General features: G+C 43.5%; 3 protein-coding genes across 8 annotated transcripts; 2 read left to right on the top strand and 1 right to left on the bottom strand.

The window, feature by feature from the left end:
• The first annotated feature begins 24,755 nt into the window (after positions 1-24,755).
• On the top strand, positions 24,756-106,763 carry LOC147610725 (bHLH transcription factor RHL1-like). Of its 6 annotated transcripts, none has more exons than XM_086785290.1 (8): positions 24,757-24,979; positions 51,344-51,595; positions 51,719-51,782; positions 51,898-52,053; positions 52,203-52,268; positions 105,840-105,905; positions 106,096-106,164; positions 106,287-106,763. In XM_086785290.1, the coding sequence occupies exons 4-8, from the start codon at positions 51,898-51,900 to the stop codon at positions 106,623-106,625; spliced, it is 696 nt and encodes a 231-aa protein (XP_086641416.1). In that variant the 5' UTR covers positions 24,757-24,979; positions 51,344-51,595; positions 51,719-51,782; the 3' UTR covers positions 106,626-106,763. The 6 variants fall into 6 exon arrangements, with proteins under 6 accessions (XP_086641418.1, XP_086641416.1, XP_086641417.1 ...); XM_086785291.1 differs by having other exon boundaries at positions 51,344-51,534; XM_086785292.1 differs by lacking the exon at positions 51,344-51,595 and having other exon boundaries at positions 24,756-24,979.
• LOC147610726 (uncharacterized) lies at positions 27,369-30,927 on the bottom strand. The gene has a single exon (XM_086785134.1). The coding sequence runs from the start codon at positions 29,373-29,375 to the stop codon at positions 28,632-28,634; it is 744 nt and encodes a 247-aa protein (XP_086641260.1). The 5' UTR covers positions 29,376-30,927; the 3' UTR covers positions 27,369-28,631.
• On the top strand, positions 83,969-87,086 carry LOC147610727 (uncharacterized). The gene is made up of 2 exons (XM_086785598.1): positions 83,969-86,130; positions 86,238-87,086. The coding sequence occupies exon 1, from the start codon at positions 84,222-84,224 to the stop codon at positions 85,683-85,685; it is 1,464 nt and encodes a 487-aa protein (XP_086641724.1). The 5' UTR covers positions 83,969-84,221; the 3' UTR covers positions 85,686-86,130; positions 86,238-87,086.
• Positions 106,764-144,179: the final 37,416 nt, after the last annotated feature.

The raw sequence follows: 144,179 nt of genomic DNA on the forward strand, positions 1-144,179 counted from the left end.
GAGGTAATGGAAAGCCTTTTAATATCACTATTCCTTGTAGTTTTAAGAATAGACTAAATAGTATGAAACAGGGGTGTTAAGCAAGTGAGGAAGAAAAGGGGTATTAGGAGTGTAAAGAGCTAGGTTGCGGGCAGCTTCGAGCATTAAAGTTATGGAGCCAAAAGTAAACAATGAGAGTAGTCCTAACTTCACTAAAGGAAAGGATCCCGCCCATCCAATAAATGCATAGATAAGAGTAGGTCTAGATGAAAAAGGGAAAAAATTTGCAAAGGTTTTGGAAAACAAACCAAAGTAGGTGATCTAACCAGATCATGGAGGCAGAACAAGTAGAGTTAGGATAAGATCTTTTACATTGGCATTTAATAAAAGGTCTAAAAGTGTTTCAATAATTTTTTAGGTTCACTAACTTTATCTTGATTAATGGGTCCCTTAGTTCTAACAATCGGAGCCATGTTGGAACATTTAGAAGGATCGATATATCTGAGAGTTTAATTTGCCCAAGTTCGAAAAAGAAATCATTAGAAAGCTGATGTTTGGCTTGGATAGCTTTGGACCTCAGAGGAAAAACTACAAAAGAGTGCTAAGGAACAGATAGAGAAAGGTGCACGATGGTTAATTACTTCAAAGTCCCATAATTTATGATCAAGTCTAACAGAGTCCAACTCAAGTTTTCAGGGAGGGCGCAAAGGGACAGCACCCGAATAGGAAGGAGGAATCACTTTCTGAGAGGGAAAGGAAGAAGAAGGCTTAGATGATAAAGAAGAAATGGCTTCTTTTTCATCCCATGGTCCAAAAAATCAAAGTCAAGGAGGGGATTGACAATTTCAGGAGTAGATTTTATTTCTAAAGGAATGGAGGGGAGACCATTAATCTAAAAGAGCTTGTTTGCAATAGAAGGTAAGGTAGAAAAATAGAAGTTAAGGTCACAAGGATCCTAATAAGGGCTAGAGAAGAAAGTAACTTATTGAAGGCCTCTATTAAAGAGGCTTGGACCTTTTTTGAAGTAACAAGAAGGGAAATCCAATCATTAAAAGATGCAATAGTAAAAGTAGAAGGGGTTTTGGTTAGTAAAGCTTGCTTTTCAAAATCCAACATTTTTTTATGAAAATCTAGACCTTTAAAGCATGAAATAATACATTGGGTCCCAATAGTAGGAATGGGGAGGGCGACATTAGTAGCAGCATACCCCAGTTTTACCAAAGAGGGGATCCATTGATACTGCACAACCAGAGAATTATTAATACAAAGGTTAAACAATTAACAATAGTCTGAAATAAATAACAATAGTTTGAAATAAGATTGTATGGTACTAGTAGACCGCTGGCCAAGAGCTAGTTGGGAAACAAATGTGTGTGTTTAGATTTCTATATTCCCCCATCATAATGAACCATACAATCAAATCAGACTAGAAAATAAAACGAATATAATTAAAATATTGTTTTACAATTGGAACATGCTCATATCTCTAGCAGAATGGCAACATCTTTAACCACCATTATCCAAGGGATGATCAACTATACCTGTTAGCAGAGCCAATCAAACATACCAAGTTAGGACTTTGAATACATTGTATGGGTGACAGGTATCCAAGCATTACTCATCCACTTGTTATCATTGTCACGTTTAATAGAGTTTAGAGAATGTAACCAACTCTAAGGCTGGAAAAGATTATTGATGTCCATCTATAATTTGTAAAGAGAGAAACTTTTCATCCTTCTATTATGGCTATTAAATAAAACAATGGTAAGTCAAAAATATTAGCACAAGTGTGCACAAACAAAGTGTGGAGTTTAAATACTTATATATTAGTAAGTGGTAACTAAATATAATCCTAAAGATATTAATTGTATTGTTGATTATAAGTATAATTGGCCTAACAATAATTATCTCAAGTCCCAATTATGTCAAAAAGTAAGTGCACCTCATAGTTAATTGTAGAAAAAATGGCAAGCAATATTATTACCTAATGAAGTAATCAAAAGGTGTTAAAATGAAAACAATTTCAATTATTCATCAAATTGATGTTTATGTATAATGTGTTTGTGTGTGTAGGTGTGGTTGTGTGCATGCATGTGTGTGTGTGTGTGTGTGTGTGTGTGTGTGTGAGAGAGAGAGAGAGAGAGAGAGAGAAAAAAAATTAGTATTTAAATGAAAAATCCATAGAGAGAAATGAAACTTTAGTTTGTAGGTGTGTGTGTGTGTGCACGTGCGCGTGTGCATGCATATATGCATGCGTACATGCATGCGCACATGTGTGCGTGCATGCGCGCGTGTGTGTGTGTGTGTGCGTGCACGTGCACGTGTGCATGCATATATGCATGCGTACATGCATGCGCACATGTGTGCGTGCATGCGTGTGTGTGTGTGTGTGTGTGTGTTTATATATGTGTATGTCTATGTGTGTGTGTGTGTGTGTGTGTGTGTGTGTGTGTGTGTATGTGTATGTGTATGTGTATGTGTATGTGATAACAAAGAGAAAATTAGTATTTAAATGAAAAATCCATAGTGAGAAATGAAACATTGTTAATAAAACATTCAGGTAAGATATTAGTGTTAAAGTTATTAAACCATTGTTAAAACTATTAGTGACAATATAATCATGCTAAATAGTATTAAAATAAAACTCCATAGAAAGGACATTAGAGAGAATTATGTACTTATGTTGTGATTAGTATTTAAATGCAACTTGAAAGAGAGGACATAGGCACTATTGTATAAGTTTTACCTTGTGTACATATGTATTATGAGACAATTTATACAAACATCAAGATTGGTATTAACAAGCATAAAAGTTACAGAAAAAGATCTATGATAACTACATTATGAGAGTATAACTTAGCTTGAAAGCATATAATCGCTAGAAACATCATAAATGAAATCACAATAAAACACCATAAATAAAATCACCAAGCTGAAATACTCTCAAGGTGAGGGTAGAACAACATAAGGGTCCATGGTGAGGGCAGGCAATAAACTTAGCAATGTAGCATGCTGTATAGATTAAAAATAATAAAGAGCTAATACAAAGAAACATTAACTCTGAACATAGTGTAGCACAACGTTATTTCCAACCAAAGATGTACACGGACTAAAGGCACAAAAAAACAAACTGAAGGCGAAAAACAATGAAGGAAAGCATATAATCGCTAGAAACATCATAAATGAAATCACAATAAAACACCATAAATAAAATCACCAAGCTGAAATACTCTCAAGGTGAGGGTAGAACAACATAAGGGTCCATGGTGAGGGTAGGCAATAAACTTAGCAGTGTAGCATGCTGTATAGATTAAAAATAATAAAGAGCTAATACAAAGAAACATTAACTCTGAACATAGTGTAGCACAACGTTATTTCCAACCAAAGATGTACACGGACTAAAGGCACAAAAAAACAAACTGAAGGCAAAAAACAATGAAGGAAAGCATATAACCGCTATAAACATCATAAATGAAATCACAATAAAACACCATAAATAAAATCACCAAGCTGACACCATAAATAAGGGAGACATCAAAGCACCCTACATACATTTATGTCCAGAAAAAAGTACCCTGTCATTGCACATTACCATGGATAAGAGACACCCTCAATACAAATGATCTGTTGGATGAGTCACCATGGTCAAAAGAGAAGGTTAAAAGCCCTTGGAAGAAGGTGAGATCCCACTGATGCTAGATCAAAGAGTCAGATCAGAGAACCCTAGAGAACCATGCCATAATGGGCATAGGAGCCCCCATTCTAGGCACCCTAGTAACCCATCAAACTTATTCTTTGAAGCTAAAGAAAGGCCACTTTAGGACTCCTCAAGGAACTCCCATGATATTACTCGCACCTACTACCAGCCATCTAGATTTATTAGACATCAAAGGCCCTACCCCGGGGGATTCACTCTTAGAAAACTTATGAATGGAAGAGAGAAGTATGTTATATATTTAAATATTTGAAATTAGCTTATAGTAGAAAATGTGTACTAAATTAGGTAAGAGGGCCACCAAAAGGATAGGTGAATTAAAGACTATAGATACGTGATGGATGGCATATTAAAGACACTCTCCTTTAAATATAGGTAAAAGATATGCATTTAATATAGCTATTTGTCTCTACTATTTTAGTTAAATCACTTTGATTAAGAAAGTTAATCCAATCCTTACACAGCCATTTTTTTCATTTTTGGCCCTAATGGATCAACGTCTTCTCATAAATGATTGGGAGTATGACTCATCATCAATAGATATTCTTATGGATTTTGCCACAAGCCAAGCTTATGGTGTTAGTTGGGAAGGAATCGTCCAATTAATAACTGGGGCCACAATAGAGGAGGAACGATTGCATGGTATCTGTGATTACATATACACAAGATGATTGAACGTGAAAGGATCCAAAGACCTATATTACAATTTGGGAAAGCAAGAATTCCCACGATGAACAAAATGGTAACACCTCTTGTGAGCCCAGTGGATCCTACTTTTGTAGTATCACCCGGCTACATGTTAGACCAAGCCCCAACTACTGCTATTGTTCCTCTAGGTTATTGGAACCTTCACCCAAGATCCTCGATTCCTTGCATATTCCTCTACTTTGCCAATGCACCCTAGAGCAAGGGGGGCATCCTCACAAATGACTAGACCAGTGGTTCCCTTGGCTCATATGCAGCTCATATGCCATCAGTACCTATGGGAATTCCGATACGACCCCCTACCTATCAGGCTCATATGGAGCTCATGTGCCATCGGTACCTATGGGAATTCCTATACGACCCCCTACCTATTGGACTCATGTTACTCCTCTTAGATTCATACCAATACGCCGCAGGTAACACCCTTCATACCACATATTGCCCCCCTTATACCAATACCTCCAGCAACAACCCTTCCAATAATCTAGTAGCCTTTGCGAGTGCAATCCTTGAAATTATAGGACCCGTCACATGAGAGATAATGGATGAAGTAGCTCTAGAAAGGCTACACCAATTGTGAATCTTGCGCATAAGTTCAATGGAGAGGGTGATCCTAGAAGATGCCTCGAGGTCTTCAATCAAGTTTATGAGGCCAATGAGCTTTCAAATACCAATGCATTTAGCCTTACACTAGATGGCAAGGCTGGTGATTGGGTATCAGATTATAAGAATTGAAGAACATTTAAACTTTATTGGGCTTCAAAGGTTATTCCTAAAGCAGTTTGTGCATGAGGGAGCTTTGTGGAGTGTGGCTTCATAGTTGCACAAAGCTGAGAGAGAACAAGATAAGTCAGTGAGAGATTTTATTAGTCATTCATCTCTCAAGCATTTGAACTCTCTTTGTGCTCTACATGAGTGCTTTTCCAACAATAAATTGCTTGATCAATTTATCCACGGGCTTAAACATGAACATATCCATAATGGTTTGGTCATTAGAGGTATCACCACCTGGGAGGACATCATAGGTAATGCCATGCAACTTGATGATAAAGGGAGTAAGAGCTTTAGATTCTAAGTCGTCTGATACATCAGTAGTAGCTAACAGTGCTAGCACACCACTATAAAACATGTAGCTAAAGGTAAATTTATTTTAGCGGAAATGACTTGTACTAACTTCTCAAAAGCCCTCCAAGAGGAAATGAGGGCTATCAAAGCTTCATAAAATGCACACATGTACCCAAGGAGAGAGCTACATTGGTGTTCCATTTTCCATCAGGGACATACCATTAGAAAATGTCCAATTTTAAGATCTTGTTACAATGGTAACTATAGATCTTGTGGACACTATGGTCACGAAGCCCAAGATTGCCGAAAACACCTACATGCTATTGCCAATACAACAAGACCACGGCTAGCATTGTTGGCACCGCAAAATAAACGTTAGCCCTTGGTCCTATAATAAATCAAGCAATGGTTGAACAGCCCATGTAACAACTTATATCAAAGGGCATGCACCATGCACCCAATGTGCCATTAGCTCCACCAGTCTTGGGACCAAACCACCTCCACCAACAAGGGTGACACCTCTTAATCAAGTAAGCTTTGAGGAGCCTATTGATTACCAAGAATATGAAGTAGATGTTAAACCCACCCTCCACCTCTTTGAGGACCCCACACAGAGCTTCAACTATTATGTAGTGGATGGGAGATGGGGAGTCAAGCCAATTTACCAACTTGCTGCGATAGGAAGGAGCGGGGACATTAACACCATAGCTAGAAGAATGCTTCTTCAATGTTACCACTATCAAGGTCCCTATCAAGTTTTTTAATTCCCTCTAAAGTTTCCTCAACTCAACCAACCGGTACCCTCAAACATGCCAGTGGCTTCTTGTAACCATTGTGGCATAGATCATTGGGTTGAGGACTGCCCCAAAAAGATTGTGGTGGTGACCATGGGACCCATCATCACACCCCTAAACATGATTGGGGTAAGTAATCAATCTCAAAGGCAGATCCTAAAAAATCTAGATCACACACCTTTAAATGCTATCACCCAGATACAAGATCAAAACCAACATGTTCTTGAGAAATGATATGTGGCTTCGGTAGTGGAATCTAAGAAAAATAGGAGAAAATTTGGGTTAAGAATGGGAAAATAAAGGAAACCAAGAAGACAAATCTTGGGATGCCTCAAGATACAGTCTTCACTCATTACGAACCTAGATGAGGACTTGGAGTCCATGGACACAAGGACCGATTCTGAACAGGGTAGGGAAATACCCTCCAAAACTAAGAGCACGAGTAAGGACACCCCACGAGAACCTATAATTCCTAAAACTACATCACACATGACAAAACTTGGCTCTTATCCCCTGACCCTCAGAAGGAGATTGATCAACTCCAAGAATTTAGTGATTTAGTTACAAAAACACAAGAGGATCTTGAACCAAAACCCATGAAAGTGAGAGTATCATATACTATAGACCGTAGTACCTTAACGTCTACTATACTAAGATTTTCAAACATCTATATGTGCCGAGTGTCATCATGGAAGAGACTAAGGCCTCCACCTCTCATAGTTTGATCTGTGATTGGTTTAGGAGACAACTACCATATGGAAACCCTGAGCCCATCTCAAAGATGGATTTCCAAGTCTCATCAACACCTATTTATGGAAAGGAGGTCATGATGAATGCACCACTAAATATCCCCAAATTGTTAGCCTTTATAGCCTCATAAACCAATACAACTATAACTGCCCAATTAAGTGAAGATCCTAAATTGTTTGAAGCAATGAGATCTCTCCTTAATGGAGAACTCAATGTTGGATTACCACCATTTGATGATATGCATAAGGCATGTCCCCAATATACAATTGAGACACCTTGATTTGTATCCGAATCCATAGTTCCAATGGAAGAAGAAAATATCAAATCCATGGTTAAAATTCCATTTAACAAACTGGGACAATACTTTGAAGGTGATGAGTCTAATGCACTACTACCAGTCTCACTGCCAAGGGCATCATAGTAATGGGAGTCCTAGAAGGTGGTGCAAGAGTGAGCATAATCACCAAGACATATTGGGAGAATATGGCCAAGCCACATCTAGAAGTCTCACATATCATTATCAATATGGCTGAGATGGGACTGTCACCAAACCTATTGGGATACTACAAGATTTAAAGATCAAAGTTCTCAAACATCAAGTTCATTGTTATGGACTTTTGCAAACAATTCAAATCATATGAAATGATCTTAGGATACCCATTCATGAGAGAGGCAAAGATGGTACATGACTGGTCGTCTATAAGAACCATGTCTACCTCCAATTTGATGATTCCATCATCACTTGTGACTGGCCGCATATATCCTCTACAGGGGGTAGTGGAGGACTTTTGTGTAAAATCGTTCGAGATTGGTTCCACAAAACCCTTTTCCCTTAATCTATAGTTTCTTAATAAGAATCATTGATCTCTCATGAGAGTAATCTACCCATCCTAGATTCTTAATGATTTCGGTTAAGGAAAAACTATGCTAATTCAACGGTAGTCTATTCTTTGTGTCAATAATTAGAATTGGTCATGAGGTTTTTGCTTGATTTCAGATTCGAGAGATGGGCAAGTAGTTTACTAGCCGTCCCTCTCACGGTCGTGGTCTAACCAAAACTATTCGGTTTACTTGTGAATTTGATTCCTAAGGATTTTCTTCAAATAAAAATCTACTGAACTTCTAACCATAAGGAAAATTTAAACTTTATGAATTTCATTCCTTCCTAACCATAATAGATTAAGAAATGGTTCTATATGAGAATATCGGATTTTTATACTCTTCTTCCATTAATCTAATTTTGGGTAAATATCAATTTGGTGATTTATCCACATAAAATATCTAAGAATATTCTTTCTACCAATTTAATTATCAACCCTAATTTTCTAGGTGGATTTATGGTCAAAATTTCTCTTTTGTCTCACCAAAATTTAATTTAAACCTTTCTCTACTTAAAATTTAATTTAAACCTTTCTCTACTTAAAATCCCATAAAAAATCTTCTTTTAATTAAATATAAATATTCATTTTTTTAATATGCTTAAAATTCCTCTTTTTTTATTTAAATGATTGAATTCCAAATGTCCTGGGAATTCCTCTTTTATCATTTAAAAGTTCTTATACATAAAATAAATTTATCTAAAATTCTTTTTTTTTAAATTAAATAAAAATATCCATTATTTTAAATAGGCCAAAAATTTCTCTTTTACCATTTAATTACTTGGATCTCAATTATCATGGGAATTCCTATTTTTGAATAAAAAATAAATTTACCAAAAATTTCTCTCTTTTTTTAATTAAATATTCATGCATAAATACTAAAAATTTATTTCCCATGAATATGATAAAAATCATTCTTTTTACATAGGATGTCCAATCCTATAATATGGTAGGAAGTCCTCTTTTAACATTATGCATATAATAAGATATGTATTATTTTCTAAAAATTTTACCATAGCTTTGCTGCTATTACTGATAATTTTTTAATTTTTCTTAAGAATAAAACATTGTAATGCAAATATGATAGAAGATCTATTCTTAAACTTAAATCTAAACTATGAATTTGAATCATAATTTTAACCATAATCATAAACTTAATTATGATTATTCTACTAGATTAAGCTATTTTCATTATTCCTCTTTTTCCAAATTGATAGGATTATCTCTTTCCCATTTAGAACCAATTAAAGTAGTTTTTAACTACTTATAAATAATCTAAAAGAATTAACTATTATTTTGCTAACGTAAAAGCATAAAAACACCATTTTCTTATTCTCTAGCTTAACAACCTTAGAGTTTGATTTTGAATTAAGAATTTATCAATGAGAAGCATTCTTTTGCTAAAGAATTAGCCATAGGAATGACTATTCTTTTTGAGAGAGAGATATAAATAAGAAAGCATTCTAATTAAGCATAAAGATTAACTTTTTCTTGATTACACATTAAAATTCTTAGGGAAAGCTTGATTTGAATTTAAAACAACCAATTAGAAACTTCTGAAGCTTGAGAGGGGTTGAGAAGAGAAGTCATTTGAGAATATTAACAAAAAACCATAAAATTCATTCTTACCTCAAGAATTAGCTTGCTTCATTTTCTAGAAGTGAAGCCCCAACCAATCAATTTATTTAGCAAGTGGAGAAGAGAGCTCCAAGAGTTGTTGAAGAGAGAGAGAAGCTCCAAGCTCCCCAAAAGTAGAGGATTTTTAAGGGATAATAGAAAATATGATTATTTTAATGTAATACTAGCATGGTATAGTTCACAGATGAGAATACAAAAGAATGAGGGTCTATTTATAGGTGAGGGAGGGCACTAACTGAGTCCTGTCTTGGGGATATCTTGCTCATTAATCCTGATCTGATAATACCCTGATTTGAGATCTATCTTTGTGAAGATCTAGGCTCCACTTAGCCTGTCCAGAAGCTCATCAATTTTGGGGATAGGATATTTATTCTTAACTGTCAGCTGATTGAGACCTCTGTAATCCACACAGAGTCTTAGCGTTCCATCCTTTTTTTTCTGAAAGAGAACTGGCGCTCCCCAAGGTGAAACACTGGGTCTTACAAACCCTTGTTCTAACAGTTGCCTAAGCTATTCCTTGAGTTCAATGGCTTCAAGGACTGGCATTTTGTACGTGCGCTGGGCTACTAGTTGAGCTCCGGACATCAATTCTATCACATGATCTACTTCCCGAATCGGAGGCATCTCTGTTAGCTTTGCTGGGAATAAATCATCATACTCACTTAACCATTTAGGTTCTTTAGTTTAACTTTGTGTCTACCGAATTCATTTTGACAACATAAATGAGCTGCTTCTTTCTAAGTCCTTTTAGAAATTTAGAAGCGTCTACTAATTGCAGATTTGGGGATCCAAAAATTCCAGTTCCTTGAACTTTGTTCCCATGAAGATCACGGAAGGAAATGGTTCCATTTATGACAGTGAATATTAGCTTGATTTGAGAGGAGCCAATCCATTTCAAGAACTGACAGCAGTCAGTTACATTCCCATCTAGATTAAACTGAATACGATCTGTCTCATGGTGGTGAGTGAAAAGAATCTTCCCACTGGCTAATTCAACTTGCATAGGTTTTCCTGATTTCTATTCTAAGACTAGCTTATGCAAGCATCCAGGGGAAATAAATGAATGAGTACTACCTGAATCAATCAAAAGCTTAAATGGCTTACCCTTATACTCAGCTGGAGTATGGATGACAGAGGATTGATGATTTGGCCCTTGGTTCTCAATTGCAGCATAAATTTGACCTCTTTCCTCTTCCACTACTTCTACTATCGTAACTGCTCTGGCTGCAGATTGGGGCGAAACTCTATCTCTTTGGTTACCCCAGTTCTAGGAGGGAGTTCAGAGATTACTCAGATGGCTGAGCTGGATTCCTCCTGAAATTACCCTGATTTTGTCGAGACGGTTGACTAATACCGGTTGACTGATATGAAGGGGCTGGTCTCTACACTCTTGACTTCCCTGTCTTGTTGGCATGGCACGAGTCGGCAATCTTTAAGCTGGTGATCAAAACCCTGACATCCAAAACACTTGTTCTCAATTCTAAGCTCGTCTCTCTGAGTCCTTGAAAAAGGTGGGGCTCCTGAGAAAGTGTTCTGAGAGGGAAGGGTCTTCCTTCACTTATGAATCTCCCAGCATCTTGATTCTGATTTGGGCCTTGCTACCTCTTTGGGGGTTGAAAGTTTGAAGCACTTCCTGGGGTTTGGAACCTTTTAAAGTTTGAGGGTGCAGGCTTAGGCGAGACCTTAACAACAAATGCTTTGGCAAAGTCCTTTGCCATTCTGATAGCTTCTGCCATTGAGACTGGTTTTGCATTTTTCACCAAAGTATCCAATGGCTTGTTCATCCCTCGAATGAATCTAGCCATCAGCTGCTCTTCATCCAAAAGTGGAGAATATTTGAGGAGAAGGGCAAATGCCTAATGGTATTCTTCAATTGTCCAGCTATCCTGTTTCAGTTCCAAGAACTCGTTCATTTTGGTTTCCAGGAAGCTTGAAGGACACAATCTCTTTCTGAGGTAAGCTTTATTATCTGACCAGGTATTTCGGTCGAGATGGTTTGTCTCACAATGGTTCCTCCATGCGACCCTGTCTGTTTCCACAATTTTTAATCTGGCGAGAGCCATCTTGCTCCTCTCATTATTATAACCAGTTACATCAAAGTACTCTTCCATTGCCTCGATCCATTTTTCCACTATTTCTCCTAACTGTTCCCCTTCACCCTTGAATGGACTAGATTGGGATCGGTGCAGGGCTTTACGAACGTCCGGATCTAACTCTTCATCATCAGTAAGAGGATCCGGTTGCCTAGCACGGGCTGTGCGCCTCATGATTCTGACAAAACGAGATTTTTGTCAACTCAACTTTATCATCAGATTTATGACTATTTAATTTTTGAGATTTATTTCTTAAACAATAATTATTCCATCATAATTCTTAAAAACAAGATTCACTCTGATAATTTTATTAACCAATATTCTCAACCACCACGAAATCAATTTGGAATCTTTTGCAAAAACATCATTTATTATCAAAAGTTTCTGATATATACATAGAGCGTCTCAGCTCCAGCCTCATACGCATAAAAAGGCGATATTGCGATGGAGACATGCTATGATCTACACGATTCATCACTGATAAAGGTGCTGTAATTCTACTCCTAGGAATAAATTGGCTTAGAAGTCTAAAAACTCGGCAAGAAATTCTAAAATTTCGAGGTGAATGATTATAGAGTTGGACATAATAACTCCTAGCCTTATCAAGATCATGGCTAGCGAGATATTCTGCTTGAGTCTTTGACGCTGATTGGTATTGACGTTAATACATCACCCTCCGGAGAACCACATGTGCTGACGTCGCTTTACTGGATCAGGAAAGTATAGATCCTCAAAGTGATGAGCGAGCCTCACTCTGTTTTCTTGGGTTGTAGCAGAGATGATGAGATTTTTGAGCGCAAAGGCGATCGTATCCTGACTCTGGGAAAGTCCAGGAATGCTACAGATTTGGAGTATCCATCTAAAAATCTAGTTCAATTTATGAGACATCGTAACTCAAAAATTCCATCCAGTCCCTTGTTTCTCAAAAAATAGAATCACTCTGGACTCTCCGTTGAGACCAATTGGTCAGCAGCAACGAGATCCAGTAACAGATTTACAATAATCATTCGTCCATCATACAATCTTCCACCACCGCATACGCATGGGTGTCCTAGGCAATGCGAGCCCGTGCATCGCCTGGTTAGAACCCTCTAGGATTCTCCTTAGGTGTCTTAGCACTTCACTCAGGGGACCGCTTCGTCGGCCCTCATCCACCGTACCGGAAGGTACCATTTTAACCACACCGAAGCTGGTCAAGACAAACCTAGGCAGGCTTTGCCACGTGAGCTATCCTTTGAACACTCCTTGCTAGCTGTTGCAACCGAACTTCCCTTAGAAAAACATATACAAAAATGCTCCCTCTAGTATTCTGGCGTAAGACAGTCCTTTAAGAAAATAGGGTTTCTATGCAAGTTTTATATCTTTTGAATACAATGAGTATATCTTAAATCAGTATCCCCAAAACTTCTTGATCATAAGTCTGAATTCCATAATAGAATTCCTCGAATTCTATAACTTGATCCACAGATCAATTCAAAGGATCTCAACTTAGTTTTAGGTTTGGCGAGAGTTTGGAGTGTATTTTTCTGAACTGGTCACATCTTCTTTCCTCGAAGCTAACAAAGAGTTTGATCTTGGTCATAGTCTGATTCAGGGTTCGAGTCTCTAATAAGATTTTTCCTGAACTATCTTTCTCGGGTGATATTTCAGTTTTACTATTTTACTGAATTTCATTCATTGAATATTCACTTAACTGATTTCTAAATTAATTGCGAATTTCGATGAAGAATAAATTAATAATTTATGTGAATTTTTCAACTTTGATAGATTTTCTGAATTTTCTCTTTACAATCCAAGTGAATATAAAACGATAAAAAGAGTATTTACTTATTCATTCATCAAATACTCATAGAAATTAAAGAGAGAATTCTAATTTTGATAAAAAAATTCTTTATGCATCTATTTATACATAAAAATCAACGTCAATGGGAATAACACTTTTATATAAAAGAAAATCCTTTTATGCATCTATTTATACATAAAATTACTTTTAATAGGAATAACACTTTTAAAATAAAAAGAATTTCTTTACAAGAATAATGCTTTTATAACAAAATTTCCTTTATGCATCTTTTTATTCATAAAATTTAAATTCAATGAAAACAACACTTTTATAATAAAAATTTCCATTATGCATCTTTCGATGCATAGAACTTAAATTCAATGAAAACAACACTTTTATAATAAAAATTTCTATTATGCATCTTTTTATGCATAGAAATTAATTTTATAATTAATATCAGTGATATCTATGCATATTCATAGGTGAATATGTACATGGAGTAAATAAGAATATTTCTTTTGGAATGCACAAACGGTGGGAATTACTCTTTTAGAATTACATAAAGATAAACTTTCTTTTCCACAAAATTCAAGAAAAGTTTGCCATAACCTCCTTTGTATGGCTGACCATTTCTCAATTTTTAACATTCTATTTTCGATTTAAATTAACCCCAATAAGACATAAAGGACTCTAATCTCCAAAATTTTCAATTTCAAGAGAGTAAACAATAAGAAAAGTTTAATCAATTTATTTGTTAATCATTCTAGGATAAAGAAAGGCTGAGTTGTAAAGAAGAGAAGGGGGTAGCCTTTTCATCAAGGCATAGCATCAGAATTCACTTTAATCAACTATAAAAAACAAGGAAATCAAAAAACCATAGATTTGAAATTAGAAAGTAGAAATTTTAGCTTGCATGGAGTTTGTAAGCTTTCCTTTGGCTTGAGGGATTGAGGGTTCTACTCTTGTTTGGATCAAGAGTGGCCACAAATTTCTTTGGAGAGGATTAAGTCAAAAACAATTGAATTATCAAGAAAATTCAATGTAATTAGCTCTAGGTAGGAATAGAGTAACAGTGCATAAACACTATTAAGCTTTTATAAAGAGGGAGGCTTCTATTTATAGGAAAAAGTGAGCCTCAAACCAAAACCATAATTGTTTTGTCAATGGATTGTTTTATAAGTTAAGTTTTAAAGAGGAGTGTGTACGTATCTGTATTCGAAAGCAAAAGTTAAGAAAGGCATTCAATTATGGGTGGGTGAGTAATTGTCTCGTTCTACCAATTCCAGTGGTTGTAACCCATGGGCTGGATGGGGTAGGCTAGAATCAGTGGAGTTTTAATAATGAAATTGAATAATAGGATTATGCTTAGAACTCGAGTAGTTAAATAAAAACCTGAAGACTTCTCAAATGATTGAATCAACGACTGTGACCGATTGTGGTTAGAAAAAAAGCATTGATTTCTTCAAGTTAAGTCTGTAATACTTTTCCTTCTATCTGGTTTAATCAGGTGAAGGATAGTTTAGTTCTCTTGACCCCGTTAGAAAATTCGTTAAGAAAATCAAAAAGGTGGAATATGGTCCAGTTAAGGTTCCAATGGACCAATTGGATTAATCCAAGTGTTGGAATGAGATAAATCTAAAAGAATAAAAGAAAATATCCAAAAATGAGTAAATGCTCACATAAGATGAAGAGTTGAGTCAGTACAAGGTTTATTAGTTAAAAATTATGAGATATTACTAAAAAAATGAGATATTTTAGAATAATGATGTATTTTTGACACCTTGGTAAGGAGAGGGGAACTCTTGAGGTAGGCACCTTTTCCACGTGTGTGGAAGGGTTTTTAATTCAAAAACATTGTGATATTTTTATCTCTCCTCTCTCCTGGATCAAACCAAATAAAAAAGGGAGCCAAACTGGTCCAAATCTTGTCCAAATTGAGTCAAACTGAACCTAAAATTTTCTAAAACCTAGTTGGACTTGGTTAGTGGCCTCCCTCACCTATAAATAGACCCTCAATCATTTGTAATAAAATATTGGAGCTATACTATGCCAGTATTATATTAAAATAATCATATTTTCTATTATCCTTTAAATTTTTCTCTCTTGGGAGCTTGGAGCTCCCTCTCTCTCTCTCTCTCTACAACAACTCTTGGAGTTGCTCTTCTCCTCTTGGCGGACCAATTGATTGGTCGGGGGCTTCAATGCTAATAGAGAATCAAGCCAAACTTGGAGGTAAAATCAATTTTTATAGTTTTTTTCAATTTATCTATGACTTTCTTCTTCTCAACCCCTCTCAAGCTTGAGAAGCTTTCTAAATAATTGTTTTAATTCAAATCAAGCTTTCCCTTAAAGTCTTAATGCTTAATTAAGAGAAAGTTAATCTTTATGCTTATTTGTAATGCTTTCTTTAAGTAAATCTCTCTCTCTAAAAGAATAGCCATCTTTATGGCTAAAACCCTTGAAAAAGGATGCTTCTCAATGATAGTCTCTTAATTCAAAGCTAAACTCTAGGCTTGTTAAGCTAGAGATTAAGAAAATGGTATTTTTATGATTTTGTGTTACCAAAATAATGGTTATTTCTTTTAGATTATTTATAAGTAGTCAAAAACTACTTTGATTGATTCTAAATGAGAAATAGATTATCCCATTAATTTGGGAAAAGAGAAATAATGAAATGAGCTTAATCTAATGGGATAATCATAATTAAGTTTATGATTATGGTTAAAATTATGATTTAAATTCATAGTTTGATTCAAAGCATAAAAGAGGAGCTACTATCATATTTTCATTACAAGCTTTTATTCTTTAGAAAAAAGTGAGAATTATCAGTAATAGCCAACAAAGCTATGGTAAAATTTTCAAAAAATAATACATATCTTATTTTTATGCATAATGCTAAAAGAGGACTTCCTACCATATTCTAGGATTGGACATCCTATGCAAAAAGAAGGATTTTCATCATATTCATGAGAAATAATTTTTTTATAATTATGCATAATTAATTGATTATGAGAAAAGAGTAAATTTTGATACATTTATTTTTATGTAAAAAGAGGAATTCCCATGATAATTGAGATCCAAGTAATTAAATGGTAAAAGAGAATTTTTTGGTAAATTTATTTTTATGCAAAAAGATGAATTTTTGGTAAATTTATTTTTATGCAAAAGGGGATTTTTTGGTAAATTTATTTTTATGCAAAAAGAGGAATTCCCAGGATGTTTGAGATCCAAGTAATTAAATGGTAAAAGAGAGGGATTTTTTGGCATAATTCAAATTTTGAGTATTTATCAAAAGTGAAATTTTGAGCATTATTATTTTTATTGGGAAATATGGGTAGAAATGATTTTTGTAAATCCCATGAATCTTTTACTCAAAAGAAGAATATTGAATGTATTTCACTTGAGAAATTTGAGAAAGAATATGAAAATATCCATCGAGAAAAAGTACCCTTTAACTAGGCCAAGCAATTGGCAAAAACTTAGAAAAGTCTTATCCGTATCGAAAGTAGAAACGGTACTAAATGTGAATGCGATGTGAATAAGGTATGAATGCAATGTGATAAGATGTGAATGCAATGTGATAAGATGTAAGTGGATGTGATGAGATGTGAATGAGATGTGAATGTGATGTAAATGGATGTGATGAGATGTGGATGTGATGTAAATGAATAAGGTATGAATGCAATGTGATAAGATGTAAGTGGATGTGATGAGATGTGAATGAGATGTGAATGTGATGTAAATGGATGTGATGAGATGTGGATGTGATGTAAATGGATGTGGATGTAGATGTGATAAGATGTGGATGAGATGTGATGTGATGTGGATGAGATGTGATGTGATCTAAATGGATGTGGATGTGGATGTGATGAGATGTGAATAAGATGTAATGATATGTGAAAGGATGTGATGTGATGTAAATGGATGAGAATGAGATGTGATGATATGTGAAAGGATGTGATGTGATGTAAATGGATGAGAATGAGATTTGATGTGATAGATATACATGTGAATGAATGTGGGATGTGAATGGGTGTGATGGATGTGATGAGATGTGAGTGGATGAGGTGAGATGTGGTGAGATGTGAACGAGATGTGGTGAGATGTGAATGTGGGATGTGAATGGGTGTGATGGATGTGAATGGATGTGATGAGATGTGGTGAGATGTGAATGTGGGATGTGAATGGGTGTGATGGATGTGAATGGATGTGATGAGATGTGAGTGGATAAGGTTAAATGTGGTGAGATGTGAATGTGATGTGAATGTGATGTGAATGGATGTGATGTGATGTGGATCTGGTTGGATATGAATGGATGAGATATGATTAAATCGGATAGATGAGATGTGATGTGATGTGGACTTGGGTAGATGTGAATTGATGTGAAGTAATGTAAATAGATGTGAACGTGATGTGATGATATGTGGATGTGATGTGGACTTGGGTAGATGTGAATTGATGTGAAGTAATGTAAATAGATGTGAACGTGATGTGATGATATGTGGATGTGATGATATGTGAACATGATGTGATGATATGTGGATGTGAATGTAGATAGATGTGATGTGATATGAATGGATGAGATGCAATGTGGATATGCTGTGATGTGATGTGATGAGGATAGATGTGATGAGATGTAATATGATGTGATTGGATGAGAATGAATGAAGGACGATGGGAATACATATGACTCGATGTGGAATAAGCAATGTGAATTGATGTAGAAGAATAGAGAATAACGAGAAATGATGTGGAACAATGTGATGTGATGAGGATAGATGTGATGAGATGTAATATGATGTGATTGGATGAGAATGAATGAAGGACGATGGGAATACATATGACTCGATGTGGAATAAGCAATGTGAATTGATGTAGAAGAATAGGGAATAACGAGAAATGATGTGGAACAATGTGGAAAGACGAGAGTTCGTTAGAAATTGTATTTATGAAACCTATTTTCAAATGACTGTTTTATGTCAAGAATGCTGGGGAAGCATTTTGACCATCTTGTAAATGAGGTCGTGGAGACCTAAGTGATAAAGTTGCAATAGCTGACGGAGAGCACTGCTCCACGAGTACATATCTATACTCATGCATTGGAGAAAATTTGCACCAAAACCTCATATTATCAACAACCTTCCAGGTATATCTTTGGATGGGGGGACCATGGTGGGTGAAAGCCTAGTCAATGGTACAACCCATTGCCTAGAATTTTCTTTCAAATTGCAAACCTTTTCAAATGAAGCTAGAATCTTCACAGCACGTTGAACTCTAATCCTTGGTAAAGATATCTAAATTAGCCTCGCAAGTCGACGCACTTCTTTAATGCCTCACCAATAAGTGGCTACTTCAACAAGCAGTAAGAGTCCAATTGACTCCTTTAATGTACTTCATGTTTATGTGCTTCATAGAGCACTTAAATATATATAAAAGCATAAAAAACACATGGGAAGAAGATGCGGGAACATGTCAAACCTCAACAACATTTGATAAGAATCTATTGCCATATACATAGGCAGTGATGTGTGTGAACACACTTAGGACTGCCGGGGCACTTTTTCCCTCTTTAGGAGGTTTTTTTCCCCCGGCTTGTATATACGCCCATCATTCTAGGGCTAACTTATCTTTGTACATTGACATAATCTAATACACTTTGTGTTGTGTGCATTCTTGCTTCTTCTTCTCCTCCAAGCCTTGTGTGCTTTCCTGCAACCCTAATTCCAACAATTGGTATCAGAGCAGGCATCGGCTTCCAGGGTACACCGCCAGCACCCTCCGACTTACGTTCTCCGATTGAGGTGAGCTTTCACGAGCGCTTGCAAGTCCCTATACTCTGCAAATAAGCCCGTAGAACTTTGCGTTCTCAGAAATTGCATCTGAGGTCGTTTCGGGCTCCGTTTTTGCATTTCAAGTTCTGCACAGGTGTTCGTCATTTTCTGTAGAAATTTCGATTGTGCAGTTTTCTGCAAAACAAGCATACGTATTCTATTGTGGACCGTGCTACATAGCACAAGTTGTTTTTTGTTCAGTCTTTGCTTCATTACAGGTAGCTTTTGCATCAGTTTCAGTCAGTGGCCATGGCTGATAACAGCAATGATGTATTTCGCATGTTATCTGCTGATGACAAATTGGATGAAGACAGCAACTACCCACTTTGGGCATACATGATGCAGCATGTTTTGGTTGCAAAAGGAGTGTGGAACATTGTGTAGGGTATGGATGTACGTCCAGGTTCTGTGGATGTAGAATCTGTTGAGGATGTTGCAGGTTCTAGCAGCTCTACTGTTGCTGCTGTTTTACCCACTGCTGAACAAGCTCATTGGGATGGTAAAGATGCGCAAGCTCATGCCTTGATTGCACTTTCTGTCAAACGTAACATCACCCTACATATTCGTTCAGCTAAAACAGCAAAACAGGCTTGGGATATTCTAGCTGGTTTGTATGCAGGTCGTAACGAGGCAAAAATCTCTTACCTGCGTAAAGAGCTAGAATCGAAGATTATGCAGGAAGATGATGACATGAATGTTTTTCTTGCTAAGATTAAAGATCTCAAGGAACAGTTGATTTCTGATCGTGCAGACTGTTCTTGACGCTTTACCTGAGTCGTATTAGACTTTTGCTTCCACGTGGAGACTTGTTACTGAGGACAGACCTGATGTTGTCAAGTATGATAATTTAGTCAACAAGCTCTTGCAAGAAGCGCAGTCCAGGCAAAACAGGGCTAGGCAGCGTGCAGTTGATCAAGCATTTGTTGCTGCCCAGTAGAGAAGAAGTGGTAAGGCAGCCCCTTCCACTGTTTCTTCTCCTATTAGTAGGTCTGCAACTTCTTCTCCTTCCACAGGTAGCAACAATAAATCTGAGAAGGCTCTTGATAAAGGCAAGAAAAAAATGAGGTGCAACTATTGTAAGGCAACTGATCATGTCATTAAGAATTGCCCTAAGCTAAAGGCTAAAGAGGCAAAGAAGAAAGAGTCAAATGCAGCCACAATAGCGGATGCTTCTACAAATGCAGATTCTGCAAATGTTGTGCAGGATACAGAATGGGCGTTTAGCGTGTATTGCTAGTATGACCCATCCGTACATGATGTATGTTTGGCAGTTTCTGTTGACTCTGATGTATGGTATTTTGACAGTGGTGCTACAAAGCACATTACCTCACATCGTCATATGTTCACTTGTCTTGAGGCTGTCCCTAATAGGAATACTATCACATGTGCCAATAATGCTTCTTACCCAGTGAAGGGCATTGGTAAAATTATGCTTACTGCTGCAAATGGCAGCGCTTTCACACTTTCAGATGCTTTGTATGTGCCAAGGATAAAGAAGAATCTATTGTCTGTCTCTGCGCTTACTAGACTTGGACTTGTAGTCAAATTTGTGGATGACAGATGTACTGTTCATGATTTGACTTCTGGTGATACGATTATTGTATCTTGCACCTTGTTTCGTGGGCTATATAGGCTCAATTCTTATGACAAGTGTGTGGAAGATTCAGCAAATGCAGTTTCTGATGAAAAGGCAGTTTCAGATGCAAAACTATGGCATGCTCGTTTTGGTCATCTGAACTTTGCTAGTTTGTTGCGTTTGCAGAAATTTGATATGGTTGCTTCATTGCCCCCTCTTGAGGCACCATTGAAACATGTTTGTGAAGGCTGTATTTTGGGCAAAATGCAGCGTTCTACATTTCCAAAGGATGGTTCTGTGCGGGCCAATCGCAAATTACAACTTGTACATAGTGATGTATGTGGGCCTATGCAAACTCTGTCATTTGGTAAACACTTGTACTTCGTGACTTTCATTGATGATTACTCAAGGCATGCATGGGTATATCCACTGAAGGCAAAGTCCGAAGTGTTTTTGTGCTTCAAACAATTTTTGCTTATGGTTGAAAATATATCCAATTATAATGTAGGCACCCTCCGTTCTGATCGAGGGGGGGAGTACATGTCTAAAGAGTTTGATGCATTTCTGGCTAGTCGTGGGATAAAACACCAATGTACAGTGCCGTATACCCCTTCAGCAAAATGGTGTTGCTGAGAGGAAAAACAGGTCACTTATGGAGATGGCACGATATATGGTCAAGAGCCAAGCTTTGCCACATGCGTTTTGGCTTGACGCTGTCATGTGTGCTGCATATGTACTCAACAGGTGTCCCACTAAGGCCTTGCAGTCTATTACTCCATACGAAGCTTGGCATGGCAGGAAACCTTCTATTGGTCACTTGCGTGTCTTTGGTTGCTTGGCCTATGCTTTAGTGCCTAGGCAACAACGCAAAAAATTGGATGATAAGGCTGTCAAATGCATTTTTGTTGGTTACAGTGCTGAGAGCAAGGGTTACAGATTGTATCATCCACAGTCAAAGCGTATCTTGATTAGTCGAGATGTTGTTTTTGTGGAAGATGCTGTGCAGCCTTTGTTATCATGTACCAAAGAGACAGGTGTGAGCTCACGGGACGTATTTGATACATTGTTGCCTCTATTTACAGGTGGGAATTCAAATGTAAGTCCTAATGAGGCAAATATTCAGCCTATGCAGATTTCAAACGACATCATAGAAGATCAGCCTATTTCTGCTCTGCACATTTACAGGATATAATTCATGAGGATAGGGCTAAAAATGAGCAGGCTAGAGGTATGCCTAAATGGCTGGTGCAAACCTTGCGTGATAGTAAAATTGATGCACCTATGTCTAGTCGTACTCGTTCAGGTTTTCAGCATGCCTCTTATGCATCAGATTATTATGCTTTGGCTATGTCTAGTATGTGTGAAGAGGAAGAACCTCTTTCATTTGATGAGGCACAAAAATCAGAAAATTGGTTGGCTGCAATGCAAAGTGAATATGATGCTATAATGAAGAATGGTACATGGTCTTTGTGTGATTTGCCTATTGGTAAGAAGGCCATTGGATGTAAGTGGGTTTTTAAGTTGAAACGAAAGCCAGATGGCAGTGTTGATCGCTATAAAGCTAGACTTGTTGTTGCAAAGGATTATGCTCAAGAAAAGGGCATTGATTTTGATGAGACCTTTGCTCCCACTTGTCGTATGACTACCATTCGTAGCATTTGTGCATTGGCAGCTCATAATGGTTGGAATGTACATCAGTTGGACATAAAGACTGTGTTCTTGAATGGAGATTTGCATGAGGAGGTGTATGTATCGCAGCCTCGTGGTTTTGTTCAAAGAGGGCAGGAAAACAAAGTGTGCAGGTTGAAAAAGGCTTTATATGGTTTAAAGCAAGCTCCACGAGCTTGGTATGAAAAGATACATGCATATTTGACTGCACATGGTTTTCAGAATAGTCCAACAGAAAGCACTTTGTATGTTAAACGTGTGGATGATGTACATCTAATCATTGCTCTCTATGTCGATGACATGTTGCTCACAGGACCAAATGAGAGTCATATTGCTGATTTTAAGGCTGATTTGAATGTTTCTTTTGAGATGTCAGATTTGGGACATTTGCATCATTATTTGGGGATACAATTTAAGCAGTGTGATGGAGGTATTGCTTTGTGTCAGACAAAGTATATTGAGACATTGTTGCGGAGATTTGGCCTTGAAGACTGCAAGCCTATTGCTACTCCAATGGAGACAGGTTTGAAGTTGAGTCTTCATGATGCTGGAGATCACTTTGATGTCACACTCTATCAGACAGCTCTTGGTTGCCTCATTTATGTATGCATTGCGAGGCCGGACATTCAGTTTGCAGTCTCACAGGTGAGCAGGTTTATGCATAGCCCAGGGTCTCAGCATTGGAAGGCAGTTAAACGCATCTTTCGCTACTTGAGTGGCACCATACATCTTGGGTTGTTTTATCCCAAGGGGGGATCGTTGCCGCCAGATTTACATGCTTTTTCGGACTCAGATTGGGCTGGTTGCTATGACACAAGAGTGTCCACGAGTGGTTTTTGTTTCATGCTCGGTAGCTCATGCATATCTTGGTTGAGCAAGAAGCAACCTACTGTGGCCACTTCTAGTTGTGAAGCTGAGTACAGGGCAGCTTTCACAGCTACGGTTGAGTGTGTGTGGCTCAGATGGCTTATGGCTGATTTGGGTGTTGGACAGGAGTCTGCCACCTCTATCTACACTGACAGTCAAAGCGCATTGGCAGTTGCGAGAAACCCAGTTTTTCATGCTCGCACAAAGCACATTGAGGTGCTTTATCACTATGTCAGGGAGAGACTCTCAGTAAGAGAGATCAGCTTGGCCTATGTGCCAACAGAGGACAACCTCGCCGATCTTTTCACAAAGGCGCTTCCTCGTGAGAAGTTCGAAGCTTTTCGCAAAGCTTTGGGCTTGCTCTCCTTTGTGGATTGATCTACTTCGGGCATGGCACTCCCCTAAAGAAGGGTTGTTTGGCTCTAGCATAGCTAGCGGGAGAAGGAAGAGGTAGGGTAGGAAGAATGCAGGAGCGAGTGGAGGCACTTTTTTAAAGAAAGATTTAATTAAAGAACGATAGCCACCTGCTTTGTCTGCATCTTAATTTTGTTCCTAATTTGGATGTTTTTTTTTGGGTAGATTGCGGCTTTGGTTACGAGGTCGAAGATAACTCGTGCACACTGACAGTGGTTATACCTCTATCTTAATCAGCAATCATGAAACAATATCACATAAGACTCGTCGCATCATCGACTTTAGTATCACATTCTGACAAAGGTATAAACTAATGGCCACTTTCAACAATGAAGATATATGTATCTTCGGTTCACTTTCGATATCGAGAGTGTTATTTGGGAAAGGGGCACGTTCGCTTATGTTTATAAAATTTTGGGGAGGATTGTGCCAACTTTTTTTATTTTGTTTTTCGAGCCGGGGTCAGAGACGAGCATGGGGAGGATTGTGCCAACTCCCCACCATACTTTATGTATTGTTTTTTTCTCCACTCGCACAAACAAGCATAAAATTTGTATGACTTGAACAACGACGTGTAGCTCAAATTTAGATGTGCTAACCAATTTGTAATTATTCTTTTTGCGAGGTGCTTCAAGATCGCCCATCAATCAAAAGTGTAAGCATGCGGTTCATCGATAGCAAACGTGCCTCTAGCACCCTATACAAGTATGTTTACAGATTCATGTTCGTTCAATCACTTATGTATACAAACGGAGAAGGCTACCTAAGTATCCTAGTTGGTAGCAACTATTTTGGCATTTTTTGACATCGGAGCATAATCATGGGCGTCGTATCATATAAGGTGTTATGTGTTGAAAACTGAGATGCCCCCATACAATTTGTGGGGTCTAGGTCTAGAGAGGAGAATATTTCAAGTAGAGTAGGGTGGGTCAACAAAAGGGACAGGATTGTGCACTTTGTGCAGAGGTAAAGGCAAAAGCCTCTTCTGCACAAATAATAGTCGGTAGTAGAAAAGAAAAAGCCCTAGTCAAGAATAAATAAAAGCATTGGCAGCGAAAGAAGTGGGCGTTGGCCGCTGAGTTTGGCGGTATTCTAGGTAGTAAGTAGTAGACGAATGTCGAGAGTTTGCATCGCGGGAGGTCTGTACGTTTTCATCGTCGAGCTGGTCGCATATTTCAACGCAGCTCCGCCGACCTCGTATTGAGAACTTGCACACAGTGGAAGTAAGTGTCCCTCCCTTAGCACCGAAAATTTTCACATGATCGTCTACACTCTAGCGTACTAGCAAGTATTGTACAGGGTAGATGTGCTAATGAATGCCTGAGTTGAATAGCAAAGTCTCTAAGGAGACAGATACTGCAATCACATGTATCCATTACATGAACCATGCTCTTCCGTCCTCCTCATGCCTAGCTCTATTGACCATGCAAGCTAGCATGAGAAGAGTTATGGATAAGAGCTGCGTTGTAAGTGTGCATATGGGCAATGTGCTGAACTGTGACGGGATAGGTGATCTTCATAGATAAAGTCAAGATAATGATGAAAATGAATGTGGGTGAAGTGAGAGAGAAAGAAAGAAAGATATATTAATGTTTTCGAAAGACCTAGAGAGTCTATGTCACGCCCACTCGCCTGCTACACCTAGCCATTCTACTTAGCAAGCTGAAACCGGGCTATGGACACATAACGCAGTAATTCTTTCAATTAAATACCTAGACTTTATGACACACACACAAACAGAATCCTCGCTCCCTCACTCAACACCAGATTGGCCCCGAAGTCCGGCGTCCCTTTCGGTATTTATTTATCAATTAATTCAAGAGAAATTACAAGGGTATGGTATCTGTAGTTACAAGAGCAATTCACAACCAAGAAACCCCTGTTCTAAGGAAATTTCGGCAGCATTTCGTTACATAAACCTTCCCTGAACAAAATCCCAAGTCCTTGGTCCTCTTTCTTGGCCTTCTACCACTCAAATAAGCCCAAAACAGTGAATTTCAGCTTGCTGTATTTTCTGTACAGACCTGTTTTCAGCTCTGTACAACCACCACACTGTCCTGGTAGACCCTAGCAAGGTCCCTCTGCAATCTGGCATCAACTGGGCCTTGGAACAGTCCCTGAACAGTCCAAAAACAGCACTGATTTAGTGCTGAATTGGACACCTGCGTGGTGAGGTAACTACCCTCACCTGTTCCTGCTTTGGAGTAGCAGTTAGCTGCTCCTGTTCCTGTCAAAGGAGGCTCTTTCCTTAGCCAAAAAGCATATTCCCCACACAGCTGTACATAATTCATGAGAGTAGCCCACTAGAGGGGCATTTCCATAGCTGAATATAGGTTAAGAGAGGTTGTGGGGAGCAAGCTCAACCCTCAGTGCATAGAGAACAGGGAAGGGGAAGCTCCAATAGCTCTTAACCTGCAACAATCCACTTGCTTTTCACAAAAATGAGCCCAAGCGCCCAGTTTCCTGTACTTAGAAACTGGCCTAAAAGCTGCCACATGGCAGTCATGCAACTCATTTCCCGTTCCAGCCTTCCGGTCTAAAAATCTCCCAATTTGCTAACATTTTGACATCAGTCCTTTGGTGATTATTGATCCTTGCAACATTCCGGAGAGATTGACGCGAAGAGATTTCAAATCTGATGACTGTCCAAAAATAGCAGTTTCCCTAAATTTTAGGAGATATGCCCAAAGCATTCCTTCAGGTCATCTAACCAATATTCTCTTTCGTGACTACATCAGAAAACGTAATGTGGTCATGACACAGTGACTTTTTCATTTCATGGACATTCACAAATGTGTATCTACATTTATGGCCAGGCACACTGTCCTGCACCATTCTCAGTGGCCAAGTACACTGTCCTGGTCCACTGTTCGTCAAGTCTTCAGTGCCCAATCTTCTGGGATTTCAGGGTCCCAAGGCTCAAGTAAATCATCAGTCGCACGAAGTCCCAATGGTCCACCTGCTCTGGTCATGCAATGTCGAAGCTTGATCCAAGAGATATCTGAGGGTAGAAATCAACAGCAACTAAAAAAAACAAAAAGAAAAAGAAAATATATGTATTTACTTAGGTAAATACAAGGAAAGCAACTGCAAAAGTTCACTACCTGGTGACATACCCCCCTCTTGAAAGAAGCAAGCGACCTCGATTGCATACCACACATGCTAACGGATGACATAGGACGATAACAAGATTCCCCATGTTATTAATGCCATCGCATGTATCACTTGCTAACAGATGACACAGGGCGATGATAGAAATTCCCCACTACCATTAGTGCCATCGCAAGTCGAGCCTTTCAATATACATGTTTCCGGATGCAACACAGGGTGATAGCACGTGTCTCCGCACTATTAGTGTCACAACACGTATAATCATTCATTGAAGTGTAACAGATACAACTTCAAAGCACTGAAAGTCCATTCATTCATTTATTGACAACAAATGTCAAAACTGTACATTGCCAAACATATGATACAAGTGTACAGGTCATTCAAAATTCAGGTTCAAAAAGCAGATCATGTCGCTGTAGTGTCTAACAGGAAAGCTTTTCTACCTTCGTCTAGTGCAGACAAATCAGTTTTAACTTCAATCAGTTGCTTTGCAAAAACCAAGTACGGAGAAAGATGATTTTTCATTACTGAAGTTATGGCAGAAGTAGAAATAACTGGGACAGACTCTCCTTTCAGCTTCACATCCAGAACATGAGTCTTGTCCCTATGTACAATTGTGATTTTCCTGTTGAAAGCATTCAACACTGCATGTTTCCTATGAGACCATGGAATTTCCAAGAGGACATCACATCCTTCCAAGGGCATGATATGAAACTCCTCTGTGTCCACATAACTCTGTATATGCATGCGAAGTTTGCCAAGTATAGGAGTGACAGGAACTGAATGCCCAGGGCATGCCAAATCAGCCTATCCAACTGATCCCATCTCTTCAGCACGAATTCCCAACTTGGCTGCCAATGCCGGTGAAATAAAGTTAGCTCGAGCACCAGGGTCGAAGAAAATCAGCATTGTAGCATCTCTGATTATCACCCCATGCTCTGCACAATTCTGTCGCATCATCACATGGCTGGTCACCAACGATGTCAGGTACCAATCCTGCACTCGGCATTGTCCTCTTCTTGGGTGGCCCTTCTTTATCCTCCGCATCTTTTGCTGGCTGTTGTGGACATTTTGCAGCCATATGCCCTTTCTATTCACAGATGAAACATTTCCTAGCTTGCATCAATGCCTTTCTCTCTTCAAATGACTTGCCATACAGTGGCCTCTTCTGTCCTTTGCCTTGAGGTTCCTTCTTCACTGTGCTCTTAAAATCATCTGAACCTCCCTGAAGCAGTGCATTAGCCATGTTTGCATTCTCAATTAGTTGAGTCATGTTGGAAACATTGGTCTTAATGCAGTAATCCCTGATCTCTTTGGGCAAACCACAGCAGTACTTCTCTATTTGCTCTGACAATGGCACTGTCCTGTAAGAAGTTACTGGCAAGAGTGCATCCCAAAACTTCTTATTGTACTCTTCCAGATTTGCACAATTAGCTGCATCCAGTTTGTGCCATGCTGTCATCACATCCACTTCAAAAGTGTTTGTCAGCCATGCAAAAGAGAACTGGTGCTTGAATTGGACCCATGTAGCAGGTGCCTGTCCTTGCATCAACAGTGAGGTCCACCACTGCAATGCATTAGCTTTCAAGAAAGTAGCAGCCTTCTGCACCTTAGAAGACTCTGTGAAGTTGCCTCCAGTGAATGCTGCATCAAACTGCTGAATGAAAGTCAGCGCTTTCAATTTGTCTTGCATCCCACTGAAAGTCTCAAACTTCACTGCTTGACCACCTTCTTTGTAATCCTTTTGCTTACTGCTCTTGGGGGTCAAGTAATTATAGACTGGCGGCTGTAAGAATGGTAAATCCTTCTACCAGTCCGTGCTGCCCTTTGTCCACTTGGCTGAGAAAATTCAGCCACACTAACAGGTGTTGCAGGCATCAAAACTGGACTGAAATCTGTCTGAAGTCCAGGCTGCACACCTATGTTGGCATAAAGAGGGTTCACATATTCTGTAGGCATCAGCCCTGGTGACGCTCTTGGCATCAAACCTGGCAAAGCTGTGGGCGGTCTAGCCATGGCCTGGAAAATAGACCCACCACCAAAATAACCGGGTTGGGCAACAACCAAAGGAGGAATGGTCGGCAGAACCATTTGTGCATTACTGCCCTGACCATTAACTGCGTGATCCTGTGCTTGTGTAACATGCTGCACTGGATTAGCTGCCACTGCTGGTGTCTGCTCTACATGCTGTGGCATCCTTGGCACTTGTTCCTGTGCCCTCTCAACTGCATGCTGAGATGATTCAGCCTGGGAATCCCCTGTCCTTGACTGCAAATATCTCTTCATCCTGGGATTCTTCACCAGCTGTTCAAAGGTACCAACCATGCTCAGGAGCTGCGCATGAAATAAATCCTCTTGTTCATGTTCTTCTACTGACATGGCTGGCTGTGACAATGGCTGTGTCCGCTCAGATGCTGACACTCTGGCACCTGTCATCTCTCTACGGTGTCGGCGGGTAGAAGAGGAACTCTCTTCTGCCGGGAGCTTTCCTTTTCCCTTATCTGCCATGCTGTCTACTGAGCCCTCAAAGGAATCCTGTATCCAAAGAAAGATCTCGTAATCTTTCTCACCTGTAATCAGCTGTACCTCTCTGTGTGTGTCTCTTGTTCACCCAATGCAATCCGTGTCGAGGCTCTTGCAGAAAAGAGGACCCTATCCCGGCAATGGAACCATGAAACCGGGCTATGGACACATAACGCAGTAATTCTTTCAATTAAATACCTGGACTTTATGACACACACACAAACAGAATCCTCGCTCCCTCACTCAACACCAGATTGGCCCCGAAGTCCGGCGCCCCTTTCGGTATTTATTTATCAATTAATTCAAGAGAAATTACAAGGGTATGGTATCTGAAGTTACAAGAGCAATTCACAGCCAAGAAACCCCTGTTCTAAGGAAATTTCGGCAGCATTTCGGTACATAAACCTTCCCTGAACAAAATCCCAAGTCCCTGGTCCTCTTCCTTGGCCTTCTACCACTCAAATAAGCCCAAAACAGTGAATTTCAGCTTGCTGTATTTTCTGTACAGACCTGTTTTCAGCTCTGTACAACCACCACACTGTCCTGGTAGACCCTAGCAAGGTCCCTCTGCAATCTGGCATCAACTGGGCCTTGGAACAGTCCCTGAACAGTCCAAAAACAGCACTGATTTAGTGCTGAATTGGACACCTGCGTGGTGAGGTAACTACCCTCACCTGTTCCTGCTTTGGAGCAGCAGTTAGCTGCTCCTGTTCCTGTCAAAGGAGGCTCTTTCCTCAGCCAAAAAGCATATTCCCCACACAGCTGTACATAATTCATGAGAGTAGCCCACTAGAGGGGCATTTCCATAGCTGAATATAGGTTAAGAGAGGCTGTGGGGAGCAAGTTGAACCCTCAGTGCATAGAGAACAGGGAAGGGGAAGCTCCAATAGCTCTTAACCTGCAACAATCCACCTGCTTTTCACAAAAATGAGCCCAAGCGCCCAATTTCCTGTACTTAGAAATTGGCCTAAAAGCTGCCACATTGCAGTCATGCAGCTCATTTCCCGTTCCAGCCTTCCGGTCTAAAAATCTCCCAATCTGCGAACATTTTGACATCAGTCCTTTGGTGATTATTGATCCTTGCAACATTCCGGAGAGATTGACGCGAAGAGATTTCAAATCTGATGACTGTCCAAAAATAGCAGTTTCCCTAAATTTTAGGAGATATGCCCAAAGCATTCCTTCAGGCCATCTGACCAATATTCTCTTTCGTGACCACATCAGAAAACGTAATGTGGTCATGACACAGTGACTTTTTCATTTCATGGACATTCACAAATGTGTATCTACATTTATGGCCAGGCACACTGTCCTGCACCATTCTCAGTGGCCAAGTACACAGTCCTGGTCCACTGTTCGTCAAGTCTCCAGTGCCCAATCTTCTGGGATTTCAGGGTCCCAAGGCTCAAGTAAACCATCAGTCGCACGAAGTCCCAATGGTCCACCTGCTCTGGTCATGCAATGTCGAAGCTTGATCCAAGAGATATCTGAGGGTAGAAATCAACAACAACAAAAAAAAACAAAAAGAAAAAGAAAATATATGTATTTACTTAGGTAAATACAAGGAAAGCAACTGCAAAAGTTCACCACCTGGTGACACGAGCACACTTAGGAAACCATTTTTGATGGGCATTGGTTGTGAGCCCTTGCCCAGGGACATGTCGCTAGGTGCCATCTAGAGTCAGGTCAAGCGTAGGAAGTTATGTGAAAGTCCTTGCCCAGGGACATGTCGCTAGGTGCCATCTAGGTTTAGGGTCAGGTCAAGCGTAGGAAGTTATGTGAAAGTCCTCCGCAAAGTCATATATAACCCACTTGCAAGCTGTAATGTAGAACACTTGTGTCTATGTGCTAGGGTTTGAGAGTAGGGTGCGGTGGAAACAAACACACACAACACACACAAGAAGGCGAAGAGGCCCTAACAACATTGTCGAGGCAACTTGGCAAGGCCTATTGGTGGGTAGCACCGCCTACCACTTGGATAGCTCAGCTATCTGCCCCCCCCCCCCCCCCCCCCCCCCAACCGCCTGACCTGCATGCTCAGCTCAGCCAGTGGGCAGTGGAAAGCGGCAGCGCTAGTGCGGGGAGTATGCCAAGGAGTGGCAAAACAGGGTGGCGGTGGGAGTAGTAGACGGACGGTGCTCCTAGGTGTCCCGCCACACGTAGATGCACTTTGTGAACAGGCACAGTTGCATGACACGAAGTGAGTGCTTGTTGGGCACAGGGGGTGCAGGGTGATGATGAGCATAGTTCTGATGCCATTTCTTTAAACATTGTGCATAGAGCTATGACGGATATAGCTGATTTGTCAACATTACGAGAAAGAGAGAGATAGAGATGGCAAACTGTGAAGGAAAGAAGGATAGCACAACTCAATGATTATGATTTGATTGATGTGTTAATCGCCAAGTACAAGGCCTTTTTTAGGTTTACAACCTTATCTTTTGACTAAAATAAATCACATTCACAAACACACACATGATACATGTCACACTTAGATGTAAGAGGGTGTTCACACACATATACATATGAATAAGCATACACATTCACACATAAGCAGGATGGACACACATAGAAGACTTTGAATACCCAACATAATCCCCCCCTCGATCTGAACAAAGGGTGCCAACTTTACATGCACACACATTTTCAGCCATAAAAACAACGTGTTTGAAGCATGTAAAAACCTCCGACTTTGTGTTCAACGGATACGTCTAGGTATGCCTAGAGTAGTTATTAATGAAAGTCACATAGTAGAGATATCCCCCGATCGATGGTGTCCTCATAGGATCACATACATGACTATGTATAGCTGTAATTTTTGGACAGCCCGTATTGATCGATCTTTCGGGAATGATGCCCATTGCATCTTGCCCAAAATGCATCCCTCACATACGTTTTTGATAGGCCTCAAGCTTTGGCAACTTTAACACCATCTCTTGCCTTTTAAGGGGCAACAAACTCCCAAAATTCAAGTGACCAAAGCGGCATGCCATAGCTCCGCATCACTCATAACACATGTGGCTGTAACTAAACAAGCATTATGTGCCAATCTCTCATACCTGTCCAACTTGTGAAGTTCATGGCTTAGAGTACTGGATACCATAGTGATGTCTCCATCACTCCGGTCATGAACTGCACACTTGTCATCAACAAATCTGACCACTAGGTGTGTCCTAGCAATGATAGAGAGTGACAAGTTCTTTTTAACGCCTGTCACAAACAAGACTTTTGAGAGAGTGATTGTTCCACCATTTGTAGTAGTGAGAACAACCTTACCAACTCCTTTCACCAGATTTGAGGTGTTATTTGCACATGTGACTGCGCCTCCTTGAGGAGTAGACTCAACAAATCACGCTGAGAAGTAATTGTTAGAATATTGTGCATCTCCGTGTTTTGGAGACTGTGCCTTTATTGGTATTTTATGTATTTTTCTCGTCATTTATGGGTCATGGGCCACTCGGCCAGCTTCCTTGCCTCCCTATATAAAGGGCCTCCCTCATCACTTGTTCTCCATCCATTCCCTGCACATTGTATTGCCTATTTGTTGGCTATTGCCATTGTAAAAGACTCTTGCTTAATGAAGGTGATCTTGTCAAACAATTGCTCTCTTTTTTTCTCTCTTTCCTTGTCACCAATGGCCAGAAGAGTGAGAAGCTTGCACTGTTGTTGTATGGACAGTCTAGCTTCTATAGCAATTGGCTGAGAGAAAAAGAAAGAGAAAACCAGCTGTTGTTGGCGTGCTTGAACACAACAATGCACGTGGCAATGGTGTCGTATGCCGTACGGAAACAACTATGGAGAGGACACAATAATGGGTCCCCCCTCTGTAGGGCCCCCACCACGGATGGTGTATTTGCTTTATTAGAATGATGTAAATCAAAAAATAAACAGAGAATCTTGACCTGCAATTTTCACCTTGACTGAAGCTTTTCCCTTGGCTGTCCTGACCCTTGGAAGGCAACAATCCTTTGTGAATTATGAGATGATGGATTGAATACATGACTTGGGTATTTATACCCCTTCATGTATCCAGTCGGCCAGTTTATTGTAGTCGGCTAGTAGAAAATCCTCGCGACCTACAAATAATAGCATTTAATGCTAATAATTCTAGTGTTTTTACACTATGCAATGGCTGGACACCCCAAGCAAGTTGGCTGGATTCTGGGCAACCCCTTGGCTGTTTGGACTGTTCCATAGCTGGCCAATAGCCTCTCTAGGGCCCAGTCGGCAGGCCATCCAATGGCCATAGGGCTGGTCGACAACCCCTCCTGCCCAAGTTAGGGCTGGTGGGCATAGCCTAGGGCCCTCCTGGGCCCTTGGGGGTGGTTCTGCACCTCCCCCATGCCCACAACAAGAGCACAAGGCTCTGCCCTAGAGTAGCCGTATGGGCTGGCCCCTTCTCTACATGCAAACCTACATGCACCTACAGATGCCCGGCACCCGGTCGCAGACCAGATACATAGATCACCTGACATCATTCCAGAGGGAGACTCACAGTACGGACTGGCACTGCTTCATGTGCAAGACAATGCACACCTGACCTCGGACGCATAGAGTGGAACCCTAGCTGACTCATCCCAGACTAGGCTCACATGGGACCAGTTTCCATTCCAAGTCCTACACCTTCTTGTTCAGACATGTCCATGTGGCATCCAAGTGCAGGATGCACGTGATAAAAGAGAAGGAAGAAGCTATTGTTGGGGATGCGCATAGGCCGACTGCACAACTGAAACTCCTCTCTTTTATGTGCAGAAGGGGACGACAGGTGCTGTGCAGTTATCTTGTATGTTAACCGCCTCCAAGCTGCTCATACAACTGGCCGTACACGAGTTGGCTCTCTCTCACTTCTCATGTTTTGGTGCTGGCCGCCTGTTGTACCGTGTTGTCTCTGCTGATCTGGCCAACGCACTATGGTTAACTCTCTCCCTCTCTGCTAGTCGGCACATGTAGGCCAACCGCACTTGGATGCCACGTAGACATATCTGTACAGAAGGTGCAGGACTTGGGATGGTGAACTGGTCCCATGTGAGCCCAGTTCGGGACAAGTCAGCCAGGGATCCATCTCAGTCGTCCGAGGTCAGGTGTGCATTGTCCTGCACATGAGTCCAAAGTCAGGTGTGCACTGTCGTGCACATGAAATAGTGCCAGTCCGCGCTGTAAGTCTCTGTTTGGAATGATGTCAGTGATTTTGTCTATCTGGTATGGTACCGGATGCCAGATCACTGAGTAGTTAGTTAGGGTTTGCTTTTAGAACAAGGGGCCCGCCCATAGGGCTACCCCGGGTCTTTGTGTGGGCACGGGGATAGTGTGAAACCACCCCCATGAGGGCCAGGAAGGCCCTGACTGAACCCACCAGCCATGGAGGGGCTGTAGGACAGCCCTAGGGGCAGTCTAAAGGCAGACATTCAGGAGATGTAGTGTCATGTGCATCAGCAATGCCATGGACATTTCTAGGGCTAGATCCAGAAGAGGCAAGCAGATAAAGACTAGGAACCAGATAGAGTCAGACTATGGAGCATGTGGCCAGTTTGGATGTGGAGAAGAACCAGGGTACAGTCGGCTGTACCAGAAAACAGGTCGGCTGACGTGGCAGCAGCAGGCGCATGAAGACAAGGCCAAGATCACCCAGTCGGCTGAATTAAAGCCATTTAATAAATTCAGAACTGGCCGACCAGCAGTCGGCCAGTTTTCAGCAGCTCCAAAGAGCCTATAAAAGGCAACAAGGACTCATCATTGAAAGCATTCCACCCACTAGGGGTGTGAGTCAGTAGGAGGGTCCCATAGGGGGCCAGAATTAGGGTTTATCACCTTTTCAAGTGGGCAGCCAAGTGCTGTACAGATTTGTACCTTTTTTGTACATAGTATATACTGAAATTCCAGCACTTCTCACTCTCTCTCTCTACTCTCTCTCTACCTGCGTTTTTGCATCAAGGTGCGTTTTTGCATCAGGAGGTCTTCAAGAGTGTTTAGGGCTGAAAGAAGACTACCCAGAGCTTCCGCATGTTACATTGGTATCAGAGCTTAGGTCATCCTAGGACAGTTCTTAGTTTAGATGTGGTGCATGCTGAATTAGGGTTTTTGAAATTAGGGTTTGCGTTTTAGGGTTTACAAGCAAGATTAGGGTTTGCGTTTTTGCGTTAAATCTGCATTTTTGCATCAACTTTTTGCTCATTTTCAGCATAGTATAGTGCTAGAAAGTCTAGTTTTCAGCCTAGCATGATCCTAGGGAGTTTAGAAAGCATGTAGAACTCTAGAGTTAGGGTTTTTGGGCTGATTACAACAGGAAAAACAGCAAAATAATATCATGAGTTCAGAGGCAATGGACGATGACTTTCTCACGACTTTGCAGAGTCGTCGAAGACAGGAAGATGAACGATACAAAAGGGAACAAGAACGCTATGCTCAGTATGAACAAATCATCGTTGGGGCCAGGTTTAGGCAACAACTCATAGAAGAGCTTCAAGAAGAGATGCGTCAAGACCCACTTCTATACGAGCAAAGATGGACACAACTCAAGGAGACATGGGCAAAATTCATGGCAGCATCAACAAAGGCCAAGAAGGAATCACCTAGGGTTGTAAAGCAGCCCATGACCGAGAGCGTTTACCCAACGAAAAGAGAGCTTCTAAGACAAGAGTTCTCGGGAGACGTGATCACAGAAAGAGGTGTTTCCGAGGAGGTGCCATTACCCGGGATGCACATGCCAGAACCAGAACCAAAGCCAAAGCTAGAGCCAGAAGCCAAACCAAAACCAGAACCAGAGCTCGCGCAAGTGGATCTTTCCAAATCCTATTTGGAGGAGGATGAGGTCAACCCAATAGTTCCCAAGGAGGTGGATCTCTCCAAATCCTATTTGGAGAAGGATGAGGTCATCTCGACAATTTCAGAGGAGTTTTCAGAAGATCTAAAGACCAAGCCAGAGAACTTGAAGACCAAGTTAGAGAACTTGGGGATTGAGCCGATGGATATGAAGTGCAATCTTCAATTGGACCAAAACGGAATCGGAGCAAAGGAGTATGGATTACCCCAGTGCTCCAAGCTTAGCAAAAGGGGATGTCATGTGCATCCGTTCATGCCAATGCTCATAGACATGTATATTCTCATAAGCAAATATATGGGTAGATTTAGGGGCAGATTTAGAGCAGATTTTGCAGCCCTACAAGCTCCCGGAAGTGCCCAAGACATAGCCCAATGGTTGGGACACCTTTTGGCCATAGTTTGGACACAAAATATGACTGTTTGGACAATGTTTTGTGGGAAAAATAGGCAAAACCGACTTGATTACGAATTCATTCCTTTTTCCTATAAATAGGATCATTAGGCATTCATTAGAATCATCATTCAAAGATCAAGAGGATCCATTTGTCAGAGTCTGCAAGGCAGCAAGGACACAGTGGTGGATCAACAGGAGCTTCTCTTGTTCGATTGCAAGTAGAGGGTTGCAAGGATCTTTGGTATGCATCATGAAGCTGTGAATCAGCAAGATCATTGTATATATAGCATGTTTTGGCAATATACAGTAGATTAGGTCTCTCTCTCCTTCTCTTTTGTGTCTTTGCTAAACATAGGATTAGCGTTATCTTCTTTGCTTAGCGTTAATCATGAACACGCTTCCGCAACGCATGTTACATTAGGGAGCCAGAATTAGGGTTTATCACCTTTTCAAGTGGGCAGCCAAGTGCTGTACAGATTTGTACCTTTTTTGTACATAGTATATACTGAAATTCCAGCACTTCTCACTCTCTCTCTCTACTCTCTCTCTACCTGCGTTTTTGCATCAAGGTGCGTTTTTGCATCAGGAGGTCTTCAAGAGTGTTTAGGGCTAAAAGAAGACTACCCAGAGCTTCCGCACGTTACATGTAGCCTTTGTATGGCTGTAGGGCAAGTATGGGGCAGCCCATACAGGCTGGCCAGCCCTCAGATTGTTTGCAAAAGCATTGTCCAGCCATGTAGAAGCATGCGCATAATGCCCAGCCAACAAGGGAAAGAAGCGCTGGAATTTATGTGATTTTTTCAGCATTAAATGCTGAAATACTCGGTCGTGGTACATTTAATGTTGGCTGCCTGGACTTCAGCTGGCGGATTGCTCTAGGTGGAGTAGTATAAATAGGAGAGTCCATAATCCCATTAGTTCATCTCATTTCTCACCAAGAGCTTAAGCATAAAGGGGCTAGACAAGCCAAGAAGGTGCTAAGCAAAGGGGTGAAGGACTGAAGGTCAAGGGCAGGGAATTCCCAGCCAAGAAAGGTCAAGGTTTTCTGTATTTTCTTTCCTGATTCACATCATTCTAATAAAGCAAATACACCATCCGTGGTGGGGGCCCTACAGAGGGTATTTGGGACCCAATACTGTCTCTCTCTCTCTCTCTCTCTCGGCATGGTGCTAGTATAGTGGACTATGTTATGGCTCAGCCCAGTCTCATTCCCTCTTTTCAGGATTTTATGGTAGGCACTAGGCCGGTCGGAATAGCAGTGGATCATGCTATCTTGTCCTTCACTCTCACATTTCAGTTCAGCACCGCTCCATTGGGACAGGTCTCCACACACACTCGTTATACCTTTACGAGGGAGACTGACACCGTATACACGGATGAGATATACAGACACCTATGTGCCGAGGAGCCGGGACGGCCATTAGATGAGCTCACTCAGATATTGATAGAGACGCTTCATGCTGCAGCATCAGAGGCATATCCCCATAGTCAGCCTACACGGAGACGATCTGGGAACATGCCCCAGAATAGTTGGTATGATGAGGAGTGCAGAGAGATGAGGATCAGATTACAGAGAGAGGTGCTCATGGGTGTTACCACTCACAGACAATCACGGATTACCTTCTGGCACCTAGTGCGACGGAAGAAGAGGGCTTATCTTGCTCAGTTAGAGAGGGATTTGTACCAGTTATTTATGAGTCAGGACTCAGGCGAGGCATGGAGACTATTCCATGAGCATTCACCATCACCAGCCATTACCTCCACAGAGATTTGGGGTGAGTATGCAGCATCCCTGTACACAGCACCAGGACAGCCGCCCCTGCTAGACCCATCGGAGCCATGCCCAGAGACGTGTGCTTTCTTTACTGCTGAGATGGTAAGGAAAGCTATTGACAGGATGAGGACTGGGAGAGCATATGATCATGATGGTTTGGTAGCAGAGCACTTTATTCATGCCAGAGATATGCTTGCAGAGCTTATTGCTATGATGTTTAACCGAGCCATGTGTGAGGGTTTTCCTGAGACTTGGAATATGTCCACGATTGTGCCTATCTTCAATTATCGTACCATCATGATTGGTCACACATTGGCTAGATTATATGCATCTATTCTTGAGCAGGAGTTGAGTAGATGGGCAGAGAGAGAGGGCATACGTGCATCAGGGCAGGCAGGGTTCAAGAGAGGTTTCTCCACTCTTGACCATATCTTGACACTCAGAGCTATTATTGAGGAGGGCAGATTATATGGCAGGAGGATTTATTGTTGCTTTGTGGATTTCCGCAAAGCTTTTGACACAGTACCGAGAGCCAGACTGATGCGCAGACTACAGGAGATGGGAGTGCCCACAGAGCTGATTTGGGGAATCATGGCTTTATACAGGACAGTTGTGGGGCAGGTACGTACTACCTAGGGTATATCTGAGATGGTTCACTCCACTATTGGGGTGAAACAGGGCTGCCCCCTTTCCCCCACCTTATTTGGGATGTATGTGGATGAGGTTTCGGACTATGTAGAGCGGGAGGGTGACAGAGGAGCACAGCTAGCAGGGACATGGATTCCGCTGTTATTGTATGCTGATGATATTGTGCTGATCTTAGATTCTCCAGAGGGGATGCAGCGTCATTTGGATGCATTGCACATGTTTGCAGAGGACAGTAGATTGTCTGTTAACCTTGGTAAAACCAAGGTGATGGTGTTTAACACCACAGCACAGTGGGTTAGGAGGTCAATGCCCACCTTTACATATGGTCAGGAGACAGTGGAGTATACAGATGCATATACTTACCTTGGTGTGGTTTTTAGTGGCCCACTATTTTCCTTGAGGAGAGCAGCGGAGACCAGATTGACCAGAGCTTATGCAGCATTGGGGAGACTAGAGAGGGTGTGTTCGCAGGTTCAGTTTCAGGAACCTCGAACAAAGCTCTGGCTCTTTGACACTTTGGTCACTTCAGCCATGCTATATGGAGATATGGGGACCCTCAGTGGATCACCACAGCCGAGCTGGTAGCACTGATGGATGGAGACGTATGGAGAGGTCCTTGGTTTCTATGATTTCCCGGATGATTAGGGCCAAGGCCTCTGTACCACATGATATTATCCGTGCAGAGATGGCTGCCTCCCCATTGGTAGTAGAGGCACTCACTCGATGAGTCTCCTTTATACATAGCACTTGGGCTCTCCCTAGAGACAGATATGCTCGCTTAGCCCTGGAGTCTTCACGACAGTCGGCATCACAGGGAGACGGATCATGTTGGTATGCACAGATGACAGCTTGGTTCCAACTGCATGGCTTTAGTATGGACAGGCTACCTCCATTTCAGTACTCCCTGGATGCACCCTCCCTCTCTCTCACACGGGCAGAGATTACCAGACTTACCAGGCAAGACTTGACTCAGCTGGACACTAGGAGGACATGGATACAGCCGACACACGAGCTTGGTACGAAGATGGCTTTCTATAGAGATCATCTTCTCCAGCTCACGGAGGATGGGTTTGTGATTAGACCCAGCTACATGGATACTCATCTTTCTCATGGGGTACGGTGTGCTATTGGTCAGATGCGCACATCCTCACACCAGCTAGAGATTGAGACTGGCAGATTCAGAGGAGTACCAGCTGAGGCTAGGATTTGTCAGCTGTGCCAGATGGAGCCAGAGACAGAGTTACATTACATATGTCACTGTCCAGTATATTATGAGATACGAGGCCGTTTTCACTGCCTGTTCAGAGAGGGCTTTGGACCACTTTCTAGAGTCATGAGATACTAGGATCAGAGATGCCTCGGATTGTACTTGCTGGAGCTGCGTAGACATAGAGAGGGTCTCCTGAGAGGGAGGCGATCAGAGAGGGAGAGACACCTAGAGAGGCAGATTACAGACTTCTTTCGACCAGAGATTGAGCAGTCAGGTCAGCAGGCATTGCAGCTAGCCCCAGAGTACAGCCGCACCAGAGGTACACTAATTGATCGGGCTATAGAGCTAGGGCGGTCCAGGCGCCCCAAGATGAGAGGCCCATCTCGACACCGGCGGAGACTACAACAGAGGATCAGGACCATACTAGCACGGCATGGGAGACGTCCAGTCAGAGTACTCACCATGGAGGACATTGAGGATATCCGCCATCGACCGATGAGAGACATCTTTGGATAGTGATGTGTATGATGCTTACCTTTGTTGCTGGAGTTTTCCTCCCAGATGTTATCCATTAGGAGCTCCTAGTACCGTACTTTTCCTCATAGTTGTTTCAGTTTCAGTTAGTTGTTTAGTTGTTTTTAGCTTTGCTTACACAGACATTGTATCAGATCCACCAATTGTTGTAACCTTTTTGGTCTCATAGGTCATTTTGGCCTTTTGAAGACGTTAATATATCATTTCATTTCATTTCATTTCTCTCTCTCTCTCTCTCTCTATTTTCTGCACATCTTCATCCAGTTTGTGCGTTAATTCCGTCGCGAAAAGAGTGCTGATTTTCTGAGCATTGAAGTTACCGATCTTCTCCGAAGCTTCCGCATGTTACAGTGGTATCAGAGCCTACTTCAAGTGCAAAGATTCAGCAAAGAAACCAGAATTTTTTCTCGCTCGTGTGGTTGGTTTTCAGATGCAGGTGGACTATCCCTTTCGGAGCGACTCCTGTCCCTCGAAGGACGGTTGGTTTTCAGCCTCCGGAAGCCTCCGGACGTCTCCACAGATAGTGGATAGTCAGATTGCGTTCCGGAAAGGAAGTGCATTTTCCTGCTATGGCGAGCTTCGACGACGAGAGAGACCAAGAACCATAGGACCAGAGTGCACCAGGCAGCCCAGCTAGGGCACCACGCTTGAGTGTTACAGATATGTTCCAGCAGATGATGTGAGCAATCGCAGACCAGATAACCATGTTGGACGAGTAGAAGGCGCAGATCTTGGCTCTGGAAGAATGTACCTGTTCTCCAGTGTCGTGTTTTCCATCTCCTCCTCCCTCTCCTTCCGTATCCCAGATTCCAGATCCTCGACACAGGGACCCTTTTGTGGGGTCATGACCACAGTCAAGCTCTTTGCTTGAGTTACAGATGCGTGCATTGGAGATCCGACAACGTGAAGACGAAGCCATGCGACGCGTGGAGCACGAGCGTTACCTAGCAGCTTTGGACGCCAGATTGACACCGGCGGCGCTCTCGAATCATTTTCCCGAGAAAATGAACTTCAGTAAGTAATAAGTATAATGGTAAACTCGATTCCACTACTCTCTATTCATTGTTACATCAGTTTGAAGCTTACTTTGCCGCAGTTAGAAAAACAGATACTGATAGAGTGGTCTTAGCCAGTTGGTACTTGGAAGGTGAGGCCATTCCTTGGTGGACTCAGTGGGCTCATGCCCACACCATAGTAGGTATGGCAGCTTATGTGTGGGACGAGTTTGTCCGCGACCTTAAGCAACGGTTTCTACCGCCCCACTACCTTGAGCGACTCGTAGACGAGCGCGCCAGAACATGCAACCAGTCCTTCAGTTTGCCAATAGAATTTCGACTTTATGTCTGCAATTAGGCTTATTTGATACGGACAAGAAAGGGCAGTTTTTGTATGGCCTTGACACGCAAATGGGAGGTGCGTATGTTTAGGCCAGCCACCTTTGAAGACGAACTCTCGCTTGCGCAGAGTGCAGAAATGAAACATAATGGTGGCAAGCCCAAGACTTCCCAGCCGGCTTCTCCTAGGGCTACTGCCTCGGGGGGCAAAGGCCAGAACCAGACGGGGTCTTCCCCAAGATTGATTTTTGGAAACTTGTTTTTGAAAAGTTGGAAACAACTTTGAATTTGAGTTCCTCTGATCATCCTCAATCTGATGGCCAGACTGAAAGAGTGAATCAGATTTTGGAGGATATGCTTCGAGCATATGTATCCAAAAGACAGAGTTCATGGGAGGATTATCTTCCTATGTTAGAATTCTCATATAACAGTACTAAGCATACGAGTACATCCTTTCATGCTTATGTATGGTTTTCAACCTAGATCACCTGTTACAGTAGGATTCTCAGGACTTCAGCATGATGCAGCACGTAATTTTTTGCTCCTTCCTCGCGACGTCCCATACCGCCACGAAGCTACCCTCGCGGGCCTCGAGATTGTTGCCGGCCTCGGCTGCGTAAAGCAGGTGCACGTCTACACTAGATCCAGGCTCCAAGACCATAGAGCTCTCGCAAACTCGCGAGACTCTATATCCCAATAACTAACCTTGGCCACCCTTTTATAGGCTCTTGGCCGGTCATAGGGCGTCCACACTTAGGCGCCCGCCCGTCCATACTTGGGTGCCCGCCCGTTAGTCTATCCCTAACTCAGCTCGTCAAGCAGCCTGCCTAGCTCCAAGCTTCCCCAAGCCTCGAAACTAGTCTTGCGTGCGTGTAGGACACGGTCCCCTTCCTCTAAGAGCTCACTCCTGAGCTCACTAAAAAGCCAGGGTAATCTCTCTGAAGAGTAGTCAATGTCTCCCATGTAGCGTCCTCCTCAACACGATCCTTCCACTTGATCTTGTATTCCGTGATAAGCGTATTACGCAATCTTCTTTTACGAAATCCAAGAATCTTTTCAGGTTCGTGCAGAACAAATGTCATGTTTGTAATATGCGGAAGCTTCAGAGAAGGATCGGTACTTCAAAACTCAGAAATCAGCACTCTTTTCGCGACGGAATTAACGCACAAACTGAAAGGAGATGTGCAGAAAATAGAGAGAGAAGGGGGAGATGGAGAGGACACAGTATTGGGTCCCAATTACCCTCTGTAGGGCCCCCACCACGGATGGTGTATTTGCTTTATTAGAATGATGTAAATCTGAAAACAAATACAGAAAACTTGACCTTTTCTTGGCTGGGAAATCCTGCCCTTGACCTTCAGAAGTCCACCCCTTTGCTTGGCAATCTCCTTGGCTTGATTGGCCCTTGATTGGCTTGAGCACTTGGTGAAAACTGAGATGAATGATGGGATTATGGCCTCCACTACTTATACTCCTCCTCAGGAGCAGTCGGCCAGCTGAAAAACAGGCTATTGTCCCACGACTGGTGAAATTCAGCAATAAATGCTGAATTAAATCCCAAAAAATAATGCCTTTTTTTCCTAACAGGCTGAAAGTGATGCGCATGCTTCTGATTGGCTGGACACCACTTTTGTCCACAATCCCAAGGCTGGGCAGCCTGTATGGGCTGCCCCATACATGCCCTACAGCCATCTAAAGGCTGTATGCTCCTGAAAATAGCCTTATCTTTGCCCTAGGGCTGTTCCACAGCCCTTCCATGGCTGGTGGGTCCGGCCTGGGCCTTCCTGGCCCTCATGGGGATGGTTTCACACCATTCCCATGCCCATACTAAGCTCCGGGGTAGCCCTATGGGCTGGCCCCTTGTCCTAAACGTAATCTACTCAGTGATCTGGCATCCGGTACCATACCAGATACACAGAACCATTGACATCATTCTAGAGGGGGACTCAGAGCGCGGACTGGCACTGTTTCATGTGCAGGACAGTGCACACCTGACCTTAGACTCATGTGCAGGACAATGCACACCTGACCTTGGACATCTGAGATGGATCCCTGGCTGACTCGTCCCGGACTGGGCTTACATGGGACCAGTTCACCATCCCAAGTCCTGCACCTTCTGTACAGAAATGTCTACGTGGCATTCAAGTGCGGGATGCACGTACAATGTCCTCGACATCTATAATTTCTTGAGGAGTAACTAACTGATCTGTTCCACCCAGTACTTCCTTAAGTCTACTGACATGAAATACAGGATGAACTTTCACATGAGAAGGCAAATCCAATTCATATGCAACTGAACCAATCCGTCGTGTAATACGAAATGGTCCACAATATCTAGGGGATAATTTCGGAGATCGACCTATCCGTAAAGTCTCGGAATCTTTCGGAACTCGCAAATACACCATCGTTCCTTCAGAGAACTCTCTGGGTGAACGATGTCTATTAGAATAAAATCTGTCTCGATCTTGAGCACTTCTAATAGATTCTTTTGCAACTTGTAACATTTCTTGCATATCTTGCAAAAAATTATGTGCTGCATCGTACTGAAGTCCTGAGAATCCTACTGTAACAGGTGATCTTGGTTGAAAACCATACATAAGCATGAAAGGACTAAAACCTGTACTCGTATGCTTAGTACTGTTATATGCAAATTCTAACATAGGAAGATAATCCTCCCATGAACTCTGTCTTTTGGATACATATGCTCGAAGCATATCCTCCAAAATCTGATTCACTCTTTCAGTCTGGCCATCAGATTGAGGATGATCATAGGAACTCAAATTCAAAGTTGTTTCCAGCTTCTCAAAAACAAGTTTCCAAAAATCACTCGTAAACTTAGAGTCCCTATCACTGACTATGTCCTGCGGTAACCTGTACAGGTGCTAATTGCATAGCTGTAATAGTCTTCCGAGTCGGTAAAAATCTAGCCATTTTTGTCAAGCGATCTACCACAACCCAAATAGAATCGTGGCCTTGATGTGTTCTTGGCAATCCGGTAATAAAATCCATGGAAATACTTTCCCTTTTATTACCTGGGATTTGCAAAGGATGCAACAACCCAGCCTGTCTAAAGCATTCAGCTTTATTTGCCTGACAAATTTGACACTTGAGAACATAATCTTCTACATACCCTTTCATCTTTGGCCGATAAAAAGTATGTTTCACTAACGATAGTGTCTTGTGTACCCCAGGGTGTTATTCCAAGTGATAGGCTGATTTGACTTACGTCCACGACCTTTCAATAAGTCGGTCATCGGTAGTGTGAGCTGAGAGTACTCCCGCACAGATTTCCGAAGAAAAACTACAAAACCGAGAAAAGAACGAAGTTGTTTCACTTTTTGTGGTATAGGCCAGTCCAAAACCTTCTGAACTTGGTCATAGTCAATGCTCAATCCATCTCGAGTGATCTTGTGTCCCAAGTAAATGATGTCGGTCATAAAGAACTCACATTTACTTAACTTAGCATATAGTCGATTCTGTCTTAAAATAGATAAGACAATCGTGAGGTGTTTGACATAATCCTCAAGAGTACGACTATATATCAAAATATCATCCAAGAACACCACCACAAATTTCCCCTAAATGTTCACGAAAAGATCGTTCATCATTTGCTGGAAAGTGGCTGGAGCATTGGTTCAGTTGCATATGAATTGGATTTGCCTTCTCATGTGAAAGTTCATCCTGTATTTCATGTCAGTAGACTTAAGGAAGTACTGGGTGGAGCAGGGTCGTGTTGAGGAGGACACTACATGGGAGACATTGACTACTCTTCAGAGAGATTACCCTGGCTTTTTAGTGAGCTCAAGAGTGAGCTCTTAGAGGAAGGGGAGTATGTCATGTGCACAGTGTGTATCTACCGTGTGCTACACGCACGCAAGACTAGTTTCGAGGCTTGGGAAAGCTTGGAGCTAGGCAGGTTGATTGACGAGCTGAGTTAGGGAAAAGCCAAAAAAAAAAGCAAGATTTTTTTTTTCTCGCTTGTGTGGTTGGTTTCTAGACTGTGGTGGACCACATAATAGACCTCCTAGGCTCAGATCCCCCGAGCAAGTTTCCATACCACCTTTCCAAGGCAATGGAATCGAAGTTGGACCGCCAACTCCAAGAATTGTTGCAATCTCGCTTCATACGTCCCAGTGTGTCACCATTTGCAGCTTCGATCCTGTTTGTCAAGAAGAAGGATGGGTCTTCTCGATCGTGTGTTGATTATCGTGCACTCAATAAGCTGACTATCTCAAGAGTAAGTTCGCGATGCCTTGAATAGATTACATTCTCGAGAGGCTGAATGTGGCCAAGATGTTCTCGAAACTAGACTTGAAGAGTGGGCACCACCAGGTGAAGATTGTTGAGGGGGACATCCCCAAGACAGCCTTCCGCACGAAACGGGCCCACTATGAATTTGTTGTCATGCCTTTTGGCTTGATGAATGCCCCAGCCACATTCAACCGCATGATGATGCATGTGTTCATGGACTTAATAGGAAAGTTTGTGTTCATTTTTCTGGACGACATACTAGTATTTTCAGCTACCACATCCAGGAGCTGAGAGGAGTGGTAGCATCGTGCCTAATTTTGTATTCTGCAAGATCTTGTCCTTCCACAGATCAACAAGAAGAGTTTTTAGCTCGCGTTTTTTTTATGCTCTGCTGCCTTGGTGGTTGCGTTTTGGAGATTTACTTCCAGCTGCTCCGGCAGCACTCCAGCTCAATGGGATTGGTTCCACATCCAGGAGCCGAGAGGAGTTGTAGCACCGTGCCTAATTTTGTATTCTGCAAGATCTTGTCCTTCCACAGATCAGCAAGAAGAGTTTTCAGCTTATGTTTTTTTTTTTCTACTCTGCTCCCTTGGTGGTTGCGTTTTGGAGATTTACTTCGAGCAAAAATCATCATTTTTTCTGCACTCATTCGCAAAACAGTACCTTGCAGCGTTTTTTTTTTTTGGTATTCTATCCCTACCCCGGATTAGTGGTAGCACCGTGCCTAACTCTGTATTCTATCCCTGCCTCGAACTAGTGGTAGCACCGTCCTAACTTTGTATTCTGTCCCTGCCCCGAACTAGTGGTAGCACCGTGCCTAACTTTGTATTATGTCACTACCCCGGCCTGTGACTAGTGGTAGCACCATGCACTTGCTCCATTAGCCTCTCCCTCCCTTACTTCATTGCTCATAGGTTTGGCTCCTATCTTCACCCGTGTGCCTGGATCTCCGGTAGGAGTATAGTTCTAGATCTTTCTTTCACCTCACCGAGCATCTAGGGAGGAGTGGGCAACCCCGAGCTACCTACTTGTAGCCCTTTTGCTTTAAATTCAAGAGGAGGATTCCATGGCTCTTACATCGACTGTTATCTCTTCATCCATTCCTTAACTTCCCAAGGAATCCATCTTAGATGGAACCAAATATCTTGATTGGGCACTACAGATGATGACTCTCCTTCGATATCATCGGCTATGGGGTATTCTTTCTTGTACAGATGTCTCTCCCGATGCTACTTCTCCTCATGTTGTGATTGATGCTTGGGCTGACAAAGATACAAGGGCTCATGCCTTTATCTTTTTCAACATAAAACCCTCTATTGCTCGTCAATTTGATGACAATGATGAGGAAAATTGTAGAAGAATTGTGGGATACCATCCAGAGGAGGTATCACCATGAGAACTTTGCTCAGAAGGTAGCCTTGGAGAATCAGCTCTCCAACCTGAAGATTGCTGCTTGTGAGGTGGTGAGGTTGTATTGCAGGCTTGGGCTTCTGCTGGAGGAACCCATGGTCATCCAGAGGCACTTTGTTCGTGAACAGATCGTTGCTGATGACATCTTGCTAGAGTTGTGTTCGACGGAGGACAGTACTGTGGACCTCTTCACGAAGTCGCTATCTCAGGATTTGCTCAAGCGGCACCCTAGCTCCCTGTGGTTGGTTTCATAGCCAGGAGCTAAGAGGGGGTGTTAGAAGTCATCTCCTGTCTTTCTGTAGACACTAGGGCCTTTGTTGAGGGTGTGCCTACCCTAGTAGGTGTTTTCTCATTTTTCCTCACTCCCCGTATTTTTTTTCCCCATTTTTCCTATTTTTTTTGTGGCATGGGAGGCAGTCTTGTAGTGGCAGGAGGACCTTGAACTTGGCCGACTGCATCTGTGGATACACTGGAGGTGGCCGACTGTTCTGCACAGGTCGTGGACCTTCTTGATGCTGGCCGACCCCCCTTGCTGCTGGCCGACTGTGCATTTCAGCAAGTCGTGGGGTTTGTGGTCCTGTCGGCTGCACTACAGTAGGCCGACTGCTGTTGGGGGGGCATATAAAATGGCCCCCAGTCCCCTTGTCACATTTGTATCATTCCGGGATTCTTCTTGTGTATATAGAGCAGAGTTACACGCCTCTACCTCTCTCTCTCTCTCTCTCTTGTGCTGTTATTTTCTGCATTGTGTTTTGCTCTTGTGTGTTGGTCATGACCACTCACGACTAGTTCAGGTGTGAACACAGCTTACTCACGGGCACTTTTTCCTTGTGACTGGACACAGGTTTTTTCCCCGTGGGAACACACTTATGTGTGTTGGGCACTTTGCCCTAGGCCTTTTAGTACTCACTTGTACTTTCATTTTCATATCATTATTGAGTACATCTTTTCCAGCACTCTTGAGCCTCACTTGTTTTCTCTCTCTTGTAGCCGTGTGTGTGTCTGTGTGTAGGCTTCTCCCCCCATACCCAACATTGGTATCAGAGCTTGGCTAGGGTTAGCATTAGGGTTTGCCCCCCTTGCTACCCGTCAAAGCTTCAGCTTATTGTCCATACACTGAAGTGCCTGTAATGTTGTCCGTTGACTGTACCTGTTGCTAGTCGACCAGTGCTTTGCACCGTCCATGACTTGTAGCTACCGCCCTGCCCTGCGCTGCACGACTGTACCAGCGTCGTTGACTGTACCAGCTGGGCCGTACAAGAGCCACCGCCGCCCGACTGTACCAGCTGCGCCGCCTTGTGTACTTGCCCGTATTGGGCCCGCCTTGTGTATTTGCCTGTATTGCATCGTCGACTGATGCTGCTCCATACACTCTGTCGCCGACTGTACTACTGTACCTGCTGTCCTACGCAGCTGTTGTGTGGCACCTACACAGTCGCCTGTTGACCTGTGCGCCCAATCGACTGAAGCGACTATACCTACAGTACAAATCGTGTGCACTATTGTGCCTACCCGATTGAAGTTGCTCCACAACATTGGTATTTCTGTAATTTTTTTTTTCAAAAACTCAGAAATTGCTAAAAACTAGTAAATACACTGCATTAATTTTGGGGCTTTTCACCATTGAGCTCAAAATTGCATTATTGGCACTGATTTTGTCCGATGCGTAATTGCACTAGAAATTTGGGGATTTTGTAGAAATTGACTCGATTTTGCAGAAATTGGCACTATTTGCAGGCAATTTTGTTTATTGCAGGCACATTTGGTTGGCATTGGAGCATTTCCCCCAAATTTTTTGGGAGTTACAGCATTATTGCAGCATTACTACTTGCTTGAACACACTTGTGACCACCATGTCTGGGAATACTGGTGATTTATTTGGTATGCTTTCCGTTGAGGATAAGTTGGATGGCACCAACTATCCTATGTGGGCATACATGATGAAACATGTACTTGTTGCAAAGAATTTGTGGGTTTATGTATCAGGGGTTGATGTCGTCTACCCACGCTCCCGGAGGACCGATTCTTCTCACCAGAAGATGCTTCTCCAAACTCTGATCTGGACCACATAGGGACTGGGATTTCTTACTCAGTGGAGGATCCTGTTCAAGATCATACTTTGGGAGACGATCAACCCATGCACATCACCTCATCCACACCACCTTTGCCATCACGATCGCCCTCTCCGACTTTATCAGATCTTGTTTCTAGAGGGGGATACATTCCTTCTGCCATTGTGTTTGTGTGGGACTCTGGCATACTTCATCTTCTTTCATCTTCTCTCATGGTCCTCTTTTTGGCCTGAGAGGGGGTGTGAAGAAACAGCACTTTTCCAGCCCAAAAAAGGGATTTTATGGATTATTTTATATTTTAAAATTTCGAGGCTTTTGTTTTGGCTGCTGGCCTACACCTTTATGGTGACCGACCAGCACCCCTCTCTGCTATAAATAGCATTGCCTCATACCTCATCAAGGCAGTACCACTTCATCGCCATATCAGGTACCATCTGGCCGCCTTCACTAGGGGTTCACTTTGCGTTTTCCTCGGCTGGTCCAGGCCGCCATCTGGAGGGCTCACATCAGCCAACATCAGGCTGTATCCTGGCGCTTGCATCAGGCCTACATCAGCTCACATCTGTGTTTCACCTCAGCATATGCCAGCGCCTACTTCAGAGCACATATCAACGTTTATACATCAGCTTACACCAGCGTTTTGCTTTAGCAGACACCTGCGTTTTGCTGCAGCTCACATCAGCGCTTTACATTAGCCTATCCTCAGGCTTACATCTGCGTTTACATCAGGTGTACATCAGCGCTTATCATCTGAGCCTTACATCGTTTACATCAGCCTGTCCTCATGCTTACATCTGCGTTTTGCATTAGGCTTACCTCAGCGTTTACATCTGGGCTGACATCAGCCTTACTTCACCGCTTACATCTGGGCTGACATCAGCGTTTATCTTCAGCCTCACATCAGCCCTACATCGGCACAGCAGCCCTCTCTGCCACTTCGGGACGGAGCCCTCTCTGCTACTTCAGGATGCAGCCCTCTGCTACATCGGGACAGCAGCCCTCTCTGCTACATCGGGCCGAAGCCCTCTCTGCTACATCGGGACGCAGCCCCCTGCTACTTTGGGACGGAGCCCTCTCTCCTTCAAGTACGCAGCACCCGTGTCACCAGAGCTTGCACCGCTCGGGACGACAGCGCTCTCTGCTTCAGGTACGCAACACCCGTGTCATCAGAGACTGCGCCACCATCATCGTCATCGACGTCACCTTTTTCCGCTGCCACTATCACCTCGGAGTGCTTTGCCTCACATCAACGCGAGCCTTAGTCATCGATCGTGCTTCAGCTCCGACGTCCTTCTCTGCTTCTGCACTGGCCTTTTTTTTGCTCAGAGTCACCTCTCATATGAGGGCTCTTGTACATATCTGCACTCACCTTTTTATATATATTCACTCACATATATATATATTCATGCTGTGTGGTTTTACTCTGATCTCTTGTATTTTTGGTCCTTCCATCCTTTTGTCCTCACACTTTGTTGTTGTGGATATGGCTTCCCCCTGTATGATCAAGGAGGACAAGTTGGACGGAACCAACTATGCCCATTGGAAGCTGAATATGGAGATCCGGTTCATCTGTAAGGGTTTGTGGGAGATTGTTCAGGGCAGTGAGAAGGAGCCCGGAACTCGAGGCATTGGGACCTAGGTTCTATTCAGTCATTGCTTATGAAGGCCAAGGTTATCCATGACTAGTTACTGGCAATGGTGCTACCTTGTCCTCTGCTCAGTTGGTTGCACTTTGAAGGTTTAATGTTGCCTATATGAGGTTAGAGGAAGTTCATAAAGGAAAGAGCATTTGTTTTGTTGTGTCTACAGTATACAACAACCAATATGGAAAGATATGACAAAAAGTTTAATGAGTATTATATCTTTGGATGCCGTTTTGCAGGGCGTGGTGAACATTCAAGCAACATCTGTGAGAAATTTAACTCTTTGGACAAAGAAAATAGCAGGTCAATTAGCACTCTTATTCAGTGAGGTGACATGTTCATGATAAGGGGACTTTCCATACATGTCTGTAGTACTTGGTGATGATATCTCATTGAACTTCCGAGTGTATCACGACAGATGCAGTCAGGCCACGGTATGCCAATGTCACCATATGATAGTCACACGGGTTTGGCACAATCTCAAGGTGCGGTTGGAGTTGTTACTGGGACACCCAAACCTCGTGTAAGAGCTCGTCGGGGTCAAGCAACAGATCCTCACAGTATAGCTGAGCGGGTCTATATTTACCATCCTTTCCTTGTTTATTACTTTTTTCTAAGAAGTGCTGCTTGATGTTGATGTTACTTCATGTTCCTTAACCTAATTTCAATGTATTGCTTCGTTTTCAAATTCTCATGGTTCACTCAATTTGCTCATGGGTGTAGCTCCGTCGTGAAAGGATAACGGAAAGAATGAAGGCGCTACAGGAGTTAGTCCCTAATTCTAATAAGGTAGATGCCATACCTTTTGCCAAAACATATTTTTAAGTATTTACTGCTGCTTTTCATGGCATTCTTGATTTTTTTAAGAATCAGGAAAGGATTCTTGGTCTTGCTTTTGATACCTTTTCAGCTTTATTATTGTTGCTTTTGGGGTTTATTGCTGCTCTATTGGGTGAGCTGAATTTGATCCTCCCGTTTCTGTACTCGACACTTCTTGTAAGTCAATTTGAAATTAAGCACATTAGGAGCAGGCTGGCCTTGAGGAAGGAAGAGAGTCGGGACAAGCTTTTGCAGGACCTAGCCCAATAGCTTCACAAAATGGGGGACTCCTTGACAGCCTTGAGTGATAGATGCAAGTGCTTTGTGCTTACATGAAGGCTACACATGAGGGCATGCCACTCACATGCATGGGAGTCCAAGAGTACAGGACAAGAGAGGGGAGATGCTAGTCCTGCTCTGGAGAGTATACCCAGTCAAAGAAGGTCAACCAACAATACTCTTGTTAACAAGGGAACATGGAGGAAACGGCATGAGGGCACCTCATTTGCTCAATCACAATGCTCAAGTGTCGAGGAGCACAGGCAACAGAGGCGTACTCTCAGGTAGTATGCCCACTCTAAGGATGTCAACCGACAATATTTCTGTTTGATAAGGGGACTTGGAGGAAACTTAGAGCCTTCAAGCAAAATAAACAAACCTACAGGGCCTACAGAAGAATAGCTAGAATGAGAACATCAACACACTTTAGAGTGCATGAGATTGGAGTTTGAGGCTGAGCGAGAGGCAGGGATGATGTGAAACAGGGGAGGACCACTGCAAGACTGAGAAGGATTGGAGACAAAATAACTTTCTAGTGATTCTTCAGCAACTCCAACAAGCACTCTCACATTCAACTGTTTACCAAAAAAGATCATAAACTCGATTCTTCAACTATGCCCTCTTGGATTCATCAACTTGAAGTTTTTTTTTCAGCACTTGAAAGATCTGAAAAGGACAAAATCCTACTGGCAGACAAAGCATGTAGTTGGTGGCAAGATTGGTTGCATAACAACACAAATCATGCGCCCTGGGTTGTCATGTACTGATGGGACGAATTTGAGGTTGACCTCAAGCAACGTTTCCTACTGCCATCCCTTGAGGATGAGTACGGAGTGAATGTCAGGGTGCACGATCCATACTGACTTCACCTAATAATGCCTACCCGATTGGCCTTAGAATTGCGAAAGCCCAACTAGAAGGAAAAGGGTGCTTTCCTGTTCGGGTTGGATTAGAGCCTCCGATGTGATGTTTGTAGCTACTGCGTGGAATCTTATGCTGTTGACGTGCTCCAAAATATGGAAATGAATGTAAAGAGGTGGATGGTACAGGCCAACGTGCCTAAACCACCGCAGTCCGATGACAATTGCATGTAGTCTTAGGAGCTGACTCAATTTAGCTCCAAGCACATGCATCCGGAGCTTCTAGCTCCAAGTCTGCAGAGACCAAAGGATTGTTGGTGCTATTTTTAGCACTGGTTGGACACGACAAATGGTTCTGCTCCAAGAGACTGGCAACTAGTCCTAGCTGGACACTGTCCATGGTGACAATTGTCACCCAACTACCTCTATCTCCAGCTCCCCTTGTTGGTGCCGTCATTAGCCGGGTGCTGGAAAGTAGGTAGGAGGGGAGCGTCCATCCACTAGTAAGAGAGTGGTGAGTTATTCAAGTGCTATGGTTATGTGGGTGGTTTGGGGGGGTGATGGAGAAAGGTGTTGTTATGTTGTTCAACAGTGGAAGCATAGAATACGTCATCACAAAGCAAGCTACTCCAGGATTTTTGGAGTTTTTCTTACTGAACCTTCATTCAGAACAAGGTGAGTACTGTTAGAAGTCATCTCTTGTCTTTATTAGACACCAGGGCCTCTGTTGTGGGTGTGCCTGCCTTGTATAGGCATTTTCTCATTTTTCGTCACTCCCCGTATCCCCATTTTTCCCCATTTTTCCATGGTGTGGGTGGCTGCCACATGCTGGCAGGAGCAACTGGAGCTGGCCGACTCCACTCTTTTGCACATGGAGCTGGCCGACCTGCTCAGTAGGGGTCGTGGGTGATTTCTATGCTGGCCGACTGGAAGTACCCAGTCATGTGGGCTGGCGGCGCATCTCAGCACTGGCCGACTGCAGTTTGGGGCCATATAAATAGGCCCCATTGACCCCACATTGTTGTATTGAGTTTTCATTGCGGGATCTTGTGTATAGAGAAGAGTTACACGCCTATCTCTCTCCTTCTCTTGTGCTGTCTATTTTCTGCACTCTACTTGCTCTTGTGATCTCAGATTTTTTTATCATATCTGCTGCGTATTTTGACATGGTATCAGAGCCCTAGGCTCTTGAAAGATCTTGGGAGTTTTCTGAGCAAGAGGGGGATTGTTACGTTGTTGATTGGTGGACTGCTTGGACTGCTCGGGAAGAGAAGTAGCAAGAGGAAGGCGGGCTAAGTTGCTGGACAGCCACTTGCTTAGAGTTTTTTTTTTCCACCCACCCACCCTTTTCAGTTACATCCCTGCGATGGCAGATTTGTTAGAGCTGGCTGAGAAGCATGTGAAGATCCCAACTCTCCCCACGTTCCCAGTTGACCGTCAGTTGGACAGGAACAAATACGGCATCTGGAAGGTTATGATGGAGTCTTTGCTGGAGTCATATGACCTTGCTGGTTTCATCGTTATCGGGGTTCCACGGCCGGAAGCAGAGGAAGGGGAGTTACTGTCAATGAAGAAGGACCGTGAGGCACAGGCACAGATGTGGGATCGTGTCAACGCCAGGGTCCGGTCATTTATTTTCCTCAATTGCACACCACAAGTAATCAATCACGTAAAGCATATGATGCTGGCCAGAGGCATATGGCAGCACTTGGCTTCTCTTTATAACAGGGTATCACCCATGAAGAGGATCTCCTTGGAAGTGCAGATGCGGGTTATGAACCCTGCAAAGTCGTTGATGATGCGGGAGCACATTAACAAGCTGCAGGCCCTTCAGTAGTAGGAAGTCCTCTAGGTTGGGAAGGAGATATCATCTGAAGACATGGTCATTACTTTGCTGTCCCACTTGCCTGCTCAGTATTCCGCTTTCTACTCCTCTTTGATTACGAGTGGCAGGCTCAGCACCATTACTTGGGAGGAGCTTGTGCCCATGGTCTTGGACCAGGAGGAACGTTTCACGAACCCTCCTCACAGCGGAGGTTCGGAGGCCTTAACTGGCCAACGGTCGAAAGGCCGGAATAACAACAAGGGCAAAGGAAAGGCTTCACTGGAGAAGTCTTCTGAGAAGAAGCCTGACTCAGAACGAGAGAAACTGAAGGCCGAGCGGTGCGACCACTGCTCCACGCTCGCGCGTAGCCAGTCACGACCATGTGGCAAATGAGCGTACCATAAATATCAAATAATTCCACAATTCTCATTTCCATAACAGATGCACTGAGAGAAGAAAGGACAGCAATTTAGCAAGCTAAATCGGTGCCTCATTGGCTCTTGCAAACCTTGCGGACAACAATGTAGTGGCTCCTTTGGCAAGTAGAACACAATCAACATGCTAGTTCTCACCATGCATCTGGGCATTATGTGGATCATGCTCTTATGAGCAACTTGTGTGATGAAGAAGAGCCTTTCTCTTTTGACAAAGCACGAGAGGTTCAGAATTGGATATGCACATGCAGCAAGAATATGATTCCATTTTGAAGAATGCCACTTGGGATTTAGTTGACTTGCCTTTCAGCAAGAAAGCTATTGGTACGTAGTGGGTCTATAAGATCAAGAGAAAGTCTAATGGTAGCATTGATCGCTACAAAGCCGGACTTGTAGCAAAGTGCTATGCACAAGAGAAAGGCATAGATTACAATGAAACCTTTGACTTAGCCTCAAGCTCTAATACCAATGTGACAAGCAGAAGCTCTGGGTAGTCTTCTTTCAGCCCTAATCACTGCATAGGAACTCTTGATGTAAGAACATTCAACATAGACAGAGAAGAGAGAGAGAGATTGTTGTGTATTCAATATATTCATATAGTACAAAAAGGTACATGTACTGAGACCTTTGGCCTACCCAAAAAGGATAACAAAAAGCCTAATCTATGACCTAAATCCATAGGGAGTGAGACGATTAAAAATGATCTCTAATTAGCCTTATATAGGCCTTGGAACACATAATGACCTGGCCGACTGCTGGTCGCGGCCAGATCCTTTGGACAAATAATACCAAAGAGGCTGCCGACCACCAGTAAAGCTCTCCACACCTGGCCAACTTCGTACCTTTCCATCTGGATCTGTTCCAGTGCCTGACAAGACCCTAATCATGTCCAAAACTGTATTTATCTGCTGCCTAAATCAGGGATTAGCCTGGGACTAGCATAGCCATGTGCATGCACATGACATATCCTCTCCCAGATCTGCCTTTGAGTGCCCACCATCGGACCCCCCTGATGCACCTTCTTCCACCCATATCTAGCTGTGTTTGAAGCACCAACAGGCCGCATTGCTTGCTTGCTCTGTCCACCCTCGACTCAGTGTGTTTGGCCTTCTTTATTGCCCTGCTAAGCAGGGAAAGAGAGACTGTTATCCAAGCCACTCAACAAGGAGACGATACCATATGTACCCAGTGTCTAATTCTAAACACTCAGACGGGATGGGCTCAAGTCAGCTCTACCATGTGTACTTCCTGGATGGCTCCACACAAGCCTAGAAGAGAGGTGGGATCAAGATAAAAAGGGCTTGCTTCACCGCTTGCACTGGTGGGCTCCAGCCAAAACATCAAACGCCAGCCTCATCATTCCATTAGTGCACTTGCATTCTCTAATGATGGCAATCCAAGCATGTTACCATCTTGGCAAATTGTTACCATGCATCCCTTATCCTCGAAGGCTTACGAATGCAACTGTAAAACAATGTCTCTTGATCTTTGACAGTGCACCAACTGTATTCACTGCTAGCATTAACTTCTGTCCTTCATAAGGTCACCCATAAGGTTTAGCTCATGCCTTTGATGCCCATCATCTGGTCTAATCCTCCTGTAGACCCTCTTGCAGCTGTGATACCAAGCCTTCAGGTAAATGATTGCTCCATCTCATTTGCAGAAACATTGCATTATCCCAATGCCAACACAAGGCTGATTTTAAATTAGAATAATCATTAAATGTCAAATATACTCTCTTCTACCAAAAATGGCAACCAGAATCTAGAGTCGTGACTTTAATAAAGCATTACTCAAATACTAATGTGAACAAGCTGTCAATGACCTACTCATGTAGGGAATCCTGTATATGACATACATTCCACATAATCTATTCAGAAATGCGTACACTGTCAAGTACTCTGACCTTTCCAAATACTCAGCACAATATTGTTTACAACCATACATATCTCATGTACAATCACTTGATAGAAAAATAGCTGATTCAAATGTGTATACAATGAAAATGCATCAATCTATGTTCATGGCAAACTTAAGTAAAAGCTTTGTGTACATATAATATCATCAAACTTTGCCATGCCTTAAAAAGTTTGTACATAAACCATGCTTGGTCTTTATTCTACTAGAAGAGTACTGCAATACACTTGTTGCTATCTAAAAGTAACTCTAACATCTTATTGGGTAGATTCAAACCATTTCCATATATTTAGGAGATATCATGCCCCTTTTGTCTGAAACCCTGTCTTGGCTCATTCTCAAAAGATGTTTATTCATTCCCTTGCACTTGATGAGCTGCAAGGTATTCCTGCATTTGGTCATTATCGTAAGTGGAGGAAGCAGCTAATGTTGGTGTACTTGTCAAAATACGCAGCGGAGATGATGACAAAATCTGAGATCACAAGAGCAAGTAGAGTGCAGAAAATAGACAGCACAAGAGAGGCAGAGAGATAGGCGTGTAGCTCTTCTCTATACACAAGATCCTGCAATGAAAACTGAATACAACAATGTGGGGGCAATGGGGCCTATTTATATGGCCCCAAACTGCAATCGGCCAGTGCTGAGATGCGCCGCCAGCCCACATGACTGGGTACTTCCAGTCGGCCAGCATAGAAATCACCCACGACCCCTACTGAGTGCAGTCGGCCAGCTCCATGTGCAAAAGAGTGCAGTCGGCCAGCTCCAATTGCTCCTGCCAGCATGTGGCAGCCACCCACACCATGGAAAAATGGGAAAAAAATACGGGGAGTGAGGAAAAATAAGAAAACACCTATACAGGGCGGGCACACCCACAACAGAGGCCCTGGTGTCTAATAAAGACAGGAGATGACTTCTAACACCCCCTCTCAGCTCCCGGCTGTGAAATCAACCCCAAGGAGCTGGAGTGCCGCCTGAGCGTAGCGTGAGGTAGAGACTTCGTGAAGAGGTCCGCCGCATTGTCCTCAGTCGAACAATAAAGTAGCAAGATGGGCGCCTTGTCCCGCATAATACGAAACATCAAAGCATAGTTTACCTGAAGAAGCTCTGTTGTATTGCTTTTGTCGCGGACTCTGTGTGATCTTCGAGGGCCGTCCTCTATGGTCCACTCGGAGGGTAACTCCGTGACACTTGACTCCCGAAGGGTGTCCAACAACCACCTGGGTACTCGAACAGATCGTGGAGCCTCCTGTTGTTGCCGGGGCTCTACTCCAGCTGCGGGCTCAACCTCTTGTACTGACTGAGGTGGATCAACTGGAACAATAGTCTGGGAATCATCATCAGACTCTTCTGGATCTCCAAGAAGTGGCGGCTCCTCGACAGTGGATACTGGAACATGCTCATCAAAAACCACATCCCAGCTGACAACAATCTCATTCCTATCTGGATCATACAATCTGTTTCCCTTGGAAAGAGAATTATACCCCACAAATATAAGCTTGCGGGATTTGGAGTTAAGCTTCTCCCTCTGCTTCTTCGGAATATGTACATATGCATCACTCCCAAAAACACGTAAGTGTGAGACATTAGGTTTCTTGCCAAAGTATGCCTCAAACGGAGTCATATTAGGTATTGAAGTCGTTGGAGACCGGTTGAGGGTATGGACAGCCGTTGCCACAACCTCTCCCCAAAGTGGATGAGGAAGATCACGATGCTCCAGCATGGTCCTCGCCATCTCCACCACAGTCGTGTTTTTGTGTTCTACAACTCCATTCTCTGAAGGCGATCCTATATTGGCCAGTTCCCTCTTGATGCCATGACCTGCACAAAATCTGAGAAATACATTCGAGGAGAATTCACCCCCTTTGTCAGCCCTGAGAGTCTTTACCTACAATCCAGACTCTTTTTCCACCATCACGTGCCAATCCTTGAACCGTGCAAAAGCTTGGTCCTTTTGTGAAAGAAAGTAGACCCACGTGAATCTGGTACAATCATCAACAAGCAACATAAAATAGAGAGATCCTCCCACTGATGGTGTCTGCTGAGGTCCACACAAGTCAGTGTGAATCAACTCCAATGGTTTTGAAGCCCGCCTGGAAGCCTGCTTCGGAAAGGATTCCCTGTGCTGTTTACCACGTATGCAAGAACTGCAACGTGCTTGCTTGCTACCAACATCTGGCAAGCCAACCACCATCTGGTCCTGGAAAGCTCGCCGCAGTGCATCCACATTTAAGTGGCCAAAACGAAAGAGCCACAGATCTCCGACCTGAGAACCTGTCACTGAGGAGAGTGCAGAGAGCTTGTAGATACCATTCTCCACACCGCCTTCCCAAACAACCTGGCCAGTCTCACGGTCCCGTAGAGCAAGTGAATGCTCCTCAAATTCCACCCGAAAGCTAGTCTTGCATACTTCATGCACTGACAGAAGATGAAAACCAAGAGCGGGGACATAAAGAACACGGGAAGCATGCTTGCCCCCCTTGCCGTCGGGAATAATCTCCATCCGGCCCTCACTGTGTATCGGAATAGTGGAGTTGTCGCCAATGAAAATGCGACCTGACTGCTGTTTCAGATCCAAAAAGAAGTCGCGGATGGAGTCATGTGCCTGGAAGCACCACTGTCAAGAATCCATTCCCAGGTATCCTTCGCGGTGAAGCCAACTGCCTCCTCGCTTGAAGACGATGAAGCATCAGAGTCTATCATCTCTAAGTGCACAAATGCAAGAGTCTTTGCAGCTGAGGCTGAAGAATCAGCACTCTTTCCAGTCCGCTTAGGACACTTCCTCCAATAGTGGCCTTTCTCGCCAGAATCATTGCAGGATTGTGTTGGGCGGATAAGCGAGATTTAATGTGTCTTGTGTTTTTGGTGAGCAGATCAGTGCACGGAGTAGCATGGGTGCGATGGATTTTGGCCGGTGTGCGGCCATCTTATTTTGATGTGCGATGATGGTCGCCTGCCCATAGTTTCATTTAATTGCAACAATTTTAATGTAAATAGCCAAGCTTGGGGACCAAGCTACTTTTTGATATTAATGGCCCAAAGTGGAATGTATCAAGCTATATTTTTGAGCACTTGCTTTTTGCTAATACATAAATACATGCATAAGGAAGCGTTCTCACTCATGCATGGGGGGAGATTGAACCCACTCTCTTGTGGGGGAGAAGATGACCGCTTAGCTCCTCGAACCTTGGCCTGCGCCCCTCTGCCTCTGTGCTTGTTTCGCCCCCATCCTTCCTCCGCCTCCCATCCTTCCTCCACTGTTGTTCGCCCTTGCCTCTGCCCGCCCTTCTTCCTTCCGTTGTTGTCTCCTGTTTGCGCTGATTCATCTCCCCTTCTTCCTTTGCCTCATCCCTCTGCGCAGCCCTTGTTGTGTTGCCTCTCCCCGTCTCCCCTCCTTCCTCCGCCTCATCCTCTGTGCAGCCCTTGTTGTGTTGTCTCTCCCCGTCTCCCCCCCTTCCCCTGCCCAACTTTGCCTGTGTCTCCAGCCATCTTTCCCTCCCCCTTGCTTCCCTTTCCTTTTTGCTTTTCCCTTTTCCACCCTCCCTTCCTTTCCTCTACCTCCTTACATGCCTCTTCCCCTTGGTTCGGATTGCTCCTCATCCGGGTTTAAGTCGGCCTTTTTCTTCGATTAGCATCATGGCTAATCATTCTCCCTCGGCCGGGCAAACCATTGTTTTTTCTGAAGTCGAGCTCGCGGTCCTCTTCGCCGAAATCGAGAAAGACTCCAAAACGACCCTCATTGCCAGAATCTTTGGATCTCACCCTTCTCGTCTCCAGGCTCGGGATTGGGTCCTGGCAGCTCTGCCTTCTGACCTCGCTCCACACTTTCGAGATGTCAGGTTGCTTGGAAGAGGTTTCTTCCAAGTGGATTTTGATTCTGAGGACGCAACCTTAGAGGTTTTGAAGGGCAGCCCTTTGCCATTGGGCCTGAGGAAAATTTTTTTTCTTCCCTACTCCAGCTATTTTGACCCTGTTGAGGAAGACCGGAACCGTTTCCCGATTACTCTTAGATTCCTAGGTCTCTCTCGCTCATATTGGCCTATGCTAGAGGCCATCGGGTCTGTCTTTGGTCTGGTTCTTCAAGTGTCCCCCCCTCCACGCCTTGCCGACATCTTTTGCCTAGGCAGATGCTGTCCTCAGGGTCATGGTTCTTGCCCGTGACCGGGAGCTCTTTGAGGACTATGTTTTGCTCCCAGGCCCTAGTGGTCCTTTGAAGCAACGTATGGAGATTGCAGGTAAACCCGATCAGTGTTGGGTCTGTCACCAACAGGGTCACTTTGCTGGAGATTGCCCTCGGGCTCGGGGTCGTAGGAGGCCTCGCAAGCGTGCTTCTCAAGCGCCACCTCCCTTGGATCCTTCCCATCCTAAAGTCCGCTAGGTGTAGCAAGCTGTCTCTCATGCCCGCCCCCTTGGTGCGATTGATGGGAAGACCTTCTCGGATCTTGTACCTCAAATAGATGATGTTTCTGGACAGAGGGATCTATGAGCTCATGCATCTTTGCAGGGAGATGATATATCAGTCAGGATGATTTTGTTGAGTCCTCTCTACTTGGAGGGGGCGATATGCAGGATGTTCAGCGTAGTGGGGATCATGTATTGCAGGATTTTCAGCATGGTGCCATTGCCCTTGATGCCCCGCAGGGCGCATAGGTTTCTCGTACATATGCAGGTACTGTGTAGGGCCTCGGACAAGGGCATGTCAGTGGACTTTGCCCCGTGGATTATCCCGTCCTCCAGCATTATGAGAGGCGTCCTCAGGCTGCCCATCGTCTTCTTAGATCGGGGGTCAAACCCTCTTCTCTTCCATGAGAATCGTCCCATGGAATGTTCAGGCCCTTGGAGGGCTTCCCACCCGTGGTAGGAAGCGCCTTTTGAAGGACTAGCTTCACCCTGCTGTTATAGGAGGGTCTATGGATATACTTTTGTTGCAAGAACACAAATTGGATAGATCTTAATGTGGCAAAACTGGTAAGATGCTTTTTGGCCACACCTTCTGGTCCTCGGCTGTTGGGACTAGAGGGGGTGTTTGCATTTCAGTGGGAGCATCTGTTATGCCTCATGTTATTGGGCATGGTGTTATCCTCCCTGCTAGAGCGCAGTGGATCTTGATCATGCATGAGGGTCAGAAATTGGGAATCTTGAATATCTATGCACCTAACGTGAGAGGTGAAAGGGTGGCCTTTTGGGACACCATTACAAATGTCATTCCCCAGGTTGATCATTGGATAGTGGGAGGAGACTTCAATATGGTTGAGCAACCTTCTGACAAGAAGGGTGGACGTGAAGGGTGTTTACACCCTTTGGAGCGAACCTCATGGGAGAGGTTCACGCTTTCTTTTTTTGGCAGGGATTACTGGATTGAGGATCACTTCCAGAGAAGGCCAAACTCCTTATCTTTTTCTTGGCACAACCGCAAGAGTGGGGATGAGAGCATCTTTGCACGTCTGGACAGATTTTATGTGGATGATTGGTCCCTGGACAAAGGAGGCACCATTGCTATTATGCCTGGCACCACCAAATCTGATCATTGCCCCGTCGTTTTGTGTCTCAAGGAGCCTGGGGCTCGCTCGGCCTCTCCCCGTGTCCGTATCCCTGACTCTCTTTATCTAGATGCTGACATCTCCCTTGAGATCAGAGAGAGATGGAGTGTGACAGTCCTGATCCTCTCATAATATTGCACTGGCTCTTGAGAGGACCAGCCTTCATTATCATAGCGCTGCCTTGTCCAAGAAGAAGGAGGCTCTGGACAAGGAGAGAGCTATTAGGCGTAGGATTGCTGGTCTTTAGAGGGAACATGAAAAGCATCCACATGCGTCTTGGATTACAGACCTCTTGACCACAATTAGAGCAGAGCTGCAGTTGACCATGGACAGGAGGGCTGAGTTCGCGCTTCATGCGAACGAGGCTTTTTGGACTCAGATGGGTGGCAGATGCAACAAAGAGTTTTTTTCAGCGCATAGGTCTTCCCATAGTAGGGATTCTGTGAGGTACTTGCATGATTCATAGGGTGAGGTTCAGATTGAGCCTGATAAGGTAAGGGGTACTGCTTCAGATTTTTATTGGTCTTTGTTGACTGCAGAGCCCTCTCCTCCGAGAGATGTGGCACGATAGAAAGTTTGGGAGTGCATGCCCAGGCTCATTACAGATGCTGTGTGTTCTTCCCTGGATGCCCCTTTCTCGAAGGATGAATTCCTTCACGCACTGCATGCTCTTTCCAGTAGTTCATGTCCAGGGGATGATGGTCTTTCTCCTGCCTTTATTCTTTTTTGGGATCATATTGGAGATGCTATCACTGTTGCCCTTCAGGAAATGTGGCTGTCGGGTATGATGCTGCCATACCTCATAGAGGGGTTGATTCACCTTATCCCGAAGAGTGGGGACAAGACTGACATCAAGCAATGGAGGCCCATCACTCTCCTTGGATCTGCATATAAGATCTTAGCTAAAGCCTTGAGTATAAGGTTGTAGCCGATTCTCCAAAGGACTATCAATGATACACAGAATGGGTTCCTCCAAGGAAGGAGTATATTTGATAACATCTTTTCTTTCTGGGAAGCTGTCGAGTGGGCAAAGTCTAGTCAGTAGCCTCTTGCCATTCTTTTGCTTGATTTTGAAAAAGCTTATGATAGAGTGGATTTGGATTTTTTGGAGGGCACTAGGGCACACATGGGGTTTTCCCAAAACTGGATCAGAGGGGTGTCCTGCCTATACAGGGAGGCTCATAGCATTGTTTTAGCTTGTGGGGGGCGCGGCGAGCGTTTTCAGATTTCCCGTTCGGTGAGGCAGGGCTGTCCCATCGCCCCTTTACTGTACCTCATTGTAGCTGAGGCTATGAGCAGGTTTCTTCGGGCTGCCCCTGGTGTTGTGGGTCTTAGGCTGCCTTTATGCACGGAGGAAGAGTTTTTGGACTTTGAGTTAGCAGATGATACGGCGTTGTTCCTTGAGGCTTCACATGTTTGTTTATGTGCTTTCCGGACAGCCCTGGAGGCCTTTTGTTTGGCAGCAGGAGCTACTATCAATTGGCATAAATCAGTTGGTTTTTGGATCAATGATTCTCCTCTTGCAGATTGGGGTATAGATGTTGGTTTTACTTGGATTGAGAGAGGATGCTCTGTCAGATACCTTGGTTGTCAGGTGGGTGTTGACATCTCCCTTGCACAACAGTTTGCTCCAGTGGGCACGGGGAGTTTCCAACTTCGATACGGAGCCGATGCTAAAAGCACAACTGGGTTTTCCGCCCGGACTGACACTACTAGTGCGGAATCTTACATTAGTAACGTAAGCACAGAGTTTTTGGTAGTACCGGCGAACTAGATAACCGCGGATTCGGGAATCTGGGACGGGGGACTCGTAGTATCTCTATAGATCTGGCAAAAGCCAAACACCTTACCGTGCGCCCGTAGGCTGACTGCTGAGCTTACTTCGGCAAGGTTTCTTTTTTCCGCATGAAAAGCAAGGGCCGCATAGCTCTCGCTAAAAAGGAAAACCTAGTAGTTTCGAGAGTCGGGGCCAACCATCCCCATGACGGCGTCCTTGAAGAGTTCAGAGGCCTCGTAGTGACATAGACCTAAGCGGTTAATACGAAGAGGGTGAGTCCAAGATTGTACTGTTCCCTACCAAGGCAACGGACACTTTCTTAACAAATCTGTATGCCACTCCACACGCAAGCTAGACTGGGCATACATATTCCGTTTTTCAGTGGCAGAACAACGGGTAAAGACCTGACTGCAGCGACCGTAATGCCCAGAGTCCAGATCTGGGAGGGCGAACCATACGAGTCGAAAGGCGTCCGTACGGTTTTGAGGGTTGGGGAACAGGGGCCCTCAAATGAAAGGCCCGACCCCTATCGATCTTATTTGTATAAGGTGGCGGAGAAGGAGTCTAAATCAATGGACATTAATGAACCATCATTGATGGACGTTGCACACTTGAATGACACGAGAGAATTGACTCCAGGTCCGGATGGATTAAAGCCCGAGGCTTTGACAATGGAACAACAACTACGTGTCTTATGGGATCTAAGCTATCGAGATCGAACGAAGGTCGAAAGACCATTTCGATGGGACATAGATCTGTGATAGATTGCTGCCTATGAAAGACTAGCACCTAATCCTGGGTCAATGACGACCAAGGGTTGGGCTCAGGGGAACCACTATAGACAGCATCTCTGTGAAAATACTGGACTTGCGTGAAGGCCTCGATTCCGTCGTATTGGGCCGCAAGGCATAGCGGGATCCCTCGCCCTTGCATTCCCAAACCCTCGCCCTTGCATTCCCAAACCTAGTGGTAGACGCTTGCCGCTATGCCAAAGGGCATACCATAATTCCAAGACAGACTTGTACAGGCCGCAGGTGCGAACCCTTCTTGGAGCAATTTGCTTCGCCCTGCAGCCTTTGTTGCTTCCACGAGTTTGGGCTGGGAAGGTCTCAGCATACTTGTCTAAGACAAGTACGTAGAGATCTTCATGGTATAGTTTAGTGCATGAGGGAAGGTATCGGTAAACGCGATCGTATTGATCACGGAAAGCCATGCCTTCTTGGACAGACTCTCGAAAGTGACTTACAGCTTGAGGTTTGTAAAAGGAAGTGTGTGAGAGATACCCATAAATTTGAAGGTCATATAAAGACTTCCCTAGTCGAAACCTGTAAAGTCGGGAAAGCCCCACTCCGGGAGTGAAAGGAACAAAAGTTCGTGGAATGGGGGGGATGTGGTAGAACAAAGGGTCATGAAAGGGAACGAAATTCGTGAAAGAATAAAGGTAAAGAAGGAGGGTTTTGTGATAAAGAATGAGGGTTTTATGATAAGGATCCAAAGCCCAACTTCCTCGAATATTTCCAAAATCCACCTTTTCAGAGAACCAAGAGTTGCGTCTATTCCCCGTAGCGTATCCCAATCGCCACCACCTCGCTGGAAACGGGCGACAAAGTATCATCAAGATATCTTTCTCTTACACTACGACACTTACTGGCTTTCGTTCTTGCCGCTAAATTGAACTGTAGATTGATTAGCGAAGTGTGCAACCGCTGGTGAGCGAGGATTGGCTCCTAGAGGGAGCGAAGCCTATTGATATTAGGGCCACCGACCATGACACACGAGATTGGGCGGCAGAGGCCCGGTGATCTTGTAGAAGCGATCGATGCCAGACGTTCCGTTTGTACGAATTGTGAACGCACCACGACCGGACGTAAAGCCACTGTCAAGGAATTGGGTACCAGATCCGATATAGGCCTAGCAAGTGCCGGATCCATGAAGAAAACTACAATGGAGATCAGATCGTGGCCGAATAGCGCCTTACGGGACGTATGCGCAACTTGTGAGACGGAGCCGAGGGCCAGAGGTGTACCGCGTACCGGGCACTTGACCTCGGGCGATTTCGTCGAACAAATGGTGATTACGGCAAGAAGGAAACAAATACCACTCTGTCACTTATGCCGTATGAGAACCCCCATACGAAAAGCTGGGAACCATCCAATTGCGGTTGAATATCTGAAACCGTAACAATGAAAGTTCAGGTTGGTGAGCCGACTGAGAGGAGACTATCCAGCTCGGTTCGGAGAGCACTTTACCATGCTACACATTTAGGGTGAACAGAGGAAAAATCTTTTTTTGTTCTGCTTAACTAATGTTATGGCTTGAATGCCGAACCCTCGACCCTACCCATTCGGATGGGTGTTTGCCCCGAAGTGTTCCTGGAGTGTATGCATACTTTCGTAAGTAACTTGGTGCAACATGGAAAATTCTCTTAAATTCAATCAAGTCATTTTTGATCCTAGAAGAGATTCATATGGCCTCTAAACTCCCTTTAGTTATAGTTCCTTTTAATTGAACCTAGAGGTAAAACAAAACAGAAGTTTACCTTCCGTGGATATCTGGTTCGCAGCGTTTCAGCTCTATCTATAGACCCAATTTCTCCGCATAAGACACGCGCTTTATGAATAGCTATTTGTTATACGGCGGGGCTACGCTACCAACACCCATCAAAGGGAAACACCAAGGGTTATACGTAGCCATTCTTTTAGGCACTTGGTCAAATCACATCTGGCACAGGGAAGGAATTACTTACTTACCGAATATCACATCATGTGTCGGCTAATCATGCGAGGATCACATTGCGGCTAATCACGCTATGTTACACTAGTTCATTAGTTCACACTAGTTCATTACTTCAAGACTGCACTCGACTTGGCCTCTAGAGCTTAACCAAGTTTTGCTAGCCATGGCTTGGTTTATTGCTTTGTGTTGGATTGTTCATAAGGGCTGCATTGGCCAGCTTCGTCGCCTTATTCGGAATTTTCTTTGGTCAGGGCTTGGTGGAAATGCACACACTAGAGCCAGAGTTGCTTGGGAAACCATTATCAGGTCTAAGCAGGAAGGGGGATTGAATATCATTGACCCTGAGGTGCAATGTAAGGCTTTGCTCTGTAAGCTTGTTGTTAGGGGCTTTCTTCCAGGCACTGAGCCATGGAAGGACTTTCTCATGCAGCAGATCACGAAGTGTGTCCCTGTTCGCGGAGGTGACTGGACTCTCAGCTCACGCTTTATATTTTTGGATGCAGTTCACCGCTCCCCTTCGTGCCCCTTGGTTAGGTCCCTCCTACGGGCCTGGGATTGCGTGAGGAGTTTTTTGGTACACATCTCCCCGCGTTTAGCGGAGGAAGCTAACCGGCAACCCATTCTGTGGAATGATTTGATCTTAGATGTGCATGGTAGGCCTCTTGGGGCAGCTATGCGTATTCTTTGGACTGACTGGGAGATCCTATGCCCCACAGTGCTGGCTTGGAAGAGGCTTCAGAGCCTCACTGAGGTGCAGAGATTGGATTTCACGTAGCATTTGAGAGGCTCTAGCCAGAGGATTGCTCATATTGATGCAACCATTCCCAACCATTGGATTACTGGATCTTTTTTGGAAGGTCATCATCATTCTTGGTTTGGGGTTTTTTCCGGGACAGGTGTTCTTCTTTAGGTTATGGGTCTCTCCTTGCCTAGGGAGGATGATGTACCGGTCTTTTTTTCTATACAGGATGGATGGCAGCTGGAGAGATGTGATGTGTAGGAACTTATTGAGGGCCCCTAGATTCGTCCAGTCAGAGTTGTTGGCAGGTTAGGGAAGCACATCTTTGTTGACCCCCCCCCCCCCCCACATGCCCCCCCCCCCCCCCCCCCCCCCCCCCCCCCCCCCCCCCCCCGATGATCACAGAGAGTGTTAGCCTTTGGTTGTATGGTGGCTGCCCTATCAGGCATTTGCATTGGGACCCCGGTGAATGGGAGTGGAACGATGCTTGTAACCCTTTGAAAAGCATGCCTTTTTTCAGTTATACCGTGCGGAATGCCAGACATCTTATCTTGGGACACATTCAGAGTGTCCCTACTCTTAGACCCCATTGGGAGTCTTACGGCTTTCGATTGACATTCAGAGGGTATTTTGGCGGAGATTGTGGCATTCTTATAGGAAGCCATAGATTTCCTCCTTTATCTGTGTTTCCCTTCATGGTGGTCTGGCCACCAATTAGTGGAGGTGTGTTTACTGGTGCTTGCCCAGCATGCCCTAGATGTGCAGGAGTTTCGGAGTTAGTTTACCATTGTTTATGGGAATGCAGGGAAGCACAGAGGGTTTGGTTTGTGATTGCACACCTCTTTGGTAGGATTAAGAGGGATGCTATCATTTCTTTTGGTTCTATCATTTGGTTGACACAGTCTGGGCCTCAGCTGAGATTCGAGGGGACTGACAGGAGCTTGGCCATTATGGTTAGGCAAGGAGCTCTTCGGCAGTGTTGTCTTCAAGATTTGCCACTTTCACATTGTCCCTCCGGCAGAGAGGTTAGACAGTTCTTGGGAGATTATTGCTAGCATCTCAGCCTGGAATATCTGAAAGGCTAGATGCACTGAGGCCATTGAGGGTACTCCCGTTCTTGTTTGTCAGTGTCTTTGCAGGATTTGGAGTGATATTATTCACACCATTATGGCTACCTGGGCTAGAATCCAGGGATCTTCGAGGGCTGTTGAGAGGAAGCGCGGCCAGTTTATGAGAGAGTGGGACATTGGTATCTTTTCACATCCTCTCATTCGGGACCCTATTGGTAGCACAGGGTTCCTGATTGGTTGAGATCTCCACCTTGCTTGGTGTGAAGTCTCCATTTTGTAAAATTTTTTCATACTTAATAGAAGTCTCCTTTCTGGAAAAAAAAAAAACCCCCCACTCTCTTGTGTTATGGCTATGGAGATTAATTAACAGTAGCATCATCAATGTCTGCTTGACCAATGGGCTCGACATCTAGCATTTTTGGCTGCTGATTTTCAGCATCTGTGGGCTGATTTCCAGCCATAGGCTGAGTGTTCAAATGACCAACACTTGGTTAGTGTGTCCCACATAAGGGGAGGATAGTATCAAAGAGATCTTGTGAGCCAATAGTTGGCTGTTTTCTGCATTCAAGTAAGGGCTGAGATGAATTCTTCACAAAAAAAAATCTCGGCTAACCACAATTCATTGAGAAGCAAGATGGTAGAGACAGTACCCTTTACTCTCCGAACTATAGCCCACAAAGATACATTTCAGTGCCTTGTCATCAAGCTTCGTGCTCAGGCACAAGAGCATAAACCAAGCAACCAAAGACACACATGAGCCACTGATGGTTTTTTGTCATGCGAAGCTTCATAAGGAGTGATAGTCTGCAAGGATTTTGTTGAACACCTATTAAGCATATATACTACACACATAATAACTTCCACCCAAAACTTGCCAGGCAAATTCTGGCCTTTGAACATACATCGTGCCATCTCCATAAGAGATTTATTCTTTCTTTCCAAGACACGCATCTCCCAATGAAGTAAATAAGTGGCGCTGTGACGTGTCACGTAATGTGCTTACTAGCACCACTGTCAAAATACCTCACATGTGTATTTGCCACCGATATGCATGCGTCATGAAGAGAAGGATCATAGGACACTAAACATAGAATGCCTAATCTTCATGAGCATGGTTAGGAGATTCCTTCTTTTCAGCACTAGGTGCTGATGCATCGGCCACAGACGTACTTGAGTCTTTCTTCTCTTTCTCTTTTGCAAAGCCTCTTCTTGCATTTATTGATGTAATGATTTGGTTTGCGACAATAATTACATTTGCCCTTCTTCTTGGGCTTCTCATTGTCACCTTTATTGGCATCTTTTGCCAGAAGAGGTGGCTGATCAACCTTTTGTCTTATTGCCAATGGCACTAGATGCTTTGCCTTTGCCTTAGGCAACAAAAGCTTGATCTCCAATTCTCATGCCAGATTTGTTCACCTTGGATTGCTCCTCTTGTAGGACACCAACTCATCAAATGAAAATGTGTTGGGATTTTCCTTCATCATCAACCTGAGTGTCATGGCAAAACCCCTGATATGATTCGGGTAATGCATTGAGAATAGAACTGACAAGAGAGTTGTTATCTCATCAATGTTGGCAAGCTGCTCTCGAAGGTTTCTAACCTTCGTCAAGTACTCATCCATAGAGTCATCCTCATCTGAAACCGATCCCGTCAAGTGGGAATAGACTCCGTTGGACACCCACATGCGTAATGGCACAACTTAAATATCACAATATAAATGGACAACTCAATAACAACTGAAAACTGAAATGAAATGAAATGATGATCAATGGACACCAGCACTGGGGCCGGAACGGGCCGACCCCCCCTCAATATATAATATATTATTGGGAGTATTTAAGTGATACAATGCTCCATGGGTTCAATGAACTAGATGATGTCCATGTACAATTGAAAATGAATACAGTTACCAAACAAGAGTCTTGAAGTAGACGTTCGAAGGAGAGCGATCCACTTGAAGAAGTCTAGTCTCTACGGTCCCATGCCTTCACTGGAATCCGCAGAGAGTGCCCCATTGGTGTTCCAGGACCACGCACAAACAGGCACTCCCGTACTAACGCCTGGCTCTCCTGATCTCAGCACCCATGGACCGTGGTTCTCTAGAAGCTTGGACTACCCGGCACCGAACGGGTGTTAGCAGCAGAGAGTATCCCTTGTAAGATTTACACCAAAGACCTTTGCTTGAATCTCAATCCACTCACCTTGTAAAACAATGAATATGGCCTTCAGTAGTATTAGGCACCCACGTATGAAAGAAGAAGTCTCTATTATTGCTGTTGTAGCTAGCTTGAGAGATAGAGGATGGTTCGCCAGCAGCTGCCCGATAGTATGGGGTAACTAGGGTTGCCTATAGAGTATTCTGCCTATGCATAAGCTGGAGAGAATGCCTATGTGTACAGCCGCCTGCAAGGTAAGAGTGAGGAGTACCTGTGCGCAGCCACCTGTGCAGCCGTCTGTGAGCAGTCGCCTGTGCGCAGCCGCTTGCAAGACAAGAGGATGGTGACTTGTGCGCAGCCGCTTGCAAGCAAGTGAGTGAGAAGACCTGTGCCACTGATTGTGTGCAGTCGCCTGAGGGCAAGCGAAAGAGACGCAGCCTGGGCGCAGTCACGTGGCAAAGCAAGAGAAAAGAGGATCGCCTGGGCGCAGTCGTCTGTGGGTAAACGCTGGAGAGGTTGCCTGGTGGACAGATGACCGAAGGTGGTCATGCACAGCCGCCTATAAACAAGAGGAGGTTCACTCCTGAGCAATGGAGGGACATACCACGAACAGGTGGCCGGTGTTTTGCATGGAGGCGGCCAATTCCAAAGGTTCCAAGGTGGGGGGTGGGTAGGTGGCCATGCACCCACCCCCACACACATGATTAAGTGAGGGGTTCCCTCCCCACCATGACCCATACGTGGGTGCCCATAATGGGTGCCCACCCTACCAAGGACACCAAGAAATATTTGGGAGGGTGCCCACTCATTAATGAGTGTGAACCTGCAACCTTATAAAAAACAAAGTTTAAAAAGAATGCTATAAAATAAACAAATGCAATACACTTACCACCTGTTCACACGCAACAAAACTCGTCAGAAGACAGAGCAAACTTCACGACTCACTGGCAGGCGTCCCCGCTCAGTAAGTGGCACGTCAAACAAGCAAACACAAGAATACAAGTCACGCGAAGACAGTTCCAGGCATGCAAAACATGAATGCATGTGCAAAGAGTATCGGACATATCTCCCGTTCATGGAACAAGTACTAAACATTTCTGTCGGGCACAATGATGGCACGACAGAAAACATAAATCCCGGTCTTCCTATGGAGTGACAATCCCATAAGTAAGACACAGATCCAGGCACGAGCCTCCCTATGGAGTGACAGTCCCATAGGCAAGACACGGCACCAATACTGGCTCTTCCATGGCGTGACAATCCCATGGATAGAACACAGTCCAGGTCATACATGGGTGGCACCAGTCTGGCTCCCGTCCATACGACACCATCCTGCTAACACACGGGTGGCACCAGTCTGGCTCCTGTCCATGTTATGCAAAATACTGGCCCCTTCACATGAGCCACCGGCATGGCCTCAAGTGAACGAGACACAAATCTGGAGATGGACCAAATGGTCGGCCAATTGGTGACATTTATCCATATGCAACATATCCAACCCAAATCAACCCTTGGCTGAAATTTGCTTTTGGCTTTTCCTTTACCCTCACCTTGGGTAACAAAAGCCCCATCACTGCCATGCATGACGGAAGATTTGTTCTTCCGATTCTGCTCCTCTTGTAGCAATAGGCCAACCAGCTCCTCAAAGAAGATTGGTTGAGGGTTTCCCCACATAGGCAGCGTGAGGCGATGTGTGGAAATTCAGGTAAGTCTCTGGTAGTGTTGATAATGTCTTGGAGACCAACTCCGTGAACAAAACACAGCATTCAACGTTTTCAGCATACAACCAATTTCCAGCATTCATATCATCATCGTTTTGTTATAGCCCTTCCGGTGAAGGTAAAATGCACGCATTCATTCATTTTCAGCATTCATTCACAGCCTAGAACCAGTCCCAATCAGCCCATATCTCAACCTCAAATTTGCAGCCTTCCTACATTCTATTGGGAAGAGTGCATAGGCTTGAGATCGGTCATCATTGGAATTTGGTGCTTCTACAACAGTGTACATTTCAGCCTGACTCTTGGTCTTTCAGAGATCTTGTGTTTGGCGTATCTATAGTCCAAAGTCATTCTCTTCAAAGTTAATAAAGCAAATACTCCTAGCAATAGGAGGGGGCCCTTCAGTGGGTAATTCGGGACCCAATACGGTGACAGATCTATATATATATATATATATATATATATATATCTCATCTCTTAAAGTTTGAAGCGATAAAAGTGGATTGCTAAAGACTTGCGAAACTCGGGATAAAGAAGGCGGTGTGAGACTTGTGTGACATAATTGATCGCTTTACTGACAAAGCAATCAAAGCCATCACTTGGGCGTCACGAGTGTCTCATCTCTTCTGCTCTTGTGTGGGAGGAGCAGGTGCTGCAGCTTGCTAAGCACCACGGCCAGGTGTGTTAGGTGCTGTGTGCTAGAAATTGTGCATCTCAGTGTTGCGGGGTCATGACGATTTATTGGTTATTTATGTCCTTTTTTCTCCTAATAGTAGGTCATGAGTGTGGGGTGGAAATACTATCCAAGGCCCTTGGTGTCTTGGGGGTATGCTAGCCCGTGCCAAGGAATATGCATCTTTATGGGGATGAGGTGCAATGGAGCGGCAGAGCGGGACTCGGACATCTAGCCGTGGGGCAGCCTCCCACAAACCAAACTTCATGACACGGCTCCACCAACCGGTCTCACACGTTTTCCTTGCGGGTCTCATCGTTCACTTGCCTTCATGCCTGGCCCGGCTCCCATGGCCTAGGCTCTGGACTTGCCTTCCATCCATGATCCACCGGCCCGGCCGTGTCTCGACTGGTGTCAACTCGGTGGACAAATCTTGACTTCCTTGAAGGCTTTATGCATTTCGGGCAAAATTGCATTGCCTCAGGTAATCACTCTTACTCAGCTTAGACAGGAGCTTCGGCGAGACCACGTAGTCACCTCGCCAAATTTTGGGGGATTAGGGGACTCTCAAGCGGGGGCTTGAAGTCCGACCTTTAGGTGAACAAAACTCAAAAATACAAAAATATGCACTGTCTTTTTCATTGTAACGGGTTAGACACTGACCTTGTTGATGGCTATAAAGCAGGGTTAAGACCTCCCGCGCCTATTTACTATCTATCACTATGCACAAAGATCATACTTCGAGGTGCATACACTTAACCTTTGGTTTCGAAGGCAATTGACGAGGGCGTCAATTCTATAAAGGGGGGATGTATGTGAGGTGGGAATACTATCCAAGGCTCTTGGTGCCTTGGGGGTATGCTAGCCCGCGCCAAGGAATATGCATCTTTATGGGGATGAGGTGCAATGTAGTGGCATAGCACGGATCCATGTTAGGCACACTTGGAAGCACTCACGCACCGGGTAGGTACGGTAGGCCTCCCGCGTTGCGAGTGAGGTTTCACGGTGCCGAGTGTCTCGGGGGGATGCCCTCCCCTCCTTGACGGTGAGATTGCCGGAACGTGAAAACGGGACCGAAACGGTGGAAACGGCGGACCGACGAGTCGGTGAGCTGTGCCCTGCCGACGGGCCGAGACGCGGCCGGGCCGGCGGATCATGGATGGAAGGCAAGTCCCGAGCCTAGGCCGTGGGAGCTGGGCTGGGCATGAAGGCAAGTGAACGGTGAGACCCGCAAGGAAAACCCGTGAGACGCGCTCGACGGGCCGGTGGAGCCGTGTCTAGAAGCTTGGTTTGTGGAAGGCCGCTCCACGGCTAGATGTCCGAGTCCCGCTCCGCCTGGGCTTGTGACACTTGGTATCAGCCGCCCCGCGGCTAGATGTCTGAGTCCCGCTCCGTCGGCCTGTCGAGCGCGTCTCACGCGTTTGCCTTGCGGGTCTCACCGTTCACTTGAATTCATGCCCGGCTCGGCCCGGCCCGGCTTCCATGGCCTAGGCTTGGGACTTGCCTTCCATCCATGATTCGCCGGCCCAGCTGTGTCTCGCCTCGTCGGCACGGCACGGCACGGCTCGCCGGTCCACCGTTTCGGTCCAGTTTCCACGTTCTGGCAATCTCACCGTCAAGATGGGGAGAGCATCCCCCAGAGGCACTCGGCACCGTGAAACCTCACTCGCAACGCGGGAGGCCTAACGTGCGTACCCGGTGCGTGAGTGCTTCTACGTGTGCCTAACATGGGTCCGTGCTACGCTGCTCCATTGCACCTCATCCCCATAAAGATGCATATTCCTTAGCGCGGGCTAGCATACCCCCAAGGTACCAAGGGACTTGGATCGTATTCCCACTGAAACCGATCCCGTCAAGTGGGAATAGACTCTGTTGGACACCCACACGCGTAATAGCACTACTTAAATATCACAATTTAAATGGACAACTTAATAACAACTGAAAATGAAATGAAATGAAATGTTTTTTCTTGACATAATGATAGTGAACCTTAATATGCTTTGTGCGGGCATGAAATATTGGGTTTCGCGCAATTGCCTGAGCACTTTGACTGTCAGTGTGTCAAATCCCCATAGGATCTCCTCGTAGAATGTTCCTGGTACGAGACTCGAAACCTGCAAACAAACCAAACAAACAAGAAGTCCCCACCGAGCCACGAGCTGAGCTAACTAGATGGACGTACCGACCAATCTCTACCTCGCGACGTCCCATACCGCCACGAAGCTACCCTCGCAGGCCTCGAGACTACTGCCGGCCTCGGTTGCATAAAGCATGTGCATGTCTGCACTAGATCCAGGCTCTTGACCATAGAGCTCTCACAAAGACACGTGAGACTCTATGAACTAATGACTAACCTTGGCCACCCTTTTATAGGCTCTTGGCCGGTCATCAGGCATCCACACTCGGGTGCCCGCCCGTCTATACTTGGGTGCCCGCCCGTTAGTCTATCCCTAACTCAGCTCGCCAATCAGCCTGCCTAGCTCCAAGCTTTCCTAAACCTCGAAGCTAGTCTTGTGTGCATGTAGCACACGGTAGATACACACTGTGCACATGACATACTCTCCTTCCTCTAAGAGCTCACTCCTGAGCTCACTAAAAAGCCAAGGTAATCTCTCTAAAGAGTAGTCAATGTCTTCCATGTAGCGTCATCCTCAACACGATCCTTCCACTTGATCTTGTATTCCGTGATAAGCGTATTACGTAATCTTCTTTCACGAAATCCAAGAATCTTTTCAGGTTCGTGTGGAACAAATGTCATGTCCTCGACATCTATGATTTCTTGAGGAGTAACTAACTGGTCTGTTTCACTGAGTACTTCCTTAAGTCTACTGACATGAAATACATGATGAACTTTTACATGAGAAGGCAAATCTAATTCATATGCAATTGAACCAATCCGTCGTGTAATATGAAATGGTCCATAGTATCTAGGGGATAATTTCGGAGATCGACTTGTCCGTGAAGCCTCGGAAGCTTTCGGAACTCGCAAATACACCATCGTTCCTTCAGAGAACTCTCTGGGTGAACGATGTCTATTAGAATAAAATCTGTCTCGGTCTTGAGCACTTCTAATAGATTCCTTCGCAACTTGTAACATTTCTTGCATATCTTGCAAAAAATTACATGCTGCATCATGTTGAAGTCCTGAGAATCCCACTGTAACAGGTGATCTAGGTTGAAAACCATACATAAGCATGAAAGGACTAAAATCTGTACTCGTATGCTTAGTATTGTTATATGCAAATTCTAACATAGGAAGATAATCCTTCCATGAACTCTGTCTTTGGGATACATATGCTCGAAGCATATCCTCCAAAATTTGATTTACTCTTTTAGTCTGGCCATTAGATTGAGGATGATTTGAGGAACTCAAATTCAAAGTTGTTTCCAACTTCTCAAAAACAAGTTTCCAAAAATCACTCGTAAACTTAGAGTCCCTATCATTGACTATGTCCTGCGGTAACCCGTACAGTCTAAACAATTACTTAATAAACTGTCGTGCTAATTGCGTACTAGCCATTTTTGTCAAGCGATTTACCACAACCCAAATAGAATCGTGGCCTTGATGTGTTCTGGGCAATCTGGTAATAAAATCCATGGAAATACTTTCCCTTTTATTACCTGGGATTTGCAAAGGATGCAACAACCCAGCCTGTCTAAAGCGTTCAGCTTTATTTGCTTGACAAATTTGACACTTGAGAACATAATCTTCTACATATCCTTTCATCTTTGGCCAATAAAAAGTGTGTTTCACTAACGATAGTGTCCTGTGTACCCCAGGGTGTCTAGCAGAAGGGGCATCGTGACACTCCTTAAGAATCTTGGACCTAATGTCCGGGATCTGTGGTACACAAATTTTGTCATTACGGAATAGTAAACCATTCCGAATCATCTACTGGCCTGCCTGAATGGTAGGCTGTTCAGTCATCAAGTCTTAGTCAATCAATGAGCTCCTGTCCTGGATCTTCTGCCAAAATGGACCAAAATAACTATTAGTCCTGCAAAGCTCTCTCAATGACTGAAATAAGTCAGTAGAAATCTCTGTGAACGACAAAGTATTCACCTCTCTAATTCGACTAAGTGCATCTGCAACACTATTCATGGACCCTTTACGATAACGAATCTCAAAATCAAAATCTTGCATTAACTCAGCCCATTGAGCTTTTCTTCCTCTCAAATCATCCGCATCACACACATACTTGATTGATTGATGATTAGTCAATACCACAAACTCGGAGCCATATAAATAATATCTCCAAACCTTGAGAGCGTGAATCATAGCATAAAGCTCCTTCTCAAGGGTTGGCCAACAAGATTGAGTGTTGTCTAGCTTTTTACTTTCAAAAGCAACAGGTCTACCATCTTGAAATAAAGCAACCCCGATGGCATAGTCACTTGCATCAGTTTCAAGAACATAAGGCCGGTAATGCTAAGATAGGTGCTTCCTTGACTTTATCTTTCAAAAGTCTGAAGGCCATATCCAAATCGTTATTCCAAGTGATAGGCTGATTTGACTTACGTCCACGACCTTTCAACAAGTCGGTCATCGGTAGTGTGAGCTGAGAGTACTCCCGCACAGATTTCCGAAGAAAAACAACAAAACCGAGAAAAGAACGAAGTTGTTTCACTGTTCGCGGTATAGGCTAGTCCAGAACCTTCTGTACTCGGTCATAGTTAATGCTCAATCCATCTCGAGTGATCTTGTGTCCCAAGTAAATGATGTCTGTCATAAAAAACTCACATTTACTTAACTTAGCATATAGTCGATTCTGTCTTAAAATAGATAAGACAATCGTGAGGTATCTAACATGATCCTCAAGAGTACGACTATGTATCAAAATATCAGCCAAGAACACAACCACAAATTTTTCCAAATGTTCACGAAAAAGATTGTTCATCATTTGCTGGAAAGTGGCTGGAGCATTGGTTAACCCAAAAGGTAATACGAGAAACTCCTAATGGCCATACCTAGTCCGAAAGGCGGTTCGTTCGACGTGCCTTTCATGAATACGTATTTGGTGATAGCCAGTATGTAAATCTATCTTCGTGAAATATTTCGCTCCTGCTAAGCGGTCAATCAGGTCATCTGATCTAGGGAGAGGATAACGTTTCTTAATTGTCAACTTGTTCAGTCTCTTGTAATCTATACACAGGTGTTGTCCTTCTTTCTTCTAAGCAACACAGGTGCACCCCAAGGTGATTTACTTGGACGGATCTGGCCCATCCTCAGATAATCTTCGAGTTGTTTAGCCAACTCATCTTCCTTAGCTTGGCTCATCCTGTAAGGTGGAATACTAACAGGATGAGCACCAGGGATCAGGTCAATACGATGATCTCCTGCCCTTTCAGGTGGTAAGCTTGATGGCAGTTCCTTAGGAAACACATCTTAAAATGAATCAAATATCTTCTGTAATTCTTTGCTTTCAAATACATTTAATTCATTGACATCCATAGAAGGTATGAGAAATGAAGAAAGTGAAATCAATACACAATGAAAAGCGGTATACAAAGAAGAATCCATTATATTTCCAAAATCAATTGTATTTACAAGAGGTCCATGAGAGGGATGTATACAATCACCTAAGATACTATACTGGGTGTTCCTATGTTGAAAAGAAAAAATATGACTAGACCAATCTATCTGGACTTGAAGAGTCTTAAACCACTCAATCCCTAATAACAAGTCTACATGTTCTAGGTGCATAATATAGCATTCCAGAGTATCTTTGTAGTCCTGAATCCGGATTGGTAGCATCTCCACCTTTCGATCCCATACTTGCCGATCCGCAGGTAGGCGTACCTCATAGGTATGATCGCTGGGTGAATCAAGACTCAATTTCTGCACAAGTTTGTAGTTAACAAAGTTGTGTGAGCTGCGAGGGTATAGAAGAATGTATATTCTATGGCCATTCACTTCTCCCTAAACTCGGAGAAGATCATGCAAGCCAAAAACTTTAGAGTTGAACAGACAATCAGAACATGTAATAGGGCGAGAAAGTACAGTAACTGACGTACCTGTCAAAGACAACTGGTTAGTTGCCTTTGGCTTGGGTCCTGCGTTGGTCTTTGCACCCTTTTGCTTCGGGCACTGGTGACGCATGTGTCCTTTTTCTTCGCAGATGAAACAAGGCCCCTCCTTCTTGAGGTTCAAAGCCTTAAGGAGTTGTTTCTTCTTCGCTGGTGTCGAACTGGAATTCTTCGAAGGTTGGTCCGAAGACTTTCCTTCTGTCGTGTTAGCTATTGGTGCGGAGAACTTTCTGTTGTGCTTGTTCCCCTGCTCGGTAACGGGTTTAGACTTGGAAGAGACCATTGTATCATCATAGATACGAGTTGAATGAATGGCCTCGTCCAAAGTTTTGCATTTGTTATTTTTAACCTGTAAACGGTATGAGTTGGGTAAACCGGCTACGAAGAACCCCAAAAGAGTTGTGGGATCCATCTTTGTAGCTTTCATCTGCAAGTCCCTAAACTTCTGGAGGTAGACCTCATAAGTGAGGTGCTGCGAGGTCATGGTCAAAGCTGTAAACCAGGCAACAACATCATAATCATCCTCTTTCTTGAGGAATTCCTTCTTGAAGACGTCTTCGAATTGTGCCGAAGTCGTTGGCTTAGGGTTGAGTTCCTTCCACCAAAGCAAAGCTTTACCTGAGAGGAAACCTGCTGCTAACTGGATCTTTTTCCCATCGTCATATGGATGGAACTGAAAATGGACTTGCCACTTATGTAGCCAGGTGTCCACTATCTCCTTGGTACGCTGCTTTTGCTCGCCCCCGAACTGTTCTGGAGTAATGTTGGGGCCTAAAGCAGAGGCCAAGGTATCCATATCCGAAAGAGTAGATAGGGTAGTGGTCAAAAGAGAGATGGAGTTCTGCAAAGCTTGCATCTGCGCGGCGATTTGTGCCTGACGTTCCGAAGAAGAAGCTTCGAGAGCAACTTTGAACTCTTTTAAACCCTTTTTTTTTTTTTCCGAGAAAAGATCCTTTCATTAGTTATATAAAAACGCCCGTAGGGCTACAAAAGATCTCTCCTGCTCATAAGAGAAACAGAGCAGTGAATACAGCAAGGCAGCTCGGGAGACTCTCCCTAGGTGCTGCAAAATACAAGCATCAGTACAAAGGACTGAGGGGCTAAATCATACAATAGGGGGGGGGGGGAGCCAAACAGGTGGCCTGTAATGCCAACGGGGGGATCCCGTGTGTAAGGTATAGAAGGGGCCGCTGCGCCAGGTGGTGTGAAAGGCCTGGCGCCGCAACATCGCCTCATCCGAGTTGCCCTGGATGCGGTCATACTGTCCTCGCAGGGTGTAGATCAACTCCTGCCAAATCCCTCGTACAGTCTCTGCTGGTGGCTCCAGTCTCCCCTCAAAGGCCGTGAAACACCGGGCCCTCCAGGTGAACTAGATGGTGAGGCTGCTGAGGAGCTCCCATCGTAAATCCCTCTCCTGTGTCCAGCTGGCAGAAGAGAAATCCGGTGACGGAACCAGGCGAGGCTGGCCCCTAATGAATCTGATGGCCTGACTGTCCTGCTCCATCTCATAGCCCATAGCAGGCCCTGACGAAGTCGACCAAGCAACGGCACCCCACGTAAACATACCCTCTGGAGAGAGGGGGGCCAGAATACGCAGCATCCGCAGCCAAATCTGTTGCGCCTGAGGGCAATCCCATAGGCAATGTCTCTGTGTCTCCATAGGGTGGCCGCATCGGACGCAGGCCACCGGAAGACCACTGTAAACAAGCCAGGTGTCAACTGCTGAGCCCCTGTGGGCGACCAGCCACTGGAAAGTCGAGATCCTGCGGGCTTGTCGACTAGCTCAGAGCCGAGCCCAAAAATCCTCCAGGAACTCCTGTGGGAGTCCCTGTAGCCGCCAATGCCCCGCTGCAGCTGGAGAGACCATCCTCCTCGCCGTCAAAATATGCCGCCCCAGCCGAACAGTATACTGGAAAAAGGTGATCTCTGTGGCCTCAAGGGATGCATAAGGATCATGCCACTCGTACTCCCCAGGGTCCCACTGTAGCCGGGCCAAGGGGCGCGCTGCATATGTCCATATGCGCCAATCCGGGAGCACATCTGCAGGGTCGGGGTCAATATGCCACTTCTGAGAAGCGGCGGCCACTACCCGTATCCTCTGAAAGGTGCACTCTGCAACCAAAGGCGACTCCACCTCCACTCTCTGAAGTCTGCCCTCATCCTGAATCTCATAGTAGAGGCATCTGCCATCCTCAGTGCAAGCTCTGACAGCAATCAGGATCTCCAACTGTGTAAAGGCTCCCATCCACCGTGGGGCCACTAGCTCGAAAGGCGTGAACCACGCCTCTGTGAGTGCCTCCTGAATATCATCCCTCATAATCAACCCCCTATGAAGTGACTCAGCCTCTCCACGTGGATCTCCTCTAGGAGACTGCAGAAGGCCTGCCAGTCTCCAAAACTACGTGCTGGGCCTGCCGCTAAAGGTCCCCAGGCTAGACGAGGCCGAGAACCCAGCATATGACCCTGCTCTGTGCGAACCGCTGGGCTCCAGATGAGCGGCTGTCTGGCCCGCTCCTCAACACAAGAAGGAGGTCGCTGAGAGAGCCCCGGTCTCAGCAGCTCCCAAGCTCTCAGGATGCTCAAAGCAAATCTGTCCTCTCATTCTCTATTGAGGCCTGTCCTCCTCATCTCTATGAAGATCCAGCGAATCTCTGGTGCCCAAGTGCCCCCTGCTGGGGGAGCCCGAGCCTGCAGCCGCTGCAAGAGAAGCTCTTTCCAAGGCTCAGCGCCTGGAAGCAGCCCCCGAACAATAAGCTTCCCCAATAAGGCTCTACTCTGATTGATTGGATCTATAATGCCCAAGCCTCCCTGAGCCGGCGGAAGTGTAATAACAGCCCATGCAACCTTTGCCCGGGCTGGCTGACCGTCCCGCCCAGACCAAGGAAAGTTCCTGATCAGCCTCTGTACCTGGCTGATGCAAGAGCTCGAGAAGATCCAGCAAGACGTAATGTACCACATGGTCGCTAACAGCACCTGATTTGCCACCACCACCCTCCCAGCCAAGGATAGTCGAGCTGTACTCCAATACAAAAGCTTCTTCCGAATGCTCAGAAGAAGCGGGGCAATCTGCTGCTCAGGTGACAAATCTAGTCCAATCTGGCATCCCAAATACCGCACTGCTGTGCCAGGAGGAATCCATCTAAAACCGGGGTCCGGGTTCCATGCCGGAGTGGGAGCACTACTGATCCAAAAGGCCACTGTCTTCCGCCAATGCAAAAATAAGCCCGTGTCATCTGCAAACTCAGCATCGAGCAGGTCCTGGGAGCTGGAGTCCTCTCAAACCAACCTCCTCTGCCGTCAAATACATGCTCATAGCCTCCGCAAAGAAGAGAAAAAGAAAAGGGGCAAGGGGACACCCCTGACGGACTGATCTGGTCAGCTCAAAACTCGGCCCCCGTCCTCCTGCAATCAACACCTGGCTACGAGCTGTGGAATACAGAGCCGCCACCCCTCTGATCCATCCTAGCTCAAAGCCCAGGCGAAGCATAGTGCCCTCTAAGAAACCCCAATCAACTCTATTGTATGCCTTCTCAAAATCGAGAAGCATCACGACCAAGTCCTCACCAAGAAATCTAGCTCGGGCCGTCGCCTCCCAGAAAGTAAAGATGTTGTCAAGGATATTGCGCTCCTTGACAAATCCTGTCTGGGTAGCATGAATCAACTCCCCCAGGAAGGGCTGGATCCTCAAACTCAAGGCCTTTGCTAAGACCTTGTAGACAGTATTGAGGATCGTAATAGGCCTCCAATGCCGAATATCATCTGATACTCCCTCCCCCTTGGCATAGTTTCCAGAAACAGCGTTTCTGGACCACCGAAACGTGGAAACGTTTCGGAAACGTTTCCAGAAACGGAAACGGCGTTTCCAAGTTTTATTTTTTCCAGGGTTTAGAAACCCGCGTGCTCTCTTTCGCCGGCATTTTGCGCCTTCTTTCCGCCGCCTGTTTGGAGCTGCTCTATCCATCTACCTTGCCCTCTACTCCTCTACCTCCACATCAGCCCTCTACCACGCCCTCTACCTCTCTACTTGGGGCCTCCACCTTTGCCATCTAAGCTCTACCAAGCAAGAAGGAGTCACACCTTGCTCGCAGCCTGCAGGACCAGAAAAACAGCCTCCACTTCTCAAATCTCTCGGAGTCTTCCGACCTCGAACCGCACAAGTAAGTTAAGTAACATGGCTCGGACTCCGGATCCTTTTTGGCAGCATGTGGAGCAAGTGGGGGCTTATGCAGGATCTGGTGGCTCCAGGAAATGGAGATGTAAATATTGTGGGTTGGTCAAAACGGGGAGTGTCACCCGTGTGAAGGACCATCTTGCTCATGTTCCAAACAAAGATGTAGGGCCATGCCCCTCTGTTCCTCTAGATGTTCGGAAAAGCCTTGAAATGTGGAGGCGAAAGCGTTTGGCCATTCCCGAAGAGGAAGTATCTACAGCAATGGGTGGTCAAGAGCATGAAGCTGGTTTAAGTCAAGCAGCAGCAGCAAAGAGGGCCAGAGGCAGAGACACAGGATCAGATTTCTCCTCTACCTCAGTGTCGGGTGTGCATGCAAGGAGGACTCCTTTGCCAGGTGATGTATCACATTCACAAGACACCCCTCCAATAAATACTGTACAAAGGGCTAGCATCCAAGCAGGATTTCAAAAGCAAGCAATTGCAGAGGCAACTAGGGAGCTCACCCGGATGTTCATACGGTGTGCCATTCCCTTTCATGTGGCCAAGACAAATCAATGGAGGAAGACCATGAGGGCCATCAGCCGCATTGGATGCGAGTGGGATGGCCCTACATCTGAGGCTCTGCGGACACGAGAGCTAAAGCGGGAAAAATCATGCATAGAAGTGCAGCTAGAGCCCTTGAAGGAAACATGGAAAAAGTATGGCTGCACTATATTGTGTGATGGGTGGTCAGATGTACGCAGGAGAAATGTATACAATGTTTTGGTGTCATGCTGCAAAGGCACTATGTTTTTGAAAGCCATTGATGCCTCCCTCCCAGGTCTCACAGTTATAGGTGCATTTATTTGGACACATATAAGGGAGGCTATAGTGCAAGTTGGGCCTGAGAATGTTGTGCAGGTGGTGACAGATAATGGAAGTAATTGTAAGTCTATGGGCTCTATGCTAGAGGATGAATTTCCAGCCATTGTGTGGACCCCTTGTGCATCACATAGCCTCGACTTATTGATTGAGGACATAGGTCAAATACAATGGGTTGAAGCCATCTTTTGCACCGCACGAAGCATGGTGAAGTTTGTGAAGAAGAGGCCAAAAGTCTTGAGCATGTATCGGGCCTTCAGCACTCTTGAGCTATTGCAGCCTGCAGCCACCAGATTTGCATACATGTTCATTGTGCTTGAGAGACTCCTGCGAGTCCGCAGAGAGTTGGTACGCACTGTCTACTCAAATGAATGGCTAGAGTGGGATGAGAGAGAGAGCCCCAAGGCAAGAGCTTTTGTGCGTGATGTCATGAGAGAGGAGTGGTGGGTAGAGGTTGAGGGGTTGATCAAAACTCTCAAGCCCATCTACACAGTGTTACGCATTACAGACATGGAGGGCAGTACTCTAGGCCTTTTATACGAGTACATGGACAAGATTGGGGAGGCTCTCAACAAGCAAGACTACTTGAGAGCAGAGCAGTAAGTCTCCTCAGTCATGGCTACCCTTGCTTTACTTCTTATCTTTATTTTACTCTTGAGTCTTTACATTGGTCTCGACTCTTGACTCTTGTTTTTTGTCCTTTTTTATCTTATGGTTTGATCTCTAAAGGGTTGATGAAATCAAGGCTGTGTGGAATCGGCGATGGGATTGGTTTCATAGGCCGATTCATGCAGTAGCACATGTATTGCATCCTTTGTGGCGAGATGAGGAGCAATACGAGAACGAGGAGCTAGAAGAAGGCTTCATGACATACATGAGGAACTTGACATCTGGTAATGTGCACATGCTGAAATGTATAGAGGATGATCTCTTGGCCTTTCGCAACCAGACAGGGAGCTTTGGTCGAGAGACTGCAAAGCTTCGAGAGACTCAGCTACTACAGCCTGTCTCATGGTGGGAGAAGTATGGAAATTGTGCTCCCACGCTGGTAATTCACTACCCTTAACTACAGTTTACATAGTACACTGTACAATGTGCATCTTTCTTGTTTCCACTTAGTTCTAATTTCTAATTGTATGTGCATTTCAATAACAGAAACGCATCGCCATTCGAGTGCTCTCACAGGATTGCAGTTCGGGTCCATGTGAGAGGAATTGGAGCACTTGGGCCCTCTTCCATACAAAGAAGAGGAATAGGCTGAGTACCGCTCAGCTAGAGCGGTTGGTGTTTTGTCATTGCAACCTCCAGCTCCTTGAGAGGAATGCCCGACATCCGGAGCCTTCGCAGGTGAATGTGGATAAGATCGACATCATGAGGGAGAGGTTTATCCCAGAGATCCCACGGAATGAGCGTGATATGTACACCTTGCTTTATGAGGAGCTGACAGTGCCGAGCCACAACACCCGCTGCACCACCCATTCTCAGAGGCAGAGGGGGGGATCCATCGCTTCCACTTCAGCAGAGGCAGAGGACCACGATCCTACCATTTCTTCATTTGAGCCTGACTCTCATGAGTCGGAGGATGACTCCTCCATGGATGATCTTGATGAGTGATTTTTGGAGCACTTAGCTCTAGGATTTTGTCATGCCAGCAGCTGCTGCCAGCCTGCCAGCCACATGGATATTTTTTGATCATGTTTTGTATTTACTATAGTCTATACATATGGATTATGGATTATGGATGATGGATGATGGATGATGGATCTTGTTTTGTATTGACTCTTTTGAGGCTTGAGCCTTGAGCCTACAGTTGTCATTTCTGAATTTTGATCTATCATTTGAGTCTTTGACATTGAACTTAAGCAAAGATGTATTTTTCAAGCTTTTGTAATGTTTTTATTAATTATATATGTATGTATTAAACCCTAAAACCGAAACTCCGTTTCCCCGTTTCTTCCCGAAGGCCGAAACTCCGAAACTCCGTTTCCCGCTGTGCTCCGCACCCCGGTTTCCGAAACTCGTGGAAACTATGCCCCTTGGGGATAAGAAAGATTGTGAGGATTACTGTTATTCACTTATCTGTGTATTTAAGACTGAAATTGAAAGTAGACTTGAACACAGATGTTTGATTGATTGATTGAAATTGTGATACAACAGGCTCCTTATATAGGAGTACAAGAGACACGAATGAAAAGACACATCCCATGACCAATAGTCATGACTCTAGGCGAAGAGACACATCCTTTGGACGAATAGCTGCAACCATTGGATGAAGAGTTGCAACCCTAGAGCGAAGGGGTGTGACCAGTCGTCGAAGGAGTGTGGCTCTTGATGAAGAGGCATGTCTCTAGAGCGAATAGTCGTGACCTTCTGAGTGTAGAGGTCCTCTGTAATCATGTCACTTCAGTATCTGTAACCATGAGGAGACTGTGTATAATGAACTAAGTCACAATCGTGACATTCCCTCCCATTTAAAATAAAACCCATGTGATTAAATGAGAGTCGGTCGTCTGCCAAAGAATTCTTGGAGGAGTTGAGGATATTGTTGCATTTCTTCATCTGTCTGCCAAGTAGAATCTGACTCATCCAAGTCCATCCACTTAACAAGAAATTCTGTAGTAATCTTCCGTCTTGTTTCTTTCTGACGAACGTCAAGAATCTTCTCAGGAACAAGAATAATGTGATCATCTTCAATCTCAGGAACATAAGAAGATAACTCCGGAATAGATGAATCTCCTTGTATGTATTCCTTGAGCCAAGAGATGTGAAATGTCGGATGAATTTTTCCCCAAGATGGTGGAAGATCCAACTTATAAATGACAACTGAAATCTTCTTTATAACTTTAAATGGACCATAGAAACGCGGTCGCAACTTCGGAAAGACTGACTTTACTGTCTTATATCGATGCGGTGCAACATAAAGCAAAACCAAGTCACCTTCTTGAAACTCAGTATGCCTACTGTGCTTATTCGCATACTTCTGATACTTCTGCTGAACATGAACCAGTCTGTCTCGAACTTGCACAAGAATATCTTGCATTTCTTGAATCAACTGATCTGCTAATGCCACCTTGTGTTGAATAGCAAAGTTTGTGGGCACAAGCGGAGTGTGACCATATGCTGCTTGAAAAGGAGTCATTCCAGTGACTGAATGCGGAGAATTGTTGTAAGCAAACTCCACAAGAGGCAAATATTCTTCCCAAGAAGCTAATCTTGTCTGAATATAATGTCTAAGCATTTCTTCCAAAATTTGATTTACTCTTTCTGTCTGTCCATCTGTCTGAGGATGATAAGCAGAACTGAACAAGAGATTCGTACCCAGAGATTTGAATAAGGAAGTCCAAAAATGTCCAGTAAACTTCGGATCTCTGTCAGAAACAATAGATCTTGGCAATCCATGAATTCTGAAAATATGCTGTACGAACAACGCTGCAAGATCTGGAGCAGAAACTGTCTTCTTGCAAGGAATAAAATGTGCCATTTTGGAAAACCGATCAACCACTACTAAAATTTGAGCATTGCCTTTCTGCGAACGCGGCAAAGTAGTGATGAAATCCATGCTTATGCTTTCCCATCTTTCCTGAGGAACTGGCAAAGGCTGAAGCAATCCTTGAGGAAGTTGTCGTGAAGCTTTCATAATTTGACAAGAGTGACAAGCTTTAACAAACTTAATAACATCCTGTTGCATCTGAGGCCAAAAGTATGTTGCTGATAACAGACGATATGTCTTGTTAATTCCAGGATGAGCTGCAAAGGGTACTTCATGATGCTCTTGAATAAGGAGTTTCCGCAAAGATGCATTGTGAGGAACACAAATGCGATCTAAGTAATAAAGTAAATCATCTGCAATTGTATATGCGGCAAACATATTCATTTCTGCAACAGTAGGATGAAGAGATTTGAGAGCTCGAAAGACATCTCCAAAGTCTCTATCTGTCAGATACTCATGCTTAAAACATGCAGGAATCTCCATCTGCACATTTGAGATAGCAAAGTTCGTAGCTTGAGGCATGCGGCTCAAAGCATCTGCTACCACATTCTGTAATCCAGGAACATAGAGTATCGCCATGTGAAAATTTGCCAAAAATTCAACCCATCGTCCTTGACGAGGATTCATCACTGGCTGAGTAAAGATGTAAGTCAAAGACTGATGATCTGTCTTAACCACTGAATCTGCACCAAGAAGATAATGCTTCCACGTTCTATAAGCATGAACAATTGCCAAAAATTCCTTGTCATAAACGGGATATCGTATTTGAATTGTCGAAAATTTATGACTATCAAAAGCAATAACACGATCATTCTGCATAAGAACGCCTCCAGATGCTCTATCCGAAGCATCTGTCATGACGTCAAACGGCTGAGTTGGATCCGCAATAGCCAAAATAGGCGTAGTTGTCAACGCATGCTTAAGATCATTAAAGGACTTTTCAGCTTCAAGTGACCATTGCAATTTATCTAACTTTGTAAGGGCCGTCAAAGGAGCAGCAATATCTGAGAACTTGTGAACCTTGGTGTGGTAAAAATTTGCTAATCCCAAGAAAGATCGCACATCTGAAATTGTAAGTGGCAAAGGCCAATCAACAATGACCTTTATCTTCTTAGGATCAACTGCAATACCATGTCCAGAGATGATGTGTCCAAGATATTCCACATGATCTTTGAAAAACTGACTCTTCTTCTTGTTGATGTACAAGACATTCGTACGGAGTACGTCGAAGACAATCTGCAAATGCTGCTTGTGATCTGCTAAAGTCTTACTGAAGACCAAAATGTCATCCAGATAAACGATGACAAACTTATCCAAGTAAGGACCAAAGATGTCATTCATCAAAGTCATGAAAGTAGCTGGGGCATTGGTTAACCCAAAAGGAATGACCAAAAATTCATAATGTCCATACTTTGTTCTGAAAGCTGTCTTATACTCATCTCCAATTCGAATCCTGATTTGATGATAGCCTGACTTCAGATCAATCTTCGAAAATACCTTCGCACCAAGCAACTGATCAAAGAGCTCATCGATGCGAGGCAATGGAAACTTATTCTTGATTGTCTGCTTATTAAGGGCACGATAATCAATGCAAAGTCGCATAGATCCATTCTTCTTCTTGACCAATAAAACTGGAGCACCAAAAGGACTTTTGCTTGGACGTATATGACCTTTATCCAACAACTTTGCCAATTGTCCTGAATTTCTTGAGATTCTGAATAAGAAACTCGATAAGGAGCTCGAACTGGCGGTGGTTGTCCAGGGATGAGATCAATCGTATGATCTACAGAACGTCGAGGAGGCAATGTCGTTGGCAGCTCGTCAGGAAATAAATCCTTATAAGGTTGAAAGAAGGGCTGCTGTAAATAAGAAATATCTGATGGCGAGGATTCCGATTGGTCAACTGTATTGTCTTTTGCTTCTCGCAACATAACTAAGGCAGAAGTGCTGTCGCGTTTACGCACTAAGCGTTTGACTTGCATAGCAGAAACCACAGTAATCGGCTTAGAATTAAACAGACCTCGTAATTCCATTTCTTGATGATTATGATAAAGTCGAATGGAATGATCTCGAAAGCTGATCAAAGGATCATACTCATATAACCAAGACTGTCCAAGAATCATGTCATAGTGTGACAAAGGCATAATAGAGAAATTTAGCTGATCTTGATAGTCCTGAATCTGAAAATGCAACTGCTGAATCTGTTTGTTGCAATGCAAGAAAGAACCATCTGCAAGTTCCACTTGGAAAACTTCCGCACTCTGCTGAGTAGGTAATCGTAACTTGTTGACGAGAGTAGTTCCCACAAAATTAGTTGAGCATCCACTATCAACAAGAACATTGATAGGATGCTGGCCAATAAATCCCAATAAGCTCAAAACTTGATTGGAAAGGTTAACAGGCACTGAAGTATGGTTGTGGGCATTTAACATTAAAGCACTGACAACTTTAGAAACTCGCACTGCATGAACCACCTGCTTGCCTTTTTCTGGCGCAGAAGGATGATGATGTCCATGTTCACCTTCTGGGAAACATTCCATGTTGGAATTCTGGCGAGAATTACGCTTTGGGCACTCATACCACCTGTGTGGTCCATTGCAAATCGTGCAAAGACCTGGAGGGTTGGCTTGAGAGGTAGAAGGTGCCGATGTAGAGGCTTGCTGACCTGCTGAGGTATCGCGGCGAAAATTGCGGCGATTGTTGGGTCGGCGATCTTGCCTGTTGCGTCCTCGATTCCGATTGTTGTTGTTGGAAGAGGATCCTGTTTGTGAGGCTGCTGCCTGACCTGAAAATCTAGGCCGAAAGGGCTGTTGCCGAGTAGATTGCTGACCAGAGGATTGGGAATATTGAGACTCAGGTTGAGATAAATTTCCTCTGCGATTGTGCTGGGAGAAACGAGCACTGTTTGAGGACCGATTGCCAAAGAAGGATGTCCTGGGTTGTCGTCGTAGATCTCCAAGGCGCTCTACATAGGCAATGGCAGCATCTATGGTGAGAGGGTTAAACTTCTGCACATCTTCCTGTAAGTTGGGTTCAAGCCCATCGATGAAGCTGTGTAGCTTGTCAGCGGGGCTGAGGCTCTCAGTTTCCAGAGTTAAACATTGGAACTCTGTGATATATGCGGCTGAGGATCCTGTTTGTCTCAGGCAGCGGAGAGCAGACCGGGCATGGTAGTCTGCAGTGGCAGGTTCAAAGGCCTTGCGGAGGGCGCGCCGGAATTTATCCCAAGTAGGAGTGTGCTTACCATCTGCAACACGTCGTTGCCACCATAGAAGTGCTGTATCCTTGAGTAGGGAACTGGCTAAAGCCACCTTCTTGCTTTCGACCAAATCGGTATTGGTCAAATATACCTCCATTTTGAATATCCATTGGTCAAGCACGCGCTTGTCGCGGCGACCATTATAAGGGGCAGGCAGTTTGACATCGAGTTTCTTTTTTTGTGCAGCATTAAATATTTTATAAAGAAGTTGGAGTTCTGCATTGTTTACCTCGGCAGTTGGATCTGGTTCATCTTCATTTTCTGCTACCGAAGTCTCTGAAGAAGATGGTTGTGGATCACTGGCTCGTGTGCGCGCTGGATGGGGTCGCTGCAAAACTGGTCGAGTCGTCTGCTGATGGTAGAGAGACTTGTCGAAAAAGTCTGCTGAAGTGTCTCCGTCTGCTCGCGTAATAATGTAATGGCCTGCATTTGCTCGTCTTGTTGCTGGCCCTCCTCCTCTGAGATAGATGGCATGTTGGGTCTGCTAGAGGGAGTAGCGCGGAGAAGCTGATGAAATATGTGGTACTGCTGGAGGAGAGAGTGACAGTGAATCGTCTCCCAATTCTGCTAAGAAATTGGAGCCTAACTCCGAAGGCTCGAAGTCTTCCACCTCGTCGAGAGGAGGTGTCTCTGCAGGGGTTAAGGGAGTGTAATCTGGCACAATGAGCTCGCTGTATACTCGAACCAAGGGCTGAAGCGAGATGATCCGGTTTACTGCATCCACACGGCACTCGTCCAGGAAATATGCAAGATGTGGGTACCGTCCCAAAATAAACTCGTAATGAGCAAGATGGTGTGCTGGACACGTCAAGTAAATATGCCAGATCACCCACGCCTGGAACTGAGTGGCGTGGCGGTGACTGACGTATAATAAAAAGTCCAGGGGACCTGGTACATGAATTGGAGCCGGAACAGGTTCTGGAGCCGGAACGGGCGCAGGTTCGGGTGCCGGAACAGGCTCTGCAACAGGTTCGGGTAATAGGGCGGGCTCCGGTGTGGGTGTATCGGGTATAATAATTATTTCCGGGGCTGGGCGAGGATTCTCGGGCAATATGGCTTTCGGGACCTCGTCTATGTACGAGATGTAAGGCGCGGGCTGATTGCTGTTGGACGCCTTGTTGAGAAGGGGAATGTGTGCCAGAGTGGAGAGAAGTCCCTGGCGTGGCAGCGTGGAAGAGGAGCGCACCTTTCCTCGAACGGCGTGCGAGTGAAGTGAATGGGCTGGCCGGCGGACGAATTCGTTGCGCTGGCCCCATAGTCGCTCTTTTTTTTTTTTGATGTATCAAAAGGGTACGTGGGTTAATAAAAAAAGGTCCGCCCAAATTAATTAATGGGCTGGCCGGCTGGTCGTTTTATTAAACCCACGAAGGGCTGCGATGGCTGAATTGGCGGGTCGTTTTATTAAACCCACGAAGGGCTGCGCTGGCTGAATCGGCGCTTATTGCACAAGCGGCCAATAGCGAAGAGGTGCCATCGCTTGGGGAAGGAGTGCCGCCAAAGTGAAGGGGTACCTCCCGGCTGATTTGACGACCATTCGTGTGAAGGGATGCGAACCCATGCACCAAAGGGCACAACCCGATGAAGAGGCACACGAAGGGCTACCAGCAGGAAATCTCTGCACACTCACCAGGTACGCCACACACACATCTGTGCATCTGTCTTCTATATGTGAATTGAGAAAGAAGGTTTAGGTTACCTCATACTCGTAGATGTAGGTTCCATCTTTCTTCTGCTTCCATACAATGCCGGGTAGGGGAGTAGAGCGGAGAGGGTGAGAGGCTCACAACCGTAGGCCCGGGAAAAAATTTTGCTCTGATACCACTGTGAGGATTACTGTTATTACTTAGTATTTCATCCACTTATCTGTGTATTTAAGACTGAAACTGAAAGTAGACTTGAACACAGATGTTTGATTGATTGATTGAAATTGTGATACAACAGGCTCCTTATATAGGAGTTCAAGAGACACGAATGAAAAGACACATCCCATGACCAATAGTCATGACTCTAGGCGAAGAGACACATCCTTTGGACAAATAGCTGCAACCATTGGATGAAGAGTTGCAACCCTAGAGCGAAGGGGTGTGACCAGTCGTCGAAGGAGTGTGGCTCTTGATGAAGAGGCATGTCTCTAGAGCGAATAGTCGTGACCTTCTGAGTGTAGAGGTCCTCTGTAATCATGTCACTTCAGTATCTGTAACCATGAGGAGACTGTGTATAATGAACTAAGTCACAATCGTGACAAAGATCAAGCCCTCTGAAAAGCTCTGTGGCATCACCCCAGTGTCCAAAACATACTGAAAGTCCCTGCGGAGGCCTGGCCCCAAAAGGTCCCAATAGCGCATAAAAAAGGCCGGCGTCAGTCCGTCCTCCCCTGGGCAACTATGTCGCGGCAGGACCCTCAAGGCCTCGGCAAGCTCAATCTCTGAAAGAGGCGCACCAAGAACTGTACGCATACGATCTGTGACCCTCCTCTGCACATGGGCCCACACAGTCTGTCTCCAAGCATCTCGATCCTCAGTGGCTGGCTCCGCTGAAAGCAGGTCTCTATAGAATGCAGTGGCAATGGCTCTGATCTCCCCGGGCTCAGTAGCTACCGATCCATCCGGTCTACCAAGCTGACGGACTCCTGCTCGAGCATGGCGGGGTCTAGTGATCTCAAAAAACTCCCCAGTCACTCTATCACCAAGCTGCGTCCACTGAGAGGCCTGACGACGATAGTAAAACTCATGTCTCTGCTCCTCTGCCTCTCTAACCTCCTGGCGTGCCTGGCTCAGCTGTGACGCCACCCACTCACATGCAGGCTGCTGCTCCTGAAGGCGCTGTAGCGAAGCTAGGCTGCGTCTCAGCTGATGCTCCCGCTCGCGAATCTCTCCCAGCCGTGTCAAAGCTGCAGCGTGCAAAAAAGAGCTAAGCTCGATGAGTCCCTGGGCACACTGGCCTGCTGCATCCTGGTCAGAGCACTGACTATCATGCCAGATCCTCTCAATGTCCTCAGCGAGACTGGGATCTGTAAGTACCCTCTCTGGGATCCTCAACTGCAAGCTGGGCTCCCGTGTCCTCTCCTCCAATGTCAAGATAACTGGCGCATGATCTGAAAATGAGGTGCCAGCGAGAATGCCGGCGGAGCCCCCTCGCTCCCCTAACCAGTCGCCCACATAAAAGCGATCAATCCGTGATAGATTAGTCCCTCCCTGCGGGAGATCCGACCGAGAGAAACTAAGACTGTCCTGAGAGCGGGAGAAGGCTCCATGCTGCCATGCATCAGTGATCCTCAGTGACATGCAAAACCGGTCCCAAGCTGCAAGCTCCGTGCCGTGCACTGTAACATGACTGCCTCCCACCCTATCGGCCGGGTCCTCAAGCATGTTGAAGTCTCCCCCGACACACCAATGTGCGGCCTCCGGCAATGCATCCGTAACCTGGGTCCAGAACTCTGCTCTGGCACTAGCATGATTGGGCGCATAGACATTGAGCATGCCCAATAGCTCATCATGCATCCTCAGAATGACATACTGTGCTCTACCAGGCACAATGATCCCTCGATCCACAATGGCCTGCCGCCATACATCTGCAATGACCATGCATACTCCTCCCTGTCCACCCAAAGGACCAAACCCTGCAGACCAAAAGGTCTCCTGCCTCAAGCAACCACGATAGCGTATAAAATGTGCTCCGCCAAGGCCCTGTACATTCCATGAGATGATCCTCATGGATGACCTGCTGAGGTGAATGCTGTCTCAGCCGTACGGCGGGCCTTCGCAAGCGGCTTGGATGGAGAGTAGTCCCCATCCGAGCGGCTGCGAATCTGCCCACCCGGTGTACTGCAAGAATCACAGATCAGGCGCAAGTGGCTGTGGCCCATGGCGACTGCCTCCCGCTCTGACAGAGCAACCTCGTGTATACATACATATCTAGGGTCGCGTGCTAAGTCTGCCACTATGCGAACGACCAAATGACGAATCCCTGAGGCATCCACACTCCCGGGATCCAAGAAAAAATGAGCCAACTCCCATAGTCGGCCTATCACATCTGTCACCTTTAGATCGCTCACATGATGAGAAAACTCAACTGCCTGAGTCTTCAAAGTGCTAAGAGCGAGCTCTAGAGTCCACTCCCGGTCGCAAGGGCCACATAGAGGGAACGAGAAGGCCACCGCTGAATCAAGTGCCTCCTCCCCGCGGGCTGGAGGTATCACTACATGAACTCGGATGGGTGCTGGCTCATGGGGGCCCTCTGCTCCAAAAAGCCGTGTGAAGGCGTAATCAAAAGCCTCCGAGCGCTGTCTAATGCCGAGGCGACTCAACCGACTGCGGATAGATGATATCCGTGAAGCCCGAATCGGCATGGTAGGTCTCCTCTGTGGTGCTCGAGCGAGGTCGGTGCTCAGCGCCCTCCGGATTGCAGGTGAACGCCAGGGGACTGCCAGGGCCTCCCGAGAAGGTGAGGCGGGCGGGGGGGGAGGAGGGGGGGGGAGAGGGGGGTGGAGAGGGAGCCGCTGCCGAAACCGGAGCGGGGACGGGAGGAGGCGAAGGTGGAAGCGAGGCGGTGGGAGGGGACGGGGGTGGGGGGGGGGTGAAGGAGGGGGTGGTGGCATCTCCTGGTCCTCAGTCGTCGCCGCAGGGGTCTCCTCTTGGAGGGGAGCAAAGCTGTTCCTCACGGAAACCCAGTGAGGCTGAGACTGTGGCTGCTGCTGCAGCGGTCTCTGGGCGTGCTGCTGTGGCTGTCTCCCTCGACGGCGCCCCTGTCCAGGCTGCCACTCCGAGGTCTCTGTGGCCTGAGCAGGTGTCCCGGAGGCAGCCTACCGAGCCGCATCTGTGGGCGGGCCATCAGGGGCCTGCTGCTGTGGTGAGGGTCGAGGTCTCCTGCGAGGGCAGGCCTTGGCCAGATGACCGACCTGCCTGCAAATGAAGCACTGGTTCGGGAGCCCCGAGAACTCCACTCTCTGATCAATCCATCTCCCCCCTATCCTAGGTAGCTGAATGACCTTAGGAAGGGAGGAGATGTCAGACACCAAAACTCTGACCGAAGGTAGCCCAGCTGCTCTGGCCACCACTGAAGCTGTTGTGGGGCCAGTCACTAGTACCGAGCCCACCAATTCTCCTAGCCTAGAGAGGAGCGGAAGATACTCCCGGCGGAGTCCAGGGAAGCAAACTGTAACATGGAAAAGGCGCTCTCCCTGCTCAGCCGCTGTTGGGTCAAAGCCATGCTGCCAAGGTCTAAAGAAAGCTCGAGCACCCCTGATGTCAAGGGGACTCATGGCAAGGACCTTGGCAACACTCTGGGCGGTCTCGAACTCGATCTGGTAATGTCCACGGCCCAGTAGTTGTACGTCTAGGATCTTGCCCACATCTGCAAGAAGGCGAGCCTGGAGAAGATCCCGGATCTCCCCTCTGCTGGGGCGAGTGCCGACTATACGGCAGATGGTGGAATGAGCTTGGAGGCGTTCCACCTCTGCGGTGAGGCTCGCTTCCTCTTCTGGCGAAAGAGAAAGCCTGATGGGGGTGTCCTCAGGGGCGGGCGAGGGGGCTGCGGGGGAGTCCCTCTGAGGCGGGGCGGGAGGAGCCTCCATCAGAGTCTGAAGCTATGGCGAAGGCGAGGCGAAAGCGGAGATCCTGCAAGAACCGAGCTGCACACAGAGAGGTGGAAGACGAAGGCCGGAGAAAAAGGAAAAAAACCCCCTAGGGGCGGAAGTCAGCAAGAAAAGGGAGGGGGGGTGAAGCGGCGAAGGAGTAGCCCTTAGGGGGGGGGGGGCGAGAGCTGCGCGCAAGAGGGGTGGGGGGGAGAAAGAGCTGGCGGAGGAGGGGGGTCGGGGCGCTGCAGAGGGGAGGTGGGCGCGAAAGAAGGGGGGGGGGGGGGGGGAGCGTGAAGGCGAGGAGGGGCGGCGGGCAATGCAGCGAGGGAGGGGGGCGTAGTAGCGAAGGCAGGGGGGGGGCGGCGCAATACAGTGCAGCAAGGGAGGGGGGCCCAGTAGCGAAGGCAGGCGGGGGGGGGGGCAAGGGGAGGCGGAAGGACTGAGGGGGGCGCGAGGGGACGAGCAGGCAGGTAGGCGGGGGGCGCAGGTGTGCAGGTAGCGCGAGCAGGGAGGGGGGCGGGAGCTTCAGCGAGCCAAGCTTTTTAACTCTTTTAAACCTTAAGGGAGCGTTCTGTCAAATCCCCATAGGATCTCCTCGTAGAACGTTCTTGGTACGAGACTCGAAACCTGCAAACAAACCAAACAAACAGAAGGGGGTGCAGGCCTGACTCACCTCCCAACCATGACAGCTGTGGGCAAGCCCACAAACTTGGCTGTCCCCACCGAGCCACGAGTTGAGCTAACTAGATGGACGTACCGACCAATCTCTACCTCGCGACATCCCATACCGCCACGAAGCTACCCTTGCGGGCCTCGAGACTGCTGCCGGCCTCAGCTGCATAAGCATGTGCACGTCTGCACTAGATCCAGGCTCCTGACCATAGAGCTCTCACAAAGACACGCGAGACTCTATGAACTAATGACTAACCTTGGCCACCCTTTTATAGGCTCTTGGCCGGTCATCGGGCGTCCACACTTGGGTGCCCGCCCATCCATACTTGGGTGCCCGTCCGTTAGTCTATCCCTAACTCAGCTCGCCAATAAGCCTGCCTAGCTCCAAGCTTCCCCAAACCTCAAAGCTAGTCTTGTGTGCGTGTAGCACATGGTAGATACACACTGTGCACTTGACAGTGTAAATGGTGGTAGGGGACTGCTGTCCAACAACACCAAGATCGGCTAAAAGGTGTCGTAGCCAAACACATTCCACAATAGCTGTAAAGGTTGCCCTGTATTCAGCTTCACTGCTAGAAGTGGCCACTGTAGGCTGCTTCTTACTGAGCCATGAGATGCATGAGTCACCAAGAAGAAAACAGCTACCACTGGTTGACACTCGCGTGTCATAGCAACCTGCCCAATCACTGTTTGTAAATGCAAGCAAGCATAGTGTAGAAGAATTGCCATGACCTGGCATAAATGTAGACTGCTTGCTATCATGCAAAGTCTCAGCCAGCCATCTAGGAATAGTTTTTGACTTCCTAGTATCTGCATCTTCCTCTGCCAATGCATCACCCAAGGAATCGTGATCAATTTGAGGCATTTCAGGATCAATTTGGGGCAAGTTCAGTTGCTGATTTTGCTGATTTTCAGCAAGCATAGGTGGTTGTAAATGAGCTGAAACGGGCTCTACATTATCCACATTGGAATTGAATAAAGGTAACAAAGTGTCAAACACATCTTCTGGCCCAATAGATGGCTGTCTGGTACATGAGACAAGTGGTTGGGATGCATATTCATCAAAGATAACATCTCTTGACACAATGGCACATAGAGTCTGTATCCCTTACTCTCAGTACTATAACCAATGAAAATACATTTGATTGCCTTTGCATCAAGCTTATGTCTTTGCTGTGTGGACACATGCACATATGCCAAACACCCAAAGACTCTCATATGAGTCACCACTGGAATCCTACCGTTCCATGCCTCATAGGCAGTCATATATTTCAAGGCTTTTGATGGGGCAATGGTTAAGCACATAATTAGCGCACACAACCGCCTCAAGCCAAAACTTATTGGGCAGATCCTTGCTCTTGAGCATGCAACGTGCCATCTCCATAATTGTACGATTACGTCTCTCTGCAACTCCATTCTGTTGAGGAGTATAGGGGGTAGTACATTGATGGGAAATACCATGTAACTGCATGTAGGATGTGAACTCATTTGACAAATATTCTCCCCCTCGATCTGTACGCAATGTGACAAGCTTGTGGCCACAAGCATTTTCAGCCATGGGACGGAAGTCTTTGAAAGCTGCGAAGGCACTTGACGTCACTTTTAAACCATACACCCAACAAAACCGAGTGTAGTCATCAATGAACGTGATGAAGTACAAGTGTCCTCCAAAAGATGGAGCCCTCATGGGGCCACAAAGATCACTATGAATGAGCTGTAATGGACGAACAGCCCTCATAGCACCATCTTTAGGAAAGGAATTCCTGTGCATCTTTCCAAGAATGCATCCCTCACATACATGCTTGAATGGAACATGCATAGGAGAAAGCTCATGCATCATACCTTGCTTCTGCAAGCGTACAAGAGATGGGAAATTCAAGTGACCAAACCGAGCATGCCATAACTCAGTGTCACTCAACACACGAGAGGTGGATGCAATCATAGCATCATGAGAATGAGTACTCTTGTCATACATGTCAAGCTTATACAAGCCACTACATAATGTCCTAGAAAACATAAGGGAAGCTGAATCTCTGCTGTCATACACTGAGCAACAATGGTCAGAAAACTGAACTTTAAACCCAGATAATGAAAGGGCTGAAACAGAAATGAGATTCTTCTTAATGCTTGGTACATATAAAGTGTCACAAAGAGTAAAACTGTCCCCATTACATGCTGTTAGCTCCACTTTGCCAATGCCTTTAATAGAGTAAGAGGCATCATTGGCACACATAACTATGCCACTTGGAGGTGAATCCTGCAAATTGGCAAATAGATCTCTACAAGAAGTAATGTGCTTAGAAGCACCACTATCAAAGTACCAATCTCCAGTTGAGATTGACATACAAGAAGCAGGCAAATTGCATGTAACCACTAATGCATAGCCCTCATGAGCAAAGTTAGCCTCTTCTTTAGTGTCCACAGTAGCAACCAAACCTTGCTGCTTCTTTTTCTTTTCACTTTCAATGTGCTTCTTACATTCCTCAATGAGATGGCCAGGTTTTCTGCAATAGTTGCATCTCTTCTTTTTCTTGGTTTCACTCTCTTTAGACGAGGTAGAATTTGAATGGACATGTGGTTTGCCCTTAGGCTTACCACTAGATGCAGCCCCAGATTTACCTTTGTTTCGATCAAAAGCACCAAATGCCTGATCAGCAGAAAGCATAGTAGTCCTGTTAGAATGAGACTGCTCCTCCTGCAATAAGAGAGTCACCAACTCATCAAAGGTATACAAGTTTGGATTACCCTTCATGAGTAGACGAAGAGTAGTAGCAAAACCCTCGTAGGATTGTGGCAAACCCTGAAGCACTGTAGAGATACAAGTGAACCATCTGGAATGACCTCATGAATGTTGATGAGCTGCTCTCGCAAATCCTTGATATGCGGGTAAGGAACTTGTCCATTGAATCACCCTCATTCATATGCTCAGACTCAATCTTCTTGCGAAGATAGGCAACACGAGCCTCATTGCGAACCTGATACAAAGAAGCAAGTACATCCCATGCACCCTTAGCAGAAGTGCATGAACAAATGTGTGGTATAACTTGCCTTTTGCATGAAAGGGCAATCAAAGCATGTGCCTGAGCATCCTTGGCATCTCGTCTGAGCTCTTCCGGAGTGGGTGGCAAAGGTGCAGAAGATGTAGCACCACCTGAAGATACATCATCACCTGCATCAATAGTCCCTGAAGTACTTGCTGCTCGTGCAGGTACAATAGGCTTGACATCTGCCCCTGATACATAGACCCACAAATTCTTTGCAACTAGTACATGTTTCATCATATATGCCCACATAGGATAGTTGGTGCCATCCAACTTATCATCAATGGAGAGCATACCAAACAAATCAGTAGTATTCCCAGACATGGCTGTCTCACAAATGCGTACAAATAGGTAGTATGATTGAATCAAGGCAAAAATCTGCAATCCAATGCTGAGACACACGAAAAATTGAGGAAAATGTCCCAATTGTGTCTTTATATTACCTATTCCAATGCTATAACACCCAAAAAATTGGGGGAAAGGCCCCAAATGCCAAAGCAATGTACCTGTAATAGCAAAAATGCCAGCAAATATCTCTGATAACCTTGCAAATAGTGTTAATTTTTGCAAAATTCCCAAATTCTTAGTGTAATTATGCACCAGATCTGAGGAAATCAATGCTAATGTCGCAATTTCAGGCTCAATGATGAAAAGCCCCAAAATGTCAATTTGCTAAATTTTTAGCAATTTTTGTAATGTTTGACAGAATTTAGAAATAATAGCAAAAAAATTTACTGGTTACTGGTGGTACTGATTTCGAGAAGTCGACTGCAGTCATGGAAGACAAGATCGGATTTGTACGACGGCAAATTGCAACAGGTACAGGCGGTGAAGGCAGGTACAGGCAATAGTCGTAGACGGCGCAGGTAGGGCTCTGCAGGGCGGTGCTGAGCGTTGCAGGGCGACGGATAAGCGCAAACAGGGCAGCGAAGAGGCGGTGCAGGGTAGTGGGCATGCGACGCTGGGCGTTGCAGGTCGTCGGACAGGCGGCAAAGGCTGGGCGGCGTTGGGTAGGTGCAGGGCAGGCGCAATGCTTGTCTGATTTGCAGAGGGGTGCTGATTTCGAAGCTGGGCAGCACGAATCCCTAATGCAAAATAGAAGGCACAAATCCCTAATGCACACTGTAGATAGACAAAACCCTAACCCTAAATAGCTCTGATACCAATGGTGGGGTTGGGGAGAGCTTGCCTGTACACCACCACACACACAGAGTAAGCTTGAACAACACACGTGAGAGAGCTAGCTGCTGGAAAAGTACTCTAATGATAATTATTGTACAAAAGTACAATGAGTACAAAATATAGCCTAGGGCAAAGTGTCCAACACACGTAAGTGTGTTCACACAAGGAAAAAACCTGTGTCTAGCCACAGGGAAAAAGTGCCCGTGAGTAAGCTGTGTTCACACTTGAACTAGCCGGGAGTGGTCATGACCAACAGGTGGTCCTCTTCTTTGCATGTGGAGCGCAACAGACTTGTGGCATCTTCAGCCTGCCTCTTCTTCGATGGATCTACCTCCTTTGTGGGTGTTTTCCGGCAAGTTTCGGTGGACTGTTTGCTACTGTCCAACCCCTTTCTCTCTTAGTTTTGAGAGGTGGTTGCTTGTTCCTCGTACCTTGTTCCGTTGGACAAGTGTTGGAGATTGGTTATGGAGTGTTCAGATCATTAGTGGCACAAAAGCTTGCTTGTAGAGGTGTGCTATTGCCGTGGATATAGGTTCCCTCTTGGAGGAGGCATCTATCCTTGTCTCTCAAGAGCAGGTAAGGTTCCCTCCTAGTGGACAGGATTAGGCACTTGCTACAGTGCATCAGACATGAGGGTGTCACTGCTACTCTTCTGGAAAGCAGGTTCATTTGGCAAAGGATTGCAAGACTTAAGGTATAGCCCAGGCCAAGACCAAGTTTTCAAAGATGGGCAATGATCATATACAGGATGATGACTCTGATACTTCTAGTGTCCCCAAGGCTGCAAAAGCCAGGGAGGACCTGGATGGTCAACTCTATAATTATACAGATAGTTCTCCCCCATGTGCTTCGAGCCGGAGGAGGCTTGTGGGCGGGAGAGGGGGCTGTTAGTAGCTCCATTTCTGGTGCATGGGAACCGTGAGTCGGAGTTCCAAGCATTAAAATATCTGGTGAGACAAGTTCATTTTGGAGCTATGGACTGGATGTGTTTCACGTCTATTGCTTGGTGTAGCAAAGACTATGGATTGGATGAGTTCCAAGTTCATTGTTCGAGGTTTTTTGGACGTGATGTGTTCACAATCCACTGTTGGGGGATAATGGGCGTGGTGTCCGGCAGCTCATCATTCTATACTTGAGTCCACTGCACACTGGTGTGGGAATTCGGAGCCAAGGATATTTCTTTGTTGTTCATGGTGGCATTGTGTTTCGAGGAAACAGGTTGGCAGGTGCTCTTTCCGAGGTGTACTCGGTACTGCGTAATACTAGAGTGTCCATGGTTGCATCTTCATCAGCTTATCTTCTTCAGACTTTTTTGCACACTATGAGTTGCAAAGGGGGTGTTAGAAATTGTGCATCTCAGTGTTGTGGGGTCATGACTATTTATTGGTTATGTATGTTCTTTTTTCTCCTGATAGTAGGTCGTGAGAGGCTGTTGGCCAGCTTCCTTTGCATCATTATAAAAGGAGCCTCCCATTTTCACTTGTTTATCATCTAACTATTCACAAGCACATGTTCTACACCATCTGCTGGTTGGTATTGCCATTGTAAAAGCCTCTTGCTACGTAACATGATGTTCATTGTCTGATGTCTCTCTGTCTCCTTTGCTCTCCCTCTCTCCTATGTTTTGCTTCCGCATTGTGCAACTTTATCACTGTGTCTCTGAAGGGCATACATCTTCACTTGATACATAACCCCATAAACCTTTGGCCACAAGAAGGTTTCGGGCCATGAAACTCCATAGGAGTAATTACTACCATCTAGTTTGTCCTCTTGGGACAAAACCCTGAATATATCAGTTGCATTTCCAGCCATAATGCTGAAATCCCTTTGCTAAGAGATATGCACACACTTGCAACCAAGTGTGCTATAAAAAACACATGTAGGCAAAATCCCAACGCATTGGAGTGCTATGCTAGGCAATCACAAGTTCCTCAGCAAACTTTTTACCCCGAATACAAGGTTGCAATAAGTGTTTGGAGTGTCTTGACGACACTTGCACTGATAATTCTTGCACAAATATCCAAACAAGGCGTGTAGAATGAAAAACACCAAATTTCTGTGCACCACCGAGCTGTATGATGTGCCAATTGCAAGTAAATGCGAAAAGCCCCAAATCCCAAATTTTTATGTACCAATGGGCTCAATTTTGTGCCAATTGCACATCAATCACAAAAGTCTCAATATTATGTGTACCCTGAAGCTCCAATTGTGCACTTATCCACAAATTTTAGAAAAGCCCCACTTTTTAATGAACCCTACAGTTGGAATTTTAGAAAAGCCCCAATTTTTAATGAACCCTACAGTTGGAATTTTAGAAAAGCCCCAACTTCCCCCCGCCCCCGCCCCCCCCCCCCCCCCGCCCCGCGGGCTTGGGCAGAACGGGGAGCGGTGGTGGGCGTCAGCCCCGGCGGTGCAAGTGTGGAGCCTGCAACCTCCGCCAGAGTGATGGACTTCGGGCAACTGAATGGAGAGCCGTGCCTGCGCGATCTCGGTCGGGTGCAGTACCCGTGTGATAGGAGGCCTGTTGCCTGCCCAACCTCGGTAGGGTCTGTTGCCTGCGTAGCTCTGGGCAGGCTCGTTGCCTGTGCTTCGTACAAGCTCCACTGTGGGGTGCTACTCAGCACTGTCTGGTGTTGGCAAACCAGATGTGTGGACAACACATGACAGCAGCTTAGGGCTTAGGGTAGGGCTCCGATACCAGTGTTGGCCCAGGAGAGCTGCGGCTACACACAGAAGCGCACAGTACACAGAGATGGTGATGGATGGAGATGCAAAGGGGTGGATTACATTGGAATATGTGTGGAGTTGAGACGTCAACCCACATATAATATCAAAGTATAATAGTAATAAAAAGGTGTCCTTTCACACCATGCATGCTAGGCGGGAAAACCAAAAGGGAAAAAATGCCCCTAGTTATGCCCTGTTCACATGTAGCAATACAACCGTGTAATAATATGCCAATATGGTAGCACTTTTCTTGAGCTCTCAATGACTCAATGATGATTGACTGATCAATGAACGAATATGACCGGCCTAAACACCTATTTAAAGTGTCTAATTTTGGTGAGATGGCTACTACCAACTCTACCAACCCTCATAATAATGCCCAACTAAATGTGCTCACACAATAACCCAATAACTCTGTCCACACTTGGCTGCTCATTGGTGGGCACCTGGACAATATTACAATGAACTGGCACAATAGTTCTTTCAAACACATGAATCCTGCCATGTATACTCGACCTCTGAGCTGGCCAGTGGGTAGAAGCATTTCCACTTCACACTTGGGAGAGTGTGCACGTGACACATTTTTCCTATTTTTCTATCTTGGCAAAAAGTTTCTCTTGCAAGTGGTATCATAACAGACGACTCTCTTGCGAGCTTCTGGTGGGTACAGGTTTTGTTCCGAAGGCCCAGGCCCAGATTATTGCATATAACCTTCATTGATACGTGATCAATTGAAATATTTTTCTTGCTGCAAGATCTCTTGGTTTAAATTTCAAGCTTTTTTGAACAAAAGTTGATTTGCCTCTTGCAGACTGACAAAGCCTCAATGCTTGATGAGATAATCGATTACGTGAAGTTCCTGCAGCTGCAAGTCAAGGTCAGGAAGTCATGTTTGGGGGGCTTTTTGATTCTAGTAGTTCTCGTAGCTTCCTTCTGCTGTGCATGCTTGTAGGCTGCTAAGATTCTGTATACCTCATTATCGACCGTCTTTATCCATTCTTGAATTCTTGCAAGCATATCACTATGCGCTATAAGGTGTATTTATAATTTCATCGTGCAACAATCAGGTGTTGAGTATGAGCAGGCTGGGTGGAGCTGCCGCTGTTGCACCTCTATTTGCTGACCTTCCAGCTGAGGTGATTGGCCCGCTTACACTATATGCCTATTGCCCTACATGATCAAGCATTTCAAAGGCATGTAAATGTTCATACAGTTTTACAGTGTGCTGTATAGTCAAATTTTGCTTTGATATGTGCAGGGGAAAAGCAGTCTGCTGGCTGCTGCAGTGCTTAGTCAGAATGGTGGTTTGCCCCAAGATGCAATGACGGCAGCTGAACAGGAGGTTGCAAGTTTAATGGAAGAGGATATGGGTACAGCTATGCAGTTTCTGCAAAGCAAGGGGCTGTGCCTGATGCCAATCTCATTGGCAACGGCAATTTCTAGTACCAATGCGAGGCCAACATCGGGCAGCCAAGTAGAGCAGGTTCTTTCTAGCACTGAACATTTGCAGATGGGCTCATTATCATCGTTACTTGCATGTAGCAGCCATAACATGGCTTCCAATTTGATGATGTCATCTGCTACTGGGGGACCCTGATAGGTTGTTATGAATGCAAGTACTCCAAGCAAGTCGGGTTCGGATCATGAATGTTTCTCGATTTGTAACTTCACATCTAAAGAATTGAGAGACATATGACACGATGGCAATGGAATACCAATGATCATCTTGCTGGAACTTTTTTTTTTTGGGGGGGGAGAGGGGGGGGGGGGGTGGTGGGGGCAGACAAGGGGACAGTGCCCCCCATGGTTGCCTCTGGAGCGTAGCTAATTTGTCGATATATCTCCTAATGATTTGTTCTACAAAAGGATGCAGTAGACTAATGTGTTCGTAAGGGTAACACAAGTACAGCAGTGTGGTGGTGCTGCAAGTCAGACTCAGAAAGTCTCAGCTTGTGCCTTCTCTTAGTTTCATATATTTTCAGCTTTTTCCAAGTGGCTAAGGATTGTCTGTGCACTCAAATTTCTGACCAACATCTTAATTATGAAGGGGATAAATTGAGGGCCTCAGCTTTTTGTCTTCTGTTGCCAATTACCTCGGGGTCTTTGGTCATCATTCAGAAGATGTGTTACACCTGAAATCACATGCTGTGATGTATGTTATGGCTTTCTTACACAGTGATCATGTATTTCTGATTAGTGGATGTAGATGTAGCAGAATTGCAGAGTACAGTGCAAAACGTGTGATTATAATGGAGTCTAATGATGGATGTGCAGATACTTATCGAAGAAATCCAATATCAAATACCCCTGCTCTTAATGCACACACAATAGAATGCAGGTTTCCATATCCGTTGGTGAATAACTTAATAAATTGTCAAGCAGGTGTCTTTGATCCTATCGGTTATGATTACAAAAAGAGAAGAAGATGAGCAACAGTTCCTCCTTACACCATACAAGTTCCCTCCCAACTCTTTAAGGACCCTCTGTAGTACCCATCACAAGTTTCTGCTGCAGCCTTCTTGCCACTCATCTCTTGGAATGCCTAGCTATGACATATTGTCAACTCCATTTCGGTACCCTACATCACGAATGAGTGGCAATCACGTTGATCCTTTATAGTCTTCAATACCATGGGGCAATTCATTAGGAAAAAATGAATTGTCCAAGGCCCCTAGGTTGGTCTACCTGTATAAACGTTATTAGTGTTGTGCACTAGTTCTCGGGACAGTCACGCACACCAACGCATCCTTATAATGGACAAACCGAAGAGAAGTTTTTCCCCTGCATTGCCGCGTCAGACTGATTAGAAGGGATTCCACGAGCTGTCTCCAGAGCGTTATAATTTTTTCGAGGTTGATAGTGCGTATTGAACTGAGCTCGGTGTCTGCTTTGTTTGTTTCCGAATGATTTATGGCCATAGGATATAGGAAAGACATTAATAGCATTTACCTTCCTCATCCTCTTTGACGATAATGTTTATTCTTGTACATTTGACTGGTGTCTTACGTGGATAGTGGACGAGATGGTGCCAGATGCCATAGCATTCATGGAAGAAAATTTGCAGGGCATGTATCATGAATGTGTATACATGGGTATGGTGTTAATCTGTGTTTTTAAAGGAGGAGTTGTCCCTTATACTCTTCTTGACTGTTAATAATACTTAGTGTCATTGTTTTGAGTTGAACCCAAGCCCTTTTTCTGAAGTCTACAACAAACTCTACTGGCCTTTTGGGCAGCCAACCCAAGCACCCAAGTTAGGCAACTTTGTGCAACTCTACACAATGCATGCACTTTATGTTTTGTGAAATATTATGCGCTCTGCACAATGCCTTGTATGTTTTAAGTTTCAACTTTCTAGTGGTTTTTCAAAGATATATATATGATAAAGTATTTTCAAAACCTGTGGTTTTTTTTAGTGACGGACAAAACATTTAGAAACCTCAAAACTTTCAAAACCTCGAAATGTTTCTTGTGACTATGCTTACAATTAGCATTAGATGACATGGTATCTAGAACACTTAATAATTAGAATCTTTTACTATATTATGAAGTTCAACCAAGTTTACAAGAGTAGCTAATGGGACATCAAAATCACCCTATAGAGAAAATTGGACACCATCCATTACAAAAGATAGCATATGACCCTTGGTTATGAAACCACTCTTTATCTATAATAACATCTACTCTATCCAAAGTCATAATCATGAAATCTAGTGGCTCGGAGTAGCTCTCTATAGTTATAGGCAACTGTGACACCTGGCAGCGGCGATCCCAAAATTGTGTCTGACATGGCATGTCGACACGATACTGGTGATCACTTAGTTGCGTCTCCATTCCCAAGTTATGCACAAGCTTGACATTTATGGCATTGAGAGTACTCTCAAGGTAAAAAAGAATGTACATGTTTCCCCACGATTGACCCATACATCCATATTAGGGCTGTAGGACTATAAACTTTTATATTAAAGCTATAACCCTTGCAAGAACTCTGATATGAAACAATAGTATGTACGGAAATAATTTTGCCCTTAGCCTCGATCGCATGTACTTGACAAGTACCCCAAGTTTTTTGCTAAGGATTATACTCAGATGAGGGGTGTCACTAGTGTTGTTCATGAAATCAAATTGAAGGAAGGAGCTAAGTCAATAGCTAAAAAACTAAGGAGATTAGGAACAATACAGGGGCATATTTTGGAGACAGAGGTTACCAAGCTACTACCAGCTAGTTTTATTTACCTAGTTGATGATGTTGAGTGAGTGTCTTCTATTGTTATTGTTCCTAAGAAGGGTAATAAGTGGAGAATCTGTGTAGATTACAAACCACTGAATGCTGCAACAAAAAGGCATCACTACCCTCTTCCCTTTTAGGATGAAATTTTGGATCAGGTAGCAGGGCATGAAAGGTACTCAGTTTGTGATGGTTTTAGTGGCTATTATCAAATTAGAATAGCTCTTGAGGACCAGAAGAAGACCAGTTTTATTACTCCATGGGAAGTGTTCTGCTACATAGTGATGCCTTTTGGATTGCTTAATGCCTATGCCAGTTTTCAAAGTTGGGTGGACAAGATCCTTGCCCCATATTTGGGAGCTTTTGTTAGAATATTCATGGATTATTTCTGTGTATATAGTGACAGGTTGTTGCATGTAGAGAGGCTTGATGCTGTCTTTAAACATCTTGATAATGATGGAGCTTAGCTGAACCCAGCCAAATGCAAAATAACAAGGGCTAGAATAGTGCTTTTGGGACATGAGGTGAGTGAGAATGGAATAGTCCCAGACCCATCAAAGGTAGAAAGTTTACTGTAGATGGAAAGCCCCAAGTCAACCAAGGAGTTGACGAGCTTTGTTCAAAAGCTCAGATATCTATCCAGATCTTTCTATATGTTGGTTGAGTATGTTTACTCTTTGCAAAAGGCTAGTCACTAAGATCCTTTTAAGTGGAGTCAGGTAGAAGACGATGCTTTTGAAAGCCTTCAATATAAGCTGTCTACCTTGCCAACAATAATGCTTCCAAATTGGAGCCAACCCTTTTATCTAAGTCTTATTGTTGGGAAACATACAATGGGAGCAGTATTGATGCAAAAAGGAACCAAACAGTCATATATGAGACATGTTTTTTACATCAGTAGGGAAAAAGGTGAGATTGAGAAGCATGGCATGAGGCTAAGCAGCTGGTTTGGACACTTGTATATTCCACAAAAAGGTTGCAGTCCTATTTGATTTATAGACCTTTTGTTGTGCTTACCTTTCTGTAATCTTCTACCTCATGTGATGAAGTATCCTGGAGATAATCCAAAGGTACATAAGTGGATCATGGCATTGCAAAAGTTTGATATGAGCTTTATTAAGGAAGGCAGTTTGAGGGACCATATGGCAGACATTCTGACCTATAAAGAGGTTCATATTAAACCCAAGCCCATTAGAGATGTTGAAAAGCAAGTGGTTCCTGATCATAGGTTGCATGAAGAATTGCAGGATGTAGATGAGACTCTATTCTTTGATGGTGCTTTCAAGAGAAGTCTGGGTAAGGGAGTGCTAGGTTTGTTTTTGTGAGAAAACAAGGAAAAGAGCTTTGGTTTGGCAGCCAGGAGATTCAGAGGCTAAAAGCAACAGTGAGGCTGAGTATTCTACCCTCAATTTGGATCTTGAGGAGTGTAGACAGAGGAAGATTAGAAGACTGGTTATAAAAGGTGACTCTCTACTTGTTATAAGGCAGGTACAAGTTACTTGGAGTTTTATATCATCATTGTAGTGGACTACCTGACAAGGTGGCCAGAAGCTAGAGAAACCAGCAGTGCTACTCTGCATAGCAAGTTTGTAGGTTTGTCTATGAAATGCTTTCCTATAGATTTGGTGTTCCTTTGGAATTGGTTAGTGACCAAGGAAGGGAGTTCAAAGATGATTTAGTCAAATATTTGACCAAGAAATTGGGTATTAAGCACATGTTTACCACACCATATCATCCCCAATGCAATGGGCCGTTGGAAAGCTTTAATGGGGTTTTGCAGAAACTATTGTTTAAACTAGTAGAAGACCATCCCAATGATTGGGACATGCACCTAGATAGAGCAGTATGGGCATTTAGGGTGTCTGAGAAGAATACAACTAGGTATACCCCATATCATTTGGTGTATGGAGAAGACTGTGTATTGCCAGTGAATGTGATGCTACCATCAGTTGATTTTTTGTTACAACATAATATGACCCAAGAGGAACAAGAGACAAAGAGGTTGACTAGTTTATATTCTTTATTGTTGGATAGAGAGGAAACTATTAAATGGTATGAAATGGTCGGTCAGAAGAGGATTGAGACTTTAATGATAAGTTGGGAAGCAAAGATCTGAAGAAGGGAAGGTTGGTTCTGAGGTACAATAATGCTCTCGATACTACATTTCAGACCAAATTCAGAGTCAGGTGGGAGGGACCTTTTATTATACTACATGAAGTTTTTCCTAATGGATCTTATCAGTTGTGCAGGACCTAGGAGGTCAGATGCATGCCAACAGAGTTAATGACCTAAGGTTGAGGCCATATCATATCAAAGTCATTGGAGACAGAAAACAGAATGTGAAACACTTGAAAGTGTTTCACCGAAAGGTTGGGGCAATATGTGAGAGGAGCCTAGAGCTGAAAACAAACATGGAATGTGGGAACATATGATGTACATAAGGTGAGATGACATGGATCCTAAGTGGTAGAAACAACGCGGCGACCCAAGTGGATAAGAGCAAGTGTGAAAAATAAAAAATAGAAGGTGAATGGAAGAACAAGGGAGTCTACGATGCAACAATCCAGAAGGCAGCGAGGCGGCGATGGGCCAAAAATGGAGTCGAGATAATTTTCACAAGAGTGGACATAGAAAAGAAGAAAGAAGAGAGAGAGAGAGAGAGAGAGAGAGAGAGAGAGAGAGAGAGAGAGAGAGAGAGAGAGAGAGAGAGAGAGAGAGTGAAGTGATACTATCGTGAAGAGACTACCTGTAGATTGAAGGTTTGACAAAATTCGATGGTTGTAGAGTGAAGCTCAATGCAACAGAGACGAATTTGGATAAATTAGAGTAGAGATAGCGCCATGAACTAGAGAATTAGTTGGAGGAGGTTTCCCTTTGATTTTTGTGTGGTGACTCTGTTAGACACATGATTAGTCCAATTCTTCCTCATTGTGGTTGCTGTCAGTCAGTTGAGTGCTGAATTGTGTCTGTCTAGGTAATGCCTGCAATTTGTGGTTGTAGATTCATATTGTAGTTTGAATAGTCACTGAGATCTATCAATGGAAGATCCCCCAGTTTATAGTGTGTTCTTCTAATATGTTTGGACCCATTGTCTCAGAGGTGTTGAGACAGAGTCTGTCTTTGTTTTTGTGAAGAAAGCTGAGAATTCAAAGCTTGAATCTAAGTTAAGATCGATGGGAATCTAGCTTGATATGTGTTATTCTGATCGACTTTGCTGAGATAAAAAAGGTATGTCTGACATCCTGGAAGTTAGAGCTATCTCATAGTTGAAGTAGTCATCTTCTGTTGAGAGAATATAGTTAGATAGGGTCAGAAGAGTGTCTGCTATACAGTCAGTTGTGCATCTAGGAGGTCAGCTGGTGAGGTAAAAGGGTTGTTTTCATCTTTTTGGATTCAAAAGAAGTTTTTTTGGAGTATCTGATAGTAAGAAGTCAGTAGTCAGACAGACGGGTTTGTGGGAAAATTGATAATTCTGGATCAGTTATGAGTTGATTGTAATCAACTGAATGTCTTTAGGAGTGAATTCTCGTGTGGATTGAGTGTTTAAAGGGTCTAGAGGTGTTAGAGGACTTAGAGCTAAGGAATTTTGATCCAGTTGAGAGAGTTGTCAGCCGCGTCGTTAGCAAAAATCAGATATCAGATCAGTCAATAGTAAGTCAGATCAGTCAATAGTAAGTCAGTTGTGAACATCAAAAATTCTTTGGTGTCATATCCCCATGAGATTAGGGCAGCCTAAGGGTTAGGAAGAGTCGGTGGTGGACAAGTAAGAGAGAATTCTTAATCTAGATAAGGCTTTTGAGTCGGTTGGTTCTGTCTCCGTTAAGCAAGTTAGAATCAGTCATGACTAATTGAATTGATGTCTTCGTTAACCGAGTTACAATCAGTCATGACTAATTGAATTGATGTCAGCAGGTCTGTGGAGCATAAGGGGAATGTTCAGCGTGGTTCCGGGATTGAGAGATTGAGGTTAGCTGGACCTGGAGGATAACAAGAGAGCAGTGAGGACTCATATGGGATCGGATTCTGTGTCAGTCATCTGTGTGCCAGTTTACAGGAAGCTAGGATAGACTAGTGTTAGCAGGACGTTAGCAAAGGAGAACTGATAGGTTCTAAGAAGTTCTAGGTCAAGTATTCGTAGTTTGGTGACACTGGAGGACATTCTAGAGTTAAAACGGACACGTTTTTGATGGGTTCGACAACATGCATCCATCTAGTCCTACAATCAGAATTTCATTAGTTTTATGTCAATTGGGGGGTATTCAAGTAAGCCCACTTGTCCTAGGGAGTTAACTGAGGCATTTAGGCCAAAGATCAGAGGTCTTAATAGTTTGATCTGACCTATGAGGACAGTTGGAGGTAATAGCCAAGCCAGATTAAAGGGTATAGAGGTGTTCGTTTGTGTGTCAGCTGGAGGTCAGAGGATAGAATCTGAGGTGATTGGTGTCTTTAGAGCTGGGATCCTAGTGTCCCCAAGTTTTGATCCCTGTACCTTTTCGTCTTGTGTGTCTGCTGGTGGTGTGGTAGAGGTCACCTAGCCACCACATAGTGTCATAAGCTTGTTTTTGACACTCCTCGGTCCATATAAATACAAACAATAGCTTGTACAAAGGAGGAGCTATTTTTGTATAAGAAAAGAATAAGTTCGGACGGTAGTAGCTGACATGGCCCATGAATCTCTGGACTCCCTTGTAGTTTGGTCTTGTCAAGCAGTTTGCATAACTTGCTTGTTTGAAGTGGGTTTCACTAAACGAAGAAAGGAATGATTCAATTAACACAAATCTCTAAAATCATATGTTTTTGTTGTTTTTTGCATCAATTCCATGTTTTTCATGTTTCTAAACACTTCTTGTTACTCTTAATCCTTGCAATTTCAAATTGTTTGGTAAATTTTGTTAATTTTTGTTTAATTTTACACTCTAAAAAAAAAGAAAAGAAAAACGAAATTGCCCCCAAATGGTAGAATTAGGTGAAACAAACACCACCTATGGTGTGGGACACCCACAAATAAGAGCCTTGTATTATACTTGGCATGAACTTTGCCTCATCATCTATCTAGTTCTGCACTAGAAAACAAAGTGTAATATAAGTACTAGAAAATTAGAGGAAATAAAACACCACTGGCTACAGCCTACAAAACACGGCACACCTCGGTGCAAAGTTCGCAACACCAACGAGAGTGCTCCAAGGTGCATGTGGAGAGCAAAATCAACAGCTTCATTTCATAAAGAATGTCTGAGTTATTGGCAAACTTCACGGTCTCCAACAGAAGGCGGCCAGCACCTTACACAGGTGCCATCTCCCAACTTTCCCAACACTTACCCACTCACTTTTTATTTATTCTTTGAATTTTTTCTCATTTTTCATTTTTATTTCTTCTTCTTTCACATGCGCACATAACTCACCTAACCCACATGCCAATTATTATATACACATGTGAAGCCCCACTTGCTGCCCTCCGTGGTTGCTCCATGACAACAGTTAGGGCCCGTCTACTCCATGATTTCCCCATGCCCCCTTCTCTGTAACAAACTGTCGACACCTGCAATCGGCCAGCATCATGACCACCAGCAAACAACATACAACCAATCAACCAGAACAGCTTGCGTAGCATTTAACGTTGCAATTTAGCTTTTTTGTCAAAAAAACAATAAAGGAAAAGTGCCAACCCCTTTTACTGCAGCATAACAAAAAAAAACAAACAAAAAAGCAAAAAAAAAAAAAACACAATTTAGCTAGAAAACATCGTTTCCCCCCCACTCTCTCTAACGAGTAATTTTAAAAAAAAATGACCACACACAACCCACTTAAGCCCAGATCCCCCATCGACCCCTACTCTCTCTCTCTTCCTCTTCTCTGTAGCTCAATTCCCCCTCACGCCAAGGGTGCTTATTGACACACTGCTAGTTGTCCTCTTCTACCATCTCACGCTACATCTCTTTCTTGCTGGAGCGGCAAATGGTTGAGAACACCTTCGTGACACTTCCAATTGGATCAAGCTAGCTGCCCATGGACTCTATGTTTCTAGAGGAGATAGTTACAGATGATTTGAGATTAGTATTTAGTGAAACCACATCTTTATGTGGATACTAACAAAAGTCCCAAGAGACAAGTTTGCACAATGCTGCTACTAGCCCACTAGTTAGCAATGATGCTAGCTCGATCACCACCTTAACACAAGAACTTATACTAGATGACCAAACAATAGAGGAAGTATAACTTGCCAAATCAAATATAACAAAAATTGAGCGTTGTGCTCAACAAAGGCTAGCAACTCAAACATCCCAAACAATGCCTAGGTCCCCTACATTGTCTCGTTCTGAGGTAATTCAAGCCCACTCTAAACCATCTAGTGGTAATCCAACTTTTCGAGGACCCTTAAGCACTTGGAAAAATGGATTGCTCAAGGCCCAAGATTGGCAATACAATATTAAGAAGCAAGTTCTTATGGATTTGGCTACCCAACAGCTATATAGTATTAATTAGGAAGAAATCTTATTGTTTATTGGTGTTTTCGAGAAAGGTGCTGAGAACATGGCAGAGGTTGCTAATTACCTCATGAGCGTAGTACAAAGTGAGCGGCAATGATTGACATGCCTTATGCCTGCTTAAGAAACTACACCAACCAACTCCACCCTATCCCTAGTGGATATGGCACCCCAACTAGCTGAACCAAGCCAAACCCCATTTAGACTTTACAAATCAAGAGTTAGAGAATACCCAATCTACACAACCCTCAAAAGTAGCACTTGAAAAACAAATGCATGTTATAATGCCAAAGTCTATAATGAATCTAGAACCTCAAGAGGCACACAATGACCAAATAGAGCCTTTAGTGCCCATTACTCAAGCAATTCCGCTGCAACTTGCCTCAGAGGCTCCAAAGAACTCAACAAATGTTGCTTCATCTTCTAGAGGCTATCTGAGCCTATGGATGAATGGGGTACTCAAAAGTGTAGATTGGGAATACAACATTGAGACCCAACTACTCAGGGACTTGCCCCCTTTGGCAAGAAATTGTAAAAACTATATCTGGTACCATGAAACGAATTGAGCATCTTCAAGTGGTTACCAATTACATTGCTAAGGTAGTTCAGATTGAGCGACACTTGCTTGCAACCACCCTACCTATACAAATGTTCCCAGGCCACAAGCTCAAGAAAATAAGGTAGAAAATAGGGTGCCGAAACTGGTGGGAACATCACCTCAAAGCCCATCATGTGCTACTTCTATCATGCCACCACCAAGCTTTCCAGAAAAACAAGCTCTAAATATGCCTCCACATGAGGGGGATGGCAACAAGATGCTCACTACTAATGTGGCTATGGCAACAAGATGCTCACTACTAATGTGGCTATGGCTACCAAGGAGAGTGAGTTTCCTAGCTCAAGCTCACAAGCTATGAAAATAAATAATATGCCTAGCTCAATTGAGAACTCCACCATGGACCCTGCGAGACAGATTGAGCAATACCTCTAGGTACAACTCTTCATCGTTCTCTTGAAGAGTTGAGATGTCCTTGACCAATTTGTTATGTAAGCGCCCCACAAGGAGGACTGATTGTTGCTAGTGCTAGGTGCTCAAATGCTAGTTCTATTGGCTCTTTGGACTCTTTAGTGGACATAACAATAACTTTCTCTAAAGATAGCCCAAAGTCTCCTCAATCACCTACTTCAAGCTCTAGGGTTATTCAAAAAATCCCATTGGTACCATAGAAATGAATCCTGAACAGACTTGTCAAAGACCCTTGAGCACATCGATAAAAGGAATTCTAAGGGGAAAAGATTGGGAGTATAACATAGCAACAAACATGCTTATGGATCTTGTCACCAAGAAATGCTATCCTTTGGTTTGGCAAGCACTTATGCAAGTAGCCATTGAGGACTTTGGAATTAAATAGAGTCTTCATTTGATGATGCTGGGACTAGATCACTCTGTGGAAAAAATAAGAAAATGGAAAAACATTGTTACTCATGCCAAGAAATCTCAAGAGCTATCAAAGGCAGATGCATCTATAGTTGCTCAAGCCTCTAAGCAAGGGGATAAGCCATTAGCCAACTCACGAATTGCATCTAGCAGCATATCTCTCGGATTTTTGACAAAACCATCAACTGCTCCACAAAAGCAAGAAAAGGTCCAAGAGCTATCTAATACAAGCATGAATAGAGCTCCATATGAAATCCTAGCTAGTGACCCATATGTTTCTCTAGCTAGTGGAACTATGGCCATGACCACATATTTGGAAAACTACTACAATGTTGCCACATCTTGGCACTCTTATCACACAGGTGAGATTATTCCAAAAGTTGCTACTTCATGTGTTGAAGCACTTGTGGTTTCAACCTACAACAGCTCAGGAATCAAAAAGAAAATGCATTGAATTGGCTAGTCTGTATGGGGGAAAGTGCTATTTAGTGCTTTGATTGATAGGGAAACTATGATGCAAACATAGAGCTGAAATCATTAATTTTTGTTTGATTTATGTGTTTTTTGTTTGATTTGCATGCCTTGGAGTTAGCAAGTATTATAAGTAGCTTAATCCTTTAAAAAATTTCACAAAAACTCTTAAAAACCCTTGAAATCAACTAATCTTTCTTAATTGATTAGTTTTTGTCCTTAAGGGTGATTAATCCAATTCAAGAGGCAATAAGACTTCAAAATGTGTTTTTTGGGGTCAAAATTGATCATATAAGAGGTCAAAATTAGTGTTTTTGAGTGTTTTGAGAGCATTTAGATGCATCAAAACACCTAATTACATTAATTTCTTCATAAATTAGAGGAATTTATCTCTCTTTTGCTTAATTTTGCACAAAGAAAAGATACTAGAACTAAGAGTTTAATTAATCTCTAATTATAGATTAATGTACACATTAGTTGATGCACATAGCTTAGAAATTCTATGCTCTATCCAATGATGTGGTCAATGGTGTGAATTAATTAGAGCTCTTAGTCCAAAAGGGGAAGGATTAATCTTTGATTAATTTTTAAGCACTTTTTTCCATAGCTCATTAAGGCCAATGAGCATTGAATGAAAAGATGCCAATGAGTTGTCAAATTGTCCATTTTGGGGGTCATTTATGAAGCGTGTAAAAGAATGTCATAAAAGTATTGACTCTTTTGATTCCCACTTGCCTTTTTGGGAAAATGCCCATATCTCCTCATTTTAAAATTCAAAAAATATTCCCTCTATACACGGAAATTCAAATTTTCCACTAGACTCCCAAATATATATATAACCCAGCATGAAATAGTCCCCGTGGTAAAAAATAAAAAATAAAAAATGTTGTTTACAGACTAAGTGGTTCACGGCTTAAGAGTTTCACGGACTAAGCGGTTCACGGACTAAGCGTTTTACGCCCCAATTTTTTTTAAGTGAAAATCTAGTTCACGGACTAAGCGGTTCATAGCTTAAGAGTTTCACAGACTAAGCGTTTCATGCAAAAAAATAAATAAATAAATAAATCGTGAAAATCTAGTTCACAGACTAAGCGGTTCACTGCTTAAGAGTTTCACGGATTAAGCGGTTTACACCCCCTCCCCCATTTTTTTTTTTTGTGAAAATCTAGTTCACTGACTAAGCAATGCACGGCTTAAGAGTTTCACGAATTAAGCGGTTCATGAATTTAGCATTTCACACACAAACACACACACACACACACACACACACACATATAATTTTTTATGTGAAGTTCATTTCACATTGTGAAACCCTGCTGGTTCATGTTATGAAGGGAGGGTCTGTTGGCAAAAGAAGCAAAAGGTGTCTGGAAAACAGCCATGTTTTGAGGCTCATATCTTCTAGACCATGCACCTGATCACGCTTTAGTGCTTACCAGAAAGCCGACATCGAGCTCTTCGAAATTGGTCTTGAGCGTTCGAGGGCAAAATCCTTCATTTTGGCTTCTGACTAGCAGCCTCAAAATTCGACCCAGAAATCGAGGCAAGAATGACCCTTAAAGTACTAAAAATCACCGAAAACAGCCTGAAAATGATTGCGAATGTGTTGGAAGCAGATTTGATCTTGGGGCATAAATGGACTATTGCTGCCCAAGCACCACTGCTTTGCTAGCGATAGGGTCATCATGATGGTCAACGACACAAAGTTGACAATACCATACTGCCAAAAAAAAAGATCCAACCCTAATGGATCCCTATGATGCTAAATGTAAAAAGTTACAAGTCTCTTCCATGGAAGCCCCTCTACATAATGACCTACCATCTACATCTATAACCGACTATGATAAAGCATCAACCTCATCCTCACCAACAAAGTCCAATACTAAAACCTCGCAATCATCAGCTATTCCTGAAAAAATCCCCCAAGCGCAACCATCTATCTCTAAAAAGGAGCTCAAATGAAAAGCCCCAAAGCCAAAGCCTCTTCATCGACCAACATCACCAAAGGAGATGGCCGCATGCTCAAAAGCCTCATTCGACAGCCACTCCGCAAGAGACTCCGCCTCATCAACAACAACCCCCATGACTCTCAAACCCACAATCTCATCGCCAACTAATGTGACAGAGGACCCCAAACCTTCCACTCTACAGAAAACTCCACCACAACAAACAAAATTAAGGTATCTTAATGGTATCAAAATGTGGGTGGAAAAGTAGTTACTCATAGCTCAAGGCTACTTCGAAGGCGCCAATCCAATTTGGATGCCTTGATCATCAAAGCCTCTTCCTCAATGCAACACTCAAAGGCCAAGGAAGAATAAAAGCACTCCACAACACCGTCCACCACAAAAGCCTATGCGAGTTCCTCAAAGAACTCTGGCAACTCAACAAGTGTGGGTACCAAAAAAATTACTGCATCACAAGGCCACTACAAAGATAATACCAAAGCTTGGATTCCCAAGCGCATCAAGAAATCACCCAAGCCTCCTGCACAAAAAAGAAACCTAAGCACCAAAGGCATCAAACACCAATTCATAATGTTTATCAATGATGGATGCCTATGAACAAGCTTCAGGAACAAGGGTATTATGATGGTAACCCCATCACATGGTTACCAAGATCAAACAAAGGGAGGAACGCTTCACCAACACCTTCAACCCCAACAGCTTCACCTAAAGTTAGATAAGAATGGATGCCCAAGCAACACCAAGCAAGCCACTCAACCTCTCTCGTGCATATAACACATACACAAGAGCTTGTGTGTTCAGTCAACCCCAATGGTAACCAACCAAAAGCTGTACCTACCAATGGTAACCAACCAGAAGCTGTACCTACCAATGGTAACCAACCAGAAGTTGTACCTACCACCCTCGATAACACTTGAAATATCAATTTCCACGTCAGCAAAATGGAGACTTATGAGCGCATCAAGAATAAACGCACAATGCTCTTTTCACCACTTTAGAAGCATGAGTGTAGAAGCTACGCGGGGCAGACATAAGAACCTATTCTCTGAGAAAGGAGAGTAGCCACAAGAACTTGTTACTCACAAGGTGGTAACAAAAAAAAAAACTTCATGAATTAACATCTCACGGGTTAAGCCTTTTACGGCTTAAGTCCTTCACGTCTTGTTACTTCACAGATTAGGACTAATTCCCAACAAATAATAATTCACACAGCCCCTTCTTGATTCATTGCCACCACACTAACACTTGTACCATCCAACACCCATGCAAATCACTAACAAAAAAAAGAAAAAAAATGATAAAAAACAAAAGAGAGTCACAGTATGGCCTACCTACAAAATGGTATAATATTACAAGAAACTCTCTTCACTTGTAAGATTCCTTCCTCCAGCTTTTGTGGTGTAAAGATGTAAGAACCTCCCCTTCTGTTCTTATAATTATTCCCCTCTTTGAAATAAAGAAAGATCTTATTTTACCCTGTTTTGGCCTAGAGAGAGAAAATATCTAGAGAGAGATAATCTAAAATTGAGATATCTTTGGATATAAAAATCCTCCTAGTCTAAAAGGGGTTTCCCTGAAACAGAAGTTCAAAATAAACTTTCCAAGGTGCATTAGGAATTAATTGAAAATGTGTATAAGGGACCTTAGCCTAAGGGTCTACATTTTTCAGAAATTTTTAGATTATGGTCCAGTTAAGGTTTCAATGGGCCAATTGGATTAATCCAAGTACTGGAATGAGATAAATCCAAAAGAATAAAAGAAAATATCCAAAAATGAGTAAATGTTCACATAAGATGAAGAGTTGAGTCAGTACAAGGTTTATTAGTTAAAAATTATGAGATATTACTAAAAAAATGAGATATTTTAGAATAATGATGCATTTTTGACACCTTGGTAAGGAGAGGGGGACTATTGAGGTAGGCACCTTTTCCACATGTGTGGAAGGGTTTTTAATTCAAAAACATTGTGATATTTTTATCTCTCCTCTCTCCTAGATCAAACCAAATAAAAAAGGAAACCAAACTGGTCCAAATCTTGTCCAAATTGAGTCAAATTGAACCTGAAAAATTCTAAAAACCAGTTGGACTTGGTTAGTGGCCTCCCTCACCTATAAATAGACCCTCAATCATTTGTAATAAAATATTGGAGCTATACTATGCTAGTATTATATTAAAATAATCATATTTTCTATTATCCTTTAAATTTTTCTCTCTCTTGGGAGCTTCTCTCTCTCTCTCTCTCTCTCTCTCTCTCTCTCTCTCTCTCTCTCTCTCTCTCTCTACAAACAACTCTTGGAGTTACTCTTCTCCTCTTGGTGGACCAATTGATTGGTCGGGGGCTTACTTGATAGAGAATCAAGCCAAACTTGAAGGTAAAATAAAATTTTATGGTTTTTTCCAATTTATCTCAATGACTTTCTTCTTCTCAACCCCTCTCAAGCTTGAGAAGCTTTCTAAATAATTGTTTTAATTCAAATCAAGCTTTCCCTTAAAGTCTTAATGCTTAATTAAGAGAAAGTTAATCTTTATGCTTTTTTGTAATGCTTTCTTTAAGTAAATCTCTCTCTCTAAAAGAATAGCCATCTTTATGGCTAAAACCCTTGAAAAAGGATGCTTCTCAATGATAGTCTCAATTCAAAGCTAAACTCTAGGCTTATTAAGCTGGAGATTTTTAAAAAATGGTATTTTTATGATTTTGTGTTAGCAAAATAATGGTTATTTCTTTTAGATTATTTATAAGTAGTTAAAAACTACTTTGATTGATTCTAAATGAGAAATAGATTATCCCATCAATTTGGGAAAAGAGAAATAATGGAATGAGCTTAATCTAATGGGATAATCATAATTAAGTTTATGATTAAAATTATGATTTAAATTCATAGTTTGATTTTAAGCATAAAAGAGGAACTACTATCATATTTTCATTAATACAAGCTTTTATTCTTTAGAAGAAAAGTGAGAATTATCAGTAATAGCAATGAAGCTATGGTAAAATTTTTAGAAAATAATACATATCTTATTTTTATGCGTAATGCTAAAAGAGGACTTCCTACCATATTCTAGGATTGGATATCCTATGCAAAAAGAAGGATTTTTATCATATTCATGAGAAATAATTTTTTTGTAATTATGCACAATTAATTGATTATGAGAAAAGAGTAAATTTTGGTACATTTATTTTTATGTAAAAAGAGGAATTTCCATGATAATTGAGATCCAAGTAATTAAATGATAAAAGAGAAATTTTTGGTAAATTTATTTTTATGCAAAAAGAGGACTTTTTGGTAAATTTATTTTTATGCAAAAAGAGGAATTCCCATGATATTTGAGATCCAAGTAATTAAATGGTAAAAGAGGGATTTTTTGGCATAATTCTAATTTTGAGTATTTATCAAAAGTGAAATTTTGAGCATTATTAATTTTATTGGGAAATATGGGTAGAAATGATTTTTGTAAATCCCATGAATCTTTTACTCAAAAGAAGAATATTGAATATATTTCACTTGAGAAATTTGAGAAAGAATATGAAAATATCCATTGAGAAAAAGTACCTTTAACTAGGCCAAGCAATTGGCAAAAACTTAGAAAAGTCCTATCAGTATCGAAAGTAGAAAACGGTACTAAATGTGAATAAGATATGAATGCGATGTGATAAGATGTGAATGCAATGTGATAAGATGTAAGTGGATGTGATGAGATGTGGATGAGATGTGATGTGATGTAAATGGATGTGATGAGATGTGGATGAGATATAAATGGATGTGGATGTGGATGTGATAAGATGTGGATGAGATGTGATGTGATGTAAATGGATGTGGACGTGGATGTGATGAGATGTGATGTGATGTAAATGGATGTGGACATGGATGTGATGAGATGTGATGTGATGTAAATGGATGTGGATGTGGATGTGATGAGATGTGATGTGATCTAAATGGATGTGGATGTGGATATGATGAGATGTGAGTAAGATGTAATGATATGTGAAAGGATGTGATGTGATGTAAATGGATGAGAATGAGATGTGATGATATGTGAAAGGATGTGATGTGATGTAAATGGATAAGAATGAGATTTGATATGATAGATATGCATATGAATGAATGTGGGATGTGAATGGGTGTGATGGATGTGAATGGATGTGATGGATGTGAATGGATGTGATGAGATGTGAGTGGATGAGGTGAGATATGGTGAGATGTGAATGTGATGTGAATGGATGTGATGTGATGTGGATCTGGTTAGATATGATGTGGATAGATGAGATGTGATGTGATGTCGACTCGGGTAGATGTGAATGGATGTGAAGTAATGTAAATAGATGTGAACGTGATGTGATGATATGTGGATATGATGTGGATCTGAATGAATGTAGATGGATGTGATGTGATATGAATGGATGAGATGCAATGTGGATATGTTGTGATGTGATGTGATGAGGATAGATGTGATGAGATGTGATTGGATAAGAACGAATGAAGGACGATGGGAATACATATGACTGGATGTGGAATAAGCAATGTGAATTGATGTAGAAGAATAGGGATAGCGAGAAATGATGTGGAACAATGTGGAAAGATGAGAGTTTGTTAGAAACTGTATTTATGAAACCTGTTTTTAAATGACTGTTTTATGTTAAGAATGCTGGGGAAGCATTTTGACTATCTTGTGAATGAGGTCGTGGAGACCTAAGTGATAAAGTTGCAACAGCTAACGGAGAGTCAATGGAGGACGTCTCGCGTAGCAAGGGCCGAGGTCTTGACCAGCCTCGGTTCGATTTAAATGGTGAGCTTCTGGTAACGGTGGATGAGGGACCAAGGAAGCGGCCTATGAGTGAAGCGCTAGGTGACCTGCGAAGGAGCCTAGAGGGTGCTGACCATACGGTGCTTAGGCTCTGGGTCACCGAAGGTACCCACACGTGCGTCGGGAAAGAAAAATGGAACAAGGTGTTAGAGTTGTTTTTTGAACTCGGGCATGGATCTAGTTGATTGGCCTTGCTGGTCCTCAATGGATGAGTCCATGGCTCTTTTATATGGATTTGTTGGTTGATCTTGTTGATCTTCAACGGAGAGTCCATGTGGATTTTCTTATGTGATTATATTCCCGGGTACTATGAGCTAGGAACTATTGAAAAGGCCCCTGAGTGAACAGGTGGTGAGCGTTCTGGTTGCCAATGATGCCATAGGTACACCGATGAAGGAATGATTGAAAATTAGAATTCAAGGTGGATGTTTTTTAGGATTATGATCAATGATACTATGGTTTCATTAAAAGATTGTTTTAAATCTGTGAAACATGCAATTTCATATTGGGTGTGTAAGTGGTGTGACTATCTTGAAGTTTGCTTGAAGCGCTGGCTCTAGGGGGCCTGTGAACTCTTTTCCCTGGTACTCGAGGCAAAACATAACCAAATTTCTAAATGGATCCTATCACTACAGTGGTTGGGCGGTTGGCTAACCCATGGGATGGATACCTAAAATGAGACTCAATTCTATTAAGTTACGATAGTTGAAGTAAATCCCGGATAACTCTTGTTCTATAGAAAAGAATCAACGGATGTGCCTCTTGTTGATGAGAAAAAAAGCGTTAGACTCTATGATCCAAGTGCAAGACTGTTCCTTGATCTGACCATGAGACTTACGGGCTCGGTCGGATTAGTTTGATTAGTGATGACCTTGACTACGTTAGAATAAAATATCTTGGAGAATCACGTATGTTTGCTGGGCGAGGGAAGTTTTTTTGGGTTCGATTTTGGAAGAATCGAGGGATTAGTCTCTTGTCCGGATATCCATGGGTGAGGCCCGGAGTGAGAGGTTCTGCCCTGCGTAAGAAGTGCTACTTCTGCTACTAGCACCCCAGAATTCGTTGCACGGAGGGGGCAGGGATCTTTCATCTAGTATCAGAGCGAATTGGCTAAAGTGGATCAACCGAGAAGCAAGAAATGTCAAAAATTGATGAAGTACCAGTAAAAGATTGTAATTGTGTAATGAAATTCATACAAATTGATATCCAAAATGAAGATTCATAAATTGGAAATTGGGTCTTCCAATGGAATTGTATGGAATCCCTGACTTGCTTGAGCCCTAAAGATGATAGTATTTACCTTATAGCTCCAAGGACCGCTGTGACTACCCATATATACCATGGGTATATCTGCAGCTCTTTACTGACAATATATACGAGTAAATCTAAGACCTTGAAGTTATAAGCAAAAATGCTATCTAGAGGATGAATTCGAATACTGGTTGATATGATTTTTGAATTCTCGATGAGAATTGATGAATTGATTTGGATTCTGATTGAAGGATGATGATTTCTGAATTCTGGTTGAAAGAAGATAAATTGAACAAAGCCAATGAGGATGAATGGGACGAATCCTAGTGATGATGTTAGTAACTGGAAGACGATGATGACTTCAACAAATCACTATGAGATTAGTGGATTGTGCTAACAGATTGTTGCTATTTGACCTTTGACCCAGTTAAGGAATGACAAATTGAGAATTTGCATAACTGAAATTTTCGTGAGGAATGTTCAGATGGAATTTCCGGTATGATGGACCATTATTGTGTTACAAATATGAATGAGTTATTCTCTGATAATGAGTTCTATATGTTCTTCTTGTAGAAGGGATCTTTATCCCATGATTTTGTGGGGGGCTGACTTAATCCACATCCATTTCATATGTATTCCCATCCTCATCCAATCACATCATTTTCCATCTCATCGCATCTTTCCTCATTTATCCTCATCAAATCTCATCCACTCACATCTACTCATATTTATATCTCATCACTTTACATTCATTCACATCTTATCCATTCATACACATCTATCCCGATTCATATCCCATCACATCACATTCATTCACATCACATATCATCCATTCACATTTATCCCAATTTACATCACATCCATTTCACATCACATCTCATTCATTCACATCCCGATTCACATCTCATCCATTCACATCCCCTATCATTCATTCATATCCTGATTCACATGACATTACATCTCATCCATTCACATCACATATCATTCATTCACATCCTAATTCACATGGTCATGTTTCAAGTGACTTCATATATACATATCTCAAAATAACATCCATGTCTCGTAGATTTATAGCGAAAATAAAAATATCACAGTAATGTAGCATACGAAGATGCAAAAAAGGACCAATATTACATATTCTCAAAATGCACCATAAAATACGTATTCTCATCAGTAATGTCAGAATCAACAAATTGTAGTGGCCAAAGCAACATACCCTTGTCCATGTACTCGCGCAAGCAAACAATTATACAAATAGGTCTTGCCCGATCCCCCCGGACCATCTAGGAAAAAAATACCCTTGTCCATGTACTCGCGCAAGCAAACAATTATACAAATAGGTCTTGCCCGATCCCCCCGGACCATCTAGGAAAAAAATGTCACATGCATCTGTCGCAATTGCATGCATTACAGCATCGAAAGCAACACGCTGGCTATCTGTTAATGTTGACTCCATAGCACTTGACAGGTTAGATTGTTCGACAGCAGTATCAAAAGATCTCTCTTCCAAAAGCAATCTATTTTCACCCAAGACTTCCAAATCAGTTCTATTTAGTTCAAGCATTCCTTCAAAATCTGCCAATGTCCGTCTCTGAGCACGAAGAATTTATTCTAAATGTAGTAGTGCATGAGTTTCAGCTAATTGTTCAATACTAATAAACTGACCCCTGCTTCTCGATAACTAGTATAGAAAATCTTCTATCATTTCTTCTTGAAATCTCTTCCATAATATTCCTGGACAGGAATGCATGCATATACTCTCTCTCTCTCTCTCTCTCTCTCTCTCTCTCTCTCTCTCTCACACACACACACACACACACACACACACGTACACACTGCACATACACTAATATAAACGCACACTCTCTCCTCCCACACAGACTATCTCCTACGTAGAAATTATCTGCCTCTCTCACTCTCACTCTCTCTCTCTCTCTCTCTCTCTCTCTCTCTCTCTCTCACACACACACACACACACACACACACACACATGTACACACCGCACATACACTAATGAAAACACACACTATCTCCTCCCACACAAACTATCTCCTACATAGAAATTCTCAGCCTCTCTCTCTCTCTCTCTCTCTCTCTCTCTGTCTCTCTCTCATGCACACACACACACTCTCTCTCTTCACGCACACTCTCTCACATAGAAACTCTCTCTCTCTCTCTCTCTCTCTCTCTCTCTCTCTCTCTCTCTCACACACACACACACACACACACACACACACACACACACTTAAATAGATTTACACACATATATATAATTTTAATAAATTAAATTTTAATGGTAGGGATGAGTGGTGAGGTGTGCTCACTCTCAAATAAATGCATCATACATGTAATCTCTCTCTCTCTCTCTCTCTCTCTCTCACACACACACACACACACACACACACACACACACACACACACGCACATGCACATGCACACCCTCTTTCTCTCACATACACATGCACACACTCTCAAATGTCGAAACTCTCTCTCTCTCTCTCTCTCTCTCTCTCTCTCTCTCTCTCTCTTACACACACACACATGTACACACATGCACATGTACTAATGCAAACACACACTCTTTCCCCCTACACACTCTCACACATAGACTTCTATGTCTCTGTCTCTCTGTGTGTTTCTTTCTCTCTCTCTCTCTCTCTAAATCTCTCTCTCTCTCTCTCTCCCCTCCACTCACACACACACACACACACACATATACACACATGCACGTACTAATGCAAACACACACTCTCTCCCCCTACACACACTCACACATATACACTAATGAAAACACACACTATCTCCTCCCACACAAACTATCTCCTACATAGAAATTCTCAAGCTCTCTCTCTCTCTCTCTCTCTCTCTCTCTCTCTAGAGATCTTTCATTTCTTCATGAGTAGAGATAGCCCTGTCTCATGGCGGCACTTCAGAGAGCCCCGGACCCCGACACCTATTGCAGACCCACAGACATGGCACACATATGCAGAGGGTCTATACGATGCCCCACAGCAGCCACCTACCACAGGAGCCTCGACCTACCACAGGAGCCTCGACCTACCACAGCTAGCTTCTTTACCCACTCGATGGTACAGGAAGCTATCCGCCGCCTACAGCATGGACGGGCTGCCGACCATATGGGCCTGCAGGGTGAGCATCTTATATATGCAGTAGATTCTTTAGCTCCTCTTCTTGCACACTTGTTTAACAAGGCACTAGAAGAGGGTTTGCCTGTGGAGTGGACGATGCACACCATTGTGCCGATTCACAAAATAGGGGATATGCTCGATCCGAGCAACTACAGGACGGTTATGGTTGGCCACGTGCTGGCCAAACTCTATGGTGCAGTGCTGGAGCAAGAGCTTAGCTTATATGCTGAGCGAGTAGGTTTACGCTCATCAGGGCAGGCAGGCTTCAGGAGAGCTTTCTCTACCACTGACCATGTATTCACTTTGAGATGTATGATTGATCATGCCAGAGTGAGGAAGAGAAAGCTCTATTGCTACTTCGTGGATTTCCGCAAGGCATTTGACACAGTACCACGAGAGAGGCTCTTTCAGCCCTGCAGTCTCTTGGCATACCAACAGATATGACATGGGGCATCTATGCATTATATGAGCAGGTTTTTGGGCGAGTCAGATGTCCAGGAGGTATGTCCAAGACTATTGCTAGCACCATTGGTGTGAAGCCAGGATGCCCACTTTCCCCCACGCTATTTGGGTTATACATTGATGAGGTGGTTGACTTCTTACATGGGGAGGCGGAGATGGAGTTGATTTAGCAGGTACCTCAGTACATATTATGCTCTATGCTGATGATATTGTATTAGTGTCTGAGTCTCCAGGTGGTCTACAGCAGCATCTACATGCACTCGATGATTTCTGCACACAGAGGGGTCTTAATGTGAAGCTTGGGAAAACCAAGGTTATGGTCTTTCATACATCGAGACAGGGCAGGAGTCAGCTGACATTCACTCTCGTAGGATGCCAGGTGGAGGTGGTGACATCATACATGTACCTAGGGGTTACCTTCTCTACAGAGCAGCCACATGCTTCACCATGGGTTCAGAAACCAGAGCTAGATTGACACGGGGCTATGCAGCATTGGCTATGCTAGAGAGACAGTGCCACCAGGCGCATTTTCAGGAGCCCCGGACGAAGGGTGGCTATTTGACACATTAGTCACATCGTCATTGATGTATGGAGCAGCAGTATGGGCGCCAGGCCTTGCTACCCATTGGTGGACACATATAGAGAGACCACAGGCCCTCATGATGGCACGCATGATACGCAGCAAACCGTCAGTACCTCACGACATTATCCGAGCAGAGTTTGTTGCGCCTCCTATGATGGTAGAGGCCATATTTCAGACTATATGCCTGCTAGACAGATTCAGAGAGATGCCACAGGATAGATTATCATACAGAGCTTTTGAGACATCTAGACAGTTGGCTGTGTTAGAAAACATGGGAGCTCAAGGATGGATTGAGCACATGATTAGAGCAAGGATAAAGAACTAGGGAGCAAGACTATGCTTAAACATGGCTAGATTAGCTAAAGACAAATGATATGAGCATAATGACAATGTGAATAAGGCAAAAGCTTGATATTTCTTCATTAGATGAGGAGCCTTTAAATAGGCTGAAGTACAAAAGGATTAAGGAGGAGATTAGGATCTAATCCTAATCAAGATGCTTATCACTTGCCTAGAAGCGAGCACCCAAAGCCTAGAGTAGAGTGCAAGATGTAGAGATTCTCCACTAAGGCATATAAAAAGCTGAAAATAAGACCATTCAAAAAGGAGCTACTAACCCTTAGAGAAATAATCTACTAAGGTCTACTACTAAAACCAAGCTACTAAACCTTAGAGAAATAATCTACTAAGGTCCACTACTAAAGCCATGTAGAGGGGCCATAAATTCCAATACCCTCCCTGGACCTCAACATGGCCAAGAAGTGTGAAGGAATACCAAAATACCCTCCCATGTTCCAAACACTAACTATGGGACTATCCAAGAAGATTTGCCCTCCCATGAGGCAAATGTCTAAAACGTTACATGAGCTACATCATGTGGTGCTCAGAGGTAACCTACAAAAGTCCCACTACTACTACTAAAAAAGTTACATGAGCTACGTCATGTGGTGCTCAGAGGTAACTATCCAAAAGTCCCACTACTACTACTACTAAGAAAGTTACATGAGCTACATCATGTGGTGCTCAGAGGTAACATACATCAAAAAGACTTCAAAAAGCCCAATCAGAGTCAATAGAAGCAAAATTTGCATTTGAATTGAGAATAGGTCATAGGAATGACCATTCTTTGGGGGAGAGAGAGAAATTCTTAAAAACCATTATAAATTAAGCATAAATAAAAATTTATGTATTTCTTCATTACAATACATTAAAGAACTTCAATAGTATTCAAAAGCCATTCAAATTAATGCTTCTCAAGCTTGAGAGGGGTTGAGAAGAGAGAAACATTTAGAGATTAAAGAAAAAAGACCATAAACCACATTTTATCTCCTAGATTTCTTGATTCTTTGATCAAAGTAGAGGTCCCCAACCAATCAATTGGTTTGGTATGTTGATGAAGTCTCCAAGGAAGATTGAAGAGAGAGAGAAGCTCCAATCTCTTCAATTTGTAGAGAATTTTTAGAGGATAATAGAAAATATCATTATTTCAGTATAATACTGGCATGGTATAGTTCTCATACTTTTTTACAAAGGGCTAAGGATCTATTTATAGGTGAGGGAGGCCTCTAACCAAGTCCAACTAGTTTCTAGAATTTTCCAGGTTTAGTTTGGCTGAATTTGAACAAGATTTGGACCTAGTTTGGCTCCCTTTTGATTTGGTTTGATCTAGGAGAGAGGAGAGATAAAAATATCACAATATTTTTGAGTTTAAAACTCTACCACACAAGTGAAATAGGCGCCTCCTTGAAGAGCTCCCTTCTCCTTTACCAAGGTGTCAAAATTGAATCATTATACCCAAAATATCTCATTTTTTTAGTCATACTCATAGTTTTTTACTAATATACCTTGTCCTTAGTCAACTCTTCATCTTATGTGAGCATTTATTCATTATTAGGGGGTTTTTCTTTCATAAATTGGATTTATTTCCTCCCCACACTTGGATTGATCCTATTGGTCCATAGGAACCTTAATTGGACCATAATCTAAAAATTTCTAAAAATCTAGACCCTTACGCTAGGTCCTTTATACTTCAATTAATTCCAATTGCACATTAGAAAGTTCTTTTTTAATTTTTATTTCAAGGAAAACCATTTTAGACACTCGGAGGATTTTTATATCCAAAAATATCTCAATTTTAGATTACCACTCTCTAGACACTTTTTCTCTCTAGGTCAAAACAGGATAAAATAGAATCTTTCTTTTATTTCAAAGAGGGGAATAATTACAAGATCAGAAGGGGAGGTTCTTACACTTGTACACCTCAAAAGCTGGAGGGAGAAATCTTACATCCTACCCCACTTAAAAAACGCGAGATGTCCTCATCTCGTAGGTGGAGTATGATCTCTTTCATCCTCTTCTTCTTCTTCAATCACTTCCAGTGTTACTACCTTGGAAGTGGACGGCCGATTTGGGAACATCACTCTTTGACTGCATTACTTTGTATTAAAACTACAGGTTGGTTAGATAGTCTACCTCGGGGATTTCTCTGATTTTGGCGGAAAGAAACCTGATTACTCTGGAAGGAAGGAGCTGGAGTCTCGAATCTTGATCCCTGATTTTCTCGCCTTGAAAACCTTGTTCCAAAAGGTGTTGGGCAATCCATACTGTGATGTCCAAATCCTTGACAGTTATAGCATTTTACTCCCTTGTTCAAGGGTGGAACTTTGAAGTTGAATTCCAAGGGATTGAGTTCCGAGAAAAGGACATTTCTTCCATTGTAGAACTTCCCATATCCTAGGCTTGACCCTTATATCTCTTAGATAGTGGAAGGTTGGAATCACCTTCTGGAGCTAAAAACCTTTTGAAAGGTGATGGTGCTGGCTTCGGGGGGACCTTGACATCAAAGACCTTGGAAAGTACCTAGGACATTGGATAGACTAAATGTCATAACTCTGTACACGTAAGTGTCCCATTCCATGGCAAGCGCTACTTATGTTGATGATTCGGATCTATCTCCACTTGGTTTTAGCTCAAAACCCCATCAAGGAAGCTGTAGCCCTCCTTGCTTGCACCACTACACATTCCAGCACATGCTCAATGGAATTGCAATGGGCATTCTTGGGAGCGTGCATACATAGAGCGGCATACATATATGTGTGGAGAGCATGAAACGTGCATAAATTGAATGTGCATGCGTAGATTGGAACGTGCATGCATAGCATGAGATAATCGTGAGAACGTGCATGCATAGCATGAGATAATCATGAGAATGTGCATGCATAGCATGAGATAATCATGAGAATGTGCACGCATAGCTAAGAGCATGTGTGCGGCACATGTGTGGGGAGCATGGATGTGTGTGCACAAGTATGAACATGAGATAGTCATGAGAACGTGCACGCATAGCTAAGAGCATGTGTGCGGCACATGCGTGGGGAGCATGGATGTGTGTGCACAAGTATGAACATGCGTGCATGGAGTGGAACGTACATGTGCAACCTATAGTGTTCGGACATGTCCACTAAATCGTTGGACACCCTTAAAGTTTGTGGGTGGTAGAAGCTCAAGAATAAGTCTCACCTTGCTATCATTAGTTGACATGCCATATTTGGAAATGTTATGGCCAAGTATTACCCCAAAACTAGCATTTAAGTGGGTTAAGGGATATTTGGTAAAATCTGCATTTCTCAAGTATCTTCCTCAGGTGCACTAGAGATGTGCTTTTGATGCAAAGGTCATCCATGAAAACCTCAAGGAAATCCCTAAGGTATTCCTTATATGCTTGTGCACATAAGACTTTGAAAAGTACCTAGGACATTGGATAGACTAATTGTCATAACTCTATACACGTAAGTGTCCCATTCCATGGCAAACGCTACTTATGTTGATCATTCGGATCTATCTCCACTTGGTTATAGCTCAAAACCCCATATCAAGGAAGCTGTAGGCCTCCTTGCTTACACCACTACACATTCCAGCACATGCTCAATGGAATTGCAATGGGTAATAATCTTTTATTGTGGTACCATTAACCTTTTTGAGGTTAACACAAAAAGGTTAATGATATTTTAATATGGTACCATTAACCTTTTTGAGGTGAACCCAAACCTAGTTTTTTTCATTTTTCATAGGCACTATGACTATTGGGGAAAGACATTCCGTATGGCTTCAATGAGTTTGTCAATTTCATCCTTGACTATCCTAGAGTATTTCAAATTCATCTGATAGACCCTCTGCCTTTGCAGCTTTGCTCCTTTAACTATAGGAATAGTGTGCTTCACTACCTTTGAGGTACTCCCTTCATGTCTGTATATTTCCAAGCAAAGCAGCCTTGGAGCTCTGTGAGTAGGTTGATTATGTCTTTTTCTTCCTCTAGAGCTAAGTCTTTTCCAATTAAAATAAGTTTCAAATCTTTGTTAGGTCTGGCTAGGTTAACCTCCTTAGTCTATCGTGTGATAAGATGTTCCAAGCTTTTTGTCAGGGGTCCTCTTTGCCTTTTCAAAATGTACGATGAAATCACCCACATTATACGTTTTGAAGTGCTCAGGAAACTGTTTAAGATCTTCTGCATACACGCGCTCTCTAGAAGATATAGAATGCACTTAGCTTATTTTTTAGCCTCTGCTAAGGCTGTGTTTCTTAATCTTATGGAGCAAGAGAGTTTAATAGTTTCTCTCAAATCCAAGGGTTCATCTCTGTCCCTGGCCATTAGATTGACCACAAAACTTCAAAAATATTAATCTCGTTCTGCCATTGGTGTCAAAAGTACACATGAGAGTCCATGGCCTCGATGTATCAAAGGCAATGGAATTCATTCCCTCCTTGGAAGTGATATAACTCCTCTCTTTTTTGAGCATTTCGAGCGCTAAGCTACCACCTCCTAGTTGCAGATATAGCCTTTAAACTCGGGTGTATGTTGCATTGTTGAACACTCAACGTATAGACCGAAGCAATTTCCTTGCCACATCCATTGTGGCATATCTTGTGCATGTTCTCATTGGGAGGATGTCCATGGTTGTAAGGATGTGCATCCAATTTTCTGAGACTTCCTTCTCTGGAAAGTGAGGCAAAGCCTAAGCTTACACAATATTTTATGACATGTGAGTTCTATAGTGTTATTTATGAATGTTATTTGTGGTTATTATTGAGACTTTGGCAAATTTAGGTCCCCACCACTCATGGGATGAGTTTTCCATGTTCTCAGGTTTACCTTAAGGTTGATCGGGGGATATCTCTACTTTGTGACTTTCATCGATGAATACTCCACGCACACCTTGAAGGCAAAGTTAAAGGTTTTTACATGCTTTAGACACTTTGCTTCTATGGCTAAAAATGTGTCTACATGTAAATTTGCACCCTTTGTATAGATCCAGGGGGGAGTATATGTCAAAGGAGTTTCATGTATATATGGCTAAAAGAGGCATAAAATATCAATGCACAGTACTTATACACCTCAAAAAATAGGGTAGTTGAGAGGAAGAATAGATCTCTCATAGAGATGGCATGTTGCTTGGTTAAAGGCCAATATTTGCCTCATGTTTTTTGGTTAGAGGTAGTTATATGTGCCACTTATGTACTAAAAAGATGCCACACCAAGGCCTTGTAGACAATTACCCCTTATGAAGCTTAGAATGGTAGGAAGTCCTCTGTGGCTCGTTTGTGTATTTTTTGTTATCTTACTTATACTCTTGTGCCTGAGCAACAATAAGCTAGATGATAAGGCATAAAATGTATTTTTGTGGGATACAACCTAGAAAGCAAAGGATATAGACTCTACCATCTGGTCACAAAGAAGATTTTGGTGAGTAGAGATGTCTTTGTTGAGAACTCATTTCAACCCATGCTTTTATGCAAAAAATAGCAAAATGTATGCTCACAAGACATCTTTGATACACTACTATCTTTATACAATGTCAGGTGCCATATGTGGAGCAAATGTATTCTCACAAAACAACTTTGATACACTCCTACCTTTACACAATGCCAGGTAGCCATATGTGCAGTAAATCAATGCTCAAAATGATGCTACAAACCAACCCATACTGATTGAATATAAGCTTGAATTTTAATCCCATAGATTAGCCTATTGATTAGACAATTTTGGATGATGATGTAGTGGCTAGATGAGGAAAGGGCAACCATACAAGTGTCCAAGAGTATGCCAAAATAGCTGGTGTAGATATTGTAGGAGAGAAAATTAGCTACTACTTTACTTAGCATGACACATGGCAAGTTCTCATCGTGTATGCTATTCTTTTGTGGATCATGCTCTCATTGTAAGTATATGCAATAAAGCGGAAACTGTTTCCTTTTAGAAACAATAGGAAAATGATCATTGGATACAAGCAATGCAGGATGAGTATGGCTCAATCCTTAAAAATGACATTTGGTATTTAGAAAATTTATCTTATGGTGGTAAAAAGGCCATTAGTATGAAGTGGGATTATAAGCTTAAGCATTAAGATTATAAGTGGGTAGCTTTGATACAACATAATACTTATTGCAAAAAGGGAAGATTATGCTCAAGAGAAGGACATAGATTATGATGAGACCTTTGCAACCATGTCTCATATGACTATGGTAAAGTGTATGATTGCATTGGGGCAACACATCATGGTTGGAATGTATACCAGTTGGATATCAAGACTACCTTCTTAAATGGTGACTTACATGAGAAGGTTTTATATCTCAGCCTCATGGTTTTGCTGAGAAGGGGTAGGAATCTAAAGTTTACAAGTTAAGAAAAGCTATATGTGTTCACGAAGGCTCTCTCATGAGAGAAGTTTAAAGATTTTTGCAAAAAGCTTTGGGCTTATTGCCATTTGGGGATTGATCAACGACACGATATATGTACATGTTCACATCATCACTACAAGAGAGAGGATTTGCCATTTATATAATAATGATGTGTGGACGTAAGCTTATAATGGGCTTGGGAACTTTTTTCCTCTTTAGGAGTTTTTTTCTCCCAAGTGTATGCACGTACTCTTGTGAGTCAACTATGGTAACATCATCTTGTTATGCTAAATATAGAGGAGCATTCACTCTAACAATTAAATGTGTATGGTTGAGAAGATTAATAGAGGATCTTTATATCCCTTCAGACACACCTACTTCTATTCTCATTGTAACCAAAGTGCAATGGCAATTGCCAAGAATCCTATCATTCATGCTAGGACCAAGCACATTAAAGTGCATTAGCACTATGTCAGAGAGAGGCTCCATGCAGGAGAGATCAATCTGATCTATTGTAGAACACATGATAATGCACTTTAATGTGCTAATGCACATTAATGTGCATTAGCACTATGTCAGAGAGAGGCTCCATGCAGGAGAGATCAATCTGATCTATTGTAGAACACATGATAATGTGGTAGATCCTTTCACTAAAACCTTATCACATGAAAAGTTTAAGGCTTTTTGCAAAAGCTTTAGGCCTCTTCCCTTTTAGAAAATTATCTAAACCTCACATTTATACTACAGGGGGGTTTATTGGATATTTAATAGTACTACACTATGAGGTCATGCACTTAGAAAAAGTTTCCAAATGTTGACTATCGCGTATCATAATCTCCTACCTAGTCGGAATCAGTGAAGGCTTGCAGTTATAAATCACCTCTTAGCATAGAATAATCCAAGATCTTAAGTGCCCTACAAGTATCAAAAGACACATTGAATTACATGCGTGCCAATGTAGTGCCTAGGCATGCGTGAACTTTGAAAGTTGTGACACACCATATTGGATGTCTAGTCATGAGTTACAAATCGATTAGGCATCCAATAGCTTGATTGTAAATGGTTATATCGAATGGTCCATTGGCATCCTTTAGACTAAGCTTTACCCCAGGTTCCATTGGCATAGCGATTAGTTTGTAACTTCCCATATTGAACCTCTTGAGTAGTGCCTTGATGTACTTTGACTACTTAATAACTATATCATCATCTTGTTGTGTATAAACTTCATACCTAAGTATCAAAATATGAGGCAAGGTCACCCTTGAAAGCTATATAATCAAATTCCATCAGTGCCTATCACTAGCATGTCAGTAGCATGTCATCTATATAGAGAATGACAATAAGTAAATCTTACTTATCCTTTTTCACATATAAAGTGCTTTTCGTATGACTATTTTGAAATCCTTATCTAGTTAAATCGGCATGAATTTTATGTTACCAAGCCATGGGAGCTTGTTTTAAACTATATAGAGCTTTTTTAAGCTTACATACCTTCAGTTCTTGATTAGCTTGGCCAAATCTAACTGCTTGACACACATAAACTTCTTCCCATAAGTCAACATTCAAGAATGTTGTTTTGATGACCAATTGATGCACTTTTCATCCGTGATGGTGGAAGCTTTAGCTACAGCTCCCATTCTCCAAGTTGTCGATTCGAATCAACCCTTTGTGGTAGAGAACAGATGCTAGTAATGATGCAGTAGGCGCAGTCCTCTTCTGAGGGGGGAAACCTATTGCATTCGAAAGTAAAAAGTTGGACAGAGCTCAACAAAATTATTTAGCTTATAAAAGGGAGTTATATAATATTATTCATGCCTTAAAGAAGTAGAGGCATTATTTACATGGTGCCAGATTTGAGATAGTCTTTGATCATGAGAGTATCAAATGGCTATCGAGTCAAAAAGAGTTGAAAGGATGCAAAGCTCAATGGGCAAAGTTGCTCCAAGAGTTTGACTTTCAACTAAGATATAGAAAAGGACATTACAATGTGGTAGCCGATTCATTCAAGAGCCGCATGCCCATGGTTAACGAGTTGAGTTTTACTTAAATTAAGAGTGATATTTGGGAATCACTTAAGGGGAAGTGCGTTGACGATCCGCATTATGTCCACGTGTGGAGTGTCGTAGAGAAGAGGGATCCCTTGATGACTGCAAATAAAGATAGCCGCGTTCACAAGACAGACACTTCCACTAGCAGTAAGTCTCAAGAGATGTCTCAAGGAGACATGTCACTTACAAGTGATGAAAGAAATCGTGGAAGAATTTTTCCATCGATAATGGTTCCCTAATTTACAAAGGTAGACTATGTATACCTTTGGAATTAAACATTAGGCGCCTAATTTTATATGAATGTCATGATAGTCCGAGTGCTTGTCATCCTGGAATACGAAAGACATATACACTAGTTAAGAGATAATTTTATTGGTCTGGCTTAAGTAAGGACGTCCAAGTCTATGTCTTAAATTGCCAAAAAGTGCCAGGTTAATAAAGCATAACACCTAAAGGTAGGTGGTTTGTTAAGTTCACTACAGATCATCCCAAACAGCAAGTGGGAGAGTATCTCAATGGACTTTATAGCTAGATTACCTAAAACGAACAGAGGCCATGATTTGGTTTGGTTGGTCGTAGATAGGTTGACAAAAATGTGTCGATTTATTTCGACAAAAAACGACAGGGACTACGCCTGAGTTAGCAAGGCTATTCATTCAAAATATATATTGACTATATGGCTTACCTACTCTGCCAATATAGTTAGTGATAGAGATACAAAATTTAACATTCATTTTTGGCGTACTATGTTCAAGAGATTAGACACCATGCTAAGTATGAGTACGGCTGATCATCCTTAAAGTGATGGTCACAAATCGAGAGAGTCAACCAAGTCTTGGAAGACATGCTATGAGCATGTGTAAGCAAAAAGATGGGAAGAATATTTGTCCATATTAGAATTCGCTTATAATAGTGCCAAACATTTAACAACAAGATTTAGTCCATTTATGTTAGTGTATGATTTTCAACCACGAGCTCAAGTGGCTGTTGGACTTGAGAAAGAAAAGATACAAAAGTTAAAGATTTTCTTCAAGATCTCCAAGAGATGACAAAAATCGTGAAAGATAATGTTAAGAGAGTACAGGACCATGGCTAAACATTATGTAGACAAAGATCGTAGATAAATCATCTTTGAGGAAGGTGATAAAGTGTTTTTAAAGGTTCCCGCACACTTCGAATCTTTGAAAATGCAGAGAAGTCCAAAATTATCCCCAAGGTATTATGGTCCATTTACAATACTTAAAAAAGTAGGTAGTGTTGCTTATAAGTGAGCTTTACCAGAAAGCTTTAAAGTTCATCTAGTTTTTCATGTCAGTAGACTGAAAAAGAATCTGGGTGATGATGATAATCTCATCAGTCAAGAGATCCTAGTAGAACTTATTGAACCCCCATCCTTACCACAGGAACTAGAAAAAGTCTTAGATTTCCAAGAGAAAAGAACTCGACACTCTGTACAATAGGAGTGTTTAATCAAGTGGAAGGATAGACCAGAAGAAGTTTCTACCTGGGAAAAGGTAAGCACAGTCAAAAAGAGCTTCCCAAATTTTGTTTTCAAGGACAAAAACTCCTCTTAAGGGGGGAGTAATGTCATGACATCAGAATTATCGGGAGCTCAACCATCCGAGCAAGGCACGGGCGAGGTTCAGGGGAGCTAACATATCGGTTACAGACTCTAGGGTGACCGGGCACTAATAAGACTGTCCGAGCATGTGTGAAAATCACTTTTGCTATTAAAAGAGTTGGGTCTTGATATAGGAACCGGGGTGTGCTTTTGGCATGGTTTCTCTCAGCACTAGTCTCAAGAAAAAGGTTGCCTACATGAGGGTGACCCTACACTTAGCTTTTTGATTGAACCAACCCTCCTAAGAATGATAATCTCCAAAGCTTTAGTGGGGCACATGTTCATCAGCACATAGGTAGCACAAAGAAGTGCTTCCATCCAAAACTTATGTGGAAGCTGATGACCTTTAATCATTCATCTAACCATCTCCATAAGAGTTCTGTTTCACCTCTTACTTAGTAATACCATTTTGATATGGTGTATAAGGAGTTGTACAACATTGAAGATTAATGCCTTTTTGTGCCAAAAAATCTTCAAGTGCATTAAACATATATTCCCCCCTATGTTGAAACAAAGAGTTTGAATTTGCCACACCAATTTCATTTTCAACCAAGCAACAAAGTATCCTTGATGAATGGTGCTTTTTATGGGAATTTAAAATCTAGGTTTTTTAAAATCACATGTCACTAAAAGTTGTGCACCTTGAGTTTCACATTAAAGGAGGGGCAGCATATTTATAAATATAAAGCTTTTGGTTGGGACCCATTAAGGTTTCAAGAGAAGCAAGGGATATTGTGCAAACTCCCATGAATTACATGCAATGTGCTTCAAGGTATGGGATTTACCTAGTGTTTTATAGGCTTAAAGGTTTGGAGAAGTACTTTTTCTCTAGGATTAACATGTCCCTTCACATCCAAGTATGTTTCAAGGAATTACGTATGTTTAACATGTCCCTTCACATCCAAGTATGTTTCCCATACACCCTCTCTCCCCCATTTCTCATGTTGGTACCAAGGTAGTTTTTGAATATAAAACTCCTCACATTTTAATGGGAGAAAAAGTTGATATATTCTTTCTTTCTTTCTTACAATTACAAGTGGGAGCTAGATGACACCCCCTTCTTGAAGGGGGGTCGAGCAAGGGGTGTGGGGTTGGCAGGCTGGGATGACACCCCTCCTTGAAGGGGGGTTTGGGAGGGGTTTGTCCTTTTGCACCCAAAATCCTTTCACAAGATTTTTGTTTAAGAGCTTATCATAGGCTTCCCTTTTAAAAGGCTAATGGTAATTGTTGTGATATAATCAACTTATTAATTAAAATTAACAATTTTCATCTTTTTTTTCATGGAAACTCCATTTCTTTTCTTATGTGAACCCAAAGTTAACCCAAATTTGATCATGGATTAACATTTAATCCTTGTAATTTTTAAATGCTTTTTAATTAGCTCATTTTGTGCATATGATTAAGAAAAAGTTAACTTTAAAATATATGCAAAATAAAGCTCAATGAAGCCACTTTTGCCCTCTTTGAAGAGCACCTTTATGCAAATGTTTTATCTTAATCCCTTCTTGGATTAAGGACTAAAATAGTCTATGATTAGGCATAGCTTGGGGCTATTGAATGATGTAATTTTCACACAATTTGCACCCAATTAGTGCCTCATTAGAGTAACTTTATAAAAGTTTTAAATTGAGTACTTTAACATGCAGATGATCTCTGCAAGGTTCTCATTTTAAAAAGTATTAAGACTTGATGATTCTTTAGAAGTTTTTCATGCTAGTCTTTCATATGGAGTGTGCTTACACATTGGTTAATGTAGAAATGGTTCATATAGATCCATCGTTATCCTTGTAAAATGGGAGAGACACTAGTCTCTTAGAGATAAAAATTTGAGCCATGACCTCCATCCAACATCATGCCCCAATCCTCTCACTCACCAAGGCATTAAGGTAGAGGTTGAGCTTTCCATAGCTCAACTATGACCTCCATTGTCCAACATCATGCCCCATTCTCTTACTCACCAAGGCATTGAGGTAGAGCTTGAGATTTCCATAGCTCTCTCCCTCTTTACACCCCACATAGGGAAGGCAAGTTTGAGGACCACAAGAGAGGGTTTCTCTACTAAGAGTGGCTAGAAGGAATGGATGGCTCCATGGTTGGTCTTCTAGCCAGTGGTGGTTGCTAAGTGGTTTGGTGATTCTATAACTCCCACTCATCAATTGGATCTCTTGTGATAATGTCTCTAATTCATATAGAAAACTCCTTTGAGTGGTTTTTAGGGGAGTCAATTACTCCAACTTCTTGGTCCATAAGAGGCTCTACAGTGAAAGAATCCCAATAATAGGCCTCACTCAAGCTAGCATCTTCGCTATCGTTCAATTACTAGGGTTGCTTGGCTTTGATGAGGTCCTAGTAGGGACTGTGAAGCGTATAGTGATTCCTCTTGAGATGGTGCTCTCAATTTTGCATCATTGAAGCTAATCTCTTCTTAAGGGAGATTGAGTCCAAAAATTCTTCTTGATCTTATGTACATGTAAGGGTGATCACATTAGTGCACACCCTATTTAAATACAAGTCACGAGGTGGCTCTGGAAATTCTAATAGATTTTTAAGTTTTTCTAAGTCCCTATGTGACTTGTGTTCATAAGCCAGGAACATGTGTTCCCACTTTGGTATGTGCGTGGCTAGATGAGATGGGAACATGTGTGGCCAAATCCCTAAATATTAGCCGTTTTTATCATTATGGTCATTTATGGATATTTTTTAGTCTTTCCTCAATGAGAATATTTTCCAAATTTCTTTTGTTAAACATAGGGACGTGCATTCCTACCTATGAACATGCATTCACAGGCTCTATCGAGCATGTACATAGGCAACACTTTTCATAATTTTGGCCAAAAAAACCCTAACTTGTATAGTTCAAGAACTAGAAGTGCCAACCCTATAGGGAAAGAAATAATCCTTTCTAAAACCATAACCAGTGTGGCTGCACTAACAACGATGGTAACATCGGCAAATTTTGGCTCAGCTAATTCACAAAATACAAACCTAGGACTGTTTGCCTATCGCATCTTCGGGTTTTGTAGCATTAGACCCTAGTACAAGTAGTACGAGGGATGTCAGGTTCAATTTTTCCATAGGGGTTGTAGCAACAACCCAAGCTACTAGGACCAAAGGAGACAACCCAGGCTACTAGTTACATTGAAATAGAAACCTTACATCAAGGAGGAGGAGGCTCTGAGATAGGTCCAGCAAAACACGAGGAGTCCACATCCCACAACATTATGACCTAGTCTTATATGTCTACCCTCCGTAGTACCCTGTAGGGTAACTACAATATCCAGCATTTTCCATGCTCCCACCCCATACTATCCCTCACAACCATTGCCTCAACCTCCACCTACACCACCACTAGCTATACTAACCACATAAGATAATTTGAGGATAGCAACACAAATAGAGAGGGGGTACAACAGGAATCATATCAACTCCACCACCAACGACAGTGTTGTCCCCAAGCCCTAGACAATAAAATATGATCAAACCAATGCAAATTGCAAAGTCTGCCAAAGTTCAATGGGACTGGAGATCCCATTTCATAATTGTTGGGAAGTGTTTGATCAAATGTGCAATACATGTGGTTGACCTGATGACTTTGTAAGCGTGAGTGCCTTTAGCCTCAATGGAAGGGAAGGTAGGATAGTTCCAATCATTGAAACTAGAAGAAGACAAGGCTCGTTTTGACAACTTAAAGACTGCATTCACATTTGGGTATTCTCCTATTAGGGAGCCCAATGGAAACTAGTCCACCAACTCTACCATGTCAAGCAGCCAAAGAAAGAATCAATCAGAGACTACATTAATAAAGCGAGATACCTCCACTCTAGATGTGCTGACATTGACAAATTCTCTGATTGAACAAAACTGACTGGAAGGTGCCTAGAAGGAATCCTTGACTCAACCTTGCACAATGCCTTGTACATTAAAAACATAAGAATTCTTAGCCATGTTGTGCCATAGATTTTGATGATAGC

The sequence above is a fragment of the Cibotium barometz genome, chromosome 48 (genome assembly GCF_041138505.1).
Source record: "Cibotium barometz isolate CiBa-2024 chromosome 48, ASM4113850v1, whole genome shotgun sequence".
NCBI lineage: Eukaryota > Viridiplantae > Streptophyta > Polypodiopsida > Cyatheales > Cibotiaceae > Cibotium > Cibotium barometz.

Bases quoted from the DNA above. Each gene is read 5' to 3' on its own strand.
- LOC147610726 (XM_086785134.1), bottom strand. From the start codon at position 29,375: ATGGCAGATAAGGGAAAAGGAAAGCTCCCGGCAGAAGAGAGTTCCTCT.
- LOC147610725 (XM_086785292.1), top strand. From the start codon at position 51,898: ATGCAGTCAGGCCACGGTATGCCAATGTCACCATATGATAGTCACACG. The intron at 52,269-105,839 runs GTAGATGCCATA...TGCCTCTTGCAG, and splicing joins TAGTCCCTAATTCTAATAAG to ACTGACAAAGCCTCAATGCT. The intron at 105,906-106,095 runs GTCAGGAAGTCA...TGCAACAATCAG, and splicing joins TCCTGCAGCTGCAAGTCAAG to GTGTTGAGTATGAGCAGGCT.
- LOC147610727 (XM_086785598.1), top strand. From the start codon at position 84,222: ATGGCTCGGACTCCGGATCCTTTTTGGCAGCATGTGGAGCAAGTGGGG.